At 55.6% G+C, this 112979-nt stretch overlaps 9 protein-coding genes across 29 annotated transcripts; 3 read left to right on the forward strand and 6 right to left on the reverse strand.

Annotated features, from left to right (window-relative positions):
- Nucleotides 1-705: 705 nt before the first annotated feature.
- NOL12 (nucleolar protein 12) lies at nt 706-4375 on the reverse strand. The gene is made up of 6 exons (XM_087766952.1): nt 4249-4375; nt 4044-4149; nt 3781-3829; nt 3191-3333; nt 2101-2201; nt 706-1456 (listed from the first exon to the last, which is right to left on the reverse strand). Exons 1-6 carry the CDS (start codon nt 4323-4325, stop codon nt 1285-1287), a joined length of 648 nt encoding a protein of 215 aa, XP_087623078.1. The 5' UTR covers nt 4326-4375; the 3' UTR covers nt 706-1284.
- Nucleotides 4376-4483: 108 nt separating this feature from the next.
- On the forward strand, nt 4484-14298 carry LOC104021598 (arf-GAP with dual PH domain-containing protein 1). 2 transcript variants are annotated; one of them, XM_009475191.2, is made up of 11 exons: nt 4484-5911; nt 6965-7095; nt 8005-8096; nt 8186-8268; nt 8998-9110; nt 9878-10024; nt 10456-10539; nt 10883-10945; nt 11461-11532; nt 12038-12269; nt 12357-14296. In XM_009475191.2, exons 1-11 carry the CDS (start codon nt 5821-5823, stop codon nt 12383-12385), a joined length of 1137 nt encoding a protein of 378 aa, XP_009473466.2. In that variant the 5' UTR covers nt 4484-5820; the 3' UTR covers nt 12386-14296. The 2 variants fall into 2 exon arrangements, with proteins under 2 accessions (XP_009473466.2, XP_087623077.1); XM_087766951.1 differs by lacking the exon at nt 4484-5911 and adding an exon at nt 5936-6071 and having other exon boundaries at nt 12357-14298.
- Nucleotides 14299-15501: 1203 nt separating this feature from the next.
- On the forward strand, nt 15502-17006 carry LOC104021679 (urotensin-2 receptor-like). Its single transcript, XM_009475277.2, has one exon. It carries the CDS (start codon nt 15900-15902, stop codon nt 17004-17006), a length of 1107 nt encoding a protein of 368 aa, XP_009473552.1. The 5' UTR covers nt 15502-15899.
- A 2466-nt stretch (nt 17007-19472) lies between these two features.
- On the reverse strand, nt 19473-23029 carry LGALS1 (galectin 1). Its single transcript, XM_009475190.2, has 4 exons — nt 22916-23029; nt 21580-21659; nt 20072-20243; nt 19473-19681 (listed from the first exon to the last, which is right to left on the reverse strand). The coding sequence occupies exons 1-4, from the start codon at nt 22922-22924 to the stop codon at nt 19538-19540; spliced, it is 405 nt and encodes a 134-aa protein (XP_009473465.1). The 5' UTR covers nt 22925-23029; the 3' UTR covers nt 19473-19537.
- A 22866-nt stretch (nt 23030-45895) lies between these two features.
- PDXP (pyridoxal phosphatase) lies at nt 45896-48290 on the reverse strand. The gene is made up of 2 exons (XM_087765863.1): nt 47684-48290; nt 45896-47426 (listed from the first exon to the last, which is right to left on the reverse strand). Exons 1-2 carry the CDS (start codon nt 48264-48266, stop codon nt 47101-47103), a joined length of 909 nt encoding a protein of 302 aa, XP_087621989.1. The 5' UTR covers nt 48267-48290; the 3' UTR covers nt 45896-47100.
- Nucleotides 48291-48633: 343 nt separating this feature from the next.
- On the reverse strand, nt 48634-59724 carry SH3BP1 (SH3 domain binding protein 1). Of its 2 annotated transcripts, XM_087765772.1 has the most exons (19): nt 59695-59724; nt 58993-59062; nt 57086-57128; nt 56594-56698; nt 55679-55755; nt 55269-55380; nt 55093-55169; nt 54284-54419; nt 53565-53633; nt 53082-53172; nt 52649-52791; nt 52453-52564; nt 52276-52357; nt 51491-51571; nt 51267-51383; nt 50733-50830; nt 50416-50545; nt 50138-50253; nt 48634-49672 (listed from the first exon to the last, which is right to left on the reverse strand). In XM_087765772.1, exons 2-19 carry the CDS (start codon nt 59052-59054, stop codon nt 49317-49319), a joined length of 2007 nt encoding a protein of 668 aa, XP_087621898.1. In that variant the 5' UTR covers nt 59055-59062; nt 59695-59724; the 3' UTR covers nt 48634-49316. The 2 variants fall into 2 exon arrangements, with proteins under 2 accessions (XP_087621898.1, XP_087621897.1); XM_087765771.1 differs by lacking the exon at nt 59695-59724 and having other exon boundaries at nt 58993-59296.
- Nucleotides 59725-61233: 1509 nt separating this feature from the next.
- On the reverse strand, nt 61234-72202 carry GGA1 (golgi associated, gamma adaptin ear containing, ARF binding protein 1). The gene is made up of 17 exons (XM_087764390.1): nt 72040-72202; nt 71599-71683; nt 71218-71293; nt 70600-70698; nt 69170-69293; nt 68503-68603; nt 67323-67403; nt 66765-66902; nt 66548-66629; nt 66011-66118; nt 65565-65720; nt 64724-64788; nt 64403-64581; nt 64010-64293; nt 63555-63724; nt 63197-63307; nt 61234-63029 (listed from the first exon to the last, which is right to left on the reverse strand). Exons 1-17 carry the CDS (start codon nt 72068-72070, stop codon nt 62919-62921), a joined length of 2001 nt encoding a protein of 666 aa, XP_087620516.1. The 5' UTR covers nt 72071-72202; the 3' UTR covers nt 61234-62918.
- A 132-nt stretch (nt 72203-72334) lies between these two features.
- LGALS2 (galectin 2) lies at nt 72335-88719 on the forward strand. Of its 19 annotated transcripts, none has more exons than XM_087764397.1 (10): nt 72335-72474; nt 72974-73151; nt 73326-73751; nt 75331-75401; nt 80006-80866; nt 81967-82185; nt 83807-84049; nt 86864-86946; nt 87238-87397; nt 88496-88719. In XM_087764397.1, the coding sequence occupies exons 6-10, from the start codon at nt 82051-82053 to the stop codon at nt 88640-88642; spliced, it is 768 nt and encodes a 255-aa protein (XP_087620523.1). In that variant the 5' UTR covers nt 72335-72474; nt 72974-73151; nt 73326-73751; nt 75331-75401; nt 80006-80866; nt 81967-82050; the 3' UTR covers nt 88643-88719. The 19 variants fall into 19 exon arrangements, with proteins under 19 accessions (XP_087620523.1, XP_087620522.1, XP_087620519.1 ...); XM_087764396.1 differs by lacking the exon at nt 72335-72474 and adding an exon at nt 72502-72627; XM_087764393.1 differs by lacking the exon at nt 72335-72474 and adding an exon at nt 79684-79824 and having other exon boundaries at nt 72525-73151.
- A 1291-nt stretch (nt 88720-90010) lies between these two features.
- CDC42EP1 (CDC42 effector protein 1) lies at nt 90011-98216 on the reverse strand. Its single transcript, XM_009475184.2, has 3 exons — nt 97956-98216; nt 93493-94383; nt 90011-92454 (listed from the first exon to the last, which is right to left on the reverse strand). Exons 2-3 carry the CDS (start codon nt 93935-93937, stop codon nt 91637-91639), a joined length of 1263 nt encoding a protein of 420 aa, XP_009473459.2. The 5' UTR covers nt 93938-94383; nt 97956-98216; the 3' UTR covers nt 90011-91636.
- Nucleotides 98217-112979: the final 14763 nt, after the last annotated feature.

Genomic DNA, 112979 nt, shown 5'->3' on the forward strand with positions numbered 1-112979 from the left:
CCCTCCCGTTTCTGGCATGGGGAATCTCTGTACTTGCCCACTGCTGGGCTGCCAATTTTCTGGTGTGGGTTTGTGGGTTTTGGCCACACAGGCTCTTTCTCCCTTTGTCATTTCCTCGCCGGTACAGATGTGGCAAGGGAGGGGGCCTGGCTGCCAGAGGCACAATAGCCACCATCTCCTACAGATACTCGAGGACAGAGGCGAGCACGCTGCCTGGGCTCGCTCTCCTCCTCAGAGGATTCACTCCCAGTTTTGCCACCAGCATTCCTCAACCCCAGCCATGCAAACCTTCCCCCCCCCCCGCTGAAGGCATCCGTTCTAAAAAACATATACTGAGGTCCCAAGAAGAAAGGCAATTAACTGCTGATGACTGCAGCAGCCCTGAGGTAAAGGGCAGCCTCTGCCGCTCCCATCCTGGAGAGGGCCACACGCATACAGCAAGGGCATTAGGGCATTTCACGTTCCTCTGAGCTACCGCAATTAAGATCGGCACTTTCAGCAGACAATGGAATGAGCCATTCCTGCTCTGGCTGCGTCCATGTTACTGCAGAAATAGCTCCTAGCTATTCCATTTCCCAAGCACCAGGGGATTTCAATATCCTTCAAGCACCAGCAATCATCTCCCCTCCTTCCAGCTGGTACTGGCCTTAGCACAGTCGCTGTTATGCTTCAAATAAAGTCACAAATATTTTTCTCTTAGCAAAATGACTTCATAAATATTTATTCACAAAGTTATAACTTTCACCCAGCAAAGGTACCAAACAAAAAGTACCCCTGCACTCAGGTGTGGCACTGGAGAAGAAACACAAGACAAGATGACATCGTGTCTCCATGGACAAAGGATTTACTGCGCAGCAGAAACGTCGAGGCACCGATGCACGAGTGGAAGCAGAGCTCGTCGAAGCCTCGTAAATTGCCCTGACGACCTGCCTGTTGCACTCAGCCCCAGACCCTCTCCTCTGATAAAGCCCAGTATCAGCTCTGGAAGGGGAGGCCCCAGGACAGAAAGGTTACACCAAACAGAGAATCTGACCCCCAGCAGAAGTTTTGAGAGACTCCGTGGCACCCGGACACTGAGCTGGAGATCACTGCAGAAATAAATGGGTGGAGTGTCTAGGCACCCTGCCCAGTGCTCAAGAGGGGAGAGAAAGGGTGAACTGGGCTCACTGTTGGTCAGACAGCCAAGTAAACAACGGCACTTGCCCACAATGAAGGGGCTCTGAAGAGCAGCAGGCCAGATGTGGAACGCTGTCCCAGCTGCTGGTCCAAGCACTAGTTTCTCTGTTAATCTTGGTCGCGGCCCATTTTGCCTGTCAGCCTCCGTCGCTGAGTCTTAGTGGTTCGCCCTGTGCTGGATTTCTGGATTTTCTTGCGTTGGCCTTGCCCACGTTGGGGTCTCTTTCCTTTTGTCTTTTTCCGGCTGTGCATGTGTAGCGTGGCAGTAAGAGACGAGATCCTGTGCAGGGCACAAAGAGAGAAACGTTTGGGGACCGAAGTCTGCAGGAACAAGTCAACACCACAACAATAGCGGGAGAGCCCTGTGTGGCCCCACAGGAGTGGATACCAGCCACAGCAAGCCCCAGGGGAACTCCCCTGTGCCAGGCATCATCCTGACGGGGCAGGAAACGTGCAAGTCTACGTGTGCAATAACAACCAAAATGAATTTTCTGAGCAGTGAGCTGGGCAGCCACCACAGAGTTAAGTAATTCTCCAAATCCCCAAAGCAGCTGTAAATCCTGGATACTGAAAAATGTGGAGAATGCCAAAGCTTTAGGGTCTTTTGACCTTCAATCCTAGAGACAAACTCTGTACCCTGCAATACACCCTTCCCTGCAATATCTGGAGAAGGACTAGGTAAACAGTTCAGGACAAAGCCCACCCTGCACCGCATCCTCCTCCTCTTCCTGCTGCTGTCACCAGGGATCAACGTGTCCAGGGCAGGCTTGTGCTCTGCCAGTGCCCTCTGCTGGCTCCTGCCCGCCGGTGCCCAGGCAGGACATCAACCCTTCCCTGCAACCACACAGCTGATCTGGGAATGCAAGATCCTCCTGATCAGCTTGCACAGCCTAGCAGCAAAGAGTTGAATGAATTCATACATACTTTTCAGACAGGAATGGGTTTCTGGACTTCTTGGGCATTGTTCTTACAGGCTTGTTCACTACCTCTTCCCCTTTCTCTTCTTCTGATCCATCACTTTTTCCCTTAAAAAGGAAGCAAAAGAGAAAAAATTCCCTATGGACACATTAAAACAGGTAGTCCTGCGATTCCAGTGTTTCTGCTGCCTTCTTGGTTTCATCCTGTTTTGTGAACCATCTAGTCATGGATCAAGTTTTTTTTTAATTCTCCACATCCCTTACCGTCCAAATCTCAAGGTTTCTTATCACAGCCTCTCAGAAAGGGACAACCAGTGAGAAGTCCTACAGTAATCCACCCTAAGATCCAAAAACTTCAGCATGATCTTAATGGCCATGCAACTGAAGTCTAAACTATGAATTGAAGGTTTCAGCTTTTTTCTTAAATTACTATCAAAACCTCTTTAAGTGGATTTTTGGATTAGAAGATGACCTTACAAATGTAAAAGGTTAACACAGACACTTCCCCAAAGAGCTCAAATCCAGCCACAAGTCATGAAGACCAAAAGGATCACGTCAACCAGTGCCTGAAAGCCTCTATGAAACAAACATGAGATGTCAGTTACAATGTGTTTTGAGAATAAAAGCAACCACAACCAGAACTGAATGGTTTCCTTATTTGTGGTCCAAGCACAGGATCATGGAGAGAGAAATCTCTCCTCATGCTGATAGTAATTTTTCCCGGACAGGACACAAGAAAGAGGTTGAGGACAGCCCATGCAGTAAAGTCTGAAATCTTGCTGCTTGTGTTGTATCAGCTTTTAAAATACTACATTCTCCCCATCCAGCCCTGTGGCACCTTTCACTTACATGAGGTCAGCTGGGACTAGCAAAGGATTCCAGGGAAGTTTGGAGTGAGCTGTTCACATGGGACATTTCCTCCTCTTTAGAGGCCCAACATAAGTTGGGGAGGAACGTGAAAGTTACGAGTTTCCCTTTCCATCCCTGCTCCCGGACAGCTGCATGTCTTTGGGCATATTCAGGGAGTACTAGCCCCACCTAGCCAGCCCCACAAATGTTACATCTGACACAATCAGAGAAGCAACAAGAGGCTTTACCATCGGGGTGGTCAGTCCCAGCTGGCGCGCTCCTGAGAGGTCCAGGTCACTGATGGTGGTCACCGTTACAATATGATTCGGGTGGTCGATGTTCACAGACTCTGTCCGCGATGTCACCAATTGCTCCAGTTCATCAGCCTCCTCTGGGGAGACAAGAAGTCCCGCACTACAAAGTGCCCAGCTTTTCACAACGTATGGTCGCTCGTCCTGCACCGCCACGCTGGGGGTGGGAGATCCAGCCTTTGCATGCAGGGTTAGAGAGCAGAGGGGCTTGAACGCTGGCACTACAAGCATGAAGGGCAAGCTCCTTCTCCCAGCAGAGGGAATGTGGTTAGCACCTTGGAGATGTCCTCCTCCACGTTCCTTCCTCTACAATCCGCCTGACCCCCTTCCCGCCTGGGGCCGAGGGGGTCACCGCTCAGATCGCCGCCCAGCTCCCCAGGGGGACGCGCAAGGAGCCGATGTGCAAGGAGGCGACGCGCCAGCATCCCTGCTCCAGCTCCGGTCGCCAGCCAAGGGTGCGGGACCAGGGGCGCCCACCTCCCGCCCCGCTGCCGGGGGCCCCGCGCCCGCCACCGGCCACCACGTACCGAGCGCCTCCTCCCTCTCGCTCAGCATCTTCAGGTACTCCTGGTGCCGCTGAGGGATGGAAACGGGTCACTGCGGCGCCTCTGCCGCTCCAGCCGCCCGCCATGGCCCCGTCCCCCTGCGAGTGCGGCAGGGGAAGCCCGGAGACCCCTCCTGCCCCGCGGGCCGGTCCCCGCGGCCCGCCCCGCTCCCAGCCCGCCACGGCGGGAAGGGGGAGCCCCTCTCAGCGTGGCCCGCGGCCGGCCGGGGGGCGTGGGGGGGGTACCTCCTCCTTCATCTTCCTCTGCTCCTCCTTCAGCTTCCTCTTGATCTCCTCCAGCGCCGCCTTCCTCCGCTCCACCTTCCGCTTGTGGAAGCCGGTCAGGTACTCCCTGCCGCCAGCAACACAGAACCCCCCCGCCTTTTAGCGACCCCCCCCTCACCCGGGGATGCCTCCCCCCCCGCCCCGGGGCCCGCCCGCCCGGCCTCACCTCCGCCTCTCTTCGTCAAAAGTCACCACCAGCCGCCCCTCACGGCCGCCCGGACCCTTCTTCTTCTTACGGCCCATGGCGGTACCACGCTGCTGCCGCTGTCACCGCCCGCCCCTTCCGCCGCCGCCCGGCCGTGAGGGGCGGCCCCCTGCCCCGCCCGCCATTTTGTGCCAGGCGAAGGGGGCGGAAGGGCTGGTGTCTTCGTGAGGTGCCGAGCGGGAGGCTCTCGTCGGCTGGGCCGCTGCTGGGCCGGGGGGCCCCGGGGTGGGGGCCCGAGCATCGCGGGCCGTGGGGTGAGCGGGAGGGAGGGCGCGCCAGGGCCGCTGCTTTGGCTGTGGGGGCTTGAAGGGGCGGAGTGGGGCCGGTATCGGGTCCCCTTGTCCCACGCGTGCCTGGGACCTGCGTGTGTCCCCTCAGCCGCTCCTGGCGCGCTTTCCTTCCCCAAGCTGGGGCCAGGAGAGAGAAGCTGCTGCTGTGGACGTTGCGGGTGTCGGCCGCCAGCCCTGGCATCCAGCCTGGGGCAGGCAAGGGGCTCCTTCAAGCTTGGGTGCCTCCAGCTCCCGCTCCTCGTCGGCTCCCTCCTGGCAAAAGGCTCTTATGGGGCTGCCTTGTGCAGCCAGTATAGCACCCAGTCTCTCACCCCGAAACCCTCTCTGCCACCCCTCCGAGTAGTGTGCATCTGCATCTCTTTAATAAAGGTCATTCTTCCAAATATTTAACACCTGCATTTCTTCAATAAAGGTCTGAGAGTTTATTTCAAGCTATCGTGATGGCTTGGTGTCAGTGGCACCTGTGCTGCTCCTAGCCGGGGGAGGCAAGTGCGGGCGTGGGTCTCGGCCCTGGCACCGCATCTCCAAGATGCAGGACCTGTCTGAACAGCCGTGGTTTCTGTAGTCGATGGTGGAGAGAGGTACCAGCATGAGTAGGTGGAGGCATCAGGACTGCTGTGTTCTTGGCTGCTGGCTTGAGTGACTTTGGCTGAACTCTTGAACCTTTCTTGCCCTCTGATCCTCGCCCTAAAAACGGGTGTAATGCTTGTGTGGTGGTCAGCTGACTGTGGTGGAAGCTCCTGAAGCGCTGCAGAGGCGGCCGAAGCCAAACCCCCCAGCCCACAGAGCATGACGAGTCCTGACATGGCCACCACGCCGCTCATCCAGGGCCGCCTCGCCTTTATCAGCTCTCTTGCTGCTTGCGCTCTTTTCCTGCCCTGTCCTTTCACCAGCAGAAATGTGGAAAAACCAGTTCTGTGGTTAATTGCTGCACTTCCCTCCACGCCCATGGGGCAGGTCTTGCAACTCCTCCTCACTCACGGTCTGGGTGCACTTCAACCTCCAGCCTCTTCGTCCCTGCTGGTGCTCAGCTGGCTCAGGTGCGCCATCAGGCCTCCACATTCCTTCCATTAACCTTACGGCTTCTCCTGCCTTCCCCTTTTTCCTCCGTCTGCAAGAGCTTCTGGCTCTCTGGTGGCTCCTTCTCCCTTGGGCATCTCAGCAGGTTGGCCCACAGGTGCAGAAGGTGCAGGGAGCCGCCCTCCTGGCCCTGCCCTGCCCAGGGGGATAGCATTTGGACACGATGGCTGGAGGCAAGGAGAAGAGCGTGAAGGCCCTCAAGGAGGTGTGGGGAAGAGCAGAAAACTCTTTGTGCGCAGACTGTGGGAAGCCAGGTGAGTCCCCGAGGGCTGCCGGAGGAAGAGTCAGAAGCAGGGAGCTTGGGGCTGGTCTCTAGCAGCAGTTCGGTGCCGGCTATCTGACTGCACAGGAGCCTGGGGCAGAGAGGGAGGAGAGGCATTGCTCTGTCTGAATACTCTCTTCCTCTCCCTGGAGGTGAGTTGGCAAGGGAGGAGGAAGGAGATGCTGCCACAGCGCTGGTGGGAAGGATGGGGACGTGGTAGTGCCAGACAAGCAGGGGCTGTGTGGCTGCAACACTGTGGGTTGTAGTCATGTCAGATCTCAAATACGAATCAAAGTCATGCCCAGTCAGGACCTGACAGGAAAGCTCCTGGTGAAATCCTAACTGCTCCAGAAAGAAGGCATGATTCAGGAGGGCATTCTCTCTTCCGTGACTCAGCTATGAGCTGACAACCTGCCACAGGCTCCTCGGAGGTTTCTTTTACCGAAGGGCTTGCCCTCCTGAAAGGGTATCCAGTTTGAGGTCCTACAGGTGCTGCTAAAAACACCCATCGTACTCCTCCCAAAAGGGGCACGTGGAGTGTACCACCCAAGCCAAATTAAGACTGGGCTAATTAGTACCATTTTACATTCTTAAATGTAAGATTTACTTACATTTACTTACATTATATTTACCACATTACACATCTCCACATTCCCTGGAGAATTTTGGATTCAAGGCCGCTTTCCACTTCCAGAGCTAAATACTGTTGGGGGTTTGCTGTGTTGCACAAAACAGCTCCTGGAGCCTCTTCCCAGAGGCGGTTTCAGTTTCATCCTGGGTGACCCTTTATGCAAAGGGAGTCTGCAGAGCACTTCAGAGTTTTTCAAGGTTCAGGTCAATAGAGATTCAGATGAAGTGGTTGAAGCAGGGGGAATGAGAGACTAATACCTATGCTTTTTCCTGCCTGTACCTTGGGTGTTAATTAATCTGCTCAGATGAAACTGTGGTCACCCAGCTCTCTGTTTCTCCAGACTATGTTCTCAGTTGAGGCGTATCTTCCAGGGGAATTTACCACCTCTAGTCACACCCTTTTTTATACCCTCAGATCCTGACTGGGCATCCTCTACTTTGGGTGTCTTTATATGCCTCAGCTGCTCAGGAATTCACCGCAACATCCCTAGCATCAGCAAAGTCAAATCCCTGAAGATGGACCACTGGGACGATGTTCAGGTGCAGGTGAGATCTTTATCCCCACTAGTGTGTCAGGGGGATTGCATCTAGGCCATACACTAACATGTCCTGGGAAAATCAGCCCTTTGGCCTCACAGAGTTGGAGATTTAATCTGATACGTGGTCCCTTTGCTACTCATGCTCTGCGTACTTAAGCGAGGATAACTCCCCATAACCCGCTGGCAGAGGGATGATGCACTTGCCTTTTGTGTCTCCCCATGTCCTGTTACTTTGTGGCAAATGCAGAGCTCTTATGATGTATCTTGCTAAGGCTCAGGATTTTTGTTGCTCCAGATGACTCATTTCCCACTCGCCACCACCATCCAGCCTCCATGTCACCTCTTGGTTTCGGCAGTCCGAGGGGAAAATCTTGGGCAGTTCCTTGCTCTGAGAAGAGTTTCCAGTTATAATGTGACCTCTTGAGAAAAATGGCGTTTATGGGAACTTGACTTCTCCCCATTACACCCCCCTCAACCCATTAATCTTCAGGGGACTGAAAAAATTTTCCAAAGATCCAAAGAAAATAATCTGTATCTCGCTGCTCTTTGGAGAGGAGCAAAGAGGTTTGGAATGTCCTCCCAGACGGCATTGCAGAGCTATCATTGAACTCGGTCTCCCTGGAGATGTGGGGCATGGCAGCAAATCCACTGAATGTGTGTGCACCCAGCCCCACAGAAGTGACATTTATGGCATTCTGTTGATTCAGGTGCAATCAGTGTAACTTCTGAGGGTAGACAAGACCTTTGAGACCCATGTTTCTGTAGCCAGACTTTGCTGGGATATTGCAATGGACAGGAAAGAGAATGCTCCATTAGAGCGCAATGTGCATCTAGCCCTGTAGTGGGTCAGGAAAGAAAAAGCCCAACACGAGTCTGCATCAAAGGGAAGGCACTAACTCTCTGTCTAACTCTGCAGTTTCTGGCCAAGCATGGGAATGCTGTGACTAAAGCCACATACGAAGCTCACATCCCTATTTACTATTATCAGCCAACCTACAATGACTGCCAGTAAGTTGCTGCATACAGAAGAAAAGGGGGAAGGGCAGTTCTGGGTTCCTCCAGTTCGTTTCTGAGCTACCTGTCACCTCTCTCCCCAGAGTGCTGAGAGAACAGTGGATACGGGCCAAATATGAACGCAAAGAGTTCACCGAGCCGGGAAAACAGCTGCCATATTCTGATGGTAAGAGCAGACCACAGCATCAAAATATCCTGCCTGTTGCTTTCGCTGGAAGCTTTCGAGCACGATGAGGAGAAAGGTCATAGTGTCAGTGTTGCAAATCCCACACGTACTCCTGAGAACCCAGCTGGTACTTACAGGGCATTGTTTTGGGGGAGTTTAAATTGTGGGCAATGCAGGTTAGCACTGCTATGGGTTGCTACCAAGCTTTGCATTACCAGCTGGCATTTTTCAAAGGCATTTGCTGTCCTGGTGGAGCCAGACCTCTGCAGTAAGGAGTTTCTGTCCCGCTGCTTGCCACCCGCTCCAACCACAGTAGTTGTCTTTGAAATGTCACTGCCAGTGCTGTGACACAAGGCGCTGGAGCCCAAGGGCCTGCAGAGTCAAGAGGGAAGAGTTCTGGTCCCATGCCAGGGTCTGTGCAGGCCAGGACTCTGGTGTTCATCGGAGAGAGGGCTCTCATGCTGTCAGAGTGGGAGACAGAATAGGAGGTGGGAAGCACCTGTGAATGTCTTTTGGTGACCGTTTATCTGGGCTGCAAACCCAGGAACACCACCATCTTCAGTTGTAAGTTAGAGGTGAGACCTCTCCTTCTCAGGTGTTTGTTCTCAGCAATAGTCCATCATGTGCTTTATCCCAGAGGTGTGGCTGGGACCCCAGGCTGCATGCAGCTCTCAGATGCCTACTGTGCTTGTGGGGGAATGCTCTTAAAAGTGGCCTTTCCCCTCCTAGGGGTGAAAGAAGGCATCCTCTGGAAGCGAGGCCGAGACAACGGACAGTTCCTACCCCGCAAGTTCTTCTTGTCTGAGAGAGAGGGATGTCTGAAGTATTTCACAAAGCAGGATGTGAGTATGGTGGTCAACTCCCACCTCAGTGCGTGCTCCACCCAGGGCAGCCGGGTCACGGAGACGTTTCTATTTCCTGCGCGTGTTTCTGAGGTTGCCTTGCTCATTCATCCCAGGCCAGGGATGATAACAGAAACATGTCACTGAGGAGAGGGGTCCCCTTCTTACTGTCAGGGTGACATTTTCCCCACGTCCTCCCTTTGTGCTTCCCTACACCCTTCCCTCGCTGCTGGTAAAAGGGCTGATGTTTCACTTCACCCCTATCTATTTGCCTGGCTGTGTAATCCTGTACCATCCCTGGAAACAGCCTTATCCCACTGTGAGCTAAGTTGGCAAAAAACTTGTTTGGTTTGTTTTGAGGAGGGCTACTCTTTTGCTAGTTCATCTCCCTGAAATGAATGGGGCAAGTGCTGGTATACTGTTGCAAGGGAGGGAATGGCTTGGGGTAGAGAGGAGCAGGAGTGAGGTCTTTCCTTTTGGGGTCAGTTAGCCTTTAGACTGGCTCAGCTGTAAAGTCAGATGCAGTCTTAGTGTCTCACTGGCAGCTCCATAGCAGGCACAGCTCAAATCTAAACTGGAGGGGCTGGGCCTCTGTTTGGGCTTGAGCACGCCACACGGTGAAGGGAGTGTGTGCTACAACAGTTTTGTTGGGAAGGGGCAGTTGTTACCTTTTAACACCCTCCGACCCTGCTTTACCCCGCTGAGTCAGCTAAGGTCTCTTTTCCACTAGGATTGCTCATGCATGACCAATGCCATTCTGTTCTCAGGCCAAAGAACCCAAAGTCAATGTTAAAATAGACGTCATCAATGCTACGTTCCAGCCAGTGAAGATTGGGAACCCCAATGGCCTGCAGATCACCTATCTCAAAGACAACAAGACCCGGAATATATTTGTCTACCATGAAAGTGGAAAGGTATCTTGTTTTAGCATCGAACGCTGCAAAGGAATTGAGGTGGTTTGAGAAGCTGCTGGTATTAAATAGTCTGAAGCATGGGTAGGATGGGGTGTGCACGTGTGAGTTGCTGTAGGTAACAGGGTGGGGGTTCTGGCTCTGTGTTTGTGTGTCTGTGATAGAGTTTTGCTGCAGGGAGCAGGGCAGGAGCACTGCCTGAGTTGGTTTGTGTGGGAGGAGCTGCCGTGGAGGATAGGCGGTTGTGCTGCCTGTGTATGCGGGGAATGGGGCAGCCGTGCTGGCTCTGTGTGTGTGAAGGAGATGCTGTATGTGCTGGGGAGGGAGAGTTGTCTGTGTTTGTAGTTAACATAGAGTTGGGTGCAGCTGGGTGGGTTTAGATGGCTCACTGTTGCTCTGGCTAAGCTTTCTGTCCTGTCCTTTTCCGTTCTCAGGAGGTAGTGGACTGGTTCAATGCCATTCGCTCTGTGAAGTTCCATTATCTGAAGGTAGCATTTCCCATTGCCAGCGATAATGAGGTAAGGCGGCACTAGCGCGCAGTGCTGAGTCTCCTGCTGGTACTCGGTTATGTGATAAAAGAGCCCATTAGTTACTATTAGATCCCCAGGTACAGAAGTGGAAATTTCAGTGTTTAGGTAGAGGGATGAGAAAGTGTGTGTAAAAGGGCCTGCGATGGCCAGAGAACAACTGTTCCCTGCTTTTTCTGGGCACTTTGGAGACAGAAGTGACTCCTGGCTAGGCAGTTCTGCAAACATGAACTTAAAGGGGGCTGAATTTGGGGGAACAGAAGGAAGGGTGGGGGGTGAAAGTGAATAGCAAAGAAATGTGACTAAGTGAACATTCCTCTTGCCTTTTTGTCAGATTAAAAATCGACTGACAAGAAACTTCCTGAAGGAGGGATACATGGAGAAGACTGGTCCCAAGGTGAGCTGCTGTGGGAGAAAAAAAAAATCTATCAGGGACCTGCCAGAGAGCCACTGACCTTCCCTACTTCAATGTTTTTCTCCTGCTGTTTCCCCATTCCCCCCCCGACTCTTTAGACACCCGTGGGAACAGTGTGTGTGCACCAAGGGAGGGGAGAATAAAAGGAAGGGGAAGGACACGTGTGAAAGTAGATGAAGCCAGAGTCCCTGCTTTCTCCCAGAACAACAGATCTCTCTGCATGTGTCTGTGTGTGCGTGACCTTACAGGTATTTAGCGTCTAGATTTCTCCTGTCTCAACTCTGGGGTCCTTCACAGAAGTCCAAGAGTTGGGGACAGCAGCTGGGACTGAAAAACCCAGTACTGATCCCCACTCTCAGCTCAGAAAGGGTGAGGAGGAGGTTGTTTTTAAGGCAGGGGCTTGGTTCAAGTGGTTGGGATGAATTTTGGGTATCCATTCACACTGCTCGCGGCAGAGGGCACTGTCCCCTTACGTATGTCACCTTTTCCTTTCACAGCAGAGAGAGGCTTTTAAGAAGCGCTGGTTCACGCTGGATCACCGCAGGCTCATGTACTTCAAGGACCCTTTGGTGAGAGGGGGATCTGACCTCTGGCAACTGCAGGCACCGGTGCTGAGGGCAGGGTCAAAGTGCAACCAGAGTCTTTGCTCTGCAGTAAGGGAGGCTTGCAGGTTCCCCAGCTGCTCTGAATGGACTCTAGGTCTTCCCCTTTCCATCCCACTTAGTTTATCCCATGCTTTCTGTGTTTGTTTCACTGACTGCAGACAATGAGAACAGGAAAGGCAGCGGTGTAAAGGTGGTGATGGGGAGGAGAGTGACACAGGGGGTGACATGGAGAGACAGGAGCAGCAGTTCCTCTCTCAGACCTCTCGAGATCTACGCTCTTAAATTTTCCTTTCCGCTGCTGCATTTGAGCATAGCCTCCCTGTTCTTCTGAATCTCCTGGCCACCTTCAGATCTTTTTGCTGCTACATCCCTGGTCCTCACCCACTCTCCTCCTGTCCTTAGGTGTACTGCTATTACTCCCTGGTTCTTCTGGAATTCCATAAATCCCTTTTTCCCTCCTGATGTGCAGGATGCGTTTGCTAAGGGTGAGGTATTTGTGGGCAGCAGAGAGAATGGCTATAGTGTCCAGAAGGGATTGCCTTCAGGGACACAGGGCAACTTCTCTTGGCACTATGGCCTCACCATTGTCACCCCCGACCGGGAATACCTCTTCACCTGCGAGACGGAGACTGACCAGCTGGACTGGGTCGCAGCCTTCACTAGCGTCATCAACCAGGCCATGACACCGCAGGAATATGCAAGTAAGTGCCTGGATGCTGTTTCCTTCCCCTCCTGCCACTCTGGTTCAGGGTGTTGCCCTAATGCACCACCTTTTTCCTTCACTACAGTTGAAGCCTACTTCAAGTTTAAATCCTAGGAAGCCATGCGGGAATCTCGCTATGACTCGACTCTACCTGGTCCTGTTGGTTGGGCTGTCAGGAGAGGAGAGGAGATCGACATCAGAGAAACACAGTGCTCTTGAAGCACTCTTTGAAGCACTTTTTTTCCCCATAGACGGTCCACTTTGTTCTGGGAGCCAAATTAAGCTGCTTCCTTTCAAGTGCAAGATTTTGTGAGTACGAATCCTCAGTGCAACCTGTCACTGTTAAATTGCTGCGATCTGACTGGATGCCGGCAGGCCTTGCCTGTCAATCAGGCCTTGAAAACTTGGCACTTGCTGTGTTGGACATGGAACCTAGCATCACTCCTGCATGAAACTGCAGACAGACACCTACCTTACGCAAGAAAACAGTTGCCTGGCTGGAGCTACACCCCAGTGGGTTGCAGGGGCTGCTGGACTAAGAGAGACTGTTCCTTTACAAGAAATGGCTTCTCTGCTGGCAACAGAGATGTGAAACATTTAGCTATTCGATCACTTGGAACTGTAGTTGAGAAAGGTCACTTAAAAAATGTAATATAACAGCCAAATTTGGGGCCTGTTTCTTCCTGCTGTGTACGGGGTTGAAAGCTTCTTCAGACCACATTTGTGTAGAGACCTTCCTCTGGTTCTTATAGAGAAGATTAAGAGACCTGCTGAAAAGCAATGTGTGTGTATACATGTGTGTATATGGATAGCGTGTGTGCACACATAACAAAAAGTGGTAAGGGGTGGAATACTGCCCTAGGGAAGATACTGTAAGGGATATTCATGCCATTGAAGTTCAGCTGTCAGATTTCAGTGTCTAGTCAAACCAATGGAGAGAGGTTGGGTCCTGCAGAGAGAAGCTTATGGCGTGTCTGATACAGACACATTCCTTGTTGTCTTTACTAGAGCCTAGGGGTTGATGTTGGAAGACAGTAGTACATGGATCTCTGCTCCCTTATTCTCTGGCACTTTCATTTTGCCCTATACATTACATATACTACTGCATAAAATTATATGTATATGTGATATACAATATGTATATAACAGAGAAGTCTGTATGTTCATGTCCTTCTAGTAATAGTTAGCCCTAACCACTAAATCAACCCATGATTCATATCTTAAAGATCATCTTGTAAGGCTCTCCTGAGAGAGCTGCTTTTCACATACTGGAAGGATCAGCTGAGTTCTGCTGATGACTGTAGTATCATCTGATGTGTCTGCAGTTTTACACGGGCAGTGTGAGAGTAGGCATCTCGTGTGTTAAGGGGAGCTAACTGGAATTAATGAGGCAAGCAGTATTTTAATTATCTCCTAAAGAAATTAATACAAAAATCCCATTGTAATTTATTTTAACTTCCTAAATGAGCCGAGCTGCTAACCTCTAAGACATGAGGTCATTTCTTGAAAAAAATCCCACAGATATTCAGAGCAAGGAGCCATGGCTATTCATTGCATTTCCCTGGGCACGTGGACTGTGAATCTTCTCATCAGAACCAAATGGGCAAAGTCATGGACCCCCTCTGCTTCTCTGGGGACCCCTCTCTGTGCTGAGACCACCACAACCAGCTGGAAGCATCAGCTTCCTGGATGAGAAGCAGCATCACTCATCCTGCTGCCATGGCACAATGGAGCATTCCACCCAAAAGTATATTTTCACTGCAGTTTGCTGATCTCTCCCAGTTAGGAGAATGACTGTCCTAAAAACCGAAAGCCATTGCAAACCTTGTGTTCCAAAACGAAGTGCCTTTTGGTTCTGGTAACATGAAAATGGGGCAGTCCATTAAAAAAAAAGCTCAAGCCCTATCTAAACAACCTGCACATTCGTTCTCTGGGGAGAGGAGTAGACAGAGTGACCCAGACATGCCAAGAGCTGACAGAGATAACCCAGAGCAAGGCCTCTCAGGTTGCCTCCATCAATGCCCTATGTGCTATACGCTCACTCCTGTGGCATGGTCATGCTGAAGCTGTTGCTGTGGCATGCAGCACATTGCTCAGGAAGGTGCTTGGATCCTACTGCAGCGAGGGCAGTACCGATGGCATGCTTCCTTCTCCTGTTTGCTGCCGAGTTATTGCTGCTGGAGATGAGTGGAGGCATTTGACTCGGCCACAATGACGCTAATACACTGACGATGCAAAAGAGTGTGGCTGGAGTGACCTGAAAACCCCTGTGAACTAACAGCAGAGCGCATTTAGTAACAGCGCATCTGTCTCTGCTCTGCAAATTCTGCCCCACTGCGTCTGCTCCCTGAGACGAATGAGGCTCTGATGTGGGCGAAGAAAGAGCAGGGTAATGTTGGGTGCAGAAGTGTAAGGGTATTGGTGTCATGCAGTGATGCCCCGCTAGAAGGCAATGGTGCCTACCTAACAGGTTTCTGCTCCCTGCTCTGAGGTGAGGCAGTAGGTCCTGGGGGTTCGAGGGGGGGGGGGAAGCTTAGAGAAGGAAGATGGTCTTTGGGGAGAGGGAGGAAAGAGTGGGTCTGAAATATCCAGCCCTTTGAGTCTCTAGGAGCTTGCTGCTGACTGGGGGACAAGGGTGGAACAGGGCCGGGTCATAGAAAATATGAGATGTCCTATCATCTGGTGGGCTTGCTTGCAAACTGGGGGCTACATCCATCCCTTGGAAAGGAGTGGAGGACAGGCCCTCTCAGCTCAGCTTGGCTAAGGGCCAAGGAGAGCAGTGTGGCAGCTCGCTCTCTATTGCACTTTCAGAGCTGGCCCTTGTTTCCCTTCTAAAACCACAGTGTGATGCTTTTCACCTCACCACATTAGCGAGTCCTGGCTTTCAGCTATATCCTCTTTCAAATGAGGAAAACTGTGCAAGGGGAAATGAGAAAAAAGAAAGGGAATAAAGAACAAACAGGAAGGGGGAGCTGGAGGAAGGCACTGGGGAAGAAGGACCATGTCCGCAAGAAAGAGGAGGAAGCTACCACGGCCCCTCAGCTAGTGGCGAAGAGCCCAGTATAAACTGGGAATGCATTCGCACCGGTGTGTGAAGCTGTGAGTCAGACACATTCCTCCGTGCAGTGGGCAAGGCGACTCTCCAGGGGCTGGTTCGGGGGGGGGGGGCAGAGCCCACCTCTCCAGAGTTTCTCTGAGCTGAGAGGACACAAACCTGGGAGAAGGAGAAATCTACTTGTCCACTGAGTCTGCTGGTTTCCATGGGCCCTGGAAACGCTGGAGAAGCAACAAGCGAGGAGCTAGTGAAGACCAGAGACATTTCCTCCTGGCTGGCAGAGGTTATTTTTCACCTATTGGTCTAGAAGGGGAGGGAGGTGTCCCGTTCTCAGCCCTTTGGTGATTAAGAAAGACTACCGGACAGAGCTTGTGATGGACAAGATCAGCAAAACGGACTGGGCAGCTGGAGGTGAGGAATAGACTTCTCTGGAGTACCCTATGCCTGCTGAACTCTCACCATTCTTCCCTCTTGTGTTAAGGCTAGACGTATCCCATACAGCGAGGGGGGGGAGGCAGAGGGAAGGAATAGGTGTCTGACAGCCTGACTTGTTCTTGCTTGCCCTACCCAAAGATGTCTTGTGATCCTTCCCCCATCAGTGCAAGGCCTGGAGAGGATCCTGAGGGTGGCATCTTCTTGGAGGAAAGCAGTGGCGGGGGTGACGGCAGTGGTGTCCTGGGAGGGGACAGCCCCGTGACAGGGCCGCTGGGTGCAGTGCTGCTGGTCATGTGCCTCACTGGGATGGCGGGGAACATCTACACGGTGGTGGTGGCCTCTGGCAGGGTGGCGGGCCGCTCAGCGGGCTCCTTGGGGGTCTATGTGATCAACCTCGCCCTGGCTGACCTCCTGTACCTCTCCACCATCCCCTTTGTGGTCTGCACCTACTTCGCCCATGACTGGTTCTTCGGGGACGTGGGCTGCAGGCTTTTGCTCAGCCTGGACCTCCTCACCATGCACGCCAGCATCTTCCTCCTGACCGCCATGAGCCTGGAGAGGTACTGGGCGGTGGCCAGGCCGCTGCGGGCCAGGCGGGCAGGCAACGCTTACCGCAAGCTGGCCAGCGCCATCCTCTGGCTCCTCTCGCTCCTGCTTACGGCTCCCATGATGGCGATGACCCAGCTGCGGGAGGGGGGCAGCCTCCACAAGCGCATCTGCATCCCCACCTGGACGCCGGTGGCCTTCCGGCTCTACCTGACGGTGCTCTTCACCACCAGCATCCTGGCACCCGGTGTGGTGCTGGGCGTTGTCTACGCCCGCCTGGCCCGGGTGTACCGGTGCTCTGCCTGGGGCCCGGGACTGCCGGTAGCTGGCCGGGCCCCTGCCCGGCGGCTCTTCTCCAGGATCTCCACCATCGTGGTGGCCTACTGGGCCTGCTTCCTCCCCTTCTGGGCCTGGCAGCTGGCTGGGCTGTACCGGGACAAGGGGCTGGGCATCAGCCCTGCCGCCCAGGCCTACCTCAACTTTGGTGTCACCTGCCTGGCCTATGGCAACAGCTGTGTCAACCCCTTCCTCTACACCCTGCTTGCCGGCAGCTACCGCCGGCGCCCTGGCTGCAGCGGGATGGGGACAGCACAGCTCCCGGCACCCTCCCGGGAGGCTGCAGGGGGCCCAGTGGGAGGCCATGGCATCTCCTTGGCTTTCAGGGAGTCATCAGGGTCTGTGGGGGGAAGCGAGGGGTGAGCAGTGCCCCAGGTTGGGAACATCTCTGAGCCTTTGGCTGGCATCGAGTCAAGAAATAAAAGTGCATCACCTTCCATGCTGGCGTGCAGTGTCTTCCCTTGTCGTTGTGGCAGTGCCTTCCCCTTCATGCCTTCCCCTTTGCAAGGCTGCTCACCCTCCTCAGCTGCAGGGAAGATACTTGTCTCGGGGATCCTGACTCCATCCTCAGGTCCTTCGGCCCTCGCACACTGGCCTCCACCTTGCACAAGGGTGGGGAGTGGGCGGAAGGGAGCAGTCAACCTCGATACATCTAAATTATACCACCAAGGAGCCCTCGCCACCCCTCACCTCCTTGCTAGCAACAGGCCAAGCCATAACAAAGTCAGGACAACAGTGAGTCACATATTTCACAGGACCAGTGAGTCACTTCAAGAAGCAGCCACGCTAGCAGGAGACCTGAATAAGGTTCATCCTCTTGTGGTAAAGCTCACACTCAGCTTTCTTCCCCCACCCTCCACAAAAAAATCTTTGAAGTGTCTTTCTAAAAAAAAAACTCCCAAGTGCAGTTAAGAGATTGTGATGATTTGTCAGATTGCCCTGAAGTGCAGCTCTGAGAGGTCAGCACATTTGCTCAGCTTTCAAGATCAGCCCAGCAGAGGAAGCTGCAAGGAGAGAGCTCCACTATGTGTCCATCATCACAGCTCATGGAGGGGGCCCTCACCAGCACCATGTCCCTGCTGTGGTTGCGGAAATCCACAACTCTCCAACCTACCAAAGGTACCCCAGTCTGCCAGACTGTGTCAACACCACTGCATGAACTGGGCCAGGTCTCTCACCTTGAGGCCATCTAGCCTAGCGTGGCTCACTTCCATACAGCTAAACTCTCATTCCCAGAAAGCATGGCCTCATTCATATCACACCATGGGAAAAATCGCCAAGCTATGCTGTTCCCCAGCCATGCCTATGCACAGGGTGGCAATGTTAGACGTTGTGTTTGCTATTATTAAAGACGTAGCCCTAAAGAGCAGGATGTGATCATGTAGAGCAGACTGGCTTTGGGCAACACGGGGCTTCAAGAGACATCCAGCTGCAGAGCCTCAAGTTGCTTGTACACCCTAAGAGTTCCTGCCTCCCAGCTCAAAAGCCCATCTTGAGCCCTTGTCTCCAACTTGTCTCTCTTCCTCCTCAGCCCCCCAATTCCTAGAACCCAAGCCTCCCTCTTCATGGCTACCTGAGACACAGGACCTGGCAGAGCCTCATGAATTATGGAGCAAGAACCCGAGGTGCCGCTGCCCTAGGAGCAAGTTCCTGTGCTCCAACTGCTTTGCAGCTGCTTAATGGGAGGAATCCACCCAGCCAGGCCTGCAACGAGTCCTTGTAGGACATCAATTTGTTTGTGCTTTGTGTTTCTCATGCCAAGCCTGGAAGTGAAGACTCAAAGATTGGGTTGTTCCATCCCAGGCCTACCTGGTAACTGCTGTGCGCTGTGGAAAGGGCAGCTCCCACCTTTCCTCTGCCCACAGGCACAGCCTGCCCAACAGCAGTAGTCATTGCTGCCGAAGTAGCATTAGACTGGCAGAGCCCCCAAGGCAGCTGCTGGCTGACACCTTGGGTAACAACCTATAGCCCAGTGAGAACTATGCTGTAACCTCAAACATGCCTCATCATCTTCAGTCTCCTCAGAGGCTAGCCTCTGAGTAGTGCTCAGGCTCATTTGGGCTAATATGAGTGAAGGGGTAACAAAAGCATAGTGGACACATCCTTAGCATCTCACACCCCAGCTGGGCATATCCTCTCCCAGCTCTGGATGGACCAGGCAAGGCACATAGTGCAGAAGAAAACCTGATCCCTCCAGGTTACTGCGATCATGTGCTACATGACCTATGGCCCAACAGTATTCATACTTCTGCAGTTACTAGAAGAAAGGATTTGGATAAGGAGCCCACTGCATGCTCCACCACACATAGGAAGGCATCCTTTTCTACTGCTGTCCCCATGCAGTAGCAAGATATCCCAAAAAGACATAGGAAAGCTGTGCCATGAGTGGGACCAGGCCCTACAGAGAGGCACAGGCCAAAGCTAGCACAGCTGAAGATTTTCCCCTCACTCCATGCCCCACTAGGTTTACCTAGCATAGTAAGTCAAGGCTGTCTGATGCCAGCCAGGGATGCTTAGCTTGGTTTGATGAAATCTCCCTCTCCCTACTTTGCTCAGGCAGGGTAAGGTGTCCTAAAGGAGCCTCCCACTCTCCCCTCTAGTCACATCTAGCCCCAGTGTTTTCTCCTAAGACTCTCCTTGGGCTTTTCATGTTCTGCCTTGACAGGCTTTTGCTCCTCTCCATCCATAACTTTAAGGGTCAAGGTGGCACAATGCCACCCACATATAGTACTCCAGCAAAGCTGGCTACCCTCCTCCCCCCACCCCCCCAGCAAGGTGACCAACCCATGTGGACTTGCAGTATGAAACAGATGAGATTTTGAGACTGGGTAGACCAAAACTCTTATTTATTCATCACTTTTTCTGTATCTTTGACATGGAGGTGTCAGAGGAAGTTATTCCCAGCTGATGGACTGGAGTACGAAGTCCCCTTGTGCATCAAAGTAGTCAAAGACAGAGAGACCAAGCCGGTTAGGGAATGTGAACTGGTGGCCTGGCAGGTGGACTGTCAGATCATTTTGGTTGACGCCAAAAGTGATCTGCAAGACAAATGGAAAAGTCAAAGAAAGTTTCTACCAAGATACCCTCAAGCTTCTCCCGTCAGCTGCATTGCTGTGCCACCCTCTGCTTTGCAGGGTGAACATGCTCAGCAGCATAACCTGCTCTTCAACAGCAGGAGTGTTACTCTGGTCTCCCAAGAGATGCCTATTCCCTGCTCAGTTCAATAGTAACATCCCTTTGAGCTAGCTGGAGCTTGCACATTTGATCTCCATCACTGCTCAGAGCCCTGGATGGTGGCACTGGCCAAGCAGGAGAAGCCAGCCACCTCCTGTACAGACAGTCCTGAGACAGCCCCTGCAGTTGGGTGCCCTCTGCCAAACACCCTCCCTTCACCAGGGCAGGTACAGAGAGTGCATCCCAGGCCTCACCTCTGCTGTGCCCCCCTTCTGGAAAGGGAAGACAGTCTCCCTGTGCTCTGCACCCCACTCTTCCACCTTCTTCGAGTTGCACACAATGGTGTTCACATCACCATGAGCATCAAAACGGGGGTTGAAGTGAAGCCCGAGGTTGGAAGCATCCTTCCCCAGATTCATCACAAAGCTGCAGAGAAAGACATCAATACTGTTTTGAGCAACATGCTACCACAGCATTGATTATTACCATGAACATCTCTGGGTCTGTTGTTTCAAGCCCAGCTGAGGGTAACCAAAGAGAAACCCTTTGCTAAACTGCACAGCTTCCCTAAAGAGATGGTGCTGTGTTAGTAAGGGGTACTCTCCTCTGCTGGAGTGATAGGCCCCACAATGCCATCCCTGGGAGAGACACCGCTTAGTTTCCACAATGCTTTTAACAAGAGAAAGGTTCAGCACTTAGCCCTGAACAGGGAGTTATCCTGCACCCAAACCAGCTCCCAAGGAGTCAGTTGCTTTTCACAATTTCCTTTCAGCTCCAAACAGTTAGCTGGTGCTGCACCCTGCCTGACAGCCACTGCCTTCTCCCCACCCTGAAGGCAGCCGAAATAATTACCATGTCATTAGCTATCCCAAAGCATCTGCAATGGCAGTGGGAGGAAGCAGCTTCCTAGCCCAGTGTCCACCTTGCCTCCAGGCCTCTTACCCAGATGAGAAGAGAGGAGGCATATTATTTGGCAAGAGAAAGCCCAGGAGGCTTCACTCCAACACTATCAAACTTCAAAGTCACTGGGAGGAGCTGGGACATGTTTCCTGGAACACTGCTAGTGCTGGTACAGCAGCTATGGGCTCCACCTTACCCACCAAGAGGCCCCACCAGCCACAGACCTGCACAAGGGTCTGGGGGCTACTGCAGAGGCTTCCCTGGAGGCCCCAGCCACCCTGATCCCTGCAGTTAGGAGCACATTTCTACTTACTTCTACCTGCCCGCTCACCACCTTCCCTCCTAGGGGATGCCAGACAGGAAACTCCACTGGGTGAAAACAAACTTCAACAGCATGAGACCCCCTGCTGCAACATGGACCCTTTCCATTAGCTGTAGCTCAGAGCATCCAAGACCTCGCAGCTGCTTGGGCTATAATTTCCTCCTGCCCAGTGAAGCAAGGCACTCTAATAGCGTCCCTGCTCCTAGGCCATCTTCATGCAGGGGAGAGGATGGTGGGGATGGTCTCAACCCAAATCTCAGTATAGACATGGCTTCCATTTCCTTTACCCTGCGCTAGAGAGGATGTGGTCACTGCCAGCGCATGCAGCTGGAGCTTCACATCTGCTTTGCCTTAGCCCCTTGGCAGTCGAGTGTCTGCAATGTGCATTAGGCAATGACTCACTAGGAAGCACTGCTGGTGTTCACCCTTTCCAAAGCTGCTCCTCTCCCACCCAAGGGAGGGATTCCTTCTGTCCCCCACCAGCAGAAGACAACTCAGTGTGGTGCCTTGGCCATGCCTGGGCAGCACAGCACAACTCACCTCTTGGCACTTGGTGCAATTTTCCCCTTGACAGTGAGGCGCTGGCCAGGCTTGAGACCCAAGTTGGTGCATACTGGTCCCTGGGGAACACAGAGGCAGAGATGTTAGCTCAGTACCTGCTGGCTCACTTGCTCCAACTTGGCAGCTCTCCCTGCTGCCACAAGACAGCGCATTGCTTTGGACCACTGGAGAGACAGGGAAGCTCCCTTCCCCTAGGGCATTGCACCAGGGACATCCCAGAGAAGTTACTCCAGTCACATGGGACATGTGCCCGATTTCCCAACCTTTCTCCTGCTGCTCTCATCAACATCACTGCTGTGAAATACAGGTAAGTGTAAGTACCTGCAAGCTCCCATCACACCCACCCTGTCCCAAACACACCCATGTGCCTTGAGGGTCTCACATCATCCCACACAAGCTTGGCTCTGCAGGGATGGAGCCTCCACTCCCTTTCCCTGGCTTGGATTTGAACTTCAAGCCTTGTCTAGGTCCAGGGGCTCAGACACTTTGCTCCGCAGCTCCCAAGGGTTGGTTTGGGTTTTTTTTTTTTTTGTACATTCAGCATTTGCAAGAACATTCTCCTGCTCCCTGCAAATGCCTTTCCCCACCTTCTCTCTAGGGGAACTAAAATACCCTGATAAACCCATATGTACTCATTTTCTATTACACCAGAGGCAAGGCCCCAAGAATACTAAAAATCTTTCCCCCATCCCACTTTAATAAATAAGCCTGCACTTGGGACGCTTGCTGATTAATTACCCTCAGTCTAATGAAAGATAAGTTATTCAGAGAAGTACAACCACTCTTCTGACACAAGCATCTGCCTGGATGTCATTGACACTCACAGAAGGACACTTCTGTATAGCACATTTACATACAAGAAAGAGAGAATGATTCAGTGACTCATGAAAACTTCAGCCAGGAAGCAAGCAGTAAGGCTGCCCAGAAGAAGACATACTCAGAGAGCAATACACATTACTGCAGCTGCTTCCCCAGAGCAGAGCAGCTGTAAAACAGGTTACCCCAGCTTGGGAGCCAGCCCCACAAGGACCCCCCACATACCTCCCCAAAGGGTTTCTGCAGGGGAAAAAAAACCAACAAAAAACACAAACAAACTCCTGCCAGAACAAGAAATAGCAGCCACCTCTCTGTAATGGATGCAGCAGGGATCCTTCCTCCCCAGCAGCAGGCACCCAGCTCCAGCAGACCCTCTGGCACAGGTGCTGATGAGCAGATGGAGGAGGCTAGCGCAAGCACCCTCACACCAAGCCAACACATGCCCCACTCCACGAAGCACCACCTCCAGCAAAGCTGCCCCATCCCCTTCTCTACTCACGCAAGACATGGTGCTGCTCTGCAGGTTAAGGCTCCTCTCCACCAAGGTGCAAGAGTCCCAGGCAAGTAGCTGTAGGGGGCCCCACCCTTACCTTTAAATAGATGGAGAGCTGAGTTGTCCCAGCCCTTCTCCACCCCGCCCACCAATCAGAGCGAGGAAAGGGTGGGAGGGGTTGGTTTTGGGGGGAGGGAGGGTCTGTCAGGCAGGGCTGCCTCCTCCCACCCTCACCCAGGCTCCTCTCCAGGATGCTAAAGCCAACCCTCCCAAGCAGGCTGCCGGCCGCTCCAGGAGGAGATCCAGCTGTGTGTGGCCATGAAGCCAATGGAAAATAGTTTGCAATGAGTGTTTTACTATCCAAGGCTTTTATCCCACACGGAAAATGGTCAGATGGATTGAGACTTGGTGGGAAGGGTCTGGGAGGAGGGCTGGGCTCTTCAGCTCTGGCTAAATCAGGAGCAGAAGAAATACCACTGAGCGCACACGGTACCTCAGAAACTCAGGTGAAATCCCAGGAGCAGAGGCCTGAAGCAGGATCCAGTGTCGCCCAGCTGCACTATCGAGCCTTGCTGACCTGAAAGGCTGCTCAGCTGCTGACCCAGCCCTTACCACCCGCTCTTGTAGGTACAGAAACCAAAGGAGGGAAAATAGTCCTTATTCTGCAGGACCCCTAGACACTCTCAAAACCATGCAGTTCATCTTGGCACAGCAAGCCAGGAGGAGGGCCGAGGAGGAATTATCCAGGAAAGCTCAGTGCTGGGCTCTTGCACCTACCCTGGGCACACCTGGGGGGCTGAGGAACAGGGGGATGGGGGCAAAATGTTCTATCGCAATAAGCCATAGGATCTACATGTCTTTTATCTGCCTCCATGTTCTTTTTGTGGCAAGTATGATTCACTCCGGGTGAAAGGATTGCTTTGGAAAAAGTTACCCAATTACTACATGGCTCAACTGTAATTACACTGAAAGAGGAGGGAAAAAATTCAGGCAGTGGGCCAAGTCTGTGGCTTAAAGCTCTCCTTGTCTTGGATATTTTTCTCTAAATCACAAGATGCTCTGTGATTTCCTTAAGAGGCCCAGAACTGAAACTCACTGAAACACTTTTTTCTTCCCTTTCTATGAGGCCCATCAGTTCCCCATCTCCTGAGGATGTGATAGTCCCCATACCTCTTACCCCGTAAAGCACAACGGCAGAGGCTGGCTGTTTCTCATTGGTGCCATCAATGCCAGCGGAGGTAGCAGGGAGGCCTGGAAAGTCTCTAGCCTTTGGACAAGTCACCGATCGCCCCACAAGACAAGGGGACTGGAGTAAAGGCCAAAGTGGGCTTCTCTGCTCTGACATGCCCGCTCCCTCTTTCCCCCTCTGGAAACCTGCCTCAGGGTGCAGCGCTTGAGCCTGATCCCTTCCATGTGGTGTGGGACGAGTAGGAATGCTCCATACTAGCAGGAGAAAAAGTAACTAGAGCCAGCTTCCCTCTGCTCGGGATGTGTGTATAATTAAATAAATTCCTTTCAGTTGCAAGATTTTGTGAGACCAAACCCCTGCAAAGGACCCCAGACATCTCTCCAAGGAGATGAGCTGCTGCTGGAGCAACGGTCTAGCAGGTTGCAGGGGTCGGACTAGGAGGGACTGTTCCCTTGCAAGAAATGGTGGATGGGGAAAGGACATGTGTAGATATTTGCTCACTTAGAGCTGGAGATGGGGGAGGCCATTTAAAAGGTCAGATTCTGTGTTTCCTGCAGCGTTTCTGGCAGCTGGGCACTGTAACCCAGCCTTAGCAGCCACCAGCTCCTTGAGTCACACCTGTCCAGGGACCTTCCTCCAACTGCTGCTGTGAAGATTACAGACCAGCTCATGGATAACAGGTGATAACGAGGGAGGGGGATACCATCCCAGAGGAGACACTGGAAAGGCTATTCACATCAAGGAAATTCAGCCTTCAGACTTGAGTCTACCTCGTGCAGCCCATGTTTGTCTGTTGGAAGTCCAGGTGTCTCCGCTGGCTTTCAAGGAGCCTTGAATTAAATGGCATTAGTACTACAGGCTAACACTGCAGGCAAGGGGCCCGTGGGGTGTCCCATTGCCTGTAGACCACGGGCTACCTCCATCAGTACAATGCCATGTCTCCCTTCCTACCTCTGGATTGGAGCCACTATGATGAGGTGACAAAATCTAAAGCTCCAGGATCAGCATCCTCACAAGGTACAGCTGAATTTTGGGGAGGGAAGGTCCCTGCTCGCCATCATGGCACACCAGACAGGGATGGTGTCCCCAGCCGCACTGACACCTGCTCCACCACACTGAAGATGCGGAGGTGCTTGCCCATTACTTTCAGGAGCAATGTGGTGTAGGAAGAGCCACTGTGGGTTGAGAAGGGCAGAGCCAAGCTGGTTAGAGCTGGCAATCCTCACCTCCCATCACGTCATTCCTTACCAGTGTGTGGCAGGTCAGCCAGCTAGGGGATGTGCCAGAAGGTTATCAGCCCATCCGATCTGCAAAGGATGGAGATGAGGAGGATGAGGACAGATCACAGCAGACCTTGGTGGCATGGGCTTATCCTGCTGTGTGGAAACTCAGCACTGGGATAGGGCTCTTCTCCTCCACCCTTCCAGCAAGGCTGTTCCTCACCAGGAGATCTCCTGCATCACACTGCAAATCCTTACTTTGTATTACAGGGAGAGACACTGTTCTGCATCGTACCTTGGGAAGCAAAAGATCTTCTTTGTCCAAGCCAAAGGGAGTAAGTGGACCTGATGCTGTTGCTGCAAACGGTGTCCTTGGTCATGCCAAACTCTTGGCCAGAGGGAGCCGCAAGTGTGGAGAAGGGAGTAATGTCTGTGGGATATTACTTCAGCAGTGCCTCATCTCTGGTTATGAGAGTGAGGCAGGTGGTGTTTGCACCTGCACCTGCATTCTCCAAACTGGGATCCTGTGTTCCAGACAGGATGGGGCCAGCAGAGTCAGCTGCCATGGCAGGGCAGACCAAATTCACAGCCAGCACATGTGTGCAAGGACAGAAATCATAGCAAAGACCCCACCAAGCATGTCCTATGCTAGGGGTTAGGCTCCCTGCCCAGGTCCTGACTCTGGGCACCTCCCCTGTGGCCTGTGCTTCAGAGACAGCCTGGTGCCTGGTAGCAACCTGCTGCCCTCTAGCTAGCCTTTCCTTGCACAATGTCCCTGTACGCTCACTCCTCCTTGAAAAGTGCAAATTGCCCTTGTACGGTGAGCAATCCCAGACAGTCCTCAAAGACCTGCTGCTGCCTTTGGGGCCTGTGCTCATCCCCTGATGCTGGCTGTGACCCATCATTCCTGTAGAAGGGACCAGACACCCCCATCTGTTGCTAGGGCTGCCCATGATTTTCATTGTAGCTCTTCTCCCAGGGCCTCAGCCTTCTTCCTGCACTCACCTTGACACCCAAAGAGCCCATGCTGATCTCTGCATGCTGAGATGACACGGTTTCCTGAGCTCCCAGCTTTCCTTGTGGACATCCTCACCCCTCCCAACCTCCAAGCTGTAATTCAGCTTAGGTTGAAGAGGGAAACATGATTGCTAAGGGTGAGTTTCATCACTGAGTAGCTTTGATATAGAGCCTGCCTTCTGGTCCAGCTGATAGGTACTGGTATGCCTCAGCATACCCGGACTGGTCCTGTGTGCTGGGGGCTGGAGTCCAGCTACTGCACGCTGTGGGGTTGAGTTGAACTGCTGGGCTGAGCTGTTGGGTGGCTCTAACCAAGGTGGTTTGGCAGCTGCTAGAGAAATAGCCCAGTCAGGCAACTGTCTGAAGTAAAAGAGGGAAGATCTGCCCCCAAATCTGCTTGTGAGGGATGCAGCGATAGACAGGGCATCACAAGTCATGACCTTGGAGGGCTGGGAAAGGGCCTGGCTGAAAAGCCCATGGACTACGTGACCAAAGTCCACCTGTATACATTGCTCTCCAGCTGGCATAAGCCTGTTTCGGCTGCAATTACTCCTTCAATGATTTGCAACATCTTTCCACTGGGAGAGTGTCTTTGTACCTGTTCAGCCACTTTGTGTTATGTGGGTTGTGGTATTTTAAATTCAGGATTAGGCGTGCTAAACTCAGATTTATTATCTTGCGGACACAGAGCCTCACATCAAGAATGAGCCACAGCAGGATCTCCCAAGCTTTGCCTGCTGAAACATTTCCAACCACATCCAATTTCCTGGATTAGGAGCTGTCTATGAGGCTCCGGCTCCTGCTGACTCCAGAATCTCTGCTTTCATTAAATCAGTATGGAAATATGTTCCCCAATGGTGAAGATAATCCTGCAAATGTTATCAAAGAGTACCTGGACAAGGTGATTTATCTGGGTGAGCCTGAAATTACAGCTTGGGGAAGCAGGAATGACTCCTGCTCATGCTAATGACACCGGGATGTGTTAGACACTCCTCAAAGCGCACCCCGTGATGTCCCCAAATCCGTGCTCCCCACGTTCTCCCTTGCACCTCCGGCTGCTCATGTTGGGCTCCATCTCGCCTCTGGGGTGCAAACCCTTCCTGGGCACAGCAGGGAAAGGAGTGCTCCTGGTCTGCCAGCCAGGGTGGTATCCCTGCGGCTGCAGGACGGGCACAGCGCCCTGGCTGGGAGGGCAGGGAGGGAGCTGGGTGCTGGGTGGCAGCCATGGGCAGCACGGATCAGCCTGTGTCAGCCTGCAGGGACGGTTGGCCCAAGCCGTTCAAGCGCCCTTCTTGCATGCGAGAATGGTGAGAAGCCACCCACTGATCTGGGTTAGCTCCTCCACCTGGGTGATAGGCAGGACGACTCCTCACCTGACGGTGCTAGAAATACTGACAGCACAGCAAAAAAAGCGCCAAGCTTTCGATTAACTTGGACGTGAAGGATCCTGACTGTGAGGCTGGAGCAGTGGAGTTAGCAGATCTTTAATCCCAGCCAGGCAGTGACTGGTCGGGAAGGCTTCAGGCCATTTGCATTTCAATTTAAGGGCTCTTGGCCCAGGGCGGCACAGCAAAGGCAAATCAAAGAGGGGTGGCCTGATGCTTTAGGAAGGCACATTCTTGGTTTTGACACAGAGAGGTTGCTCGCAATGACGCAGCCTGGACCGGGAGGTGGCTACCCATAGACGATTTCCAAGAACTGCAAATGCAGGTTAAGAAAAGCCTTGCAGCAGGTCAGGCAATTGCTGCTGAGCCAGAGCGGGACAGCAGACGGGGGAGAGCTGGAAGGTGAATGGGTAAGGCTTAAGTTCTCCTGTAGGCAAAGTACAATTAGGAACCTTGTACAGCTCTGCCACGCAGTTTGAAACTGATAATATTTTTCTCATTTAAAGAAAATGGGAAATCAACTTCTGACTAGTGGTGTGAATTTCCAATTTTCTTTAAATAAATCAAGCTGAAGAAATAGAAAGAAAGGAAAAGCTAGAAGTGAAAATGAGTTGGGGTGCAGCATGTGTTGTTCAGGCTGCGCAGACACTGCAGGCAAGGCTTCAAACCTAACCTTTAAGAAATGACATGTTTCGAAAGCAGAGCTACAAGCTCAGCAAATGCTGACTATAGAGGGGAAAACATTGCCACCGCTTGTCTGGACATTGGCTAATGACTTCCAGAGGGCCTGCAACATAAGCCCAGTGCCACCACTGCAGGAGAGAAAGGCAATATTGTGCTAAAATACGATGCTAAGGAATATTCCTGGGCTGCTGGTTAGTGCTGGGAGTTCAAGGGCAAGGAAATGCAGCTCCACATGGTAGGGTCAGATGTTTCGCCACTGATGTGCCAGAGCAGGAGAGCTGCAGGCTATTGACTGATTGTGGCCACCAGCTCTGCACTGCCGTAATACCCGAACTGGTGTCCTTAGAGTGCCTTAGAAACCTGCCATTTATTGGCCTATTTCAAGCCTAGAAAGAACCTGCTGAGGCATATTCACTGTCTCAGGTTGTTGTCTGTTAAAACGACTTTTGAGACGCTCTGGGCAGAGATTTATTTTCTGTACTTAATATGCAAACTGTAAGTGGATGCCATGTTTGAACATGTTACAGCAACCCAGATGCTGGTTTCAGCTCTTCCAAGAAACAGTGCTCAGGAGAAGCATGTTCGTGGAATACAGGCACGTTCTCCTGCAACACCCTTGAGACCGAAACTCAGCCGCATACCGTTTTTCAGCGAGTGATGTGTGTAAAAACCAGTCTGGAATGATAATCCTGAAGAAAAGGGTTGCCTTGAATAGGCTTTTCTGGCAGGAATGACAAAGAAGCCTGAAAACACCCTTTTTTTTGTACATGCAAAGTGGTACCTAGGGTGTGGGATGTGATATTTGTCTCCACACGTGGCAGAAATGGCATCAGAGCTGCTCGGGAGGTGAGGCTGGCAGGGAGCCTGGAGAGCATCAGGTTTTTCTCACTGCGATGTACCCTGCATAGGCCATTGCATCTGCTTTGGCAAATGCATTCGTCTGCAGCCAGCCCATGAGCTAGCATTAGGGGCACATCTCATGCTTGGAGAGCCTCCAAAGCACAAGGGACCACAAGGCATCAGCAGAGCTGAGCTGAAGCCAAGGCAGGCAAAAGGCCAACTTGGCCTTTCTGAGGGGCAATGGGGCCCTGCCAGGCAGCAGGAGCTGTAGAAAAGAGGATTGCCTTGGGCAGATAGGCTCCTGCCCTCCTTTGGGGTCCTGCAGGTGGTACAGGACATCATTCCCCAATGGGGACATATCCTCCTGGCCCCAAAGCTAGTGCAGCTTGGGACTCCCCTCCACTTCTTGACTGAGGACCCCCCAAAACTCCCTCAGGGGTTTCAGCTGCATGTGCCATCCCTCACTTGGTGCCCCAGACAATTAGGCGGTACTGAGCCCTGTTAGGCAGCTGCTGTCTGCTGCCCTACAGCCAGCTGGAACAATTACCATCTCACTAGTAAGCTGTCTGTTATCCACCGGGATCAGCTGCTGAAATGGCAGGGTGTTTTGGCAGGGCTTGGTACCCTCCCTTCCCCAAGGCTTGTACTATTTGGGGAGAGAAAGTGCAGGGCGCTCCTCTCCGATGCTATCACGGTTTGGAGGCAGTGGAAAGCATTGGGATGCGTCATCCCCTGCAACGCTGTTGTTTCCCACCCCCTTGCAAAGGGACTCAGACACCCTCCAGGGCTGGTGGGTACATGCACATCACTGCTGTGGTGAGGCTGTGTTGCTCTTTTGGGAGTTTTTGCAAGCAGATCTCTCTGAGGAAACCCTCTGCAGAGTCAACTCTACCCTTGCCAGCAAGCACGCCCATCCATCATCATGTTCCACACAGGAGCTCGCTCTTCCTCACCTCTGGCTTCTCCAGCTTGCTCTGCTCCCTGGGCAGACAGCAGGCGCTGAAGCACCCCACCGATGCCAAAGCTGGGCTTTGCCTGCCTGCAGCACTTGGGAAGAGCCGGCCTCGGGCTCTCAGTGCAGTCCAGGTGTCAACTGTCCACACCTTATGGCAAAAGACAGGGTCCACACATGGGATCGCCTTGATTCCTTCCTCCAGATGTGGAGCTGGGGCAGGTTCACGACAGCAGCTGGTGGGGTGGTAATACAGGCTGTTTCATCAGGAGCACAAGCTCACTCCCCCAGCACTGGCAGCACAGACATATTCTCCCTTTCTTCTGCCTTGTGCTCCAGGGTTGGCCTCCTTAGCCTTTCCCAAACAAAGGACCATCTCATTTTTCTGGAAGAAAGCCAATGACCAGCTCACATCCCAGCAGAACTGGGTGGCTTGGGAAAAAGGAGGGAAGTGTGCCGATGCACTTAGCAGCCAACTAAACAACATGGCATTTTCCTATGGGATCGTAGTCTTGCTGTTGTTATGATGGACATTGAGGCTGAGCACTGACAAACTCCTGACTGGCCGGAGGGGTAGATCTTGACATGCCAACTGACTGCCTGGCCATTTGCATGGGTGGGGGGCTTTTCTGTGGGCCAGCTTTGAGGATTTTACGAAGCATTGTTGGCCCATGCGCTGCTGGTTGAGAGAAGTTTCAGTAGGGAGTAGGGTCACAGATGAGGCAAGGGGTTGGTTAGACATAGTATCAGCTTCTGCTTAGCCTCTTTGCAGCAGGAGCCTGGCGGAAGAGGGATGGACATTCACTTGCAGCATCTGTGCACCAGTGATTTGGTGGCAAGTGCTGCTTGCATGAGCATGAAGCCTGCTCTTCTCTCCCAGCATAGAAGGTAAGGGAGAGTCCATCAGCCAGACAGGTATTTTTGGGTGTACCCTATATACCCCATAGGTAGCCAGTCTGTGGGGCATGCATCGTGGGGCAGGTCAGTGCTGTCTGTTCAGCCCACAGCAGGTTCACCAGGTATACTGCGAGGCCAAGGGCCATTGCACCAGTGGGACACTCAGCCTTTACGCCCCAGGGTGCCGATCCCTGAGACTTCCCCAGAGCTGGGAAAGGCACTAATGCATTTAGCTTCTCTCTTGGCAAAATCAAAGTAAATGGCTGCAGGGGAATGAAGCCCAGAGGGGAAGGGCAGAAGGCACTGCCTGAGGATGGAGGAAGGCGCTGGGCACATCCCCGTGGGCATGACAAGACAGAAGCATCGAGGAGCAGAAGTGGGACCCCTGCAAAGCTCCCTCCTGTACAGAGAGGCATTTATCACTTCCCCTTGGCTCCAGCTACTGATGAGGGTTACCCAACAGGGTTACTAAACCTGCCTGACTTCCCCTCCCACCCCAGACCCCAGGCTGGTGACGATGTTTCAGAGATCACACTGATGTGGTTCACGTGGTGGCCCCTGCACCCCTGGCTCCGGAGGGCTTTTTCACGCCTGTTCACCCTCACCCCAGAGGTCCACGGCCTTAAGTCCTACAGTCTAAGAGTTTTCTTGTGCAGGGTGGATTAGGTTCAAAAACCCTGGACATCTGAGACATCTCGGACATTTGCTCCAAAAGGAGGCAACAGCCGGGATATGTCATTTCCATTCCCAGCAAAGCAAACAGGGAAACCCAGGGAAGTTCTCCTGGCCTCTGCACTGGCTAAATTTAGTCAGGCAGGTTCAAGCTGTAATATAATGCACCTCCTCCCATTCAAAGGGAAGATGGGAGGATGAGAGAAGTTCCCCCAAGCCCGTGATAAGGAGGTAACCTTAGAGGGAAAGCAATGTCCGTACAGGATCTGCTGTTGTGTAAACTCGCCCCGGGGGGACAGGCCCCTAAGCCAAGCTCTGGGCGAGGCATCCCCTAACCCAGGCAGGGTGAGCATCCTCAGCTTGTTTCACTGGCTCTGTCACCCACAAGCTCCTGGAAGGAGCAAACCAAGGGGCACTGCTGGGTGCAGATGGGGTGGAGCAGCGTGAGCTCAGTGCTGGGCAGCCGCAAAAGAAGGCCACTTCTTTTGAGCTCAGTTTTGGCACCCCATGGGGTGCCTGCCAGCCCTGGGGCACATGGAGAGGTCCAGAAATGGGGCCCTCCTTGCATACCCCTTGGCAAGTGCCAACCTGGTGTCTGTTCAGGATAAGAGCCATGGGGGAAGGTGAGTCTCCCTGAGAAAGCAGGCATCAGCCGTGACTTTCCTGGAGAGAAACAAGCAGGGGACAAAAGCTCCAGCTCCCCTCAGATGCACCCCTTCTTAACAATAGCACTGTCAGCAAGGACTTGTGCTGCGTGGCAGGGCTCCCCGTGGCCCTCGGGGACTTATCTAACCCCTAACGAGACGCAGGGAGACATGCCATTCTGACAGCCCTTTCTGCTTTGGAAACAAAGATGTTTGTCTCTCTTTGTGGTGGCCTGTTTATTTGGGGGAAAGGGAAGGAAAAACAGCGGAGAGCAGAACAGGACCTTCCCCGACGTGGTGCATTATTCAGCTGCCCTCGGGGTGCGAGCTAGGCTTCGTGAGCAGGGAAGGTTTTACCTGCTCTGCAAGTTGAGGAGGACCTGCGCCCATGATTGGGACTGAGCAGTGTGGGACACACTGCGAGAAGGACCCATCGGGGCTGGTGCGGCAGGGCGGCTGTGGGACCAGCCCTGTAAGTGGACAGAACCACTTCTTCAGCCGTGAATGTTAGAGTCCAAGAAGGGTGCCAAAAAACACAAGGAGCCTGTTGGCCAGGCTGCCAAAAACTGTGGAGGCACTCAGCCTTCCCTAGCTGGCTCCCCACCAACGATAAGTGGTTACTCCACTTGACCCAGGCACCCACTCCACGTTCCCTAGGGGTTGGTCCCCTCCCCAAATGGCCCAGCCACTCTCTCTCGGCTTGGATGCCACAGAGAAACCAGAGCTGCTGCTCCCCCTCTCCTCCTCCTGCTCCTCCTTCTGCTGTGCTGAAGGCTGCGGTGGAGGACTGCCCGCCTGTCTCCCCACGGTGCTCAACACTCCCAGCTGGTGAGTGAAGGTAGTCTGGGACTTGCTCAACAGGTAAAACCTTCCCTCCCTGTGAAGTTTCTACCTGCATTTATAACTGCCTGCCTCTGAGCCAAGGATGCCTTTTTGGCAACTCCAGGAGTGGGCTCGGCTGGGTGCGGAGCACTGTTTTTCTCCGGGATTTTATTAATTGCATCGTTTCTCAGGGTGTCTCAGTTGGACTTCCTTCAAACTCTTCATTGCTTCATCACTATCCACTCTCTTCCTTTCCCCCAGCCCTGCACGGACCCCACGCATGGCAGCGAAACCACAGACCACAGGGAAACCTGCTACTGAGCTTTGCTACGACCTCCATGTAGACTGAGCCATGCAGCATCCTTGTGATGCAGCTGGTGGGTTGGGGAGGATATGGAGGCTCATGCACATCCTCTGCTTCTGCTGTGCTCCCATCTCCTCCTGCTCTCTGGCTGTGCTGGGAGCCTGTCACACCAGTGCCAACACTATTTCTTGCTGGGCAATGGGGCTGAGCCCCCCACCCTGGAGCCAGGCCACCTAGCCACATCTCCTGGGCTACCTGTTCCCTGTGCCTCTGCCTCGGCATTACTGCTTGTCTGCAGGGACCCCTCAGGGCAAGGGAGGGGGCTGACCTCCCTGGGCCTAGGCAGGACCCTCCAAGGAGCACCACTGAGGCCAGTGCTTCTGTACTTGCTGCTCAGACCCTCCAAGCACAGTCCTGGGGCTGAATCAGAGAGAAAGGAGCAGAGCCCAGGACTGATGATGTTCATCCCCAGATGTTTGCGGCAGCCCTTTGGCAGGGCAGGGTGCTGTGCTACAGGGATCTGGTCTCACTGAACACCAACTTTCATCTCTTCTTGCATTATGCAATGTCCATCAGGCTGAGGCTTCCTGAAAAACACCTCCTCAAGTTCCCAAGACTGGCCAGGAAAGCCCTGTGAGATGAGCCTGGACTGAGAGGATCTTTAGGTACTGCAAGCTGTTAAAGAATGTGCAAAGACACAAGAGGGGATGAACCAACAGCAGCCTTTCTTGCTTTGGAGCAACTCTGTCTTTTGGGAACAGCCTGTTGCTCCTGGGCCCTCTATGTATTGTGGCCTGAGCGAGGTCAGGATCTGTGCTGGGACCGGTTCATTCAATGCAATGGGGCTGGACGGGTGGCTTCAGGGTTGTCAAACCCTTGGCTGGGGGAAAAGGCAGGCCAGGTTGCTGCAATCACTTGGTTAGGCTGGATCCAGCTGCATGGGGCAGTGGGATGCTGGAGGGGCAGCCATCAGGTATCTCTGACCATCTGCTCCCATAGCTTCCCAGGCCCGTTGGGCACATGAAGGGATTTGGGATGAAGACTAAGCCACCTGCAAAGCTCCTAGCTGTCATGTGAAGGAGATGGCTTGCAAAATGACTGTGTCTCCCCAAAGAGCATTGTCTAATGCTGAGAAGCCATCACACTCCATGCTTTGGGACACAGGAATAGGGGCCGAAGGGAAGTGCCATTCAGCCCTGGAGAAAAAAGTCCATGGAAAAGGGGGTAAAACCTTGTCCCCAGAACCAACGCCTCCTCCTTCCAACCTAATAATAAGGCCCTAGTTGAGCAAGGGTAGTCCCAAAGTGTGCTCTACGGTGAAGCCCAGGACACTGGGCCAGCTGGAGCAGCCCTGCCAGAGGAAACCTAACCTGTGTGCACACATACCCACCCTTGAGGATCACAGGGTTGCTGTGGTTTGGATCAAGCCAGCCTCAAAAACAGGAGGCTCAGACGTCTTAGAATCATAGAGTTGTTTAGGTTGGAAAAGATCTTTAAGATCATTGAGTCCAACCGTTACCCTAGCACTGCCAAGTCCACCACTAAACCATGTCCCTAAGCACCACATCTACCCGTCTTTTAAATACCTCCAGGGATGGAGACTCAACCACTTCCCTGGGCAGCCTGTTCCAGTGCTTGACAACACTTTCAATGAAGAAGTTTTTCCTAATATCCAACCTAAACTTCCCCTGGTGCAACTTGAGGCCATTTCCTCTCGTCCTATCACTTGTTACTTGGGAGAAGAGACCGACCCCCACCTCGCTACAGCCTCCTTTCAGGTAGTTGTAGAGAGCAATAAGGTCTCCCCTCAGCTTCCTTTTCTCCAGGCTAAACAACCCCAGTTCCCTCAGCCGCCCCTCATAAGACTCGTGCTCTAGACCCTTCACCAGCTTCGTTGCCCTTCTCTGGACACGCTCCAGCACCTCCATGTCCTTCTTGTAGTGAGGGGCCCAAAACTGAACACAGTACTCAAGGTGTGGCCTCACCAGTGCCGAATACTTTCTTGAAAGCAGGCAACCTAAATGAAGAGCATTGACCAAAGCTGGTGGGCTGCAGCTGCCTGGGGGACACTCTTGAGGACTGGCCTTGGATGCTGACCCGCTCCCCGCTGACCCACCATTTCCCCTTTGGAAAACCAGCACTCTCCCACTGCAGAAAGGTCAGGCTGAGCCTGGCGCACAGTTGCGTCTCAGCTCGGTTGGGGGACAGACAGTTTTACCCCTCAGGGTGAAACCGAAATGCTGGGCTCTGCACTGTTATTCTCAGAAGCAGAAGCGGGTGAGGATGCCTGGCTGTGCCATGAGCTGGCCATCCCTCTTGCAGTCAGGAGGGTGGCTGCTGGCTCAGAGCGATACTCCCTGTGGGGAAACAGGACGCTTTCTGTGAAAGGCAGGCTGTCAGCAAGCAGCATGCCAGCAGCACTCTCTGGGCAGGGGCGAGAGCTGCCGGAGGTGGGGTGGCTTGGTTTGCTGGGCATGTGTGCACCCTTGTCAAGGGAGACTTGAAAATGGCTCAGAAAAGTTTGCTTTTTCAGTTTTTTGGCCCAGCACAGGTCTGCCCAAGGCAGAATAACACCCCTGTGTGTTTGCTGGGCCTCTCTCTGTCCTGAGTGCCCAGGGAAGGGTATCTCAGCCCAGCTCTGCAGAGCACCAGCACCATGCCAGGGTACAGGTACCTGCAGTGGGCAGGGAAGGATGAATCCCAACCTCCAAGAGGATGAAACACAAAATGCACTGCTTTTCTTTCTTACTTTCTTTTTTAATGCAATGTCTTTCAGCCTTCTAGGTTGTGTGCGGATGTTTCTGGGAGCACCATGACTTCCACTAAGGAGAATCACCCAGCACTGTAAAACCATGGACCAGGCTTCAGCAACACCAGCAGAGCTGATGGGAACGCAGGCTTAAGTGTGTGGCACAAGAGGCAGAGTCAGAGCTGGCCTGGCCAGAGGGAGAGAGGATGGTGGGTTGAGCAAGCGGTGCCTTGGGGATGAAAATGGGGATTCTGAGACCTCTCAAGGCATCTCCTCCCTGGGGGATGCACCATACTGCACTGCTCCTGCCTCCACCGAGCTGAGGGAGGAGGATGCTCAGAGCACGCCAATACCCACCGCTCCTTTTCAGTAGCCACAGCACCCTCCCCAGCTCTGGGTCCCCCCATCAACCCCAGACCAGCTTTGAGTGGATGATTTGCAGAGGTGCTGGCACACCGGCCGTTATCACAGCAAAACTGGGTGCCTGGAGGAAGCCCTGCCTCTCCCCCGCTCCTCACGAAGGTGGCTCCCCAGGCTCCCACATCTGGTAGCATCTCAGTGCCACACCAGCTGCAGGTGGAACTGAGTCCCTGGCCTCCTCCATCTGCAACCAGGACAAGCACTGACAGGCCGCAGCTCCCCAGCATGCCTTCGCCTGGCCAGTGTATTTCAGCTCTGCCTGCAGAGGAGCAGAGAGCTCTCTCTCCGCATTGCACCGGGGTGCCAAGCCCGACTTTGCTGCTGGCTGTGCCTGCGGGCCATCTGACTGCAGCCCTGGTTCTCCCAGGGCTGGGCTGGCTGGGCACGCCGTGGTGGCAGCCTCGCTGGCGTGGCGGCTGCCCCACTCCGGCTGAGCATCTGTGGCCTCCTCCTGTTGAAACATCATCCCTCAGGGGCAAACCAGCCGGGCACCAGTGAATGAGCTGGGATGGACGTGAGGGCTGCCATTACAACACCAAGGCTGTGTACGTGCAGCTTCCCAGCATCATGCAACCACAGTCCCAGGTGCTCTCCTTCCCCCTGCCTGGCCAGGCCTGCGTAGCTGCAGAGGAGAAGGGGCATTGCCCAGCTGCGCTATGAAATCTGGCCGCTCACCCAGCCTGCATCAATAATTGCCCTCCATGTGGGTCTGGAAACAGGCACCGCACATGGATTTGGGATTGCTGCACCCCTCTGAAGGGGTTGCATATGGCTTGCAAGAGCCAGTCTGGCCCTTTTCCCCGTCCCACTGCTCCAGACTTCAGGTCTGATTCATAGAGATTTAGGCACCTGAAACTGCTGCTAAGGGTTTTACAGCAGTGCCTGAAGAGATTGGGTCCTCCTTCACTCTGACTCGGATAGGCAAAAAAATAGGCTATGGGCCTGGAAAATAGAAAATACGATTCCTGTGGTGGTGCAGCCGATAGAGCAGCGAGTAAAGCAGCAAGCAGGGTGTCTGGCGTTCATCAGGGGAGGATGAAGAACTGCATAAGACAACTATTGAAGGGAGGATGATGTGAAGGCTGGAAAACATACATCTATAGCATTGAAACTATAGGGCACAGATGGAGGGCATGGTCCTGCTAAGAGCAACTGTAAGCGTGACAGAAGATGCCAAGCAATAGTGCAGCGCAGCCTGGCACAGAAGGACCTGATTAAGCTTGCACAAAAGGGAGCCGTGACTTGGATGCAGACTGTAGGGCTGTCAGCCACATTGTGTGCCGTATGCTCTCCAGGACACAGCCTTTGCTCACCAGCAACCAGGCTTTCCTGAGCAGAGATGCTTGCGTGACTGAGCTGCTGCCGACCAGACCTGTGGGGAGAAGCGAGGATGAGCTGTGATGAGAAACAGCTCTGGAGCAGAGAGCTGCAGCCGCAGGGTGGCTGGCTGCACCCGGGGTACCAGCAGTAGTTAAGGGCCCTGCAGTGTCAACAACAGCCAGCGAAAGAAGATGACGCCTGAAGAACAGCCAAAATTGTCTGTGGTTATAAATCTGGCTTTTCAGCTCTCGGGAAGGGAGCTTGTTCAACAACTTGGAGGAACACAAGCTTTGAATGTGTGAAGGGACAGGACTTCACACTCTTTTCCCAGCCAGCTGCCACTTATCAACCCATATTTCCATGAGTGAGCTCACAACAGCCAGGATGACACCCCGGACCATCCCATTCTGCTCTCCAACCTTCAGCTGTTCGCCCCTGTCTGGCACTGTCTCCTCTCTTGTGGTGAAAGCATTCCTGTCGCTGAGCATCAAACTGATGTGAAAATAACTAAGTTTTTTGCAGCACCAGCTTACGTTGGGTTTGCAGATCTGTGGAGCAACTCTGACGTGGAACCTCCCACTCCTTCCCTTCTGCTGAGACAGACAGACAGACAGGAGGCTCAGGCAACAGCAAAAGTGAGGTCTGCTGGAAAGCAATTTCAGCTGCACTTCTTTCTATCCAGTTGCATTTTTCCCTCTTACCATGCCCAGCACTGAGGCCTCTCAGTATCACCCAGCTGTGTGTTAAAGGACAGGGTAACAACTGGTCTTGGTGGGATGGATGGTGGCGGGGATGCACAGCTCGCACTCCATTTGTACAAGGAGCTGACAGGCAGTGGAGCCCCTGGTAGTTTCAATAGAAAGGGCAAAGGAAGGAGAATTCTTGACATCGATATTATGAAATGAAAGAAAAATCTGGTGTCAATTCACTCCAGCCAGCATAATGGGAGCACAAGGCAGAAGCCTCCTAGATTTATTTTCAGCCTAGAGAACAACAGTCCAGGAGACAGGAGAATGAGAGCCCTAGACATATGACTTACTAGAGATGCCTAATGCACTTATTGCACTTGGCACAGCATCCAAGTTCAAGAGACAAGGAGCAGATAAGGATGATCCTTTGCAGGTGCCTTACTCTTCTGCATTGCAGAACATTGCCAGGGCAGGAGGAGGAAATATGGGTAGTGGACAGGATGCCTCCGTGTTGCTGAGCTTGGAGGTTTACTGCCAGAAGTCCCAGGGCAACTCACAGACTCCTTTTCTTGTTGTATCTCTTCCTAAGTCACTACAGGGTTCAGACAGATTTTCCTGCTGCTGTTTGTGTCCCATTTCTGGAGATGCTGTTCTGGAAAACTTACAACACACCTAAAGTAGCAATGGCAGAGTTTTGTATTGCATCAGCAAGCAGCGGTGCAGGGGGGTCTGCCTCAGATCCTGCCACTTAAAAGATATGCCAGCCAGGACCATGTGCTACTTGCAATGACCAGCCACCTCCATCCCTGGACTGACCTGAGGAACAAGTGTGCTCCAGTAGGAAGGACTCTGCTGCTGCCACTGGGTCATCAGCAAGCGACAAGTGACTTTTGGGATGAGGAAGACCACTTCTGTAGAGAGTTCTCCTGAGCATCCTTAACATTAGGCTGCCCGAACAGATAACTGGGAAGAAAGCAGCTCAGAAACCTGCACCAACAGGTAGATTTCCAGCAACATTGGCTCAAGGGCATTCAGAGTTGCTTGTGGCCAAACAGGAGTCAAACACAGGATGGGATTGCTCAATGACACAGGTCCTTTCACCCCTGAAATTATTGAGGGAAGGCAACTAATGAGACTGTGGTGGATTACAAGGCAGTGAGCATCAGGAAGCTCAGCCTAAACACAGCCTACGCTCTCCACTGGCGGAGTACGGCCACTCGATCTCACCAGACGTGTCAATCTCCAGGTTACCAAGGCTGCGGCAGGCATGTGGTCCCCTACTTGTACCGGAGCACTGAACGGGAGCATATTGCTATTCTTCACACCTCCACCCCCCAAACTTTGCAGGTGCACAGATAGGGACTGGCACTGCTCCACACTGCTTCTAGGCTCTGCTCAAAGTTAGGTGAATCAGCAACATCCACATATTAGGCCAGAGAAGGACACCAAGTCAGGAACACCTCTGTTTTGTGAGGAAAGGACACCTTGCCAGGGCCACAGTCAACATTGTCCTAGCAGGTGGGAAATCTCTAATCTACAGCCCACAAAGACTCAATTTCTCTGGCATCCATGCTGCAGGGATAAACTACTTAAATCGCACGCAGGCAGCTGTAGTACGACAGTGGAGTGAGGAAACAGAAAACAGTATCATCTGAGTTGTTCCAGGTTACTTGAAACAGGTCAAGTAGGGAAGCAATTCCTGCCCCTGGATTTTAACCAGGTACCACTTTCTGTGCAGCTTCTGTGGGAGCCAGGCTAGAGGTTCAGCAAGGGCTGGTGAGCAGAAAGGCTGGCACAGGGCTTTGGGCGACCCGATTTACATCCTGATGGACAACAGTGTCCATTTAAAGGACAGGTTTCTCTCACCCATAACAAGTGAAGAGAGCATCTCAGTGCTCAGCAAAATCCTGTTTACAGAATGGAAACTGCTATTTGCTGGAGCTGCACATCTAGCAGGCTAAATCACAGGGCAGAACAACCTGGATGGTCGCAGGCAGCTGCCCCATGACCTGGGAATGTTCCTGGCATCATGTCTCCCTTGTCTCCATACTGAAGGTTTACAGAGCTGACAGGGCTTTGCTGCAGTGGTATACCGAAGCTACAAAGACCAATATAGCTCTCTAAGTTGGTGGAGTTATTAATGGCTTTTAATTGCTCTCAGCAGGTTCAGCTGTTTATTATCTCCCAGGGATTACATGGAGCACCAGAATAGCTTGTCTGGCAGGAGCACTTCCAATACATTATCCATGCACAATTCCCAGGCAAGCAGAGCCCAACAACACAGCTGCAGTTCCTGGACATGCGTAGCCACGCAAGTCCCCTGGGCTGCTGGGCGAGTTTGCTGGGGTCAGAGTCTGCAGAGCGAAAGAGACAGCAATAAGGAAGGAAAAAATAATGACACGGGGATGGCAAGGGGGTACCTGAAAGCCCATGTTATGGGGTAGAGGGGGCAATGCCTTGCGTAAGGAGTGAGGAGAGGCAAGCTGTGCTGCAGAGGAGGGACTTCTACCCACACCGCTGCTGGAGGAAGAGCAAACGCTGGCTGCCTCGCCAGGGCAGGCAGTAACAGGCTGCTGCTCCTCGCCTTCCCCTCCTCCTCCCTGCTCCAGCTGCTGCGGGACAGGGTGGTGCCAGAGGTGCCTGCCTTGGCAAAGGGGGACTCTCGCATCAGGTTGGGCAAGTATTGAGTGAGTTCCTAGGATTATGATCCTTTCTTGGCTCTGGAGGCACTTTCCCATGCAAAAAAAACCTCCTCTGTCCTTCTAGTCCCAACACCTTCCAGATCCTCCCAGTTCTCTTACCATGTCATGTGGCTGAACGCTAACAACTTCCCAGCCAGGATGATCATTAGTGCCTCATATTAAAGGCACCTCATCACCAATTAATATCTTTGGGCCCATTTGTTGTCTTCCTAAAGTGTCAGTCACTTGACCAACTTGATAAACTTCTATGATGAAATGGCTGGCTTGGTAGATGAGGGGAGAGCAGTGGACATTGTCTACCCTGACTTCAGTAAGGCCTTTGACACTGTCTCCCATAAGACCCTTGTAGAGAAGCCAATGGAAGTATGGGCTGGGTGAGGAAACAGTGGGGAGGACTGAAAACTGGCTGAATGGCCAGGCCCAGAGGGTGGTGATCGGTGGCATAAAGTCCAGCTGGAGGCCAGTAACTAGTGGTGTACCCCAGGGGTCAATACTGGGTCTGATCCTGTTTAGCATCGTCATTAATGATCTGGATGATGAGGGAGAGTGTACTCTCAGCAAGTTTGCTGATGACACAAAACTGGAAGGAGTGGCTGATACACCAGAGGGTTGTGCTGCCATCCAGAGGGACCTTGACAGGCTGGAGAAATGGGCTGGCAGGATCCTCGTGAAGTTCAACAAGGAGAAGTGCGAAGTCCCGCACCTGGGAAGGAATAACCCTAGGCACCAGGAAATGCTGGGGACCACCCAGCTGGAAAACAGCTTGGCAGAAAAGGACCTGGGGTCCTGTTGGACATCAAGTTGAACATGAACCAGCAATGTGCCCTTGCAGCAAAGGATGCTAACAGTATCCTGGGCTGCCTTAGGACGAGTGTTGCCAGCAGGTCGAGGGAGGTGATCTGCTCACCACTGGTGAGGCCACACCTGGAGTGGTGTGTCCAGTTCTGGGCTCCCCAGTACAAGAGAGACAGGGACAGAGTGGAGAGACCCCAGAGAAGGGTCACAAAAATTATTAAGGGACTGAAGCATCTCTTCTTATGAGGGAAGGCTGAGAATGCTGGGACTGTTCAGCCTGGAGAAGAGAAGGCTCGGGGGGGCCTTGTCAATGTGTATAAATACCTGGAGGGAGGGTGCAAAGAAGATGGAGGCAGGGTCTTCTCAGTGGTGCCCAGCGACAGGACCAGAGGCAATGGACACAAACTGAAACACAGGAGGTTCCCTCTGAACATCAGGAAACACTTTTTTACTGTGAGGGTGACTGAGCACTGGCCCAGCTGCCCAGAGAGGTTGTGGAGTCTCCATCCTTGGAGACAGTCAAAAGCCATCTGGACACGGTCCTGGGCTGCTGGCCCAGAGAGCACTGCTTCATCACTGGGTTGGACCAGATGACCTTCAGAGGTCCCTTCCAACCTCAGCCACAGTGATTCTGTGAAAGGGAAGAAAGCAGTATGTTTGAGAAGGAACATAGGAAGCACCTGTTAATATTCTGATCCCAGGAAAACAGGAGCATGATGAAGAACATTTCAAACTAGGGGACATCAGGCTGCCAAAGCCTCAGTGCCCTAGAAGTCAGGCCGGTGAGAGCAGTCTAGCCAGAGGTCACAAAGCAGTAGAGGAAAGCAGCAGACAGCCACGAAGGAGCACACACAGACTGCTTCCAGGTTACCTGCCATCAAATCACGAATGCTGGACACAAATGGAAGCAGTACAGCTTGGTCCACTCTGGCTCAAGGGATAGTTTCCTATAGAAGCAGGCTCACCTACTCATATATCCGACACTTTTCCACATTGTCCCAAGCTCCCAAGAGCCCAGAGAGACTTCTGGCAGCTCTCTGCCTCATCCACCCATCCATGCCTAAGGATGGCTGGAGTCCAGGAGGCAAGATGAAGTTACATCTCCCCCAGCCAGGGGAACACAGGCATCCCTAGCCTCTCCCTGGGCCTTGCGCAGAGCAGGCAATGCTCAGCAGGTTGCTGCTGACATCATCCAGCCAGCGGTTGCCACAGTAACCACGGATGAAGGATACGAGGTTCCTGGGGCAACGGAGTGACTGCCACCTGCCTGGGTGTTGTCTCTATTGCACGGCAGGAAAGGACGATGCAATTTTCTGAAGGTGAGAAAAATACCCTTCCCTACGCTACACCAAGCCAGGCTTCCCACCCGCTCCACCCTTCCACGCGCCGCTGCAGCTCCACTCTCCACAGCTCTGTGCTCCCTGGCAACTGCACTGCTTCCTTGAACACTCAACCCAAGAAGAAAAACTGCTGTAGACAAGAAGAAATCAGCTTACCCAGGCAGGAGCCATCACTTTTTTCAGTTTCAACAGCAGATGTGCTCTGCAGGCCCACCAGACCCACCCTAGAAGGAACCAAGGCCTGACCCCCCTGAGGATCACAGACCACTTAGTGTCAGTGGTTGAATGGATGTCTGAAGGGCTTGGATGGAGAACTCATCATCCCTCAGGGACTCTTCCAGTCTAGTTTTCTAGATCAGCTCATACTCACCTTCATTACATGCAGAAGTGATAGCAGCAGAGGGGAGCCACACAAAACCAAAGCCTGGCAGACCTGAGGCACCCCTATAGTGCTGCTCTCATCCCCATTCAAAGCAAGAGCAGCCTCATGGCTAGAGGCAGCACTTACCCCTCTGCTTCCACGGCTGGGGAGAGGAAGCATTTACAAGACACAGGTCACCCCTGCCTGGTGCCCTCAGCTACATGAAGAACCAAGCCAGGTAAAGCCTATTCCCCTTCTGCCCCAAGTCCACCTCTGCTTCATAGCAAAGCCCTCAGGGAGTGGTGCACCAGATCAAAAGAAGTTACGTGGTCATAAGAGATAGGGATCAGCCATCGCCTCTGCTGAGCTCTGTTTTCAGCAGCAGCCATGTGAAGAAGAAAACCGTCTCCACAGGCTCACCATTTGGGATCCAAAGGACAAACTCTAAGGTCTCTTTCGAGAGGGCCCAAATGCAGGCTGTTATGATCCAATTAGCTATTGGATTCCTTTCTGTTTCTCAGTGTGCCAGCCTGGAAGACCACAGCCTCCAAAATCCCATCTGCTGGCTGGGAGAGCTGGAAAGGACAGAGCAAACAAAGCAGAGAGCGCGAGAAGGACTCACCCTAGAAAAAAGGGGGCAGCTGCTGGGGATGTTCTTGTCATGCACGCTCTTGCTGTGCACCATCTCCTCTGTACACACACACACGTAACCAACTCAACCTATGCAATTTGCAGCCATACTGAGCGTTCCCAGCTGTGGCCCCGAGTCACAACAACAGCGCTCCAAGTTTCAGCCTGATACAAGAACTGAGAGCTCTGAAAAATGTCAGGGTCATTTAGTTAGCAGACACATTAGGTCTTGATCTTGCCTCTGCTTGACAATGCAAGTGTTGGTCAGGGGCTCATTAAGGGAGTACCAGTCCTCCGGTTGTCTAATTGGAGATGGGACAGACAAAAGGGAGAGACACACACATACAAAGGGGACCAATTAAGATGACAGGCAGTCTTTAGAGAGCTCTTTGGATGTTCTTTTGTTTTGGAGGGCTGTTTCCTAAGTTGTTTTGAAGGGGGAGGAAAAAAAAAAAAAGACACTCAGCACCTGGAATTATCCCAGGGCCAGTAAGTTGCATCTAGTTCTGCCACATGAGCCGACGCAGCACTAACTTACACCGAGGCTGGTTATTCAGCTGAACAGCTGATCTCTCAAGCAGGAGATGTGATGCTTGGTTACCACCAACAGCTGTTACAGAGGTTGAAGGATTTGGCTCCCGCATGAGGAAGGGAGGCAAAGTACCTTCAAGCGATTTCAAACGCTTTTCTTACCCAATCTGTTTTCTCCCTCCGGCCTGGGACCACAGCCAAACTCTAGGAGAGGATGTAGGGCATGGCAAGCTACAGTCCAGCGAAGGTCACCTCCAAGGGTACAGTGACACCCTGACACCCACCTCCCCTTCACTCAAAGCTCAGCGTAGTCGAGAAGGGTCACAAAAAAACCTTATCTGGGCAGTTCTCAGCCCTCTGCAAGCTAGATGCGGGTGACAGATTGCACCTCACCCCTACCCCTAGCAGAGCAGGACACCGCTGCGTTGGGGTCCACCTGACCAGCAGCGGGCAGACCTCAGGCGCAGCAGAAGATGTCACCGTTCCCCAGCGAGGAATCGCCTATGCTGTGAAATGCAAAGGCAGCTGGCAAAGATTGCATCTCTCCCTGCTCCAATTCACCTGGAGGGACCCCGTGCCCTGCACCATAGCCCCACCGGCCACCTCCACCCTCGACTCCCGTTCTGAGTCCCCAGTAAGAGACAGCAGCAAACAGCAGCACAGCAGACACTGTCCACAAGACGTTGTCCACCCCTCTCTTGTCTACCCAGCAGCACCCCCTTGAGTGAGGAAAGGTCTTGCCACGTCCTCATCTTCGAGGGCTCAAAGATACCCAGGCTGTTCATCATCTTGATGGGACCACAGGCAAAAGAAGAGGAGGTCGTTCCCAGCCTACGCTCACACTTTATTATATACAGAGACACGGTGAGTGTAAGAACATCAACATGGGACATGGACAGTAAGGGAGGCCCAAAGGCACTGCCCCGTCCCCTTGGTGCAACCAGTCAGCATAGTTTATACAAATAATACAGTATTTGAACAATAAATAAGTCTGATAAATAAGATCAAATTAAAAAAAATGTAGAAAGACAAAGCAGCAAGGAATGATTTTGAGGGCTGTGACACATTCACAGCAGTGACTATACCACCAACACCTCACCTGCACACCAGCAGCTGGGGCACAGACCCCCATCAGCCCTTTTCTCTCACTGTACTATGGCAAAATCCACTGAGGAGGGGGAACCGGGGAGAGTCGTACAGTTCACTACTGCTGTGCTGTCGTGGTCTGGGAGCCCTCTCTCCTTCACAAGCCCCTTCGGAAAGGGTGCTTGAAAACAAGGTACAACTGCAGACCTGCTGTGCATAGTCACAGCTTGTTTGTTTGGCACAAAAAACCCACCCTCAAACCAGTCTCTTCCCTTTCTATAGTCCTTCAGATGGACACTGGCACAGTTATTAACTGAGTCAGGGCAGGGGGTGGTGGGGAAACATCTCTAAGGAACAGGGGAGAGAAGAGATGAGGCGATGCTCCCTGTCACTCGTGGGAAGCAGCCATGCTCTCATTCATCGCTCCAGAGCTCCGGCACACTGCTTCCACACGCCCTGGCACTGATGTAGACCGGGTGGGTGACCATGCCAGCCGGTCCCCTGGCGAGGACGGGGTTACCACAAGGACTGCAGGGATGCAGCTCAGAAGTTGAGAGTTACGAGTGAAGGGACAGCAGTAAAAGGCCGCCACTGGTTAGAGAAAACTAATAAGACAGCCGGTCCCTCATCCCTGCAGGGGGAGAGGCCACACACACTGATTTGACCCCCCGTCAGCCTCAAGGCCTCCAGCTCTCTCCCAGAGATGCTGGCAGCTGGCATATGAGGGAGAGAAGGACTCTGTCCATCACGGATAGCTCTCGGCAGAGACAACTTGAACCCTGCCCCCTCCTGCCACCCCCACCCCCCATTTTGCCCCCAAAGAAGGGCGTTGGAATGTGAAGAAACCAGGGATTGAGGGAATAGGGCAGTGAGAGAGAAATGGGAACAGATGGAGATCTGGGATGGGGAACCCGACCCCTCTGCCCTCACATGTACAGACTGCTACTCATCCAGGCCCGGTATCAAGTCTGCAATGCTGTCCACATAGTAATTGGGCACCAGATCCTTGGCAGCGGCGCTGTCGCTGGCCATGTAGGCCTGTGCCTCTTCTAGGCGGGAGACGCCCGTCAGCGTGAGGATGGTGGAGAGGCCGCAGTTCTTGCCGAAGAGGATATCTGTCTCCAGACGGTCTCCCACCATGAGGGTGCGGGACGGGTCAACGCCGAAACGCTCCACGATGCAATCAAACATGTAGGTGTTCGGCTTCCCCACCACCAGCGCCTTGCGGCCCGAAGCCGTTTCCACCGCGGCTGTGAGGCTGCCAGTCCCTGGAGGCGGGGGGAAAGGAGGAGAAAATGAAGCAGCTGTGGGCTAAGGGGCCCCGCCGGAGGACGAGCAAGCGTGGCGCTGCCGGCAGGGCTGCAGGAGCTGGCCGGGACGCCGGAGGGCAGCCCTGCCCGTCCCGGTGCTCAGGGCACCCCCTCGCCCAGGCGCGGGAGGGAGGGCGAACTCCGACCCAGGCCAACCCCGCCGGCCTCGGCCCCCCGCACCCCCCGGGGCAGCAGGGGAGGGCCCGCGGGCTCACCGGGGGTGCGCTGGCCGTCGCTGAGCGGGTGCCAGGGGTCGGGGTCGGTGGCCACCAGGAGGCACTGCGGGTCGCGCAGGTAGCCGCAGGCCTGCGCCAGCTTGGCGAAGGTGAACTGGTCGTCGTAGCCCACCAGGACGGCCCGCACCGGCTCGGAGGCGCCGGGCGCCGGTTCGCCCTCGCCCGCCAGGCGCAGGCCGGCGTCGCGCACCTCGCCCCGCAGCCCCTCGCCGCCCAGCACGAAGACGCGGCCGGCCCCGTTCCCGCCGCCGCCGCCGCCGAGGAGGCGCTGGCGGAGGAAGAGCGCGGAGCAGAGCGCGGAGCTGAAGACGTGCTCGGCGCGGACGCCGCGGAAGCCGAGGCGGCTGAAGCGTCGCTCCAGCTCGGCCACCGAGCGGCGGCTGTTGTTGCTGACGAAGAGGGCGGCCTTGCCGCTGCGCCGCAGCCGCTCCAGCAGCTCGGGGGCGCCGGGGACGGCCCGCTCGCCCGCCCACAGCACGCCGTCGCAGTCGAAAAGCAGCCCCTGCGCCGGGCCCAGCACCTCCCGCAGCCCCGCGCCGCTCAGCCGCCGGCAGCTCGCCATGCCGCCGCCGCCGCAGCCCTCCCGCCCGCCGGCCGGCCGCCGCGTCCCGCCCCGCCCCGCCCCGCCCCGCCCCGCCAATCACCGCCCTCCGCCCGCCGGCCGCCGCCAATGGGAGGCGGGGAGAGTGGCGAGCGGCAGCCGCGCTGCCCTGTGGCCCTCGAGGGGAAGGGGCGGGGCCGAGCGGCGGGAGGCCGGTTCCCGAAGTGACAGCCGCGCCGCCCTGTTGGCTGCTGAGGGAGGCGGTGAGGAGGCGGGACAGAGCCTGAGCGCGCTCGCCGATTGGCTAAAGCCACCCTCCCCCAGTCACCACCTCCCCCGGGGGAAGGCGCGGCGGCAGGGCGCCTCCTGCTGCCCGGCGGGGCCGCCATTACCCTTCGGCTGCGTTTCGCCGCCGGCCGGGGGAGCCGGCTGCCCTGCCGTCCTTACGCCCTAGCGCTGAGCCGTGCCTCCGCCCGTTGCCGACCCCGGGGAACTCCCCCTTCCCTCCTCCCGGCTGCAGCCAGCGGGGCGGGCGGCCTCCAGCACCTCGGGCTGCCGAGTGCGCCCTGCTCACACCGGCCTGCGACTGACACCAGCTCTTTAAATAATTTGGTTGCAAAAAATATATATGTATTTATATATATACCTCTGCCTGTGTGTTCCTGGGGCAACACGTTTTAAGGCAAAACGGGGCAGGAGGGGCTGGGATCACGGCTGTGTGCCCGCAAATGGGCCCACCGGGCCAGGCTGCCCATGCTGGCCCAAAAACCGCAGGCAGCACCTGGGAGCCTCCCCTCCTCACAGGTGGCTCTCCTGGGATCGGGGGTCCCGGGCTGGGAGCCCAGCAGGGAGGTGGTGGTGCGGGGAGGAAGGCTCCCTGGAGAGGGGAAGAGCGAGGGGAGGCAGGCAGAGGGTCCCGGCTGGCATGAGCCAAGGGAGGAAGATGGAGGAGCTGCAGGGATGTGCAGTCCCTCAGGCCGCCCCGGCATTTCCACAGCGCCTGCTGGGTCCCAGAGGGGCAGTGGACCCCATCTCCGTGGCCCCGTGGTGCCCCCACGCCCCCCACCCTGCTCAGTTCTCCGTGGGCTGCCCCGCTGGAGGCAATGTGGCCAGGGGGCTCCTTCCTCCCGCAGGCAGCGGCTGCCCCTCGTCTGCGGCTCCCAGGGCACAGTCCGTGGCAGGCGCCATGTCGGCCTCGCCGGCGGGAGGCCTGGGGGATGGCGGGGCGTCTCGGCTGTGGCGGCGTGCCGGCTGGGGAGGAAGCGGTGGTGGGACAGAGGGGGCTCGGCTGGCTGCCCCGGCCATCCGTCGCGGCCGGGCTTTGGGGCTGCCTGTGTGCTCGGGGGCCGCCGGGGCAGGAGCCGTGCTCCGGGGCTGAGCCACAGGTGGTGGTGGCATCATGGGTCGGGCTGGAGCCGGGCGCTTGCCTGGAAAGAAAGCTGGGGTGGGTTGGGGTCTCCTCCGCTGGGGTCTCTCCCTGGGGCAGAGGGGGCTGTGGTGCTGGCTGTGGGTCAGGCAGGGGGCTGCAGGCAGACTGACAGACAAGCTGCCTCTTGGTCAGCTCCCATACTGGAGACCCAAGCGCACGACAGCTTTTGGGGGCTTTTCCCACCCTCTCCCTTTCACAAGGGGGCATGAGCTTTGGCACTTCTTTGGGGGGGGGTGTTCACCCCCACACTGGAGGACTGTCCACATCCACCCCTGCAGTCCCACCTTGGCTGGGGATGGAGCACGCAGTGAGGGGCCAGATCCAACCATGCTGCCTCTCATTTGGTGGCAGGGACATCCCCAGCACCCTTTCTCGCAGGGAATGGCCGGATGAAGGCAAACCAGAGCAAGTGGCATTTGAGGGTGCCATCTCCCAAGCACTATGCCGTCTGGGGCACCCTAACCTTTGCGGGCAGTGTTGTCGGTCATCTGCGGAGCTGGTGGCCCCGCGGCTTCAGGAGACGGTCTGGTCACTGCTGGGGATGCTGGCTGGGACGTGGCCTCAGGGTCCCTCGAGGTGCTGCACAGAGAATAGGGCAAGTCAGGCTTTGGTTGGACGTGGTGGTCCTGGCCGTGAGGCACCTCGCATCCATCTCGTAAGGATACGGCCCGTGGCGTGGGATGAGGGGAGAATATGGAGAGAGCTGGGGCAGCCAGAGCCTCCAGCTCCCGCCAGACTTACGCCTCTCCATCCGGGAGAGCAGGGGTGCCGGCCGGAGGGGGCTCAGGGGACGGCTCTTCCACCAGAGCGGCCTCACCAAATCCCGTATTTGCGGGCGGCGTGAACATGCCTGAGACGTTGAAATCTACCTCTGTATGGAGAGCAAGGAGGAGATCCTGCGAGGAAGCGCCTGCCGTGCAGAGCTTCCCCCAGTGACCCCACAGTGGGGAACCAGAGCAGCCCCCCGCTTCCCTCCTCCCGGGGATGGATAAACGTCCCTTCCCCGTCCTCCCCCCTTCACTCTCTGCTGCAGCCCCCGCCCGAGGCCCTGGCCTTACCTCCAGGGAAGAGGGTGTCCGCGTTCTGGATGAGGGCTTCCACCACGCCCACCACCTGGATGGAGGAGACCGAGGCCAAGTCCAGTTGCACAGGGTCTCTGAGAGACGGGGCGGGGGGAGGCATCAGAAAAGGGTTTTGGGGGCATTAACCCTTTTGGTGTTAATTCCTGAGGGGGCAGAGCCCAAAGGAGAGACAGCCCAGCCAAGGGGGGTGGTAGGGTGGGCGGTGGGCCTTGTTCCCTCTCCTGGAAACCCTAGTTTGGTGTTGGAGGCCAATGGTGTTGGAGGCCATCCATATCACAAGTGCTCTGGGTCTCAGCCTCTTCCTCTGCTACTTTGCAGAGTGCCTAAGTGGACACGTGCTTGGCGAGGGGACGTGCTGCTCAGGGAGTGTGTGGACAAGGGATGGGACTTGAGGATGGAAGAGGCGCAGGTGCTTTAGACCAGCCTGAAGGCTGCAGGGTCAGCCTTTCTCACGGCGTTAGCATGCAGGGCACCCTGAGCTGCTTCCCACCCCCTCGAGCCAGGCCTTACTCTGCGCTCTGCTGCGCCCACAGCAGGTTGGGGCCCAGCACGATGGCGATGTTGCTGGGGGTCATTTTATTCAACTCCTGGTGTTCGGCCAGCTTGGCTAAAAACTTGATCAGATACCTGTGGGGTAAAAGGAGGGTGAGGGGGCAGTAAGTACAGATTCGGGCAGGGAACAGCTGCCCCCAGTGATTGCTTGGGGACGAAGAAGCCCCATCCCTGCAAAACACCTCAGATTGTTGTAGCTCTCCCAGGGCAGGCGGCTGCAGGTGTCTTGCAGGCTCTGTACGCGGCTGTCAACGTCCTTTAAACTGCAAGAGAGAAGAGGGAGGAGCAGAGAGCTCAGCCCGCTCCCTACGGCAGAGAGGGAGATGGCATGCAAGGGAGGAAGGCCAGTGTCGGCCACCCTGTGCAGGGATGGAGATGCCCTGCTAGGCCCTGCCTTTACTGGGCAACTGAGCCAGGCATCAACAAAATTGCACCCCAAAGGCTCAAAGGGATTTAATATGATATGAATATAGCTTGTGGGTGGGCCTGGGGGCGAGCACTGCCTTGCCACAAGCAACAACCCTATTTCACCATGACTACGGGGGTCAATGGCACTGAGCAGATCCCTTTAGAAAGGTGCTTTCTTCCTTCCCCCAGGCTTTTTGCTCTCCCTCCTCTGCCACCCCTTCCATCCCGAAAGGAAGAGGCCAAACTGGGCTGCTGGGCCGGTGAGATGGGGCTCACACCATTGAGGCCAAGGGGGTCTTCATAGGCTAAGTTCTTCTTGCAATCAAAAAGGCTGCAGCCTTCCCCCTGCCCTGCTGTGTTTTTTATTGCTGTTCTCTGAGATTTTGGGCCACCTGGATTTCTGCTGAGCATGGGACAGACCAGGCTCTGCATTCTTATCTCCCCGCGTGGCAAACGAGGCCGAGCAGCCCTGGTCCGAGCGCTGGGGGGGATAGAGGGAGGGTGGCAGGGGGGCTTTTTGAGCCCCACCAGGCTTTTCCGCCCCAACGCCCGGACCCACCTGGCCACTTTGACCCATTCGTTGTAGAGCTCGAAGGTCATCAAAGGCTGGGGCAGCTCTCGCAGGTAGGATTTCAGTGCACCTGGGAGGGGAGGGGGAGTAGTGGGGGTGATGGTGGTTGGGGGACAGCAGGGACTGTCTGATTGTGTACCCCCATCCCACCTCACCGGCACCCACCGGCCACGGCATGGGGGTCCGAGTAAAACTCCTCCAGGGCATTGGAGCCGCTGGCCAAGCTGCTCTTCAGCTTCCTCAGCACTGAGGCGCCCGCTGCCAGCCGGAAGAGTCCCTGGGGATGGGGTGAAGAGCGAAGGGATGCAAGGGGCTGCATTTTGGGGGGAAGGGTGGCAGCGGGGTCAGGAGCGCTGCCTACCTCCTCCCTCATGCCGGAGGCCAGCAGCATCATGACACAGGCTTCGATGGGCAGTGCGATCTCCCGGCCCAAGCTCTTGAGGTGTGTCTCTAGGGGCACGCCATAGTACCCCACCACCGGGGCGTCTGCAGCAAAGGAGGGCTCTGGAAGAGGGAGGTGAACGTCAGGAGGGACAGTGACCGCCGAGGCCACCTGGCATCTAGCCATGCCAACATCTCGCTCCGAGCCATGGTTGGCTGGGTGGAAGCAGAGGCAGGGCAGCCAGCATCCCCAGCCCATCTCAGGCTGTGGTCCCCATCCCATCAGCCCAATGTGGGAGGCAGCAGCAGGCACAGGGAGGGAAAACCTGCCTTTCCCAGCCTCACCAGCCACACTCGCATCCCCTGGGCTCAGCTGTGGCTCTCCCCAGGCTGTGTGGAGAGCCGGCGGGTACCTGTCTGGCTGTGGCTTTCCTTCAGCTCTGCCAGAGCCGAGTCCAGTGATTCCAGGGACTGCCGGTGATACTGGGCTTGGATTTCCAGCAGCTGCCAGACAGGGAACATGCAAACTGTGCTCAGTTCAGCACCAGCCCCTCTTGGAGAGACCCCCATCCCCAGGACATTGCATCCACATGGAGACAGGACGAAGGGCGAGCTGCAAGGGGAACTCCCCTGGGGTTTGTGGGACCATGGCTATAGTGAGGGGTAGAGGGCAAATTGGAGATGGGGGGGAGGTCATCGGGACAAGCTGCTCTGTTTGCAGTTGGCGCTAGTGGCAATGTGCACCTGCAGTGCATGGAACAAGGACGGCTTTGGGCATCTGCTGGGGCTGTCCCCTGCCCTGGCCAGAGGGCTCGGTGCGGATGGGGATAAGGCTGGGCTCACACATACCCCAGGAGATGTTCACATGCCGAGGAGGAGTGCGAGAGAGGACTTACTCTGATGAAGTAGCTGGCGTAGCTGTCCTCTTTGGTGGAGAAGTGGTAGAGGTCAGCCATGTACTCATCCTGGGAAGGGAGACACAGAGAAGAGCAACCTTCCACCTCCTCACTGGCACCCAAGGAAAGGGGATATCTTCACAAAGGCCCCCGTCTGGGCCATGAGTCACCCAGACAGGGTGTCCAGGGTGCGGTGGGGAGGCAGGCTGGGACCACGTGGGTATTCCTCCTTGCCCCCATCGCTGGCATTTGGGTAGTGTCAGCAACCTGCCCTATGATCAGGGTCCTGGCACAAGAAGCTCAGGGACAAGAGGTCCTTGCACCTCCAGCTCCAGCAGGCCCATGGGATCCACCAGACAAGGTGCTGGGCTTTTCAGAGAGACAGGGCAGAAGCGGAGAAAGCTGATGTGAAAGTCCCCTGCCACCCAGCACAGACCCCAGATCAGCCCAGCCCGAGGGGACCCCATAAGCTCCCTGCTGTAGCCCCTGGAGCTTCCTCTGTGCAGCAGCTTGTGCTTTGAATCCTTTACTCTTCTTCCCTGGGCTTGGGTCATCTCCCTATTTCTGCTCCTTGAGGGATCGGTTTGCTTGCAGAGGGCAGGATGTGCCAGCTGGCTGCATCTGCCTTGGTGCGGGGTCACCTCGGATGGAGCCGCTGGAGGGGAGCAGGTCTCCAGCCCTGGAGCTGCCCCATGGGGGAGAGCCACTGACATTCTCACCTTGCACTGCTCCACCTTCCTCTTCACCTCTTCCTCCTCTTCCTTCAAGATCTCCAGTTTGTTGGCAGCAGAAGACGCCCCGGGGCCAGCGCCAGCACCAGAGCTGTTACTGGAGCTCTTGGCAGCTTGGTTCAGCCTTTGGGGTGGGAGAGAAGAGGTACACCCACAGCCTCAGCACCAGGGACGTGGGGTGGGCTGGGTGTGCAGAAGGGGTATGGGGATCACGACAGGGACGGCAAGTCACAGTACTGCCCTGCGGTGGCTTTCCTAGGCCAGTGCCTCTCACTTTCCTCCACAAGAGGAAGAGGCTGACGCACTAAGGGGTGCGACCTGGTTGAGACAGGGGCACTTGGCACAGCTGCCTGAAACACCCAGGGTCTGTAGGACCCTTCCCAAACCCTGTTCCTGAGATGTTCCCTCCTCTCCTCCCTCCAGCCAAAGGGAGAGCAGTGTGGAAACAAGCCACCAGTGAGCCATGGCTGCCCCACGCTCCCAGAGAAACCCAGCATGGCACAGGCTACCCCGCAAGAGTCAAAGTGGGGCAATCTCAGCGGCAGGGCACTTTGCTGCCTTTGGCAACAGCACTGCCCTTCTCTCCTGTGCCACGGAGCCAGCGGCTCAGCGCAGAGCAGGATGCACCCACAGAGAGGCGCTGACTGGGTGCTCCTGAAGAGCTGTTGCCTCTTTGACTTCACCTCCAGCCCTGGGAAATCTCCTCCCCAGAGCAGTCATCTTCCTCTCTCCCCCAACCTGGCTGGGCGCTGTGCCCCATGTGCCCTTGTCCCCCCCAGCCGCAGTGTGCCCTGTACCGGCTCTTGATGGTGTTCCAGTCAGAGATCAACTTCTGGAGAGTCTTCTTGTGCTTCAGGATGACGGGAAGTTCCTCCTGTGGGAGAAAGGGGCCAGAGGGAGTTGCAGAGGCTTGGGAACGTGGGAAGGAGAGGTGGGATGGGAGAGTGGAGCTGGCAAAGGCGGCCAGGGCTACCTCGCTGAGCTTGTTGAGTGGCTGCAGGACGTCACGCTCCAGGGCAATCTCAAACTCGGCCAGGATTTTGGCCAGTGAGCTCTGTATGCAGCAGCCCATCTCCAGGGCTTTCCTGTGTGGGGGACAGAGATGAAATGACTGTGGGCTGGAGCCATGTCACCCTCTGACCCAACACCCCGCACTATACGCATACACCCACGTGGGACCCTGAGCCAGCCCCTGTCCCCCTCTGCAACTGGAGGCTGAAGGCACTGGCTGTTCCTTCTCCATCTGCAACACCAACGTTTGTTCTGAGGACAGGGTTTGACACCTCAGCTTGACCGTGGGAGCCCTTGAGCCAAGACAGTGGCTCTGCCAGGGTCTGGCATCTTTCGGGGTCACCCCAAGCCCTTTGTCCCACCAGCACTTACCCCAGGCTGGACTCTGTGTCCAGTTCCTTGAAGCTCTCGGCCATCGTTGTGGACAGAGCCATCAAGGGCAGCTTCTTCTGCACAGAGCCAAGGATTCAGAAAAGGGATGGTGAGCTGGGGTGTGGCAGCTCCCTGCCTGTGAAGCATGCCATATGGCATGGGAGCAAGTGGCCAAGCCTTGCGCCCTGGGGCCCAAGGAAGGGCCCTTTGGATGTCCCCTCAGCCAAAGCCATGATCTAGTAAGTTAAACAATGCACCGAGGCTCCATAGTTGGTTAGAAAACCTCCAGTCTTCTCTAAAATAGTTCCCTGTGGTGAACCATGACACTAATGGAGGCTGTCACCAAGCCCAGCCCTGCCATGGTTTCAAATGTATGGAACAGTTTAATCACCAAGAATAATTAAGCCAAGCTGGGGCTTGTCAGGCTGCCAAGAAGAGAAGAGCCTGCAAAATCATGGTGGGGCTAAGGAAAGTGCAGGGGGATCCACTGTTTGCTTCCCAGATGAGGGCTTGTCAGCACCAGCCAGGAAGAGGGTGGCAGGTTCAAACCAAGGAGGAAGAAGTGGTGGCACCACTGTGCCCAGCCGGGCTGTGGTGCTCCTCACCACAGGGCACCATGGGTGCCAGAGGTTCACAGGGGTTCAGGAAGGGACAAGGACAACAGGGCTTTGGAGGGCTATTCAATGGAAAAATGCCATCTGCGTCCCAGGAGGCCTCAAGTTCGTGATGGTTGAGAGGGTTGTCCTGCTCTGCTCTACCTGGGCACCTGCTGGTGGCCACTGCTGGAGATGAGACCTGGGCTGGGCTTTGGGCCACCCTTTGGCAAAGCCTGCAAAGCAGGGGCCTGGCATCCCCTTTGCTGGCAGGGGGCAGAGCCAGGGCGAGTGTGGGCTGTGGAGGGAGGACTCCACTCACCACTCGCTTGTCCATCTCGGAGCCGCATTGCCCCTGCAGGCAGGCTTGGAGCCTCTTAGACACGCTGTGAGCTGCTCGCTTGGCCGGCTCGATCCTCTGCTCGATCTGGCGGTGGAAAGGTGGAAATGGGGAAGCCCTGTCACCAACCGTGGGCACCCCGAGGCCATCTCCCCACCACCCAGCTCTGGGCATGGGTGAGCCCACCCAGCATCCCACCGCAGCCCAGAGCATCCCTGGTCCAGGGAAAAGAGAGCACAGCTCCTGGTCAGGATTCATCCCTCTGTGAGCAGCTGGGGAATCCCTTTCCCATGGCAGGAGCCTGCCATTCCCTGAACACCATGGTCCTGGAGCCACCCTCTGGCACGTGGGCAGGTCCCAGTCCTGTGACTTGGACGTGACAGCAGGGCAAATCGCAGGCAGGAACAGGGCAGGTTCCCACACCCAGGCACAAGCAGACACACGCCTGCCAGCCCAGCCCAGCCCACGCCTCACCTGCAGCAAATCATCTGGCAGAAGCTCTGTTGCTTCTTGGGTTCTGCAGAGGAAGGAGAATGGGACATCAGCAGATGGGGATGACCTCCACCCAGCCTCCTTGGGAAGGCAGGTCCTCATGCATCCCACCCAGCAGGAGACGCTGGCTATGGCCTGGACCATTGTACACAAGGCTATGAGCAGAATGAGCCTGGGGGGACGAGAACAGCAGGAGCAGGGCAAGGCAGCCAACCTTGCTGGCTGATGGACACCCCATTAGACAGGGCTTCCAGTTCAGAGCACCAGAATCAAAACATCCAGATGTGGCCTGTTTTTTGGAGACAGGGTGCCTAGTGAGGCCACGGCAGGGGTGGGATGTTTGCTGATGAAACCTTCTACCCCTGACTGCCCACCTCTCCCCTGAAGGCAAATCTAGGGCAGTGCTGTTGGAGCCCGGCACGCATCTTTGCAGGCCAGGGTAGCTGGAAGGTGTGGGGTCACTGGTGCCAGAGCAAGGATATCTTTGTTGTCAAGCTGGGGACTGAGGCCAACAGCAGCCCTTCCAGAAAGGTCTATGTGAAACCAGCTTTCTGCTTGGTTTTGCAGCAGGTATTAGGAGCATATCTGGGAAAGGAAACTTTTGGCATGCAGCAAATTCTGCTTCAAACCAAATTCAAAACCCACCAGCCGCCATCACCACCAAACCTCCCTGATGCCGCCCATAGAGGAAACCTCGCTTCACAGCCTGCTGCCATTGCTACGCCCTGGGAACCCTGTTTGCTGTCCCTCTGCTGATGCTGCTTTTTCCCCAGTTCGTGTTTCTCTCTTTTCACTGCCCGCCAGAGCTGACGTGGGACAAGGCCATGGAGCCGCAGGAAACGGGGGTGGCTTGGTTGAAGGCAAGCAAAATCACGTGAGATTGCAGACCGCGGAGGAGAGGCTCTGCAGCGGGTGAAGAGCTTGCTCTTGGACTGCGCGAGCTGCTTGAGACCTCCTGCCTGCCTGGCATTAAACGAAAGGGAGGTGCATCCAACGTGGAGATAAGACTTCTTGAGGGAGGAGGGGTGGGAAAGGGGATCATGCTCGTCTCTGGGGAACGCAAGAAGAGCAAGAGGCCACCAGGATGTGGGAGCTGCTTCCCTGTGGCCGGTCTGCTGGGCTGGCTGAAGGACCTCTGTGGTCCAGGGGACATGGCTGGTCCCGCTCAGCCTCCCAATGCTGGGGAACCTGCGGAGGTGGCTGTAAGAAATAGGGAGAGAGGGGGCTGGGAAGGGAGGGCCCAGCCCTGTAATTTCAGTTCTGGGTTTTGCAAGGGGAGAGCTTTGGAAAGCCGAAGACAAAAATAAGGAAGCAGCGGAGGTAGGATGGGGCTGGAGGGATTTGCGTGAAGCTCTAAGTCCTCCATGGCTCCTCTGAGGATCCCCGGTCCTCTCCTTGAAGGGTGTCCTGGGACGCCCGTAATGCTGGGCCAGCTAGAGCTACGCAGGGCATCTGGCTTCCATGGGCCACCTCGGGCTCAGCGGGGAGGGCAGGTCCCAGCTCCTAACACCCTCCTGGTGACTGCACAGCCAAGGGCATGTGGCTGGAAGGACCCTCCCCATTGTCCTCACGTCCTGGGGAAGCCAAGCTTGGGAAAGGCCCATTTCCAGGTGGATGCAGCATCTGTGGGCCCTGGGAGAGGTAGCCGGGCTTGGGGATCATGTCCCTGCTGAGCAGCACCAGTGCAGCCTTCCTGCTGCCCTGCGGCTGCCGGGGAGCCACAGCCCCTTGGCTTACGCTGAAGATGCTTAAACCCAGGGTTGTTCCCCCTTTCCCCTTTTCCCTGGCCACCGGCCCTGGGAGGTCAGTCCAGCCCCGGTGCAAGCCCTCTGGGACCCACATCCCGCTCCCTCCCAGCCCTCCAGCACAGGTAGCGGAGAAGTCCTTACCGGCTGGTGATGTTGGGATGGGACAGCTGTTGCCGCATCCGATTAAACTGCCTCTTCATCATCTTGAGAGCTGGGAGGAGACCACGAGAGCCACTCTGCTTGGGTGTACCCGCTCAGCACCCCTCGGCGACGCTTGGCATTGGATGCCAGCAGCCCCCAAGCTCCCCAGAGCTGCTCTGCCCCTTGCTTTTCCCTGAGGACCTCTCCCTCCTTACTCCTCTCCTTCCTCCTTCCCTCGTTCCCCCTTTTTCTGTTTCCCCGGCTGGTCCCCTCCCTTGTCCCTCCCTGGGGATGCCCTGCCTGCTTTCTCTTCCCCTCCCTTGGACTCCCTTCTCTCGCTCCCTCTCTTTTTTTGAGCTTCCTTCCTCCTCTGGCTGCCCCTCTGCCGCAGATCAGGTAAGAGCAGTTCAGGGCTCCTGCTCCGCTCTGTGTTCCTGTCACCACCCCACAAGTATAAATAACTTCAGCCCAGCCTTAAAGGGGAAATATTATTACAGCAAGCACGTAACAAGGCAGGACAAGCACACGCTGCTGCCAAGCCCAAGCGAAGGGCCCACACTCTGTTTCTTGCTCTCTGTCTCAGCCGGGGTGGTTTTTCCCCGCCTTGCCTTGCCCACCACCAGCTGCACCGCGGGGCAGCCCGTGGCCATGCCAGCTGGCTGTGCAGCACATACGGGGTGCCTGATGTACACCCTGCCCTACCTGGTCACCCAAACACTGCCAACACCTCTCGGGCACCTCTCCATGCTCGTGGGCACATCTCCAACCTCTTTCCCCCCATGACACGTCCCCCTTGTCAGGACAAAAGCGGGAAGGCGAGCAGCAAAGCCACCCCTGCAACCCCTTCCGCGCTCCCCACCCCGCTTTTCCTCCCTGCCATCGCCGAGGCTCTTCGGAGCCACCGCAAAGCTGCGGCCGAGGACGGTTGCCGCGTGCCCTGGGGAGGCCCCCTTCCTCCCCGCTCCCCCGCTGCTGGCAGGGCTTCTCCGAGCGGGGCGGCTGGGCCAGGCGCAGAGCAGCAGCAACGCCTGTGCACGGTTGCACGGGGACCACAAACTCCCGGTTCTCAGGCTCGGGTGCTGCCTGCTCTCTGCAGAGCTGCACCAGGGCTCAGCTTGGTTTTTTTTTTTTTTTTTTTGGTCTGAAAACATCCCCTTCACACTACCTTTGCTCCTGGCTCTACAAGATGTAAACCTCGCCTTATCTCTGGGCTACCTGCAGCTGGGACTTTCCTCCTGCACTAAGCGGAGGTTGCTGTCGGCTGGGTTACGTGGCTGGCAAAGGAACTAGGGCCCAAGCCCAGACGGGAAGCGGTCAGCTTGTGGGCAGATGAGACAAGCAGCAAAGGAAAAAAGGGCGGAAGGGCCACTCCACCTGTGCCCTGAAGCCTGAGGAGCAATAATCTGGGGGCTGCCGGGCTCTGCTCCTTCTTGTTGCGGGGGCGAGCCTCCAGTGAGTGCATAGCAAAGCAGTGCTAGACCTCTGTTTTCAAGCGGGGACCGGACAAGCAAGCACCGTTCTCCCCGCCTGAACAGCAGGTTGCTCTAAACCTGTAGCCAAGCATGCCTGATCCCCTAGCCACGAGCCCTGGGGGTGCTCCTAACGGGTGTTGTGGTTGCTGAAAGCAGGCAAGGCCTTCGAGCACCTTTTGCAAAGACACAGAAAAGCCCCCCCAGATCCCCGCTGGCTGCATCAGGTGGCGGCCAAGCCATAGTCTCTTTCCTCCCATGCAATGTCAGAGACCTGCTCCCAGCCCCAGGCTGCTGCTTGCTGGAGCAGATCCCCCCTCCCTGTACCCCCTGCACCGAAACTGCTGCGGGGAGCCGCTTCCGAGAGGCAGCCCCGGGGGAGAGGAGGAAGCGCCGCCACAGGCAGCGGTGAAGCTGCGAACAGGAGCAAGCTCAAGCCCTGCTGCCCCATGGGCTGCGGGTCACCGACCCCTGCCCACCGCCTCTGCCCAGGGAGGGAGGGAAGCTGGCAGCGGCCAGTTCACAGCCTGGAAGTGACTCTGCTCTCAAACAGGAATTGAGAGCAGCTGGGGGACTTCCACCACCCCCTCTCCCTGCTCATGGGAGTGGGGAAATCATCGTGGCAAGGCCCCGGGTGACTGGGGGATGAGCTGCAGGATTGCAGGGGCAGGATTGGAGCTGGAAATGACCCTTTGCAGGGTGGAATCAGCTCCGTGGTCAGGGAAGGTGAGGGGAAAATGCATTCCTTGGGTCAAAAGGCAGAGGGACAGGGTCAGGAAAGAACTCTTTATTTCCCATAAATACAGCAGATTCTTCGCGCCGGGCGTATCGTTTTAAATCTTTTTGTTTGTTTGTTTTATTCCATTTACAGAATTTTGCACTGAAAATATATACAAGTCTGTTCAAGAACCAAACAAGATCTGCAAAGAAAAAACCCATACAAAACCCTGAAGAGAGACCAGAAAGGGAAGTAAGACACGGCAGAACCCCAGCATTAACACCTTGCTTCCCCCTCTCCTCTACCGCTCGCTACGCCCAGCTCCAACACCTCGCCTTCGCTGCCCCGAAGCTGAGAGCACGAAGCACCCCGCTCACCTCCGTCTCGCACAGGCCTCCTTCTACTTCTGGCAAGCCAATGCTTGCCTCTGCTTTTAAGATCAGGCCCTGTTAAAACCAGCTTAGGGTTGGGAAGTGGCTCTCGCGGTCGCACGTCCCACGGGGATGGGGATTGCTGGGGATGTGCCACCCCCTGGTCTCCTCCCTGCCTGCAGATCCCCGCTCTTGTGTCACAGTGATCGGGCGGCTGGGGCGAGCCCCCTCCCCGCCGCGGGGAGCCAGGCCTGCCCACGGCTGCGGGCAAAGGTGGGCAAGGCACAGCTGTACCCCCCCGTACCCCCCCAGTGCAGAGCTGGGCTCCCAGTGCAGAGCTTACTGGTGCCCCCTGGTGTTGGGCTGGGCTCCAGCCTCTCCCCGACTCCCAGCCCATCACCTACCCCACCGCCAGAAGACATTGAAGAGCTCAGAAAGCCCCCCACCCCACCAAGCTCTCCTGCCCAGCCAGGGGGGAGGAAGACCATGGGCTGCTTCCTCTCCCCGTCTGGCAGGAGGCTGCGGGGAGACGCACCCCCACCCCAGCACGCCCCTCTTTGTCCTGCGGCGGTCCCCAAAGCTCACTGCAGTAGATAAAGCACGGGGGAAGGGTGGGGGCTTTCTCGCTGCGGGGGTTTGGTGCCCAGGAGCCCCGGCTAAAGGGGACACGGAGGCACAGAGCGAGACCTTCCCAGCCCCTGGGCTCCCACCAACAGCTCCGCTGGCAGCTGGGAGGAGGGGGATATGGGAAGATGTCTCCCCTGATCCCCCTCCCCCAAAGCAAGGGCAGCTGCCTGCCCTCTGGTGCTGGAAAGACACCCAGTCTCTGTCCAGCCTTGTTCCGCACCAGTTCCAATGCGATCCCACCAGACAGGGAACCCCTGGGGCCCAGCTCCAAGTAGGGGGCAAGGGGGACAAGAGGGAGCACCACAGAGCTCGAAGCAGCTGAAGGGCTAGGAAGCATGAAGGGGACAGACAGGGAAAAGGATCTTCCTTTGCTAGGCCTTGCCCCAGGCTGAGGCTGTTAAAGCTCCCCAGCCTTGTTCCCCACTGCACCTAGGGGGAAAGCAGGGTTAGAAGAGAAGCTGGACAGACTGGGGAGGGAGTGATGCCTTCGGAAGAGCAGGGAAGGCAACTGTTCACCCACACGAAGCGTTCCACTCCTCTCCTAGTCTTGTGGGATGAACATCTCCTGGCGTCTCTGTTCTCCTCCTCGAGGCACGCTCCCTCTGGCCCTCGCCCGGCCTTCTGGAGAACAGAGCGTGAGCAGCAGCCCCCCACCCACCCTCCCCATCTCCTCAGGCTGCTCCAGCGCCGCAGAGCTGGCTTCCCAAGGACTCTGCAGTGTAGTGCCTGCAACGTGCGGCCCTAGAGGTTTCCCCAGGACTCCGGCGGGGGGAACTGGTCCACATCCCCCATTTCATTGTAGGTTTGCTCTCCCATGGTGAAAGTCAGCTTGTACCGTAGCCTCACTTTCTCCTGGGGACAGGGGAGAAAGAATAAGCAGTCAGAAGCAGGGGAAGACAGTCACGAGGCACAAACCATTCAGGTCTTTAGGAAGCTGCAGAGGGAACAGGGACAGGGTAACCGGGCTTTGCCCAGGCAGCAAGACCAGGCTGGTCATGCCCCAGGGACGGTGCTGTTACCTTCTGTGGGTTAGCAAGCAGCAGGACTTGTGTGATGGCACTGGGATGGACAATGGGGTTGAAAGCCGGCAGCTCCGTGCCTGAGGGAGGCTGTAGCTTCACCTTCATCACCTAAGGAAAAAGAAGAGCATCCCACATTCCTGAGGGGGACTTGGCAGCCAGAGGCCCTGCTCCTGTATTTGGGGAGCTTCCACTGTCCAGTCAAAAAGAAAAACATTGTGCTGGTTCCTGCTAATCTGAAGGCAACACAAGTCGCTCTCGTCCCCACACAGCTCTCTCCACCCACCCTGCCTTTCCTGCAAAGGGAGAATCACACTTCAGCCCAGTCTGGGGACCTCAGCCCCAGCAGCCACCTTACCTTGGGGACGGCGGACTGAAAGACAATGTTGCGGATGGGCTGTGGGGCCGTGCTAAGCATAGAAATCACCACCACAAGCACATCGGGCCTCTCGGGCAGGGCATCCTTAGCAAAGTGGAAGAGGACGCGAAAGCCGTGCTGATCATACACTGTCACAGGGAGGATGCTGCCTGTGGGAAAGGCAGGGACAGGCAGCAGTCAGCCAGGAGGGAACTGGCCCTGCGGCAACCTCTCCCCATCACCCAAACTCCATACAAGTGATGGAGATACCACTCCTCCTCAACCTCCACAAAATCCAACAAGCAAGAAGTTTCCTCACATTCTTCCCTTCCATATGCACGTGTCTTTTTCCACCGCCTTCATACCCTGTCCAGTTGCTTCTTCCCCGATTTGTCTGGCTCCCTTCCAAACAGTCCACCCCCCCAAGCTTGCCCCACTCTTTCGCCCCGGCTCACTGGGTTTGATTGACTCCAGAGGCACAGTGATGTTGGCCAGCGAGATCTCCTGGGGCAGCGCGGTGGCGGGAGGCCGTGGTGGGACTGCAGCACTTCCTGCTGGTGCGGTGGCAGCTTTTGGAAGCGTAGCAGGGGCAGGCAGCTCTGAGGTCAGGGGCAGCGTGGGATTAGGGGAGACACTCTGGAGCACAGGCAGAGTGCTGGGATTGTGGGCTGTGGTGCCAGAGTTGCTCCTGTTCTGGAGATCCCGCAGTGTGAGCCGGGGGGGTGGCTGCTGCTTCTCCCTGTAAGAAGAGAGAGCAAGGAGTGGAACGGGGCACTGAAATGTCATGTCCAGCACCCCAGAAACAGAAACGATGGGGAGAGATGCGAGATTTCACTACCCCTGCTTACCATCGCACTTGTTGAGACTCTGGAGGCAAAGACTGTTGCAGCAGAGTCTTGCCCAGGAGGTCCAGGTCATCCAGGCCACTGGTGAAAGGAGAAGGTTTGGGGGAGGATGCGCCAGCATCTGCTTTGACTGGTGGTGTTGCTGTGATAGGGGTGATACTGAGCTCGTTGCTATCTGATGACTGTAAAAAGAGTGCACAGGAGAGCCCCCCAAGCTGGGTTACATATCAGCACCAACCATCAGACGTTGGACACTTCCCTACCTACTCCATTTGTTGCTTTCACCACCATCCCCACCTTCTGCCCTGGCTCCCAGCACATTACCTGGAAGCTGTTCCAGCCGCTGCTGTCACCAGCCTGGGCAGGATGCGGTGCTGGGTCATTCAGGCCTGCCGGGGGTAAAAGCAAACAGGAAGCTTAGCTACCAAGTGGGTAAAAGCATTAAACGGGGCCTGAGTAAGACACAGAAGCAGCAGGGCAGAACCACTAATGTGGTCTCCATCTCTGGCCACCATCCTTGCATGGGGGAGAGCCAGGAGGGTGACACTGTTTTTTCTGCCCAAAGATTCTCATTTACAGTCTAGTTCTCACCGCAGTTGGCAGAGAAGTGAATACTACTGGGCTGACAAGCCCCACTGACCACGTTGTCTACTTTATGCTGTTGTACTCAAAGCACCTATCTTAGAAAACACACCCTTTGTTGGAAAAAGCAGGATTCTAGAGCCTTCTAGGACTGGCACCTCACAAGACTTCCATGCAAACAGTTCTGGAAGTCCCATGCATCTGTTGTTAGCTCATGACTTCAACTGCAAGGAGTAAACATGAGGAGCTGGGGGTGATCCACCCTTGTGATCCCATCTGGGGATGGCCATTGCATCACTCTTGATTTACCTGCCAGGTCAGTTTTCCCGGAGTAAATCAAAGGGCATATCCCTGCAGGCTCTCTCTGACGAGTCAGGAAAGCACCACGGGACGGAAGTCCAGAATCATAGCAGGGACCTTCCCTCCTTCTCCCTCACACTAAGTGAAGGCCACCTCTTGGCCTTTCATTATTCACCTCTCCCAAAGCTCTCCCTCATTTGTGCTCCTGCCACAAGGAGGACCATCTACACAAACTGTCCAGAGTCAAGGAGAGAATAAAGAGCTTTTGCTCTGGCCTTCTCACCTAAAGACATGAGTTCATCATCCAGCAAGGAGACAGAGCCAGCTCGGTCAGGCATGGGGACTGCTGAGCCACCTGAAAGGGTGGGCAAGGCTGGGTAGGAAGGGCCTGTTGCTGGAAGATCCAGGCCTGACAGATCCAGAAGTGCTGAGGTGCTGCCTGCAAAGAAGGAACAAGCTGAGAGACAGACGCCTTATCCAGTGTGCTGAGGTCAGTTCCCATCCTTCCTCACACCTGGGAGAAGGTATTCCCCCTCTGCTCTCCCTTCCAGTTCCCTCTCTTCATGCATCAGTCATCTCCACAAGCCATTTCCTTTTCTCACCAGCCCCGCTCTGACCTCCTGCAGGTTTCACCTTTCCACTTCTCTCAATCTTCTCTTACATTGCAGGAAACCGGCAACAGGGTCCCTCTGCTTGACTTTCCTGTCCCCATTACCCAAATCTCCTCACCTCGAAGGGGACCAGCCACCGTCTCCCCATTGATCTCTTCTCCCCGCACAAGCTGCTTGTAGAGATTGATCACCTGTGTCAGATTGTCATTGGCTTGCAGGATCTCCGCTGAAATGGAATAGGTGGGAAGTAAGTTTGAAAATCGTGAAGAAACAGAGAGCGACTTTTATACCCCAACTCTGTCTATTCCTTCAAAGCAAGGCCCAAGGAGCTGACAGCAGCTCACTGCAGACAGCATTTTTGCAATTGTTGCTGCAAACTGCATCAGGGTACATGGATAGCTCCACGGCAGTCTCAGCAGGACAAGCAGAAGCCTTGTTCCCATAGCAAAGTGGAGGAAGCCTGTAACACTGCCAATTGCTGCCACGTATCCCCGCTTAGTGCCACGCCATGGACTAACTAACCTACAGCGAGCACCCACCCCAAACAGAGCAGTGGCTGCTGATAGATACCATGCCATGGGCAGCCCAAGCACAGGCTCCCTGAAAGAAGATGGAAGGAGAAGGGGACAGAATGAGGAAGGCCAGACAGGCTTACCCAGAGCTTCATCATTGTCTTCTGTGTCACTGGCGAGCCGGAAAAGCATGGGCCTCATGCGCTCACAGCGCTGATACAGCTCCTGAGGGAGAGGAGAAGGGGACGCTGAGGTGAGCAGCTCAGCTGTGGGTGCAATAAAGGCAGGAGGAACTTGAGGGGGTAAGGGTCATCCATCCCTCCTAAGCTCAGGAAGGATGCTGTGATGGCCTTTCCTCACCTTCATTAGGTCCTCATTGCTCTCCGTTGTCTCCCCCTTGCTGTAGTTTGTCACCATCTCTGTCAGCAGCTTCACATTGTTGTTCACCTCCTCGATGGCATTCACCCTCTTGGAGATCTTCTCCATGCGCTTCTGGTCCTGGAGAGGAAGAACACGGGGAAGGATGTCCCTCCTCTTGATTGCAACTTGGAGAGGAGGAAGGCTGGGCCAGCCAACACATCAACTCCCCGGACTGAGGCACATCAACGCTGCCCTCAAAACAGCTCCCACTCCAGTGGAAAACTCCAGATCACCTCTGAGCCAGCACTTGCTAAGCAGGGATGGAATTGCCACAGATCTAGTGCTGCAGCTGGGCTTGGGCCACAGAAAGCACACAGAGGTATTCCTCCAAGTAGCCACGGAATGGCAGAAACCACACAAGGACTCTTTAGCAGCTGCTGCTGCAAAGTTTTGGGCAGCTCCATATGTCTGCGTGAGGACAGAGAGCCACTGCTCCCTTGGTACCAACCACTGCCACCCAGACCATCACCCCCCAGCTCCCCTTCTCCGCAGCCGCACCTCCTGAACCATCTCCTTGATGAGCTTGTTGGCAGCCCGGAGGTCCTCAGGATGGGAACTTTTCAGGAGACGAGCCAGTATCTGCAAAAGAGAAGGTACCTCTGAGCTCAAGCTGAGGGGTGGCAGCCAGAGTCACTCTTGCAACACCAGAGCCAATGGAGTTACCCCTGCTCCAAACCTGTATCTGGCAGAGGCAGCAGACAAGGCCAGCTGTTTGAAAGCCCAGCCATGAGAGCTTGTGGGCTACCAGAGACCAGGGAGAGAAGAAGTACAACTGGTCTTCCTTTACCTGTGGTGGTTCTCATTATGTAAGATAGGTCTTTCCCTAAAGATCCCCTGCATCCAAAACCTGCTCCTGCCTGCCCATTATGTACCATGCAGACCCCAGAGCACAGCGGCACTAGCACTGGGAAAGAGAGAAAGCCTGGTTTACGCAGGAATTGCCACAGGATTGCAATGGATTCCTACTCAGGCCTCTTCATGTGACCTTTCACAGCTGCAACTGGTGAAGAGGGAGAGCTCCCACTTTCTCTCCCCTTCTGTAGTCAGGAACAGTCCCACTGGCCACCTACAAAGCCTCATTTGCACCCTGTGACCCACAGAGGCAAAATACATCCCCTGCAGCAAAGTGGCATCACGCTTCTGCTGCAGAAGTAGACCCAGAGAAGCCTAATACTTGCTTAAATGTATCAGCACTAGTAAAACAGAGGTTTGCCTGAGTGGTGATGCAATTCTGATGGAAAGGCAATATAAGACGGGTCCAGGAAGGCATAAGTAGTTGGGCAATAAGCAGATTGCAGTGCTGGGGGTGCAGAAGAGATGCCAGCAGCAGCATCTGGGTCTGGGATTTAAACCTCATGGCCAGATAACTCAGAAGCCTGGAGACCGCAGAGCTGCAAACCTTCCAGAACCTGCTGGGCTAATGTCAACACTTCACCCTTTGCACCATCCTGCAAGCTAAGCACTCCAGAAGTCAAACAGACCCACATGGCCCACCTCTGGCTGTTTCCTTTGTCGTGATTTTGGAGTGGGCCCTCAGCATTCCTGTGATGCATTTTCTGAAGCACAGTATGTCAAGCAGGGGCCTTGACTCTTTCTGGATCTCCACCCCAGGAGGACAGGAGATCCTGGAACAGGTAAGATGTTGGCAACTATCCTTCTCCTTGAACAGAGCCCTTACCTTGGATTTCTCTTCATCATCAAAGATGATGTTCTTGGGCCGAGGGGGAGGAGGCGGAAAAGAAGCGTCGTCAGGCAGTTTTGGGTCACATTTCACGATCCCTGCAGTAGAGACCAATGGAGAGGTCAGGAGGACTCACCTGTTGGGGGATGGCACTGCCACCTGGGTCATTTCTTTCCTAATGGACCACCAAACCCAGCTGGGACTGAGGGGGTTTGGGTCTGCTTCCACTACCCATGAACCTGGACTGTGTTTTCATGCAAGAACTGGCCCCCACTCTCCATCAATATCCTGGATTGTGTTTTCATGCAAGAACTGCCCCCCACTCTCCATCAGTATCCTATTTTAGAGAAATCTAGCATTGACTGCCAAAGCACTCGCAGCCCTCCAGCCCCAGCCCCTTCCAGCGCCCCATCTCCTGCAGGAGCAAGCAGATGTCCCCTCCCACCCATTGAACAACTCAGACCACCAGCAACTCCCTCTGCCCAGTTAGGAGCCACAAGGCACCTGCTCCTTCACCTGCCCCTGCTGCTGAATCAGGCAGACTGATGGATGTGCTGGGTCTGGGCACAGGAAAGGGAGAGCCTGTTTTGGATTCTGCCTGGACAAAAAAGGAGGGAGGGCAAACCGTCCGTCCACATTCCCCTTCCAGAGCACTGCCTCTGACCTTGTTTCTTCAGCATCTGGTAGGCTTCTGAGATCTTCACCTCGTGAGGCAGCCCTAATGTCCAGCTGTACATCAGCTCCAGGATCTTTGACTTCACTTTTTCTGGTGTCCGGCTGCCAAGATACTAGAGGAAGAGAGAAGAGGTGGCTTGAAGTTGATCTGAGCCGTTGCAAGCCTGGCCTGTTCCTCTCCTCCCCTCCCCCAGGAGAAGTGAGACCATTCCCAACGGCACAAGGAGGAGGAAAGAGGAAGCAAGTAGGAAAGCTCACGAGGCCCTTGCAACATGTCCTACACTGCGCTTGGTTTCCACCACAGGAAACACAAGAGGTGGGAGAAATGCTGCACCAGCAGCCCCTCAGTGACAGGCAGGGACAGGTGGGAAGGCTCAGACGGGTCTCTGCCGCCTTGCGAAGGAAAGGGTGCTGCTAACAGAAGCTGCTCAGCGAGGCAGCCCTTCAGGAACGAGGGGACAGCAGGGCTGGGAGGGGAAGGACTGTGGGTAACGGTCCCTGGGGCAGGACCCAGCTCTCTCTCTCTCAGGGGCACTCCCCAGCACAGAGTGCCTGGCACCCTTTACAGCTAGGTGAGCCCCAGATGACCAGCACCCAGCACGAGATCTCCAAATGCTACAGCCCTCTCCCTGACATACAATCGTCTTTCGCTCTTCTCCCATGGGTCTGCTGGGGGCACTGGTGGTAGAAACAGCGCATGTGCCATCAGAGGCCAGTGCCTTAAGGTAGAGGACATTCTCTAGGGCGCCTAGCAAGAGGCCTTTAGGATGTTGCTGTCACTGTCCCTGGCTATTCATCACCACAGATCATAAGCTGTGACTGGCAGACAAAGGTTTTCCTGAGTCATATTTAGTCCGTGTTCCCTTAACTCCATACTTGCTGGTGTTAATTGCCTTGACTGAACAGGAGAGCACACACAGCTTGTTCTGCTGCAGGAAGCGCAGCACCAGCAGAGGAGCAGGCAATGACTTGGTGCTTCAGATGGACTTGCCAGAGCACCACTGACCAGGCCTAGGCTTGCCCTCTGAGAGTGTCTCAACCAGGTTGGGAGACACGGTCACGATGTCAAAGCTGGCGGAGGTTCCTGAGCACATGCAGTACAGAGAGCGCCCAACAGAGATGCAGGGAAGGTGACACCAGGCACGCAGACGAGCTCCGTAGTCTCACAAGTGCTGGTTGCATCATGTCTAGCTGGCCCTCAGCTTCCTGCATCAAGAATCAGCCGGGAGCAGAGGGTTGAAAGCTCACCTTCCCCCTGGAAAACTCACCAGGGAATGAGGACTAAACCTCCTACTAGCACTGTCCTGTTTCCCCCTCATCCCAGTGGGTGTTTGACCCTTCTGCTCAGCCACTACTTCCTCCCAAAGCCCTCCTGCCACCAGGCTCTGGTCATCTCCAGCACGATCCCCTGGGACCCACCTTGGGTGACACCACTTTGATGAGTTCATTGAGGAAGCGGAACTTGCCCACCTCGTCGTGGAAGCGTTTGCCGCAGCTCTTCATGCAGGACTCCAGCACCTGGGGAGAGGGGCCGGGTGAGCCCCGGCACGGGGTCAGCAGCAGGTTCGAGAGCCAGCTCCCTCCTGCTTCCCCCTTGCCAGGCACAGAGCCTGTAGCTGTCCTCACAGCAGCGTGGAAAGACACCACCTTTCTCTCCCAGGTGGCCAATCACCCTCCCAAAGGGAAGCAAGAAGATTTTCCTCTTTGGAGGAAACAACAACAGCCGATGGAAGGAGATATCCGTAGAGAGTTCACAAATACTGGGGTTTCATAGCATGGATCCACAACGACATGAAGGGAACAAAAAGCTTCCCATCGACTTCAACAGGCTATGGTCCTTCCTAGGAACAAGACCTTTCCTACCAGTCACCCCTCCTCTCCTGTGGAACCACCTTCAGCCCCTCTTGCACCCAAGGGCTCAGGTGCTCCAGGGCTTCTCAGAGAGAGTTCAAAGCTTCCCGTGCACCTCCAGTCAAACTGGAGCAACCCCACACCCTGGCCCTCCATCTAGTTCTACCAGCCTGCAGATGCCCTTACCGTGAGGGCCTGGATAGCTTCCCATTCCTGTGGAGACTGGATCTTGTGGGCAAGAAGTCGGGTAGCAAGCGGAGGACTGGAAGGAGCGAGGGAGAAAAAAAAAAAGGCTAGCCGGTTATTGATTGAAAAGTACCTGTGTGGTACTTGTATTTCTATCTGGGAATCCAAACGAAAAGCGTGTTGTGAGTTTAAGGCGCTGATAAGGCACTAAACCTGTGTGGGAACCTCCTGTTAGTGGACCAGGACCTCCCACCCACCGCCACTTTGAGGGGCTTCGTGCCTGTTCAGCTCTCAGGGCCACCCCACTGAACCTTACCAGGTGGGCAATCATAACCCAGGCCCAGGAGCCGGAGCAGCCTAGGGGCAGGAAGAAGCACTTACCCCTCTAGCTCCTTATTGAGCTGCTCGCAGAAAGCGTTGATACCATCCCAGTCCAGGTCCTTGTTCAGCGGGTTTGTCGCTTTGTCTGCGGGCAGGAGAAGGGGGACAGTGAGAAAGTCACCCCGCGGGGGTGAGGGGCGGCATCGCTCCCGCTCCCTCCCCAACCCCGCCGCTCGCACCGACGGAAGGCAAAACCCCCCCGCTTGCCCGCAGCCGCCCCTCCGCAGGCGGGCGGGCCCGCCCTGACACCTCCCTCCAGGCGACCCCCCCTTGAGCCCCCCCCCCGTTCCCTCACACCCCAACGCCACCCAAACCCCTGCACCCCCCCGCCCCATCCACCCGCTCCCGCCACCCCCGCCCCCCCCAGCGGCGCCGGGGCCCGCTGGCGGCGCGGCCGGGCCGTGTGGTGTCCGGGAGACGGGTGGTCCCGGCCGCACTCACTGATGCGCGCCTCCAGCGTCTCGGGCTCCATGGCGGAGGGCTCGACCCGCCCCACCGGTTCCTCAGCGGGGCAGCGCCGCGCCGCCGCCGCCGCCGCCGCCCACCCGCCCGGCCCGGCGCCGCCGAGCCATCGAGAGGGCACCGAACCGTCTAGAGCGCCGCACCGACAACCTCACTATAGAGCGCCGGAAGTCGGCGGGGTAGAGCGCCGTCCCCGGCTCCCAGCGCGCCCCCTGTCGAAGGGCACTCCCGAGTCACCATAGAGTTCACCGCGCAGGGGAAAGAACGGTGCGGGATGAGGAATACAGCAGAAGGCCGCCGGGAAAAAGGGTACAGGGAGCGAGTGAGAGCGGGGCGAGCCACAGCGCCGGAAAACAGCGGCTACGCGGAAACAAGCCGACCCAGCCCTTCCCGGAAGAACCCTTGTGCTGGCAGGTGAGGCCACTTCCGGTGCGGAGAGAGGGCACTTCCGCCTCGCGGGGGCGCCGCGTGTCCTTTCAAAGGACACCGAGCCCGGCGGCTCCGGCGCAGGCGCCGCTCCTCCGGCCTCCGGGGCGGGGGGCGCTTCGGGAGACGCTATACGTGCTCGTAAGCGGGCTCCCCTGCCCTGGTGGGGCTCATCTGTAAACGGCTGCCGGCCCGCTCCTGGCGGGGCCTGGCCCGGCCTCCTCCCACCTGGCTGAGCGGCTGAGGCGGCGCGGGGGGAGTTTGGTGAAGGCCTGGAAATAACTAAGGGCTCCAGGAATATAAACTCCATTCGTTCTCTTTCCCCCTGCGGTTCTGGTGATGCAGGCCAGCCCTAGCTGTGTCATTTAACATTGCTTGTTTTCTCTCTGCTGCAGTGGTCTTGGAAGAGCATGTCTGTACCCCTCCAGTGACTTATTCCTTTTGTTGTTTTCTTTTTTTTTTTTTTCTTTAATAATGCCGGTGGAAGGTGCCAACCCGATGACGTTCAGGCAGCGTAGGCCTCCGCCTGTTTGAAGAGCCCCTGGCGTGACGCATCAGCGGCGGTGCTCAAAGCTGCCCGCTGGGGCCGGCCCTGGCCCTGCCGGAGCCTCCGCGATAAGAGCGAACATATGATACAGCCTGTTCAGCCTTGAAGCGCCTAGGAGGTCTGAGTCAGAGCGGTCCTGTGCTGGGTTACTCATTTACAGAGCTAATCCCGCAGGTGGCAGGCAAGGGAACTGCCCTGATGTCGCACCTAATGTCTTTTCCATATGTATGGCCATTGTTTTGGGGGGGGACTTTTTGGTACTTGAATGTAATTCTTTTTTTAACTGTTACAGCCTTGCATCACAAAGCCTTTTTTAAGTGCCTTTCATAGCAAATTGCTACATCCTTCCCTCTGCCGTGTTCAGGCACGTTTTACATGAGTTATTTTAGTCCGGTGAGTCAACCTTGCCTGTCGCTGCTGCCTCTTTGATTTTTCTGAGAATCCTTAAGTCATCTTTAGGAGACTGAGGCCTAGATATTACTCTTCTAGGTCATGTACGATCTGCGTAGAAGGCACGCATCTCTTCTCTCCAACCCACAAAGCGATGCCTCCGAAGGAGTGGTTTTTCAGCTTGGTGCTTCACAGCCCCCTTTTGCTCAGGTTTTGATCTGTCTGAGCCTGGAGAGTGTTTATGTTCTTCTCTTTGGTAACACCCGGTGGTTAGCAAGTCCAGGACGAGTGGAAGGCTGCACCTCTTTTCAGCTGGTTGCAAACAATGGCAAGTGAACTCATGCATAACAGTTGTGTCAGCAGCGGCCTTTCAAACCTTGCTGTTATTTCTCATAGATTTAGGAGTCTCTTTCCCCTTTGGTTACATCTGCTTTCCGTATAACAAGGACCCTAAGTGCAACAAAAAAAGAGATCTGAGTCTGAGTTTCACCCTCTGTAACAGTGGTTAGATGACATGTGAGGAAAAACCTTTCTCCTGTCCCTCGATGTGTTTTTACTGACAGCTGGAATCCCAAACTAGGTTTGGATGGAGTGAGACGCTCCGTGTTGTAATTGACACCGCTCCAGAATGAAAGTACTGGCACTATAATTAGCTCGTCGCCAGTTGCAGAGGAAAATGATTACGTGCGAGCCGGAGGCCTGGGTAGTTGTCGTGCCAGCGCAAGGAAAGCTTGTGCTGGCAGAGGGGTGCGAGATGCCGGGTTTGGCAGGCCCTGCAGCAGGCTGTCCCGCAGAGGGCAGCAGCAGGCAGGAGAGGTCTTGCCTGATCCACCAGGGCTTAGGAAATGCTCTTGCTGCCTGTACCGTCGAGGTGAATCGCAAAACAGACTAAGTCCCCCTCAGTCGGGAAAGGAAGGCAGCCTTGCAGGAGCAGCCGAGTCGCCTGGGAGAGGGGTTTTCCACGCACCAGGTTGTCTTCAGCCAGCCAGAACTGCCCTGTCGCCCTCGCTCTGTCCCAACGTTTGTTTGGTTTTTCTGCCTTGTGTGTTTATGCGAGGCCTGCGATGTTTTTCAGATGCGCTTGTGTGCGGCAGCGAGAGCTTTTGTGCGCTTCCTGCTGAGTTGTTGGCTCTGGCCTGTGACGTGAGGTTCCCTTTCCCCTGTCGCATTCCTCTTGCCTTGGCAAGGCATTCTGCCAGAGACCTTCACTTTCCTGAAGCTCGGTACTGTGGTCCTTTGTTCCCTTTTGTTGTTTCCTGCTCTGGCTTACTGCAACAGCCAGTTCCTGGATTTTTGGCTCAGTTTTACCTCTGCTACTTTCTCTTAGAACAGGGCTGGCAGCACCTCTCCTGACATCACCTCAGATCATGCACCTCTTACGCAATCCTCTGGATTTGCAGCCCTGCTATTCCCTGACCTTGGCTAATCTCCTTCCTTTCGCAATACTTCTGAGCACCTTTCCCAGCAGAGGGTTGCAATTAGAGAGGCAAGTATAGAGTTGCATACTTCTCTAGAGGGAGAGCAGGTTTGAGCTCCTTTAATCTAATAGGAAATGTCTCCTTCCCTTTCATATGCAGCACTTTCTTGTGGTATGCAGTCATCCACCAGGATTGCTCCCTTCCATTTCTTTCAGTGTTTCCCTTTTCACTGTAGGAAGACCTGTCCCCAGTGATCAAAGGCATCCTTCTGCAACTACAGGAGCAGAATGAGGAAACAGGGTGCTGGATGAAGGATCAGAAAACCTGCTGGTTAGATCTCTGCAATTAAACATGTCTCGGGGCAAGGCTCAGGGAAATGCATATCTAAGCTCAGCTGCCTCAGTTTCCCTGGTCGTTAGCATGGGGATAATTGCACTTGCTTCCTTTGGGGAATTGTTTTGACCTCTGTATACTAAGTTTCTTTTCCAGGTTGATTCTGTCATTAGAGCAACTGGCTCAGCGAGACAAACAAGCGAGAGAAGCAAATACCAGGGTTAGAGGTGAGCTGTGCAGCTTGCTGCTTCCTTGTGTTTGAGCCCTCCTGCCAGACTGGGCAACTCGGGGGGTGTCTTGATCCCTCGACTGAGTGGGCGGCAGTGCCCTCCGGGCCAGTGTAGGGACTGGCAGTGCCTTGTTACCCCCTGGGGAAGGCTTAGTGGGATTTGCTGTTGCCGATAGCGCCTTCCCAAGAGAGTCCAGGACAGTCAGGGAATGCTCTGAGGACACGGGAACGCTCTTGCTGCTGAGGAACAGCATTGGCAGCAGGCAAAGATGAAAGAAAACTGACAGGATGGCAGCCGTAGTCATAGCCATGGCTTGGGGGCTGGTAGGCTATGTATCTGGGTAAGCCAAAAACAGGGCAGAGAGAGGAAGACCTGCCAGGTTAGAGAGTGCTGCTTACATTTATGGGGCTGAAGTGAGCATCAAAGGCCCTGAGCCCGCAAGGGGGAGCCTCGATGAAGTCATTCGCCGTACAGCTGGTGAGATCAGCTCCGGACTGGAACAGATCCGCTACCGATACAGTGCACTCGGGATTCAGGTGTCGAGAGCGGCACTTGAAAAGGTGAACAGATTCACCTGTTCTCACTCTAGCCCTGACTTGCTGTGTTACCGCTAGCAGATGGATGGGGCATCATTAGAAAGCGCAAGTATTGGGGGGAAAAAAGTGGTTTAATAGCCTGGATTTTGCTGAGATACAGTTTGGCTCTAAGAACAGCAGGAGTGAAAAGGAGAAGGAATCCTATGGCAAAAGGCATTTTTCACAGGCGTCCAAGCATGATCCGAGCTGAGATGAGCGACACAAAACTAGGCATCCTGGAGCAAATCAGGGAGCCTAACTGCAGCAAATCCACAAGCCTGGATGATGAATACATCCCTGCATTGCGGCGACAACGAAGTGTGACTTAGTGAAGCGTTTGCTGGGGATGTTCAGCGTAGCAGCTGCCCGGGGAGCTCAGAGATGCAGCCGTGTGCAGCCTCTCTTTTACAACGCGGCACAGGGAGGAGGCATTCCTGCCACGGGGAGCCCGGGCGCTGAATGCACATGCTCTCGGCTGTGTAGCTGGCTTAGGTTTGGCAGCTGGCGAGCTTGAATAGACAGTTTTTGGCCTGGGCTTGAAAATCCCCCATTGCCAGCGATTCTGCTTTGGCTGCAGCTGCCTCAGGTTCCCTAGGAAACTTCAGCGCTGGCTTAAGTCCAGACTGTGAAATGGCAGGAGAAGGCAGTCCAGTGGCTCTCTCCCTCCAGTCTGGCTGCTCGGCCTCTGCCGCTTGGCACCGCACCCAGCTTCAGCCCTGCTTTTGGCAGTGGCAAGGAGCAGCAGGGCGGAGTGAACCCAGTGCTGGGGCATGGCAGACATGGGGTTAGGAATAAAAAGAAAACTGTGACCCAGGAGGAGGAGGAGGAGGGAGACGCAGAGTCTGCACACGCAGATTTCCCGAGGGTGTACGTGGCCTTTCGTAGGCTCCTTTCTGGTCCCTCTGGCTTTGTCTGTCTTAGTAAATGCAACAGGAGCAGGGCCAGGCCCGAGCGCTGCCTCGGCATGATGGCTCATGCCGTGTGGTTGTTAGCACCCTCCCTGGCGTGGTTTTGGGCTGTGCCAGCTAGCAGTGCCGCAGCGCCCAGGCACGGCATGGCTGGGGGACAGGGAGGGCTGGGGACTGTTCCCAACAGAGCCTTGGTGTCGCTGAGCATTTAACCCGTGGATGGGAGCTGTGCCCTGCTCCTTGCTTTTGGGGCCAAGAGCGAAACAGCTACACCCTGCAAGCCCAGGTCCCTCTGAAGGCAGGCTTTTAAAGTTCAGTCCCCTGCAGCCTGCAGATTTACTCCGTAATTTTCCACTTTTTCCCTCTCTGAAGATGGGAAATGTCATGCAACAGGTTCTAGGTGAGTGTGTGGGGTGGGAGTGTGTACACCAGACTGAAACCGAGAAACGGTCTGTCTGCTGGGCACGGCTGAACACAGGGTTGTGACTCAGTGTCATAGAACCCGTGCTCTGGATCACTGGCCACGTTTGACCTCCTGCCTTGTGGAGTGAGAGAGATGCTATGAGGAAATGTTGCCCGAGCGCATGAGGTCATGGGGGTGTGGGGGCCAGCTCCTGGATGCAGGGGATCAGACAAGCCTGGGTGCACAGACACGTTGGATTTTCCCCTCTGGCCCTCTTGCCTTAGGCAGGCAGAACGAGGAGTCCATCATGTTGCCCACGGAGCACACGATTCTGCAAGGGCTTCCCATGCGCGCACAACTCTGGCCTGTTTCCCCTGCCACCCCAAACTACATCAGGTGCGGGAACCCAGGGAGCAGAACGGGGACAGAGCTTGTGTATCCCCCCGTTTGATGTGCTGCTGATAGATGAGTCCCCCAAGAATCAGGTGCACACCTCCGGGTGCATCCAAACGGCCTCTGCCTTGTCTCTGCCTGGAGGGGCTGTGTCCAAGCGGCATGCTGCTGTTCCCCTCAGCCCAGCGGGCATTTTGAAGGCAGTGTCCATGTTCTGGGTCTCACTGCAACCACGTTGCACCTTTGCCGTCCCCAGTTTGCAGCCCGACTCCCTCTCCTCTCTGCAGAAGGATGAGATGCTCCCAGCAGAGGCTGCTCCTCTTTCCACCTCCCTCCTTGCATGGAGTAGCTTTGCATCTTGAGTAGCTCGCCTCCCCATAGCGGCACTCTGGCTGAATTTCGGGAGAAGGATGCGTGGTGGGAGTCGATGGGGTTAAAAGCAACAGTGTCACAGCGTGGCTTAAAAGTGGGCTATGAGACCTCTTCCCTCCAGCCATCCCCTAGCTGCCATGCTGCTTCTGCAGCTGGCCAGCCGCTTGCTGGTGCCCAGAGCAGGTGCTAGGCGCTCTTCAGCTCATCCTGAGCCAGGTCCCTGGGGAGCTGTGTCTCTGCCGGAGCTGTTCAGGAAAGATTCCCACCCCTTTCCTAATGAGACTGAGTGAGTAATAGAGATGTTCCTCAGGGACGGTGTTGTAAGGAGTGCTACGTGTATGTTCAGGACCAGAGAGCAGGTCTCCACTAGCTTTTTCCCTGCTGTTGTGCAGCAGACGTTGATGCGTGTCCCATCTTGACAGAAGAGATAAGCTATCTGCGTGCGTGCGGGTGGGAACTTGCCTGGCAGTTGCAGCCACCGGTCCTCCTTGCATTGTTCTTATCGGGTCTCCTGGCTTGGCAAGCCTGTTTGTTGCGCAGCGAATGGCAATGCTGTTTGGGGCTATTCAGCCTGGGATATGATAAGATTTGTCTGGTGTGAGTCGTGTTCAAAGCATTTAGTTTGTAATACCCTTTTCCCCTCTTGGGAGCAAGAGCATCCAGGAATCTGACTGCATTTAAAGCTGGGTGTCTGCTTTGCTGCTGGGGGGCTTTCGGAGGGAGCAGCACGAACAAACCTGGGGGCAGCCAGAGAGACACAGCCAGGTTCTGGCCTGGGTGTGTTGCCAGTAATGAGGAAAATAGGGACAGCAGGAAGAGGCACAAACTGGAGGGAAGGGAAGGAGAGCCAGAGAGTACAGCCTAGTGTGACTGCTGGGAACGCAAAATAAACATCCACTGTGGTCAAGTGAGGGCTTATGTACTACTGACTACGTGGGATGGGTCAGAAACAGGAGTAGAGGCTCACAGGAGCAGTCCAGAGGAGGGACAGGATGCCCATATGGGACTGGTTGGCAAAACAGGGTGTCCTCAAATGCACGGGGTGTCCTTTAGTGCCCAGTATGGTGCTGGAAAGGGAGACGAGGTGTCTCAGCAATGCAAAGCAGCTGCAAGCAGCTGCTGCCCTGCTCCCTGCGGTACCGTGTGGAGATGAAACATCTCTGGGCAGCGCTGTGACCCAGCAGGCTCAGGTGCTGGCTTCAAAAGCTTCTTCACCCCGGTGGCAACTCTAAGCAAGGCTGTGGCTGTAGCTTCTTGCTGGGAAGCACAAAAAAAGTAATTTAGCACTGCTCCTGATGGTGAGAGTTGGGACCTCCTCTGCACTTTGGTTGCCCTTGGAGCTCTTGCAGCAGGTCAGGCTCAGCTCTTTTCCCTGTGGCTCTCTCTGAAGGTCCATGGGTTCATGTATTTCTGGTGCCCTTCCCTCTGGAAGCGGGAGGAGAGGAACAGGGAGAGTCGGTTGTTTGGGCCTGGTCTTTTCTTAGGTCTCCTTCAGATGCCTGTCATTCCCTCTTTAGATGCCCATTTCCCGCACTGAGTCAGTCATTTCGGGATTTGGATTCCCTTTTTTTTGGCAGCTTTTCTTTCCCATTTCCATCTGGTTTGGTTTTTACTGTTTCATTTTGCAGGGCTATCAAAGGGAGTTTGTTGAAGCTGATTTTGGAGCAACAGATAGTTTTGACTTGACAACCCCTTCCTCTGCAGACCTCAGCCATGGCCTTAGATCCAGGGTGGGTCACCCCTTCAGACCCTCTCAAAGCTGATGGGTGGTAAGGTGGCTTGCTGCTTCCCGGCGGGGATGAGGGATACTTGGCTTTAGTGACGTGAGCATGGGAGAACAGAGCTGGTTTTTTTGCTCCCCTTCTTTCCAGCCCATGAGCTGTTAATTCTTGTGGCTTTTCGAAACTTGCTATTTCTCCCTTAGCATTTCTTTCTTTTTTTTTTTTCCAGTGGATGAGCCACCCTTGGCATTGCGCCTTGTGCGTGTGACTCAGACGGATTCTGCTTGTCTGAAGGATTCCTGCAAGTCCTCAGAGTCGTCCAACCCGCCTGGGCTCAGAACTGGAGCCCGTGAGAAACACACTCAAAGCAAGTCACGCAGTGCCAGCAGCCTTGTTCTCCCTGTGCGGGATGGACTGCTGCGTGCGGGGACTCGGCAGTCACTCTCGCTGCCTGCCCTTACTGTCCTGTGGGGCTGAATCCGGGATGGCTTCTCGGAGCTCAATGGAGGGCGGTCCCCATGGACCTTTTGTGTATGGCGCAATGCTGCATTTTGTTTTTGCTCATTCGAGTTCCAGCCAGCTGGCCTCACGCTGTCTTTGTTGTGGGAAATGGTTCCCTTGAAGTCAGGGGAGTTGGGCTTGGGGCATCTCGGAAGTCCCCTGGCTTCCACTGTTGGAAGGTGTCAGTTCATTTTGAATGCCTCTTGTTTTCAGACTTAATTGGACCCACCCAAGGGATAATTTTTTTCAGAGGCACTGAATGCCTCAGTACCTTCTACTCATAGAATCACAGAATCATTAAGGTTGGAAAGGACCTCTGAAATCATCGAGTCCAACCATGATAGTAGATGGTGTCGTGAGAGATCAGGATCTCTGATACTCGAGCTGCATTAGCCAAGGGAGCCCAGCTTCCTTTTACCTTCTAGGACAGGATTGCAAAGCTGGATTTTTTTTTTTTTTAAATCTGTCCATGGGAGCTTTAAGATGAGAATCTAAACAAGAAGAGGTTTTTTTGGATGTGAACTTGGGTATCTGTGCCTCAGTTTCCCCATGTGCAAGATGAGGGGGCTGCCATCTTCCTTACTCAATGGTAAGATAAAGCTGTTGGAGATCTCAATCTTTTGGTGCAAGATGCAAGTGGAGCGTAAGACCTCATGAAGCTGATCCGTTGTGGAAAGCTCCTTGAAAGATCCTTTTCCCATTAAGCTAATATTATCTCATCCAGCAAGTCTAGGTAAAGCTGGGAGATCCAAAAAGTCCCGGAGAGGGGGAAGCCATGAGCCTTCTATGCATCTTTGCTTTGCCAGTAGGGAAGCTTTCAATACAAATGCATTTTTATCTCCAGGCATGTTTTTGAAAGCCTTTCCCACAACCCACATTCCTGGCATGCCCCCATGAGGGAAAGAATTAGAGAAATGAAGGCTGGAAACTGAACTGGGTGGCATGTAATCAGTCCTCTGACCTCCCTTTCCCACCCTCTGCCAGTTCAGTTCATTCTCCTGCCCCTTGGGCAAGCTGAGGACCCATAAGATGTGACTTGTCTGGCTGCTTGGGTTGATGAAATGGCCCTGATGCCTTATGAGCCAGCTCCCATGCACCTTCCTCCCCTCTCTGTGCACAACTCATAGCACACAAAAGTGTTGCCACAGACTTCAGAGCTGCCTGAGAAAGATGCTCCCTGCAAAGGTATAAGGACATAACTTGGCCCTGTGGATGGAAGCCATCCATCAGAGCGCATTTGAGCTCCCTGTGGAGATGGGAGATGCCAGCCACTGTGGCACCACTGCCTTTCTGATAGGGCAGGGAGAGAGATGGAGTCTGAGGCTACACCCCTCCCCTGTGCTCTCCATCTGCTTCACTGCTTGGGGCAGGTTCCCGGCACTGCTGCCCCTAGCCCTGAAGAAAGGTGGTTTTTTTTCCATATTTTAGCTTTTCAGCTAGCTTTGTCCTTCCTCCTCCTTATTCCCCACATCCTAAGGAAAAGAAATTGCACCCTACAGATGAGGATGGGTGATGCTGGTGGAGAGCCTACCAGAGGCCGATGGCCTCTAATCCCTTGCCCCCAGGTTCAGAGCATGGACGCTACTTCCATGCTTCCCACAGGGGCTCTGGATGACGCGCTGTCAGGGAGCTGGGGCATGAGGAGTGGCAGGAGATTCACCTCCAGTCCTTTGTTCCTTCCCATTTTAGTTGATGTGAATGGAGAGACTTCAATGCCTTCTGTAGAGGACCCGTCCCACTCTGGTTAACCTCTTAGGCAGGAGGTTAGTGCTTATGGACACCAGTTTCCTTGTGTTCATCATTGCCTTGGCTTCTCCTGCATCTCCTGGACAATCCTCTCCTGTACACACCCTCCAGATCCACAGACCTGCTTATCCAGTCTCCTGCTTACCTCAGTGTTTGGCTGAGGTAAGTACTTTTTGTTCTCTTCATCCTCCTCTGTTAGGAAGCTGGCTGACTTTCAGAACTAAAATCGGTTGGGTGAAGGTTGCAGCACTATCTTCTGAGAGGGAAACCAACACCTCTCAACTACAGGGGAAACCGGTCCTATCAAACCTATCTGGGAATTTTTGTGACTGGCAGGAGGACTGAGCAGCTCCATCAGGAGGTAACGGAAACCTCTTCTTTGTCCTGTCCTGAGCCCTGGCCTCTGAAAATCCAGAGCTCAGCTTCTTGAAATCCACCCCACAGCCCTCTAAGGCAGGGAGCATTCCCCACTAGGCTTCATAAGAGGGGGAACCCAAGTCAGAAACATGGCTTAATTGCAACTGGCGGGAGGAACCGCAACCAGGGCCCAGATGAGGTTAGAGAACACGGTTTAAATCAGGTCACCGCTCAATATTTATTGTGTGGAGTTTTTCTTTTTTCTTTACTCCTGCACTGAAATCCTTCCCCAGAGGCTATTCAAGGAAATAAATAGCCAGTGGAAAGGGACAATAGCTTTCTGTGGAGTACAAATTATATGAAGCAGTAGGAAATAATAGCAGAGTGAGCAGCTGCTACTCCGAGAAAGAATGCACGGTTGCTCTCTCCAGCTCCCTTTGCCTTGAGCAGATGCCGATGGCTGGTCCACAGCACAGGCTCCCTGGTACATTGAGTGCAAAATGGGACAGGCGCCTTTTTCCCCCCCAGTGTCCTCCTCCGGTGCCACTAATTAGCGCCAAGCCGAAACCACAGCCTTTCGTTAGGGTGCTAATGGGATCTCTTGTCTCTTCTCACAGGGCTTGGTTTGAAGCATTCCCACAGCCAGCATGGCCACATTGCCTTCCCCTCTCTCCCTCTTCCCTTCTGGGCTTGAGCACAATGTCTGGTGAAGTCCCATGTCACTCCTGTGAGGGACTATTCATAGCTCATGCCATCTAGAGAGGACATGTTGGTTGCCCTGTCCTCCGAGCTCCTGAAGCCCTTTCTCAGAGCACCATTGGGAGGGCTGGTGGGGACCATTTTGGTGTGCTGGTGTAGATTTTGTGGGCTGCCCCCTGCCACAAAAGGCCCTGAGAAACCTTTCAAAGCTAGGGCGGTTTGGCTATCTTGGCTGGGAAGTGGGGAATCCTGTGGTTTTCCTCAGGGCTTCACACCTAGCTGGCTTATCTCCTGCCCGACTAAGAAAAGAAAATAAATACTGCTGCCAGCAATGATGCTGCTGAGGATCTTGGCAGCCTGCTGGGGAGGGTGGCATTCAGTCTGTTCTCAACAGCTGTGTGGGTGCCCTGTGGTAGTGGTGGCACCTCTAGGCTATGGTACATGAGGTCTTGCTGTCTGGACCCACCCCGAGGGTCCTGAGATCCCATGAGTGCTCCTGGTGGCCTGAGATCTCCTTAGGACTAGCAGGAAGGCTGGGAAGGGCTGTTAACCCCAAAACCTACCTTATGGGACCTCTGCAAATGGAGCTGCCACATTTCTTGGGGTGAAAGCACTCTGCAGAGGACCTGCCATCCCACCCTTCTGGCTGAAAGCTGACGTGGTTGCAGTGGTCTCTTCCCTCCTTAAAATATGATTTTTTTTGTTTTGTTTTGTTTTCTCCATGCAGAATTGCAGGCCTGCCTGCTCCCTGTTGGAAGCTCACCTTGCCCTCAGGTCAGGCATGGCCCCCAACCTCGCACCAGTGACTGCTTGTCGGGTCTCTGCTGTCCCAAGGCACCCTCTGGGAATGCAGCAAAGCCTCCCCCAGTGCCAGCGGTGTGAACATGGGCATCCCACACCAGTACAGACCAACTGCCCTCTGGCCAGGATGAACATCTATACGGGGCCCTGGAGAGGTGCTCCCAGTCAGGTACTCTGTTATAGGATCATCTCTCTGGGGGTGAAGGGTTCCTGGATCCCTTGCACCAGTGGCTGCCAGCTTCCACAACCATTGCTTATATTCTCCTCACTGCACAGACCCTCCACCTCCTTTGCAGATGCCCTTTAGCCGGATTTCCTCTTTCTTTGGGATTTACATTCCCATCATATCACCATTTCCCCAGGCTTTCTGCTTTGCAGTGTCTGCAGGGAAGTATCAGCCTGCCCCTTTCACCCTCCTTTCATCACCCCAATCGCCACCTCCAATTGCACTGGAGGATTTTGGCTTTTCGGGGGTCCCTAAAGTCTCAGCCCCTTCCTATGTGGGGAGCACGTACCCCTGTATGAGAGAGGCGATCTGCGCAGGACTGGTGTCTGACCATGCGGAGGCTCAGCTCTGCAGACGAAGGAAGTCGCCAGAGCTGGCAGAGTTGCTGCCTGGTTTCCCACTATTGTTCCCAGTGGCAAATAAAAGGGGGGTGAATGCCCCTGCTGAGCATTGTAGGAGGGGGGTTAATGTTATCTTGATAAAATCTCATGGCGCCTCTCTGAGCAGCTCGTGCCTCTTTCCTGCCTGTCTCCCTCCCTGCATATTCTCACATCCGTGGTACTTGCAGCTCTGCACATACCTCTCTGCACGGGTCGCTTTTCCCATCCCTCAGACACATGCTGCTCTCCCTCCTGGGCAGCCTCACACTCTGCCAGTGGGATTGGTGGATAAATCCCAGTGAGACCAATGTTTCTGTCTGGTCTGTGTGGGAAGTGGAGGGAAGGCTCCTCTATGTTGCTGGCCCAGGACCTGAGTCTTGTCTCTGCCACAACATTCCTGTGTCACCTTGGCCAGCCATGTAGGACAGGATTTTTCTGACCAAGTTTAGGGTCTGTCTTCAGATGTAATCTCTTGAGCCCTAGAAGTGTTTGTTTCTCCCTGCTGGCTTCAAGTGAGTTCAGATAACTAACGCTGACGGTGGCTATGTGAACAGTGTCTTTGTACTGCCCTTGTCCTTGAGAAACCTCTCATAGCCAGTGAGATGCTCCAGTATTTTGAGAGGAGGGCTCTGGGCTCTCTGTTCTCCCTGGGATGGCTGCTGGGAAGCAAGGTGACGTGAAGGTGTGTGCAGGTGGGACACAGCAGCATGATGGGAAACTGACCCAATGCCAGAAATCACCATCCCCAGCACCTCCGCCTGCTGGCTCCACCCTCAGCCCTGGGAGGTTTCGCCAACAGCTTCAGTGACCTCAAACAAATTTCCCAAGCCTGCTGGGCTTTATGACCCCCTGTTGATAGGGAAGATCTTCAGGGAAGGAGTGCTTATCAGCACTTACCTCTGCTTGCTTCAGGAACTTTTGGGGTAGGGCAGAAGCTGTCTCCCAGCTGGCTGTGCACCAGCAGGATGACTGCACTCAGCTGCTCTCAGCAGGGCTTGGGAGGGAAGGCTGAAGGACTGCTGGTATCCTGAGCCTTGGCCTCCTCCTCCCTCTTGCTTTCCCACTGACTTTTGGAGTCTGGCAAAATACCACCAATTTGTTCAACCAAATCTGGATCTGGGATGCTGTCTACTGACTCGTAGCTCTTACCTGGGAAGAAGACAGGAGGGGTGATGCTCCCCTGTGAGGACAACATTCCCATGTCTCAGGGTCAGGGAGGATGGGGCTATTGAACCTGATGTGCATGGCTCCTCAAGCTAAAAGGTTTGGGTCTCAATGGAGCTTGGATGGGAGGTTGCAGAGAGCTCCCATGTATTGCTAGTGCAATGCACGCAGCTGGGGCTGAATCTAGAGCCACGAGAAGGGAAGGAGCCACTCATGTCATTCCTGCCTCTGAGCCCCTTGGAGCCCTTCCTCAGAGCGCCATGGGGAGGGATGGTGGGGACCATTTTGGTGTGCTGGTGTGGATTTTGCGGGCTGCCTCCTGCCACAAACAGAAGGAGCTGGGATGCTTCTTTTGGCTGAGCTGTTACACGCAGAAAAGAAGTGAACACAGTGGTCACACCTCCATGGCCAGCTGGGAAGATGCTTGTCCTATGTGGTGGCTGGAGTAGCACCCCTAAGGGCTGTGTGTGGTGGTCCCTCCACTGGGAGCCCACCGAGGAGGCTGAGAATTGGTTAAATCTCCTGAAGTCCATAATAAGAGGAAGTGTACATAGGGAAGCTATTTCTTTGGATCAAAGTCTCCTGGCTTAATAGCAGTCAGTGGAGCCTTGCAGAGGTGGGGATGCTGTTAATGTGTAAGCCACAGTGAAGTCTAGCAATGTAAAGTCTTCCGTGCGAAGTGTTTCTGAGCTAAACTGCTGGTGGCTTCCTGCCTGGTTACTCTGCCCTCTGAGGAAGATGGCTGTAAGGGCTGCTGCTCCTGTCCTCCATCACCCAGGGTCCCTAGCTCAGCAAGGCTGAATGAGGGACCGGCAAGCCACAGGCACCTCCACTCTCACCGCTTGCATTTCTTGGGCTGCAGGCAATGCTGCCCACCAAACCCTGGGTTGTCCCCCTCTGCTTTAACCCTCTTTGTACCTCTGCTGTCATGTTCTCCTTTCCTTCTGCTGAGGACAAGCCTGTTTTCATCTTCTCTCTCTCTGATGTCTTTTCTCGCTTGCTGGCTTCACTCAGGCCACTCTTCCCTCACTGAGTGAGAAGCCCATGCAAGACCTCCAGCACGGAGGGGTTTTGGCCATGAGAGGAACACCAGCTGAGAGCAGTAGACGTTCTCCTGGCTGGGGCACCTTATCCAAGCAGCACCCTCTCACTTGCGGTGGCAGGGGAGGAATGGCTGAAGGAGCCCCACAGACTATTTTTCTCTCTCCCTTAGGAAAAATTTGAAATCTTCAACCTGGATATGAAGACTGGGGACACCCTGAAGGTCAAGGGCAAGATATCCGATGATGCTGACAGGTAAGTACAAAAAAACCACCTTGACTTGCCAGGACTGAAGGTGGGCTGCAGAGGGAGGTGGTTTTCCAAGGTTGCCAGGTACAAAAAGTGTGAGCATAGCTCAGTGTTAGGGGAGCCCCTATGCCACCACTGTGCAAACTCCACCAGTTCCCGAGCAGAATGAGGAAATGGGAGGCATTAAGCACCTGCAACACTGATGGAGGAATTGGGTGCAGAGCCGTGTGTTGGATCTCAGGTCTTCCAAGACCCTCTCCTGCCCGTGTGGCTGACCTTCCTCCCGTTCACCCACAGGTTCAGCATCAATCTCGGCTGTAAGTCCTCGGATCTGGCACTTCACTTCAATCCCCGCTTCGATGAGTCTGTCATCGTCTGCAACTCCAGGTGCTCCAATGCCTGGGAGGCAGAGCATCGTGATAACCACCTCTGTTTCTCCAAGGGCTCCACTATTAAGGTGAGGGGTCTGTGCTGGCATGGGGTTGTGGCGTGTGTGTGTAGTGGGGGGAAGCCCCTGGTTAGCAGATTCCTGTACCCTTGTCCTCCCAGTCCCATCCAATGCCTCCTGCTCCCTCCCAACAGCCCCTTATCCTCATCCTCTGGGTTTTTGGTCCTGATTGCCATTTCCACTCCTCCTTCAAAACCCCAATGCTTCCTCTGGGAACTTTGTGTGAGCCCTGTCTGTCTCAGGCTTTGTAAGTGCTTCCTGCTTCCCATACCTGCCCAGCAGGTGAGTGCATCAGGGGCATGTATGAAGGTAAAGGGGGTCTCCAAGAAGCAGGATCTTGCTGCTGCCTACCTTATTTCTTTCCCTAATTTCCTCCTATGCAAACACAGGCTCTAAGGCAACCCAGAGTTTGGAGCAATGTCCAAAAACCTCTCCCTCAGCTCTTCTGTCCTCACTACTTCTGGATCCACACTGCCAATCTGTCCTCCCTCTCCTCCTGCTGGGGATGCTGTCCTAGTTGAAGTCTCACCCCATCTGATGTCCCAAGACATTAACGGGGCTGCATTTAGGAGCAGTCCTGTTCCTATTGCTGTGGAGAGGAAGTGTGTTTCCTCAGTCATGGCTGGCTCTTGGGGAAGCGACGGCGAGGTGGCGGCTTTGGGGAATGATCCCTTTAATTTGCAATGATCAGTGATGCGTTCTCGTCCTGTCTGCTTGTGCGTGTTTATCAGCGAAGCTCTTTTTACCAGGTACCAGTGAGCTGCTGAAGGCATTGGGGTGTCAGGTTTATTCTGCCCTGTTCAGAGCAGATCTAAGCCATGTGATGTATAAAGACACACCTGGGTTTAACTGCTCTGAGTTTACAATCTGAATATCTGAAATAGCCCCAGGAGAGATCCTGTCCCCAGGTCATAGTCTAGATACCAGATCAGACCCTTGATATCAGCTGCTCATTTCCTGAATTACCCTCAGCTCAACCCCCAGCACCTTGCTTAAGGCTGTAGGGATCAGGTCTGACCCTCACAGTCAGGCCTTTTGCCTGGATGCTCACCTCCTCATCTCCTCTATGTCCCCAATTCCTGCTCTTCCTCCCTCCTCTTCTTCCAGATCATCATTGAAATGCTGGAAGACAAATTCCGAGTGAAGCTACCAGACGGCCATGAAGTGGAGTTCCCCAACCGGCACAGCTACAGCAAGATCTGCTACATGAGTGTCAAGGGAGGCTTCAGGGTCACCTCCTTCAAGCTGGATTGATGGAGCTGCTTCCTCGCTCTAATAAAAACCCAAGCAGTGGGAGAATGCTTGCTCCAGCTGCTTTGGCTTCTGAGAGATCTCTGGCTCTGTGGCACTGTGTGAGACACCAATAAAGCCCAAGGTTTTTCCACCAACAGGAAAGGAGTCCTTGTTGGATGGAAATAGCTCCCAGATAAAGTCAAGTGCTTTTCCAGGCCAGACCAGGATGTGGGGTTGAACAGATGGTAGGTAGAGCAAAGCAGGCTGTAGGTGGGGTTCGGGAGGAGGACACTATGTGATTGCTTGGGGAATGGTTGTGCAATCTCTTCACAATGCACCATTTCTTCCTGCACCCCAGTTCTTGGGAGGGAGGGAGGAAGGGGAGGAAAAGCGTTGACATGAGCGATGTGGCATTCAGTGCCACAGAAGTGAATAATTAAATGTTAGGTTTGGGAACCTCAGGGCATGGGTTTGACAGGTTCCTCTTGGCTGCTCTCACAGCCAGCGGGCAGGAGGAAGGGGTGCCTTGCCCTCCCGCAGGAGCGGTACCACGCAAAGTGGTGGCACGGGGAAAGCAGCACACGTGTGCCCCTGAGCCAGCATTCCTGCCAGTGATAAGGAGTTGTCTGCTCCAACTTTCCCCCTTATCTCACTTCCCTGATTTGCTGGCACATTCCAGCTGGGTTACCCATTACTCTGACATTTCCACACCGAACCCTACTCAGTGAAAGTGAGGCAGGGGAAGGCAGTGGGGCGGGAGGACAGGGTCTGGGCTGGGTTACGTGGCTCAGCACCTCCCACTCTGTGTCCCTCGCATGGGACTACAAGCAATTAGTGCTGATTATCAGATGCTGCTGCTCTAAGTAAAAAGCGTCTCATCAGCCTTAAGTGAGACCTACAGCAAACATCAGGGCACTTTAGGCTGGGTGGGAGGTGAGCAGAGTAGAAGAGCATCTTACAGAGAGCCCAGTCCAAGGCAAGGTGGGAGCACCCCTGCCCTCCCTCTCCACTTCCTCGCTGCCCAACTCACCGGACTCGCTGCTGCCTGAGCGCACGGGCAGAGGATGCCTGACGGGCTGGAAGGGCTGTAGCCAAGCCAGCTTTGGGAAGGGTACCGATCTGCTTCAGGCTGCAAATGAATTGTTGCCAGGTGGAGAGGAAGCTTTGCGCCCTCCTGTGTGCTATGTGGGGTCAGGGGCATAGGAGGTTGCTTTGTGTGTTAGCTACAGTGAGTGGCAAAGTACCAGGCTAGTTAATCCAGGGACCCCAGAGGAGCTGGAAAATCCTGCTGAGAGTGGAGAGGATGGGATTTTATGGCTGGGGCACTGGCAGACATAGCAAGGGGTATGATAAGGTCACTGCAGCTAAGGGGAGGCACCAGAGAAGAAGTTAGTATCAAAACTGCTTTAATAAGGACAATAATAAGTGCATGGGATACAGAGTGGAGGCAGGAAGGATATTCCATGGATGTGGGTCTTTGGTCTGGAGCTTGTGTTACGGTCTGGAAGTGGAGGATGGGGGGACCTCGTCCTGAGAGCCAGGGCCCCTGTCCCAGAGGGACCAGGGGTGGCGAAGGCTGATCCTACTGGGTGCCAGTGGCCGGAGCTGGGGACTCCTTGAACCTGTTGCCTGCCCTGGCTTGCTGCTGCTGGCTGGTGCGAGGCAGCTGCCTGGGGAGGCTGGGGGAGATGGGCTTGGCTGTAACCTTGATGGCCTGACTGCGAGCAGCACTCCCACGTATAACACGTGTGCATGCCGGAGCCTCTTTATTCTGCTCTGAGGGGCTCCCTGCCAGAAGCAGCCGGCCGGCGAGTGAGCCGCGTGGGAGCGGAGCCCTGCAGCCACAGCCCAGCATTTCCCCGCGCCGCACACCCTCTCCTGTCCCGGAGAACAAGGCAGGTCCTGTGAGGGTCCCTCTGGTGACCTCAGCCCCCGAGCATCTCGGCTCCACGCCATGGCACAAAGGCGCTTCTGTGAGGGCCTGTTTGCACGCAGGGCAGCGTGGGGGGCAGCTTGTTCCAGGGCGGCCACGTCGCCCAGGGCCACTCGGCGAGAGGCATTAGCCATCCTCCACGCGTACCCCTGGGAAGGGGTGCACTGGAAAGAGGGGTGCGCGCGCGTGGAGTGGGGAGGGGGGGGCGAGGACGGAGAAGAGGTGGCACAGACCAAGTGGCTACAGAGAGGGAGTCTCCTTGTTCCAAGGTGAGGGGAAGGGATTCTTAGGGCCCAAACTGCAGACTTTGGTGTCCCGACAACCCCGCCTCTGCCTCCAGCCAGCCAAGAAGTTTCTCCCCTCCCTACTGCAATGGGATGCGGGTTGCAAAAGGAGATGTCCTAAGTGATCCTCAGCAGCAGGAGGCAAGTGGAAAGACTCCTGCGATTATCTCTGTGCCTGCTCTTACCTCCTTAACGCTGAGCTCATGGCTTTTTTTTTTTTTTTGAGGGGAAAAGAGAAAGCCCAGTTCTGTAGGCTTGCCTGCCCCTTGAGCCCCGAGCTGACCTTCCCTGGTAGACGTGCTATATGGGAGGGTCTTGCACCAGCTGGAGCTGGAGAGACCCCCACCCCCTACGTGCCAGGGCTATCAGTAGGAGTATCTCCGGGAGGGCACCCATGCCAGCGCAGAGGGCGGCTGGGGCTTTGGTGGGAGGTTGCAGCACATCCCCAGACATGCTGGCAGGGCCAGGCTGAGGGATGAAAGAGAGCGCCGGGGAGAACGGGGTGGGAAGGGGTTTGGGGTTTCTTTGGCACATGGGAATGTCCCTTTGGCGTCTAACGGCAGCGAGGCCAGGGAAGGGCTGTGACACCTGTCACTGCGATGCACAGCCCTCACCGGCCCCCCGGAGACGGGCTCTCCTCCTGCCCCCCACTGCCCCCCAGTGCCCCCAGTTTGGCAAGAAGGTCACCCACTGGGTCTGCCAGCAATGCTGGCACCTGAGGGTTGGAGACAGGGAGGAGGGCGAAGACCCCGGGCACTGGTGCCTGTGATGGGGGGCCGTGACGGGAGGGATGGCTGTTCACACCTTGACTTCATCGTCCTCCTCCTCCTCCTCCTCATCGGCATACTCGAAGGAATTGCTGCGGCCCCCCCGAACACCAGCGTACCCCTCCTGCAGGCTAGAGATCTTGGTGGTCTCCTCCTCCTCCTCCTCTTCCTCCTCCTCTCCTTGGTTCCAGGTGGCCTCGGGGAATCGGCTCTCCCCTGTCACTTGCGACTGCCACGAGCTGCTGCTGGGGCTCTCCCACAGGGTCTGCGTCCGGGCCTGCCGGGGACCCTCGCCCTTCTCTGAGCTCCGTGGGGTGCTGGTCCCACCGTAATGGCGGGCCAGGACCTGGGCCGCCCGGTCAAACTCTCCTGCCTCGATGGTGCAGTCGTTCCAGTGCCCCTGCCACGGGCTCCCTCTGGGTGCTGCCCCTGGCCCTGAAGCCCAGGCAGGGTCCTCTCCAGCACCCTCGATGGCATGTGCCTCTCCGTTGGCATGGACTGACAGTCCCAGCAGTGAGCTGGCCCCCGACAGGCTGCTCTGCCCAGAGCGGTCCCAGAAGCTGGATGTTGCCTTGTCCTCTCTGTGGGATGCACCCGATGCTGAAGGCACCCCGTCCTTGGTCCCCTCACCACATGGGAGGTCTGTGCCATCCTCCCCCACCTCGCTCCCATTGGTTTCGGAGAACCTCATCACCTGGAGGAGCTCGCTCATCAGGGAGGGCCCCAGGTCCAGGCGGAAGGAGAGCAGGGAGTCCGAGCGCTTCAGCTCTGCTTCCGCAGGGAAGGAGCTCTCTTGGGCCTTTTCCAAGCGAGGGACACGAGGGATGGTGCAAAACCCAGACTCCAGCCCTGTGAGGCAGAAGGGATGGCTGGTGAGGGGGGGATGGCTAGGTGGGAGGAAGCCTGCCTTATATCTGCAGGGGACAAGGGACACTGCCACTGAAGTGGCGCAGGTCACGCTCCCGTCGGTGGCACTGGCCTCTAAAGGACCGGCCAGTGTCTGTGTGGACATCTCCAAAGCTCAGAGTTACAGTGGAGGGTCTCCAGGTGGGCTCTGGGCTTGGTAAGATGCTGGCGGGGGCTGAGCCAGGCAGGTGGGACCAGGAGATGGCAGCATTGCCTCAGCCTGCCTTTTTCCTCCAAGCCCAGCCACCTCCCCTGGCTGCTGCAGGCCCCCCAGATCTCCCCCAAGACCCTCTGCTCCAGACTTCCCTCCCTGGGGAAAAGCTGAACCACAGCCCAGTGCTCTGGAGAAGAGTCACCCAGCTGTCCCGTCCTGTCCTTCCCACAACCCTTCCCCAAAGGTCCCTCCTGGACCCCAGCCAGCAAGGAGGGATATGGGCACAATGGGGAAGGGGGAGATGCAGTCCCTTGAGGACGACATGGAGATGGAGGGGTTGGCACAGCTAGGGACAGGGTTAGAGCATCTGTGTGGAGGTGGGGAAGGCTGTGCCATGGGTCCTCTTGACCTCGCAACCTTGGTGTGGGCATTGCCCCACTGCACCCTCTTGGTTTCCTTGGGGAGGCTGCTCCTGGGGAAGGTGTAGGGCTCGAGGGCAATGGCGGGGACCCCCTTACAACTACTCCACACAGGTTGCCAGCTGTGTGGGGCTACGGGGGAGGGAGAGGAGGAGAAACCACCCATGCCCCACTTTGGGGGGCACTCTGGGAAGAGACCCTCCAAGGGCAGGAGCAAGGACCGCGGTTGAAAGCAAGGTTGGAGTTATCTCCTCACAGGGATTACCAGGACTGGGGACTCTTAAATGTCCTGTCTCTGCTGAGAGCCTAAAGTCCCTCAGTGGGGAAACTGAGGCATGGGGCAATGGAGAAGGGCTGCAGAGGATGCGCAGTGCCTGGGCACCAGCCTCTGCCCCGCGCTTCACTCACCGTAGGCCTGGTGCGTTTTGGAGAAGCTGTTGGAGGCACTTTTGAAGGAGAACTTGCTGGTCAAGCCCCGGCCACTGCCACCACCATCGTATGTCCCCTCATTTAGCTGTGGCAGTGAGACGGCATTCTTGATGATGGGTGAGATGGCCGGGGGGGCGGGCGATGCTCCTGCTTGGCTCCCACTGCCCCGGCTCCTCAGTGGCGTCCGGCGGACGTGCCGCAGCGTCCGGGCGAAGAAGTTGTTGGCTTTGGCTGTGTCAGCCCCACCATGGTTGCTGAGGAAAGAGGTGTCCCCGAAGACATCCCCGCCGCGACCCACATGCATGGTGTGCCGAAAGTCCCCCAGCGGCGGGCTGATCATGTCCGGTGTCAGCTCCGACTTCAGCCGCCGCTTGCCATGGGAGCCTGACACCCAGCTGAGCACTGGCAGCTTCCCCAGGCTCATGTTGTACCCCTCACCTCGCCCCCGCCTTTGAAAAAGCACCAAAAACCAGCCCTCGCCGGGCTTCCAGCACTGGGGTGGCCTGTCACATCCCCGGCCTCCCCATCGCTCCTGCTCCGATGCTCCTGGGGGAATGGCTCACGTCACCTTGGCTTTCAGCAGGTGGGAAGGGTGCCTGTCCCCCTGCTTCCTTTCACTATGTCACGCTCATGAAATCACCCACAGTGGGTACGTCCTCGATGGAGAGGATGGTGGTGGCGTGGAGGTGTCCCCAGGGGGTGTCTGGGGTCACCGCCGGTGCTGCGGAGGTTGCTGGAATCTGTGTCTGACTGTCGGCTTAGGGGTTAATCCACTGTCTTCTACTGCTGAGAAGGAGCTGGTCACCAATGGGGCAGTGGGTGCTTGGGGTGGGCTGGCAGAGCAAGCGCCTTGGTCCCCTCGTCAGCCACCTAAACAAGATAAGAGGAACGGTGAAGGCCTCAGAGAAGATTTTCCCAACCATGTCAGCTGTACCCCCAGGACTGGCTGGGGAGGTTAAAGATGGTGCGTGAGCAATGGTGGGGAGGTTGCTACCGGCTGTCCCCATTGCCTGGCCCTCTTCTTGGGGAGGAATAAAAAGGCTTTCCCCCAAAACACGTTCTCTCCTTCACACCTCTGACCTCCCTTGGTGTCCCTCAGTTTCCCCTGCCTGCAAAGCAGCTTTGCCCGACCCATGCCGCAACACAGGCTGAGGATTTCCCTTCCAGGCAGCACCTCCTCCTGGAGAGGTGCCCTGCCTGGCTGCCTGGGCTCCCAGAGTGAGAAACCTCTCCCTCCTTTTTGCTATTCAGATGAACCCTTGAGGAGAGGGTGAGGCCTGGGGACCACGTGCTTCTCGGGGAGGTGGGGCGGCAGGGAGGGAAAAATGCAATATTTGTATATTGGTTTGTCCTCCTCTGGCTGGGTCCCCAGGTGCTGGGCAGACATGTCGGAGCAGCAGGGAGCCAGGAGTGCAGGGAGGACAGCTGCTTTGCAAGCAGGGGAAACTGAGGCATGCCAAGGGAGGTGATTGCTCGAGGCTGGAGGAGAAAGCGGGATGGGTCCCTGCACTCAGGCGGGTCCCGGAGGCGCTGGGGGGCAGGCAGGGAGGCAGCGGCTGGGTGCACGACGGCAGGGCAATGACCTCCCTGGTCAGCAGGCAGGACACTCAGATCAGCCGATCCCCCGTCAGTGTGTGTGGCAAGAGGGAGAGGGCGGACTGGGGAAAGGAGAGGATTTGGGATGCGGGGCACCTCAGAGCATCAGTGGTCCGTGTGCTCGCCTGGGGACATGTCCCTCCCTGGGCTCAGTCCCCACTCAGGGGCCATGGGAACAGGATGGAGCTGGGTCCCTTCAGCAGGGCCAGCTGCGGAGGGGCAGCATGCCAAGAGGTGATGCAGGAGCCTCACATCCCTCAATCCCTGTGTGCCGGGACCCCCATCGCTGCGTGGCTCCATCCGTCTCCCCCCGCCATGCTGCCTGCCTCCCCTGCCTGTCCCTGGGTCACCTCAGAGCAGTCAGGCAGTGCCAGGGTGGCAAAGCCTCTGGTGAGGGGGGAGCCCTGGACATGAAACTGCTTTCCTGGCTGGCCACACATGTTTTCGCCTTGCCCTGGCCTTGTTTGCTCACCCGGGGCCCCTCTTATCTGCTAGGGGTTCATGCCTGGGGAAGGGAAAACAAACCTCCCCCGGCAGCTCCCAGCACCATTGGCTGCCTCCCGGGGTGGCAGTGGCCGGTGGCAGCAGGGATGGTGGCAGGTTGGCTTCCTGCGGGCCCCCAGCTCCCCGGCTTGTGCAGCCCACGTCTGCCTCCTGCCCACAGAGGCCATGCGGTGCTGCCTCATGGCTGGGATGGGCCAGGCCAGGTGCGTCGCAGATTTGGGGTGGGAGGGCAACCAGGGAGCAATTTCCTCTCTTTGGCAGAAGCCCACCCATAGCCACTGGGTCAGGGCTCTCCTGGAGTGCAAGGAAACCACTGGGGTGGTCCCTGCAGCACAACGGCAGTCTTGGGACCACAGGGGGAGAGATGGGACCACAGGGGGAGAGATGCGACCCCATTTTTGAGCTGTCCCCAGGACCCCAAGGAAGGTGCGTGACCCCGGGAGAGGTTATTAGGCAAGTAACAGCCCTCGAGTTTTCCTTTCCCTCTGCACAGCAGAGCTCCTGAGAAATTGAAAGTGGGGACTGTGCCCTTTACCATGTGCTGCACCGGTCAGGGCTACTCTGAGAGGTGGACCCCCCCACCCCACCCCAGGTGCCCCGCACAGCAGAGCTGCCCTGCAGACCCTTGCAAGGGACCAGGGCTGGCATCACCCTGGGGGCGGGGTGGGGAGGCGAGGGAAGGGGAATGCGGGAGGAGAGCATCCCCTTGCTCCCTGCCTGGAGAGCTACTGAGTGGGAAGCCGGGAGGAGAAAAGTGTTTCTCCTTCCTTGTCCCTTGGCCACCATGGGGATGCAAGCCAGCACCTCCTGGCCCCAGGCTCTCCCTGTCTGTACTGGGAGAGGAGCAAGGGAGGGAGGGAGGGAGGGAGCTGGTGCCCAACCCTACCTGGATGGCAGGTTTCTGGCAGGCCCGCTGGGCTTTTTCTCCCTCCAGTCTCTCCCTTTTTCCTCCTTCTCTCTGTCCCTGGTGTGTCTCCCTGCTGGCTGTGCCCCTTTGAGCCCTCCCCTCTGCCCAAGCAGACTCCTCCACGCCAGGAAACTCGTGATTCTGCGGGCAAAGGGTGACCCGTGCACTCTCCTTTCCTCCACTGGGCAAGGGGACCCCCCCGTCTGGCCACCCATCTATCTGGACGCTGCTTCCATCCGGCAGCCCGCTGCATTCGCCAGCCCCTGGCACGGCGAGCCCACGTCCCATCCTGACCTCCCCTTCCCCGGCATTCTCTCCCTGGCTCCCTCCTTGCCTCCTCTGGGAAGCCCCCTGCCCTCAAAGACCAACCACCGGCACCTCCTCCTCCTCCCACCCTGGCCTCCCTTGTTTCCCCCCCGAGTTCAGCTGGTTTCTACTGGTTTTCCACTCGCCAGGAATGGCCAGAGCTGTTCTGCTTGCTGGGAAGAGCGGAAACCAGAAAGGGGGGGAAAATAATCCAGATGTCTAGTTGGCTGGAGCTGCTGAAAGCAGTCTCTTCCCGCCTCCTCCTCTCCTTACACCCCCCCCCCCCCCAAAGGGGACATACTCCAAAAGAGGGCGAGGAGATGTTTGGGGTGGTCTCAATAGGGGGAAGAGCGGGTGGAAATGGCTGTGGGCAGCCAGGAAGGCTTTCCCAGCCTTCCTGAATGCCGAAAAGCCTCGCTTTCCCTGGGGGAAGGGAGGCAGAGGCTCCCCTGTTGGGTCACTGTTCTGGGATGCGGAAAGCCGTCAGGGACAGGCTTTTTGGGGAAGAGGGAAAGGGGCTCAGCTGGCCAGGCTGGGCCTTTTCCAGCTCCCCTGGAGCAGTGCCGGGCAGTAGGTGGACAAGCCTGAGTCCGACTCCTGCACTGCCAGCTGCTATATATATATATATATAGTTATATAGTTATATCTCCCCATATAACAAGGGTATTTTTCCAAGCAGATGTGCTGGGACGTGGAGGCAGGCCAGGATGACGGGCAGTTTCCAGCCATCCTCTCCCTGCCCCCTTGCCCAAAAGCGCTCCCTTTCTTCCTCCAAACCCCCAAAATCGAGGCACCGAGAGCCTGCGGGGCTTTGAGGGGTATCCAGAGCAGGGTGTGGGAGGGGGGTGCCCTGCTGCCTTCCCCCATTCTTGGGATCCCCTCCTCACCCCCTTTCTCTCCTGGCTCCCCTCCCGGCCTGTCTCCGCTCTCCTTGCTCCCGCTTTCCTTCCTCATGGTTTCCTGTTGCATTCCTGCCTTCTCCCTTTCTTTTTTGCCATCCTCCCTGTCTCCATCGCCTTGCCACCCCTCCCACTTCTCCCCTCTCCTACCACCCTCTCTGCCCTTTTCCTTCTACTCCTGACACCCCTCCAGCTCTACAAACTGAGGAATCAAAACTTTCAGGATTTACCTCTTCCGAACCAGGGTTATTATTTTTTTTTCCCCGTCCTCCGTCTGAAAAGTTGTAAGACGCTCCCCGTGGGCCCCTGCAACTTTCTCCGAGGGTTACTGGCTCTGCGTCCGGGAGCGGGGGGGAGAAAGGGGAGGCGTGCCCCCCCTTTTCCCACGGCTGTCCCCCCAAGGCTGGCTCTCCCAGGCTGACGCCCCGATGCCACGGGAGAGAGGGAGCAAAGCTGGCGGGGAGGGGACATGGGAAGGAGGAGGGCGGGCTGCAGCACCGCCGAGCCAATCCTCGCCTCGGCAAGGAGACCAGAGAAAATGAGATTTATTCCAACTATCCAGGACAGAAAACTTCAGGAACTTCTCTGCCGCTCCCCGCCACCCCCCCCCCCACCCCCCCGCTTCCCCAGTGCCATTTCCCGTCCTCCAGCATCGGCCACCTCCCGCTCCCGGACGCCCGCTTCAATGAATTTGGGGGAAGGGGGAAGCCCAGGTCACCGACTAACCTGGTTAGGGAAGCCTGGCTGGGGAGCAAAGGAAAGGAGTTTGCCCCCTGTGTGTGTGACCCCCTCATTTAGCACACAGAGTCATCCCATCTCACGTTGGATGGGAAGTCCCCAATGCCCGTGATGTAGCAATGCCCACCAGGAATGGGGTCTGGGGATGGGCAGTCATGCCAGGACCTGTGGGTAGTGTTGGGTTGAGTGTTAGCAAGATAACAGCCCCCTCGAAGGCTGCATGGGCCAGGTGGGCGTTATGGGGTCAGGACAAGCATTACAGGGTCAGGACAAGCATCGTATCAGTGGCATAGCATCAGACCAGGGCGATGGGGTGGCACTGGGTAAATTCAAGGAGGTGCTCCTTGGTGGCACCAGGGAGGGTTTCTGCCCATACATGGGACACGGCATCCTTCTGGCATCGCCCCTTACTGGTCACGGGGCAGAAGACCCTATCAGTGCCAATGAGGGGCAACCTGCTGGTGGGCAACGGCATCACCAGTGCCATCAGTGACCCTCATGGCCTCCAGGTGAGACTCAGTGGCTCTGCTGGGGAGCACTTGGCCAGGCATAATCACCTATTCAGGGCCCTGTGGAGAAGGGAGGTGTCTCTGCTGGCAAAGGCGAGACGAGACTTGTTGGGGTTAAGCAGGTCTTGGCTGAGGGGATGACAAGATATCCGCAGAGGAGATGTCAAAATGGAGCCTGGCCTCTTGCTAGGCTCAGGTGGCCCATGCTGGGGTGCCCAGGCAGGAGCACCTTGTTGCTCAGAGGTTTGCTAAGCAGCAGTAGAGTTTTGGCACCAGGCTTCTCCTCTGTGAAATGGGATAGTTGGGGCTTCTGCCTTCTGTGGAGGTCTTCTCCATTAGGGATTAAGAGCACAGGGACTGTGCATTTTGGTGGCACTTCTAGGTGGGTTTATGTCTTGGAGCGAAACAGGAGGTCAGGTCTGAGGTGGGGTGAGCTGTGCCATCAGCAGGGAAAGGAGAAGAAATCGTGACCTGCATCCTCCCTGCTTGCCAGAGCAAGGCATCTCTTCCCCCATGTCCCACTCAGAGGAAGCCAGTGGGGGTGGTGGGAGAGGCAGGAAAAGACCCTTTCTTTGGGTCTGTTCCCTCTGCATGGCCTGCCAGGGCATCTCCCTCCCCAGCCCGAGGGGCTCCCTCTCACTCCCCTCACCCCCATCCCCATGCCCTGCCGTGGGGGCTGCGGCAGGGAACGGAGCCTGGGCGACGGCAGCCGCCTCCGCCGGGGAATGCAGAACAAATCTCTTCCAGATGGGACAGGGGCCATGCTCTGCTCCTCGTGGGGTGGCTGGCTCTCCACTGCCTCCTCCTCCTCCTCCTCACCCCTGCTCCAAGCATCTCTGCACTCTGGGCCAGGATGGGCTCCATTTCCAGGAAAGCAGCTGGAAATCCCCCCTCTTCAGCACCTCTCCCCAAGCCTTGTGGTCTTGTGGTCATGCCAGCCGGGCTGTGACTTTTGTCCTTCTGGAGCTGGTGCTGAAGCGCTTTGGAGACCTCCAGGGTATGTGCCGGCTCCAGGACTCAGTACCCATCCTGGCTGTTGGATGCCTGGGTATGAGCAAAGGTGGTGCAGCCCCTCTGGCTGTACCCTAGCAAGGGTTGCACCCTCCTGAGACCCCTTGCTTTTATATACAGCTGCCTGGAAAGCGAATCCATACAATCCTGCCTCCCAGCCTGTTTATCTGCCTCGGTTGATAAATGAGAGGTGGCTGTGGGGCTGGATGGTGCTGCAGAGCCACTGTACCACCCATGTGTGCCCTGGGCAGGAGCTAATGCCTGGACCCCTCCCAGCCCTATTGCCACAGACACCCAGCAACCTCATTTACCTTCCGTCACCCCAACCTTTCATCCCATCTGTAACCCTGTGCCCCAGGCAGTGGTACCAGTCTCACCATTACAGAGAGACCGGCCATTGGGGACAGCTTATCATGGAAGCAGACAAGTGGCCCCGCAGCTTTCCTGGCTGAGGATTTGCTTTGATTCTTACAACATCAAAGACGGGGCTGTGCAAATTGTCCCCCTTCTTCCCGGTGCTCATCCCTCCAGCATGGGGCTGAGATCTTATGGGTGGCTGAGTGTGACAGGGATGGACAGAGGGATGGAGGGTCCTGGAGGAGCTGAGGTCTCTGCCCCACTGAGCTCTCCAGGTGCTCAGTCCTTCCTCCCATCTCTCTCTGCAGCCCCTGCTGCTCACATACCTGATGCCTGAAGGAGGCTGATGCAGAACTCTCTCTGGAGAAGAATTCCCCCTTCTCCCTTTCCCCAGCTCCTGGGGGGGAAGCCGAGGGATGGTGACAGGAGCATCCCAGTTTGGGGGTGGGGCGCTCGCCCCTGCTATTTCTGTTCACTGCTTTCCCACCTATCTTCCTTCCCCGGGAAATTTCAGGGGTGCTGCCGGAGCCCCATCCCGGGAAATTTCCAGGGAAAGAAGGGCAGGCGGGGGGCTCAGTGGGAAGGGGGTGCCTTGTTCGGTGCACAAGAAGCAGATATCCTGTTGCTGCCCAGGGTCTCTGGCTCATATTTCCTCATTAACTGGGAGCGCCGCTCATTTGCGGGTGACTTCCAGATGTTTCCATTCTCCTCGCAGCGGCCGTGAGGGCGCATACCGCACGGGTATGGGAATTACTGCCGGCAGCAGGGTGGGGGACAGACCCCTGCCATGATGGGGAGCGGGGTCCATAGGGCCCCCTGCCCCACTATGCATCACAGCGTGGCCTCATCCAGCTTATCCTCACCCAGGTGCTGTCAGGTCCCTCCTCCCTGCTCCCAGCCCATGGCCCTTGGTGCTGCCTCCAGCCTGCGTCTCACTGCCCTGGGGATGAGCTGGAGGCAGAGCCGGTTTTCGGGTAAGCAAGCCAGGGTGGTGGCAGGAGGTGACACCCGGGGCAAGGGACAGGTGTGAGGCACGCAGCCTCCGCCCAGCGAATCCCTGGTCTGATACCAGTGCTGGCTTTGTGGGTACCGGATCCCTCATGCCCCATAGTTTCTTCACCTGGATGATTTCTCCACCGGTGGCACCTCCAGGGATGTGCTGGGCCAGGCTCAGCTCATTTTCGGGGCTGTGCTCTGTGTCCCCGCTCTGTGCCCATAGCCTTTGTGATAAACAGGGAGAGGGATGAGACTGGTGCGGTTCCCGACATCCTTGTGCTGCACCAGAGAAGGAAAGTTGGAGGGTTGCAGCGAGCACCACCAGGCAGGCAGCAGCATCGGGTTAGACCCACTCATATTAGAAGAGGGTGGGTTGACCTCTGTAAAAGCCCATTTCTAATTTTCCTCACCAATTCTTCCAGCTCCTGACCCTGGAGCAGTGGGAGGCTGAAGGAATGGGACTGACCATGTCCCCCTTGTGGGGTTTGCAAAGCAGGGGTGAGGGGTGCTTTTTCCCTCGGGAGCTGGGCTGGGAACTCAAAGCTTCGGGGTTTGCCAAAGCCCAGGAGGAGGCAGGGATGAGTTCCCAGGCTTGCTGGCAGGCTGCCTCCCTCCCTCTGCCCATCTCCTCCTACCCTAAATGTTTTCATCCTTCTTCCTCCTCCCACCCTCCCTGGCTTCCTCCTCATATGAGGATGTGGGGTGCAGTAAGGGTGTTGAGGGGAGTGTTGTGGGAAGGAGGATGGAGGGACAGACCCTGTCCGTGCTCTCCTGACTTTCCGCCTGGCACAGAGGAGAGGCAATGGGGGGTTTGGGACATGGCTGGGAGGGGAGAGAGGATGTTGCATAAACCAGAAGCAATCCAGGAACAGCTGCCTGTGGCCTGGAAACACCTCTGTGATTCCGGGTGCTGGGAAAGGAGATGTAAATACATATATATATATATATATGTATGTACATTATGTCTCCCCAGAACAATCCCCTCAAACACCACTTGATTCTCCCGTTCCTTTTCATAGACCTTAAGGAGGTGCAGGAGGGACTGGCGGGGCTCAGATATCAATTCGCTGCTTGGAGAAGCAGCTTTCTCTGTGCAAGGGCATCTGGGGGTCCGTTTGCCCTCCCCCAAATATGTTCCCTCAGCAGGATAAGGAGGCAGAGCACATCTGCAGGAGTTTAAAGCCCGTGCAGGCTGGAGGGAGCTGGGATGGAGGTTGCTGGGGTTAGGAGAGAAGGGGAGAGATGGTGAGGGTAGGAGGCATGCAGCAGGGAGGGAGGGTGCACAGGGGATGGGGGTGGGGGGGAGCTGGGGGCAAAGAGCCTTTTGGAGATGAATTGCGTGAGGAGGTGGGGGAAGGTGCTTTGGGGAAAGGAGGAGCTGGGGGATCTCAAGAGAAAGGAGTAGGTCCCCAGAGTTGGCGTGGCATGGGAGAGGGGACTGTCAAGGGATGGGGGATTCATCCACGGAGCAGACGGGGAGTGGGAATGAGGAACGGTACGATGCGCGGAGAGAGGATGTGGGGATATAGGGAATGAGGGATGGGGATGAAGATATATGTCACCCATGGGGGGAGAGGGAGACCATGCGTGAGGAACCTGTCCTGGTCAAAGGGAAGAGGTGAAAGCCAGGGGAGTGGTTGGACACAAGGCCTGGACAGCTCTTTTATCGTAATGATTTTGCCTGTCCATCCAGCCCATGTATTTTTGGCCCACGGAAGGAAGGGGGTGGGGATGCAGAAGCAGCTAAAAATAGGGGTGTCCCTGCCCATTCCCCCAAGGCGGGCATCCGTCTGTCTGCCTGCCTGCCTGCCTGCGGGGTTGCTGCGGGATCTGGAGGAGGGGAGCAGGCCCAGCCTCCTCCCCACAGAGTCTGGCTCTGCTTTTGTTTGTCTCGCAGCCCTACGGGGACAGGAAGAGGCCACGGGCCGGGGAACAATGGCTCATTCTCTGGGAGTCCGCGCCTGCCGAGGAGTGATAGGGGACGCGGGACGGTGGCCAGAAGGCAGGCACAGCCTCCCAGCGCCGCTGCTGTGGGAGCTCACCCCCCAGGAGACGATGGGTTCCACCGGTGGGATGCGGGGGTACCTTCCCCAGCCCATCCCTCTTCCCCAGACCCCAAATCAGGCTCCCGTGCCTGGGTGGAGAGGGGACGATGGGCTGTCTCGCATGGGTGCACTTTATGGAGGAGACGTGGGAGGCAACACTGGCAACCCGAACAGCAGTGGGAGCATGTCTCTGACCGGCACCAGGGAAACCTGTTGTTTTGCAGCCTCTCCTTGAGCCTGTGAAACCTGCAGGGAGGGTGGCTGGAGCTGGCATCCCCCGGTGAGAATGTCCCCAGCTGGGGCCAGGGAGGTATTTATTTGGGAGCTGCAGCGTGCCTGTCTGTCCCGTCTGTCACCGCCCTCGCCGAGTCAGTGCCAGTACTGCTGGTGGCATGCTCTGTGCTCCCTGCTGTCTGGGAGATGGCTAAGGGGCATGGATGGGTGTGCACGGTGGGGAGGGATGATAAACCCTTTTATCCCACCTCTTTCTTTTCCAGATCCCCCCCTTTTCTTCTGGTGGCATTCTCTCTCTCAGGGGCTGTCTCCTCCTGGCCTGTTAGATCTGACAGCCGGGTGCTGGAACTGCCTCAGGGAGAGTCTCTCCCCACACTTCTCCAGACGTGGTGGTAGGGGTGAGAGGAGGTGGTGTTAGCACCCAAGGTAGGGGAGAGGTTAGGAGATGTTTTGCAGGGGTTGAGCAAGGAGGGGACAGAAGAACCTCCCCGTCTCCATCCCCCTTTTTTCAAGGTCTCGGATGCTTGGGGCTGAATGCTTGCCAGGGCTCCTCTTGTTTACTCAGCTGGGGAGCTGACACATCCAAGGTCTCTGCTGACTCCACTTTCCCACATGCTGCTGGCGGGCGCATTCCAGGGCAGAGTGGAGATCAGCGCAGAGGCATGCCAGAGGTTTCCATCCAGGATGCCATCCTTGATTCCTGATCTCCCCGGGCATCTGGCACCTCCTGCCAGGCTGTGAAGAGCGGGCATCACATCTGGCCAGCGTCCTGGGCTTTTACAAGCCAGGGCTGGCACACAGCCCAAGCATGGCCGGGACCCCGGGGACGTGGATCTGCCTCTCAAGGCGAATGCCTTCAGCAAGGCTCGGTTCTTCTCCTCGCTCTCCTCCAGAGATTTCAACCCTGCTCCCCATGATGACTCCTGGGAGATGTGTGGAGGGGCAGGGAATGCCTGTCTTAGCTTAGTCCTCCCTAGAGGGACCGGGGGAAAGGGGTAACAGTCTCCTAGGCAGTAATCCCAGCTTTTTCATCTTAGTTTGGGCACCTATTCTTGTGGCTGGGCTTAGCTTGCCAAGGGCTAAAAGCGCTGGGCTCTGCAAGGGCGACTGTGTGAGCTGGAGGAGGAGCTGCACCCTTCTTCTGCAGGCAGCTGCTCTGGTCCCTCCTGGTCAGCCGCCCCGACCCGGCGTGGCTGCCTTTGGTTTTAGGAGGGAAGGCCACAAAGCTTTTAAAAATAAGCGCCAGGAGATAAAGAAGGGTTTAGAGAGCTGGCTGCAGGGCTGGGGTGGGAGAGCGGCCGTCGCCCTGTCATTTTGCCTGGAGGGTGCCTGTCCCAGCAGTGCTCCCACCTCTCCCAGGGCAGCTGGCATCTTTGCCTCCTCGGACCTTGGGTTGCTGGTAAAGGACCACCACGACCTTTCCTCCCACCCTGGGCTGGCCCGCAGAGGCCCCTTTACGTCCAGCCCCAGCGTCTGGAAGAAGGGGCCTCGTCTCCCTCCTCGGCTCCCACAGGAAATGCGGAGCCTGGAGGTCAGGGGCCAGCTGGCAGCTCCTCCCGTGGGGGCCAAGCAGCCCGACGCTGGGGCTTGTATCACGCCGGCGCGCGCCAGAGAGGAGGGGAGGGAGGCAGAGCCGTGGAAGCCAAGGGAGAGGGCCAGGCTTTTCCTGTTTATGTGACTACCAGACCCCCAAGAAAGGGAAAGGACTTGGAGAGCTCATTGCTCTTGGGCGGGCTCCAGCTAGCGTCAGTCTGTGGCTCTCAGCCCAGCAAGAGCATCCCTGGGGCAGGGCGCGACTCCTTCCCGGGGGAAATGGGCACCCATCTCCTGGTGGGGCTGGGGTTACGTTCCCGGGGCTTGCAAAGGTCTGGTGTAGCAGGGAGGCTGGGGTTGGCTTCCTGGGAAGTGAGGCACGGCTCCTGCTGCACCCCAGGCTTTGATTCCTCCCATGGTTGTCTCTGGCTTTGCCTGATGCTGGTCTCTGCAGGATGGTCTGAAGGGGAAAGGGCCACTGGGGCCGAGCCAAGGAGGTAGCTGGGTATATTGGCTTTGGGACACAGGAACGGGGAGCTCTGGGAATGCCAGGAATGGAGGAGTGCTTAGGGGAAGGTTACAAATCACACCACGCTCAGCCACGACGGCTCCAGCACAGAGCCTGTGCAGCAGGCAGAAGGGCTGCAAGACCTCTTGCCTTATCTAGGGTCACATCCTGCAGGGCATCTGGCGTGGCCACGGTGGTATGCGGAGAAGGAAATGAGGTCCAAGAGGTTGTGCTCTCGCCTTCACCTCTGTCACCTAACCACTCTGGTTGAGGTCACATCTGTACCAAGCTTGTTGGGCCTCAGCTTTGGTTTGTAGCCCTTGGCCCATGCTGAATATGGGTTGAGGGGTGCTGCATGCAGACCCACCTCTGACAGACACCCTGGAGCACACCCCATTAGGCACCATTAATGGGAGCAGGGGAGAGTTACAGCCCCTTTGCTGCCGTGCAGGTAAGCTTGGGCCTGGCTCAGCGCAGCAACGATCTCCTGTCAGCTGTAGGATGAGAATAGCTGGGCCAGGTGTAGATCAGGGCAGAGATGGAGGGGAGTGGGTGTGTGTTGGTGTGGGTCCAGCACCTTCAGAGTGGAAAGGCTTGGGAAGGGCCTCAGCAGTCAGGAGCAAGGAGCCCTGGCAGGTCTGCGTGGCAGGAACAGGCACAGCCCTTGGCTCCCCACATCCTTCCCTTCGCAAGGGCTCCAGCAGAAGGCCAGGCTGACCCAAAACTTTTGGGCTTTGCCCTGGCACTTCCCCAGCCACCTCCTTCCCCAAGGGTTTGGATGATGGGGTGGTGCCACCCTATGGCTCTGGAGAAGTGTTACAAGTGCTGGCTGGTCATTGCCCTCTCCAGAGAGACTTTGCCCCCATTAGCATGAGCTCAGCTCTCTTCCCTGTGTGTACCCTGGACAGGCTTACTCTCCAGCCATGGGGAAAAGGTTCTGGCCTAGTCCTGGCCTACTGAAACCCCAACAAAGTCTCAGCATGCCTCCCTCTTGCAGTTGCATTGCCCTCCGTAGGACAGTCAGGTATTCCTGGGGCTAGAAAACCCCCAGGCTGGTTTTTTTTTTGCCCAAACCATGAACGGCAAGGCCAGGTACACAGGTGAACCAGGATCTGTCCTCTGAAAATTGCTGCTGGAGCTTTGATGGGTTGCAGGTTGAAACGCCAACATGCCTTCCCATGTACATCACCAGCCCGTGCCCTCAAAGACCCAACTATTGTAGCAGAAGAGGGTTTTTGGGACTTAATTAATGTTGTTTCTGGCTTTATGGAGCAAATTTGCTGGTGGGCAGCATTGTCCTTCCCCAACACATGTACCCTGTCCCGTTCCCTGATACGGCACATGTTCAGTGTCATGGGTGTTATGGGACGGTATCACCCCCTCCTGCTCCTCCTCCATCAACATCTGGCCAGTCTCAGCCTGACAGCGACTCTTTGGGACTCTGGCTGCCAGAGACCCTGGGCCGTGCTTGTGTACCAGCTCAGGAGAGGAGTCATATGGGACTTTGATCATCTCGGGGAGGAGGAAGGGAAGATGGAAGTGGTGTTTTCCATCTAAGCTTCTTCCTTCCCTCCTGTCAAAGCTGCATAAGGGACCAGGACATTTCTGCAGTGGGCAGAGCAGAGCTCCCAGCTAAGTAGCTAATCTCTTGGTGGCAATTTATTCTTCTGAATTCAAACTGCTCACAGCCAGTTTGCTCATCTATATGACGGCATCTGAGCTGGTGCTGGTGATTTTCACTGTCTCGGTGTCTTCAACTTCAGCTGCCCTGCAAACACAAGGCAGGGTTTGCCTTCTGGTCTGTCTTTGCTCCCATCCTAAGCTAGAGCTCACATGAGATGGTGGGAACATTCTTGGTCTGGGTAGCTGGCTAGCTTTGGTCAGAGGACCACGGATGATCCTGTAGTCCCATGGAGTCTTCTTGGAGAAGATGTCTCTCATCTAGGGAAACCTGACATCCCACAAGGCTGAAGATGAGGCTGGAGCTCTGCTGGAGCAGGAATAGGAGTGTATTGTTTGCTCTGACTAGGTGGGTGTCCACATAGATGATAAAGGTGTTGGGAGGCTAGGGTGGAAATGGCCTCTCAGTGACTGTTGAGGAGGTCTAGGGGAAGACATAGGTGGGATGGAGAGGAGAAGGTAACTGGTGCGTGTGGGACTGCAGAGGAATGGCTGGATGCTACAGAGCTATCTAGACATATTGATTTCTGTTCTGCACAGTGCCATCTTCCCTGTCTGGCTTCTAATCCAGACTGATGACCCTGCTCATTTAACCCATTTGCCTTCCTCTGGCTGCAGGTCAGCCACTTGTTTTATTCAGCCAGCCTGGATCTGTGGGAGACCTCATTCACTGTCACAGACCTTACACCCCAGGGAGCAGAAGTGGGACTCAGGGGAGGACAGACAGCCCACTTCCACCTGCTGCTAACAGGGCAGGTCTGGGACTGATGAAAACACCGGAGTGACACTGAAAACAGCAGTATGAGACATGCCCAGAGTGACAGGAGAACTTGTGGGGTCCTGTAGGACCATAGGCAAGTAACAGGGTCTCAATTAAGAGTGCTTGCAGGATGCTAATTGGGGACACCGTCATTCTCAAGCCCTTTTTTCCAGCATAGTGCTAAGGTCACATTGTGATTAATGCTTTGAATGTTGGTTTACCTGCAAATCTACCCCAAAGTTATGTCCTGAGAGGTGGAAAAAACTACCTACTTCTTATTTCTGTTTGTCGTCCCAGAGTTTCAAAGGGACTCTGTGCAGCACCCAGCAACAGCTGGCTGAGGTTGATGTGGTCACATTGACCTCTGGTGGCTGCAGCCTCAGCGTGCAAGGCAGGCACTAAGGAAAAGCGGGTGGGTTTGGTGAGCTGTTGCCTGCTGCAGTGAAAAGGCAGTTGGGTTTGTTCCTTCTCTGGGCTCCCTCCCCCATCGCCTTGCCTCTTGGACAGTCATTTCTTCTCTGCCCGAAGCAGGTGTGATCTACCCCCTCTTTCTGTGCACATCTTCAGTCCATGTGGTTCTCCTCCCTTAGAGTCAAATTCTGTTTGCGTGCACACCAGTAAAAACCAAAGGTGCATCCTTTGTTGGAGAGCTGAATTCACTCCCAGTTTCTAGACAGAGTGGGTCATACCTGGGGGGAGCAGATACTGCTCCCCTGAATTCACTGTAACCTCTGTACAGTGTTCGGACCCTTATGCAGTGGAGGGCAGACTTTAATGGTCCTCTTGCGAAGTCTGATGCAGAAGCAGACAACCAAATTGGATTCAAAATGAGCAGCAAGACAGAGTCTCGGCTGGCGCATTTTCTGGAGAGAGAAGAAAAAAAGCTGGCACCAGTCCCACAGGGATAATGCTTTAAGAACAAGGCAACTGTAAGCAAGGCTGAGGTGGGAGCCAAGCGTGAGATTTCCAGGCTCAGCCCCATTGAGGTGGAGCCCCTTTGCCAGCGGCAGCTTTGGAGTGAGGAAGCCCATCCCAGTGACTCGAATCCCGTCAGCCTGCTCTAATTCTGGTCTTCCTTGCCACCCTGCACACCTCGATGCCCTAATGAGGATGAAGACGTGTTGCCAATACCTTACCAAAAGGCTGCCACACACTTTTGCCTCCTGTAGCTCCAGGCAATGGGTGTGTGCGTGAGGGTGAGGAATGCTGAAGGAAATATTTGCTTGTTTTGCTATCTCCACACACAGATACATGCATTTCCTTCCTGCCATGAAGGTCACTCGTCCCTTTTTTTGGTAGAGGGGCTTGTTCCTCCTCCCCTTCTTCAGCGACCACAACGGTGAAGGGAACAAACTGCTGTCAGCGTGCCGGGGCAGTCTTACATCCGCTATAAAAAGCATCGGGGAGATAAGCAGGTAGACAAAGTCCTTGCAAAGGTTGTTAATATAAACACCGAGTTTGATGAGTGTCATTAGGAAAATAAAAGTGTTTTTTTTTTTTTTTCTGTGTGTGTTAACTAATCTGGTGTGAACTAGCGTATGAGCCGATTAGATCAGGTTGGAGTTGATAATTCTGTTTCACAACCTCTTTCATGTTTTCAGCATTTGTTTTTGTTCCACATAGGAACAAAAACTGTGGAGAGTTTTTTTCACGGCACCAAATCGTGTTGGGTCAGCTGTTGCAGGGTGGAAGTTATTATTAGGGGGGTTATTTCAAACTCTCTTCCTTGACCTGACTAGGGAGACCACCCTGGACCTTAGCAAACCTCCCCCCTAAAACTTCATTGGAATCCGTAGGTCTCTGCAACTCACCAGGCTGCGAGAAGAATAGCATATTTCCATTGGGAAAAAAACAGACCAAGCAAGAAATATATTATGAAAGACGTTCAGACCAGCTCACGTTACGGACACTGCATGGGCAGGAGGTTTCAGGGCAGGTTTGTAAAGATACTGCGCTTCCCAAAACACAGGGCAGGACTTTACAAAGCATCTAAGCTCACCATCTGTAACCACAGCTTGAGCTTTATACCGACAGCGGTTTAGCCACACGATCGGGAATTTAATGAATTCCTTCCCCGCCTCAGACCTTCCTCAAGCTGTTTCCAGGAGGGAGCAAACGATGCAGCGCTGTGGCATACCCAGCCCTGCTCCCTGCAGCATGAGCTCGCCTCTGAAGGATCCCGCTGACCTCTTAGCGCCGTTGGTTGGACCTGCACCGCAAGGTCTTCTGCAGAAGACCCAGCTGTCTTTCATGCTCTGTGGGCCACGTGTGCTAAGCCCTTCCTCTGGCGGTGGAAATAACACGTGGCTCACCATTTGCTGGCCTGTCATAGATTTCCTGTGCGAGCCAATGTGGCTTGGAAAGTTTTACCAGTGCAACTATTTTGGTTAGGATTTGGAAAAAAAAAAACCCAGGCCAACGACCCAACACAAAATAAACCACCCAAACACCCCAATGTCATTCCTAGTGTAAACTCAAGTGTGCCAGTGCAAAAGTAGCTGCTACCAGTAAAGCTATTTTGGAAATGTAATACCTGGCTGGGAGCATGTGCAGTCCGGTGGGACTACGCATCTCAGACAAACTGGGGGTGTCTTGTACGTCTGCAGCTTCCCTCTGAAAGGCGAGCTCTTCATCTCTGTGCCTCCATACCCTAGCCAAAAAACAGGGACAGACCATTTCCTTCCTCTCAGGATCTGTTGGGATCATCTGCCCAGCCTGGAGCCTTCAGGGGTGGTCTGACTGCTCCTGGGGTACCTGCTGAGCTCAGAAGAGACCCTGCATGAAGGAGAGCAACTGATGGTGCTTGATGTGGGACCTGCTCTCTCTGATGTCTGCGCGCTCCGAGTCACAGAGCACCGCAGCCATTGCCTGTGGGGTCAGGGTGGGTGGAGGGAGAGGTTTCCTTGACATCAGCCTTGAGTTTGTCTCTCTCTAGGTGGATGAGAGAAACCAGCCCTTGTTTTGGGGCTTTTATCGTGACTAGGAAGATCTTATTTTCTGTCACCACATAATATCCTGCTCAGGAAATCTTTTCACTAGAAAGAGATCTGGGTTGTTTGCAAGAGAATAACTAGCAGGCAAAAATTGACATGGCTTGAGTCAGAACGGGTTCCCTGCAGGCAGCCTTGCATGTACTTGCTTTTGATCACTCAACTGGATGCCTCTGGCTGGAGGTAAGGGCTGGAGACAGGAGCTGGTGGTCCTGGGTCAGCACGTACCCTTTGGGAGGGAGCTGTGCAGTGCTGGGCTTGCAAGGAAGGGGAAGGCGGCAGTTTGGACCCCTCGTAGGGACAGTGAGTCAGCAGCAAATTCATACGCTCGGGGTGTCAACTGGTGCCTGTTGGGACGGATGCCATGTGAGAAGAGGGGGTGTTTGCTGAAAGCCCTGCGTGTGCGCGTGTGCCGGGTGTTTGCTCAATACCTGTGTATATTTTGCAACCACAGGGTATGTATCTGTGTGATGCTCTGTGCATCACACAGGTACAGTCTCAAGTCCCAGATAGTGGTTGTGCTTGATCTTGAAAAGAACACAGCAGCATGGGGAAAGGGTCTTGCTAAAGCCTCCCTTCCCTCAAACCACCTTGCTGAAGCTGGTGCAGGAGCTCTGTGGGGACCAGAGGGAATGCGTCTGCCATTGGCCCTGGAGGAAAAACGAATGAAGATGTTAATTTTGGGTGCAGCGGGAATCCTTTAGGGCAGGGGGCCCAGTTCATACCTCAAGATTGTTTCATACTCCCCTCACTTTGATTTCTTCACTTACCTGAGGGAGGAGAGAAAGGTTTCCATGCACAGGTGGGGTCTAGAAGCCGCAGTGGTGGGATGCTGAGGGCATCTCCCTTTCGGGAATGTGTTGGCAGGGGCTGGAGCAATGTAGGGCTCCTTCGTGTTGTGTCCAGAGCCCTGGAGGGACGCATAGCACTACTCTGGGCTACCCTGTGGGCTGACCCCGAGGCTGGGGGGAATCAGGTGAACTCCCATTTTTTATGAGCTTGATATTGCATTGGGAATCTCTTGCAGAGAGCCTGCACTGACTGTCCTGGCCACTGAGGTCTGAGGTTTGACACGGTTGGGAGTGATGAAATGAGAGTGAAATGGGGTTGCTAGAGAAAATGAAAACCACCTTAGCCTTGGAGGGGGAGGCACATGATGTTGGGACTGAACCATGGTGTCCAGTTCCATCTCTCCCAGACCCCTCCTAATCCCAGTGGTATGCACAGATTTGGGCAATTGGGTACATGGCAGGAGTGGAGGTTACTCTATGCGGGCTCTTTGGGATGCTGTGTGGACAGACAGATCCACTCCTGAGACTGCTGTGGCCACTTGGACCAGGGGAAGAGAAAGGTCCCTGGCCCGGGGACTCAGTGCTTGGCCAGGCCGGCTGGTGCAAGCCCCTGCATGCCCTGGGGTAGGGCTCAGTCACCCTGCCCTGGGGGGGCTCCATGCCCAGCTCCACCTACAGACACTACTGAGGACTGGGGGCCAAAATGAAGCCTGTGGGACCTCTTCTTGGCCTGGATCTGGCTTCTTGCCACCACCCTCATTTTCTCCCCTTTGCTTGAATCCTGCCCCCCCCCCGCCCCAAACCAGCCCTACACCTGGGATGGCCAGGCTACAATTTCTGGAGCCCTTGAACCAAACCCCCTCCTCTTTATGCTCCTCTTCTCTGCAGGCATTGCAGGGGAGGCTGCGCCCTGCCAGGAAAGACCCCCCCGCTCCCTGCCCGAGCAGGGCAGCCAAGCCGGGCACCCCCTTCCCCCGCCGGGAGGTGAAGCCGGGTGCATTTCGGAAGGGAAGTCACTGGCGAGCCACATCCTTCCGGAGAGCAGCTCCCTCCCGGGGCTGGGGACCAGGGGAGAGAAAGACGGGACACACGCAGGAAAAAA

Source organism: Nipponia nippon, unplaced genomic scaffold (genome assembly GCF_047370975.1).
Source record: "Nipponia nippon isolate SJK-2023a ecotype South Korea unplaced genomic scaffold, ASM4737097v1 scaffold_3, whole genome shotgun sequence".
NCBI lineage: Eukaryota > Metazoa > Chordata > Aves > Pelecaniformes > Threskiornithidae > Nipponia > Nipponia nippon.

Coding starts and splice junctions, on each gene's coding strand:
- LGALS2 (XM_087764397.1), top strand. CDS start 82,051: ATGGACACCAGTTTCCTTGTGTTCATCATTGCCTTGGCTTCTCCTGCA. Junction 86,947..87,237: donor ATATCCGATGATGCTGACAG/GTAAGTACAAAA, acceptor GTTCACCCACAG/GTTCAGCATCAATCTCGGCT. Junction 87,398..88,495: donor CCAAGGGCTCCACTATTAAG/GTGAGGGGTCTG, acceptor CTCTTCTTCCAG/ATCATCATTGAAATGCTGGA.
- GGA1 (XM_087764390.1), bottom strand. CDS start 72,070: ATGGAGCCCGAGACGCTGGAGGCGCGCATCA. Junction 69,294..70,599: donor TCAAAGTGGTGTCACCCAAG/GTGGGTCCCAGG, acceptor CTCTTCCTCTAG/TATCTTGGCAGCCGGACACC. Junction 67,404..68,502: donor ATGATGAAGAGAAATCCAAG/GTAAGGGCTCTG, acceptor TCTCTTTTGCAG/ATACTGGCTCGTCTCCTGAA.
- NOL12 (XM_087766952.1), bottom strand. CDS start 4,325: ATGGGCCGTAAGAAGAAGAAGGGTCCGGGCGGCCGTGAGGGGCGGCTG. Junction 3,830..4,043: donor AGAGGAAGATGAAGGAGGAG/GTACCCCCCCCA, acceptor TCCATCCCTCAG/CGGCACCAGGAGTACCTGAA. Junction 3,334..3,780: donor CGAGAGGGAGGAGGCGCTCG/GTACGTGGTGGC, acceptor TTGTCTCCCCAG/AGGAGGCTGATGAACTGGAG.
- LGALS1 (XM_009475190.2), bottom strand. Junction 20,244..21,579: donor ATTGCACCAAGTGCCAAGAG/GTGAGTTGTGCT, acceptor CTTTCTCTGCAG/CTTTGTGATGAATCTGGGGA. Junction 19,682..20,071: donor AGAAGGGGGGCACAGCAGAG/GTGAGGCCTGGG, acceptor TTTGTCTTGCAG/ATCACTTTTGGCGTCAACCA.
- CDC42EP1 (XM_009475184.2), bottom strand. CDS start 93,937: ATGAGCCTGGGGAAGCTGCCAGTGCTCAGCTGGGTGTCAGGCTCCCAT. Junction 92,455..93,492: donor CAAAACGCACCAGGCCTACG/GTGAGTGAAGCG, acceptor TCTGCCTCACAG/GGCTGGAGTCTGGGTTTTGC.
- SH3BP1 (XM_087765772.1), bottom strand. CDS start 59,054: ATGATGAAGAGGCAGTTTAATCGGATGCGGCAACAGCTGTCCCATCCC. Junction 55,381..55,678: donor GACACAGAGTCCAGCCTGGG/GTAAGTGCTGGT, acceptor TCCCCCACACAG/GAAAGCCCTGGAGATGGGCT. Junction 49,673..50,137: donor CGACAACACTGCCCGCAAAG/GTTAGGGTGCCC, acceptor CTTTCTTTCCAG/GCAAGCGCCCGGCTCCAGCC.
- LOC104021598 (XM_009475191.2), top strand. CDS start 5,821: ATGGCTGGAGGCAAGGAGAAGAGCGTGAAGGCCCTCAAGGAGGTGTGG. Junction 9,111..9,877: donor AGTATTTCACAAAGCAGGAT/GTGAGTATGGTG, acceptor TTCTGTTCTCAG/GCCAAAGAACCCAAAGTCAA. Junction 11,533..12,037: donor TGTACTTCAAGGACCCTTTG/GTGAGAGGGGGA, acceptor CCTGATGTGCAG/GATGCGTTTGCTAAGGGTGA.
- PDXP (XM_087765863.1), bottom strand. CDS start 48,266: ATGGCGAGCTGCCGGCGGCTGAGCGGCGCGGGGCTGCGGGAGGTGCTG. Junction 47,427..47,683: donor CGACGGCCAGCGCACCCCCG/GTGAGCCCGCGG, acceptor CCCCGCCTCCAG/GGACTGGCAGCCTCACAGCC.
- LOC104021679 (XM_009475277.2), top strand. CDS start 15,900: ATGTCTTGTGATCCTTCCCCCATCAGTGCAAGGCCTGGAGAGGATCCT.